Genomic DNA, 144179 nt, shown 5'->3' with positions numbered 1-144179 from the left:
GGAGCCAAATATTTACCCCATTCCTCTCTGCAAAACAATAGCCAGAGGAGGGTCGGTGCTTTTTCCCTTTATTTAGTAGCTGAAGGGAAAGGACACTCAAGATGAACGTGGGAACCTCTAACTAAGGCGATCCCCAGGGGAGACAAGACTGTTCTTTCAGTGTCTGTCTCTCAACTGGTCTCTGTTGACCCAAATAGACTGCGCAGGTAATCTGAAAAGGGTCTTGAGTACTGGACTGTCCTCACCCAGAAGATTCCCCTCATCAATAGTCGATGCTGTAATTCCTTCACAACTGGATTAATAAAAATTGGATTATTCTTAGCAAAAGGAACTGCATCAACAAAGAGCTTCAAGACTGAAGACCACATAGATCCACAAGAGATACGCATGCCAGATGTAGGCTCAAATCCATTCAGACAGAAGAATGGACTAAACCCCACTTCTCCCATATCTTTAGTGAAGTGTTGAGTTTTATGACATCTTTTATTGCAGAGAATAGTTCCTAGGAAATTATTTTGCTCTAACTGAAGCCAATAATAAGATTTCTATTGGCTCCCAATGTGATCCGAGTAAGGCTCATAATGCATTCAACAGCTAGAGAAAAAAATTGTGAGGATGGCAATGTTAACAGATAATAGTGCTCTCTACCCTTGCGTTTCTCTTATGGGCCCCATGGATATAAGTTTAACTGTGATAGTTCATTAGCACAGCTTTCCTTTGGGCCCAGAGTTTTATACTTTGCATTTGACACTTAGATCATGATGCAAATACTCATGTCTAAACAATAGAAGGGATTTATTATGTGATGACTCAACGGGCATCAAAAATTGGCTTGAAAGAGATTCAGCGAGAATTCTGGTTTGCAGAAAGAGTGGAATGATGTATACAAGGATAAAAAACTCTCCTTACGGAGCAGCAGGATTGATCTGACTTACTATACCCACCAAATAAACAGTAGCGCTGTTGTTTTTTTAACTGCAGCTTGTCCTTACGAAAGAAGCTTGTTTATGCTTTCCACAATGTTCACAGGTTCTTTTTATGGCACTTCATATTTCTCCACTGCACAACAGAATAGAGACTAGGAAAAAATCGTAGCTGTGATTTATTTCAAAGTGCTGCACAATACAGACCATTGTACAGTCCTTTGGGTGAAGTCCAGGATAGACTTGCAAGGAGATGAGTAGGATGAGCTGATAAAGGTGAACATGCTTAAATATGATTTTACAGTTCTCAGAGTGCTTTTATAGATCAGATGCCTGATAAGAAAGTAGATATTAGTTTATAAGGGATGGAAAATGCATGGGGACATTAGCAGTCATGTTCTTGTATAACTGCATACTTCTCCACTTAAACTGCTGCTGCATCAATCTTGGAGGAAATCCTTCCAATCACTGTATAAAGAGGGTCCCAATACAACAAACCATTTAAGCTTGTAAGTCACTATTTAGTTGAACACCTGGGAGTACCGCGCTGCACAGGTACTGCACCGAGTGGGTACAGCTGTGCTCACTTGCTGTATTTTATATCAGCAGAAACATTCACATAAGGTACAGGAAAATGTAAACAATCCTTGATGCAAAGACTTCAATGTACTTTCTGCAAGTCTGTGTACAAGGTAAGACCAAATGCTGACAAAGAACTTGACAATTAGAAAACTGAATAAAAAGCGTTCATCTGATTTTGAATCTTCATTGGGAAATCAAATATTGGAAAAACTCCTCTAAAATGTTGGGGGTGGGGGTGTCAAGGACAAGGCAATCTCCTGTACAAATTTGAAGGAGAAAGGGACTAAATGTTGCGTTAAGTAAAGAAGCGAATGAGATGTAAAATTTTCAGGCAGTGCCATCTCCATTAGGTGAATGTGTATTGAGACTGCCCAGTAGTCGTTACTGGGGGAAGGATCTAGAGAACAACTGTGAGGGTGCTATAGTTCGTCCAGCAAACTGATCAGTTACTTGAATTCGTGCCTGCTAAGGTCCGTACTTTCTAAGTTTCATTGTGTTAGTGTGACCTTGTTTCTGCAGAAGCTATTACAGCACCAATGAGCTACTAGAATATTTTGCAGCAGAGTGGGCTGGTTACAGTTATTCTCAGCTCTGATTACCCAGCAAGGCCCTTGCGATGATGGTAAACATACCACATTTCCCAACAATGACCGCGATCTCATCATCAAGAGGAAATACTTTCCAACCCTTTTGTTTCGAACAGATAAAGCAAAAAGGAAATACTCAGCTACCTTGCTCCCAGCCTTTTGCCATCCATTTCACTACTTCCTGCCTATGTCTATTTTGGGAGAGAATTGTTTAAGAAAATCGCTTCTTTAAAAGTTCAGGTTTCACTTACGCAGGCAGCTTGAGCCTTCAGCGTCTCACTGGCTTCTCCCTCCTCCTACCCTCACGGTGGGGGAAAGGGCACGGGCAAAAGGAGGATTAAAACAGGAGTGTTCACAACATCTGCTTCTTTTAGTTATTGCCTTTCCTTCCTTTTAACTAAGGGCTGCTTTTCATAGGACAGAGAAATGGTTCGTGAATATTCTCTCTGTAGTGACAGTGTCATCCTTTGACAGTGGGAACTGAGCATCCAGGAGCAGGCACCACAGTATTTTTTTCACTCTTTAAACTGACAAGTCCAGATGTCTGATTCCATTAGTTATTTAAGGAGAGTTAACCTCTGGCTCTGTATTTTTGGAAAAAAAAAAAAAAAAAAATCAAAGACTTTCATGCAGCCCAATAATTTCCTGTTGTTTTCAGAAAATTTGGAGGCATTAATGCAACATGGCAAAAAAAAAAAAGTGGAATTCCTGTTTGTATGATAAATGTAAGGATAGTAGGATTTTGTGTTTGTATCACACTAGTGTATGAAACAGGAAAAGAAAAAAATGGGAACATAAGATAGATCTTTGCACAGAGATGGTAGCCTAAAAATGGTTGTGGTTTCTGTTTATGATGAGCTTCAGGGAGCTGGAAACTGTGGTGCAGAAATGTCACATCTTTGTTGTTTTCTTAGAGAGTATTGCATTTTTTTATGCCAGTATCATGGCAGCTGACAAGGAAAAGGCCAAGATAAGGGTGCTCCGATCAGGGAATTTTCTATACTTATTCTCCTTCCACCAGTCATATTTCCTCAGGGGGGCAAAAAGAAATAAGAGGGAAAGTATAAGAGATTCCCAGATACATTGTTTGAATTAAATTATATTTTTAAAAGGAAATCAGTTGAACACTTCCTACTAGTTCATCAGGTCCGTTTCCACCTCACCCATCTCTCTCTCATTTTACAGCCACGTAGCTGTCTTCAGGTGCTTAATTCCTTTCCCTCGATCTCTAAATATCTTTTGACGCTCTGGAAAAGATTTCACAGTAAGTCTATAGATAGCCACTCCTGTACAATAATGTTCAAGAACAACAACCCCATAGGCATACATACTCAGTTTTGCATGTATTAATGACTAAGAGATTTGAGAGGTGTTTTACATCCTTAAGCCTCTTGAAAACAGAGAGAATACGCATGAAGCGGAAACACTTACCAGCTCTGATTTTTTCAGAATGACACTGTATTCAGTTCAATTGCAGATTAAGATGATCCCAGGACTTACTCCAGTTTCAGCTGCAGTAAACAGGAGTGTTCTCACCAGGGGAATCGACGTCACGTGTAATAAGCACCGAAGTAAGAAGAGGGCTCCTGTTCTTCTCTAGGGTTTCTCTATGTTTCAGAGGTGTAGCCAGGTGACTGCAGTGATGCGGTACTCCTCTGTCTCTCTTTTTAAAATTTTCTCCTGTTAAGGACAGTAGCCTTATGTTTTTCCATTAATCCTCCACCTGCAGCCTCAAATTCCAGACTGACAGACTAGAATTTGCTGTATGAAGAATGATTTTATTAATCATATAAATCTTTGTATGTGGTGCAATACTTAGCCCAGACACATAAACGTTTCAGTGGGCCTGAGAGAAATAAAATCTTAAGGCTGACACAGAAAGAAGTGCTCACTGAAGTCGTTACAGCAAGCAATGAGGTGATTCCCCACTCTGATGTTAAATCTGCTGCGATTCCACCAACACTATCATTCAACAGCCTCTGGCAATACCACCTCAGTAACAGGCTTAAACAGCTCAGTTTAATTATTTTATTAGTTTGTGAATATCTTGAATTCTGCATCATGGCACAGATGCTTTATGCCAAATACAACGATCCATTTGGTGCAATCTATATTTTTCAATTCAGTTTGTGTTTTGTTTTGAGCCAATTCAAAGTGAAATTGCTTTCAATTTTTCACTTTGGCCATGCAATTGAAAAAACAGTCCTTCAGCCTTACCACTCTGTTGCCAGGTACCAAATTGTTCAGTGATGACTTACAGACTCAGTTATTCTTTTGAAGAAATTGGCCAGTCTCAGATCTCACTCTTGTTTGAAGTTATTCACAATCTATTCATGTCAAAAAGAAAAAAAAACACAGATATTACATTTTCAAGTTCACAATGATTTACTCAGGTGCTTTCGTGACAAAGGAAAATGTGCTGACAAAACTGACTTGCAAATAAGGATATTTAAACTGGACGGTGTTTAGATAGCCCAGCAACGCCTGTTCTTTAAAACTAGGAATCAACAGAAACATCGCATGGTCGCGGGTTGCAGCATTCACTCTCCCAATTTTCCTTGATTTGGTAAAGATATTCAGTCTGTATCCCAGCTTTTCAGACCATCATGTGGGAGAACTCAGAAGGAAGCTCTTTCAGCTTAAATAGCAGAAGGGTTTGAATCGGCCAGCTCACAGCTCGTTATCTGAGGAACAGCCGTGCTGAACATACAAGAAGACTCCCTCTCTGCACATCCCAGGCCACAGACTGATGCAGTTTTTCCATCTCCTCAAACTACACACATTTCTCTGCTCTTTAAGTACTGTGCTGTCTCTCGAGCAGAAGATCTAGGGGCAGCCAGTTGTCTGGCACAGACAGTAAATGAATCAGTGTGTTTTCCATGGAGCAAAAGGAGAGTGAGAGCGAGCCCAGGAGTAATGTCCTTTTGACAAGGCCACTTCACAGCTTTGATGTGTCCTCTCCTTTTCTCTTTTTAATTAACTACATGGCTGCTTTTCCCACAGAGCCCGAAATACACTCTTGCACTGGAGCAACCTTGGTATTATTTTGGGGCTTCTCATGTTGCTATGTAAGTCTAGGCTATACCAGTGTTCTTCCGTCTGTGATCTGCAGAGATACTATGGACCATTTCTTAATTTGGGATATTGGAATATGGAATATTTGGGATACTATGGACTATTTCTTAAGGTAACACAGAAAATTAAGATATTGTCAGTTAGTGCAAATTCAATGTCCCAGGGCCATGAGCTCAGTGATCTTCCAGTCACAAGAACTGGGAAGCTGCCAGGCCAGGATGTCTCCGTTTCTGCCGATGCTGTGCCCTATTGTCAGGCCTTTTGTAGTCAGCATCACTGTAACAGGTAAACATTTGCTCTGCAACTATCACACACCATGTTCCTGCCTTCTAAAAGATTTAAAAGCTCACTAGCAGACAGTGAATTTTGTTTAAACAACACGCCTATCTTGTGGCTCCTTTCTTGACTGAGAAACTGCTTATATTGGTTTTCCCTCAAGGGTTCCACTTACAGTAAACACAATTAAGGCTAAACACATTATCTACTGTATATCATCATTAGAAATTGCCTTTTGCTTTTAGCTGTGTCTTTGGGTGTAGTCTGTTCTAGACACAAGCCATACCTCAGTGATTAGGATACTGCACCTCTGCACCTTAAAGCCCTTTTTAAGTTTAAGCGGTGGACAGGATTAGATGCTGCAGACTCTAAATCACAGTACAATGACATTACTCAAAAATTACTCCAAAAGATTTTAAGTCCTGTTCCAAACTTAAGCCGGAAAGGCTGTACTACTGCTAGCTGGCACACCAAGCTGGCTCAGAAGGGGGACAGGATGGTGGTACAGGGTTCCCAGCAATGTAGAACCCCATCTTTGCATTTTCCTTCTGCATCAGCCTTGTTTTTATGGTCATGGTGAGTGACTTTGTCAGGAGTACGTGTAAAAGGCCTAAATCAACATTTCTTGGCTTTGCCCTGAAAGTGACTTTTGCTCTCAGAGGATGCCAGCAGGACAGGGTACTGATAAACTAACCTGCCAGATTAACTGGGAAGGATATAATTTTTCACACTTGTGTGTGTGTGTGTTTGAGTACATGCTGGTTTAGTTTCACTGCTTCCTCTGCAAAAGGTGTGTTGCAGAGATAGACATATGCTACGAACACACCTCCTTCCAACAGACCTCGTTACAGTCTCTCCTTATGAGAGAATGAGAGGGAGGATCCAAATCTGAACCCTCCAACTCTGGATCGCTCGGGTGTCTCCTCCCTCACAGAACTATTGATCCACCCAGAAGTACCTTCCAAAACCGTAAACAGGGAGATCTGACAGTAGGTTGTTTGGATCTGTAAAGCTACTCTGCATTTTCTTAGTCTCTCTCTTTTCCCTGCTCTCCACCCTCTGCTTCACCCTAGCAAAGCCCCACGCGATGCCCCCGTGCAAGAACACTGTTTAAGAGCAGAGCAGCGAGCTGACAAGATCAGGCAGAATGTGGCTGATCAGCCCATGCAAAAGCACTGATGAGGTAACATCTGGGTCTTTCTCTGCTGTCAGTCATGTAATTTGGTTTTTGTCAATTCTGCTGATTAATGCTGTTACAACAATCCAGAGACAGGTTGCAAGGGCAGATGGGAAAGTGTCACAGCTGACAGATGGAGGAGAAAAAAAAAAAAAAAAAAAAGGAAAAAAAAAAAAAGCAGGATCTCTGAGCTTCTCAACACACTGGCCTGACTGCTACAGGAAACTATTAGCCATTTTCCCATAAGCCATTGAGAGCAGCACTCAAACAACAGCGGAGCAAGAGAAATACTTTTATCTGCTCTGCAGAAAAGACTATGTACTTCACAACAGTGCCACTGGCTGATCTATTAATCATTCATTTGACCATTTCCTGAGAAATAAAATGAATTGGATGCCAGGGACAAAAGGGTCAGGGGAAGAAGACTCGGTTTGGCAACAAAAGGTTTTATTATCTTTTAATTTCTTGCATAATATCTTTGTTATGTTCCTAACTGATAGAGGCATCAGGAAGCAGATGCACTATAACATATTGCTCTGACCGGTATTTTTGCAAGAGTTAATGAGAGACAGAGCAGTGCAAAGCATTTCCAGAGGTACATAATCTAACTTACTCTTCTTTTTTTTTTTTTTTTTTTTTTGAGAAGAAACACTCCCCCTCTAAGCAGGGCTGCTTGAGAGAAGCATGCTATGTTCAAATTAACCTGCTTTCTGATCTGTCACTTGCATGAATTCCTTATGCTCCAAAAGTGAAACCATTTGGTTAGGAGCACCAGTGTGTCTTTTGATCCTTCAGGACATAATCACCGGGCATCTTGTCTGTCAGCAACATCTGAGAAGCAAATAGAGCACCTCACATACAGCAGTGAAATCCTCCTAAAAACAGGGCCTAGTAAAAGACAGGAAAGATCTGGGAATGGATGAGGCTGGCTGTGCTCTGGTAATAACGATGCACTTGGTGCCACAGTGTCACAGTAATCGCACTGTGACTGAGTGCTCGTGATTTCAGTCCTTGAAGGAAGGACTGCTCACGTCAGTAGCATGTTGTCTTTGATGAAAGGCAAACAAATGACGAACGTCTCTTACCAGGGACAGATTTGGCCCCATCTCTCTGCTCACAATCCTTATTTGCCCACAGATGCAAGGCAGGCAGCAGAAACATTCTTGATTAATTTTCTGCATAGAAAATACTGCTCTCTGGAATGATCTTTAAGTAAAAACATATTGTGATGATTTAGTACCTACTCCCCAGTTAAAGTAGGAGGCAGGTGTGTGTACGCTGGTACCACCACATAAGGATTTCCTTTTTGCCTGAAGAGAGACCAGAAGAGGACTGAAGAGTGGGACTGGGCTGCTCAGTGGTGATTCAAAGCCAAGGAGCCCTTCTCAGGACTCCGCTTCAACTCAAATCACTCCTGAGTAACAGCTCCAACCTCCGGCACAGCACAACTTGCTGCAGCTGACTCATGTCAGAGTTTCATGCTGAAGCAGTTCCCTGTATTGTCTTTTTTCAGCCTAATGTAACTCAAAAACACTTAAAAATTAAAAATGGCATTACAGAGCTTCAGAGACTTCAAAACTAAGCTAAACTGCATAACTGGAATACTCAGCGTGTGTTGGAGACACCCTATACTGGCACAAAGACATCTTCATCTCTCTGATACTGCCTCCTAACGACACTCATGCAAACCAATTGGTTTTGGTTGTGCTATGCTGGCATTATCTCCATCTACTGGGGTCAACATTTGAAGGACCCTCCTGGAAAAAAACAAGGAGTTTAGAGCACAAGGACTCTTTCTTGGCTTATTTTTTGTCTTCTCTTTTTCTTTCTATACGAATGCACACACTCTCACAGACAGCCTCGTCAGTTCTTAAGGGTATATAACTTCTGGTCTTTGGGTGGTGGCTTTCAATTATTTTACCATCACCAAACAAAGGGGTGTGTAATGGCGCTCTCAGTAAGCCAGAACAGTTTACTGTCCCAGTGAATGCCACGGTAGCCCAGCCAGCCAGGTACCGACGATGGTACACTATGCACGGGCGGAATACCTGTCTCTTCATGCCAAAAAAGAAAGTGGATCAGTCTGGTTTTCACTTGACCATGGTGTCACAACTAGCAACCTCTCCAGGGTACGTGACTGCTTTTTCATGTCACAGTGCCTGCAGAATAAGGACGGCATTAAAAAGGGTAGAATTTCAGCAGTTAAATAGGATTGAAACCCGAAATAGCAGAAAATTTCTTTAAACTACTACACTGAGCACAAATGACTTGTAAATTCAGAAGGGACATACACCAACGTAAGGATGTGTTTTCACAGCCTGACAGGAGAGCGTTAAGCAAGTTCTACAGTACAGTAAGTACCTTAACAACCATCCTACTTACAGCTGATTTCAGGATAATTTCCTCTCTGATCTCCTGTACTATTGCACACCTTTAACTCTCTGCAAGTCCCTCTTGGCATAGTTCCAGATACAGACTGATAAACATTTGAACTTTGCTGGACAACAGTTTCAGGGAATGGTTTCACGCAGAGGACTCTTAACTGCCTCTACAGTGACCGATCATGTCTTTTGTTTCCATCACGAAAAGCACTGCATATAAAGTAGATGGGATCATTTTAATTAGTAAGGACTTGATACCTCAGCTGCTGCTCAAGGCTCAACAATAAGGTCATTCAGATGTGAGAGAGCTCTGGGAGCAAGTCCAAAAATAACTTTAAAGGTACCTAAATTATAAGGAACAGGATTACAGAGGACTGTAGGTTCTGGCCCCAACTTCAGCTACAGAAAGAAAACCCTCATCCTGTCTCTACACAGGTCTTTGAATGGCCTATTTTGAACTCGGCGATGGAAAGGATCACTTTTAAATGGCTTTTAAAATGCCATTTTAGCTTTTAAATAGTAGTCTTCATGTAACACGTAGCGAGACGAGATACTGGATTAAAGACTATTTGTGAATGACCATTAATAGGCAATACTCTTCCTTCTTACATTTTTGATGGAATGGATAGTAAAAGATCTAAGTAGATGGCTCTAGGTTTGTGTAGGGTTTTTGGAGTTTTGCTTGTTTATTTGTTTTTGTAATTCTGTAATTTTGTTAATTATTCTGTAAAATCACTTAGAAGCAGATATTTCAGGATAGCAAATATGAATACAGTTAAATCTGAGGCTTCTAGAAGTGAGAAGGAGACCTGACAGATTTGTATTTGTTTTGTCAGTCACTGAATCAGAGAGATCTGGACCAATGCAGACTGCAGGTGGCAGCATCCAGTAACCCAGATTCAGGGTGAGCTGAGCCCAGATGAAACTCAGTACGGGGTTTTGCTCGTTTTGAATCCATGTCCTATACTGCAAGTGCTTTGCTATCCATACAGTTTCAATCTGCCTTTTCCATTTTAATACAATATTGACTCTACTAATTAATATATCATTAATCTGTATTTTAGTTTTTGACCTTTATGACTTTGCTTTCTACATATTATTGTCACATTCTCCTAGAACTGGAGTTGCATACTTCACAGGTAACTTGCACAAATTACTGTTTGACTAACGCCATCTTCATCAACCCGCCAGCCACCCAGAAAATCTGCTTTGTCCTTCCTGCCAAGTACAGAGGTACAGGGAATGCTGTTCTCCCTAAGTGGAACCTCTTTCCTGGCAGACTTTTAAGTGCTCTGGAAGCTCAATCAAGGGAAAGGGCTAAAAAAAGATGCGATCATCTACTGTAAAAAGGGAAAGTATGTTCTCTTATACAATGTCATTCTTTTCTTACCAAGCAGTTGAAGTAATCTTCCAAGAAAGTCTCAGCATAGGAATTTCAAAAATGCTTAGTATTTCCACGAGTTAACTGATTGGGATTTGTATCTTTGATTATGTTAGTAGTTCAGTCATAAACCAGCCACAACTAACAGCAGCTGTGCTGAGCTCTCTCCATCTTCTCTCTTTTAGATATGATGATCTAACATACTGCTTCTTTCAAGTGAAGAAATGGAAGGAAGATCCAGGAGTTCAAGATTTAAAGCTATATTCTTCTCTTGGAAAGAAAAAAAAAAATCAGTTTCAGATCATTGTGTTTGCTTCCAGAAGCTGAAACCATTAGTGTCATAGAACCGTAGAATATCTCAAGTTGGAAAGGACCCATAAGGATCATCGAATCCAACTCCCTGCTCCTCACAGGACTACCTAAAACTAAACTTACGAAACACAGGTCTAAAAAAAGAAGAATAAAATCCACATATGCTCATAAGCTATGTATGCTCAAAATTAACAAAAGGGTGAATTTGTCAGTGCAGCGCCCCACACTGGGACTAAGGTTAATTACTGTCCCAGTTAATTAGGGGGCTCAAGAGCCTCTGGGAGCCTCCCCCAGGCAGGCACTGGACCCTGCAGCACCGCCCTTACCGTCGGACTCCTCCCGGCTGCAGGGACCTGAAGCCCCTCTTCATGAGAGGCAGCAGACAACGGGATTCTGTGTATTTGTGGCTTTCATGGTACCTTTGTGGCACCAGATAGGTGTGCATTGGCCTTTTTGTGTATGGCAGGGTCACCTGGGGGGGAAGCAACCTCTAAAATATTTTGATTGCACTTGCAACTAGTCTTTGCAACTCCTGTGCGAAGTCAACACAGACTTTGCAAAGGAACTGATATTTTTGGCCTATTTAAACTACTTTCAATCTCCTTTCCATATTGTCTGCTTTTATAATTAAAACAAAGTTGAGTTCTAGGGACAACTGAAATACTGAAATACTTATTCTTCTGACTGCACCAACGTTTGTAATTAGACAGTAATTCAGTCATCTGACCACATACTCTTTCTTACATCAGAAACATCTCTGGCTTGCAAGCCAGCTCTAGTGATCAGCTCTTTCCAGCATCTCAGCCCTTACCGTTGAAGTTAATTACTTGGTTGTGGATAACGAACTTTCCAAAATGACCCTGAGGGCTAATGGTCCAGTCGTCTTCCTTCTGAGATCAGAATGATGATATATAAGGTGGTTTTGTCATAGGCATCACATAGATGGAAATTCTGTTGATTCCCATTGTCTAGTAAAGTCAGAAAGCCCATTAATTGAAGTAGAAAATTTTACAACTCTTGGGCATGCCAAACACAGCCCAACTGTATAATGACTGGTGTCAGCACCACGGTCACGGCAGCAGAATGGGCTTTGTCCTCTCCGCATGAAATTTCTCAGTTCTGTGTTTTTTCCAGTCTGAGTCTACTCCTTTGCGGTTCTGGCTCTAGCAGTTGTGAAGGTGTGATAATAATCAGTAGATGTAATTTCATTCTTATAGCAGGATTTCTCTGCTGTAGTGTTTCATGCTGTGGTCCATTACTCCAAAGCCTGAAGAACTCAGTAGTAATCTCGCAGCTCCCAGCTGGCTTCCTGGAGCCTTGCCTGCCTTGACCAAGCCAAACTGTGTGGTGCCAGGTTGGAAGCACAAATATTACTCTTGGTAGCAGGGATGTATTAGCATGAAAGTAGAATTTGCTGTGAATGTGAGGACTTGACTTCTCAGATAACAGAGCAGAGTCTCCCTGGTCAAAAGGGAGCAAAGCTGGTCAAAAAGAACAAAAATTAACAACATACTTTAAATAACTTCTCCATCAATTTTGAAATGTTCTCATTGACTCTTTCCATGTACTGTTTCAAAAATATGATTTTCAAATACCAAGTTAGGATTGTGGATATTTTTCAACATCCAAAATAAAAAAGAAAACAATAAAATATTTTTCATAAAGGTATTCCTTGCAAACCAAGGCAAATGTTCACTAATTTTCCTATGATTCCATGATTAACTTTGAATTAAACTGTTAAGCTTTCTTCTGAGTAAGACTGTGTGAATGCTACAACCATCTTTCTGACATGAGGCTCAGAGCTTTTAGAACTGTTATATTAAAGGGAAAAAAAAAAAAAAGAATGGAAAATCATTACTTTTGTGCTACTGACAAAACTAAGTAATGGTCCCCACTGTGGCTAGACATACCATCCAGCTAAAGCAGGCTGGGGCTTCAGATCAGATTAGTTGCAGAGATTCCTGCATGGCATGTGGCTGGTTCTCTTTTCTACATTTTATTTTAATAGGCAAATTACTAGAAAAAGCCTATGTATAATTTTTCATATTAGAGATCATTTTTCATTTGGAAACAAGCATATAAGTGGTTTCTGCTTTGTTTTGAGCTATGTGCCACGTGTCACTCAAATATTTGCCCATTAAAGCAACTCATCTCTAGATCTTATCTGAAAAGAACGATGTTTCATATTTGAGTCACTCTTATTCCTCTTGTGTAATCAGTGTTCCAAGAAATAAGTTGTATTCAGATACCAAACAGGACAGGCAAGTTCCCAGTCAATAGGATGCATTCTCAGCAATAGTAAACTGGCATTTTAATTAGGAGAGGAATTTTATTTCTTAAAAAAGATATATTTTTTTACATAAGGCACTATATTTATGGTAGACAATAGCAAGGATATTCACAGACATTGAGATTTCTTGAATTACAAAACACTTCCAGCTCCAGATAGCACTGACTGCAAACAAATACCTGCTGGTGTAAACAGGAGGGGAATTGTGTGCACAAGGTCTCTGGTTTTTATAACTGGAAAGATGGTTCAGATTTTTCTCCAAGCTTTATTAGGAAAGGACCTTTATTCATTGTTAGCTTTCCAGTAATAGAGAAGCTATATCAAAATATGGGTTATCTGTAATAAGATCTCTATTCAACTTTATTTTTCTCACGCTTTAACAAAGGTTTCAGTCAACTGGGCTAGACCCTGAACACAAAACAGCAAGAAAGATACAATCGTGCTTCAAAGAACACACGAACTATTTAAAAGGGTGTGAAGGGAGGAACACATCTCACAATTTCATCCACCTGCAAGTTAGGAGCACAGCATGAGCCAGTTGGCTGAGGGCCCCCTGAAGTCAATGGAGAGATACAGAAAACTCCACTGTGCTCCGTGCCTCCCTCATACGTGGCGTGAGCAAGGGCTGGCCAAGGAGGAGAGCAGCCCTGCCCTAGCAGGGGCTCACTGCGCTGCTGTGTGCTCTGTCCTGTGTGCATCCTCAGGATGCTCTTAGTCCCGGGCCAGGCTCCAAACCTCCCAGAGCCTTCACTGGGGCAGCTTCCCCATGATACTGCCTTATACGTGGGCCTGCGTAGGGCTCGATATCCAGAAGTGCTCTGGCTCCACCAGCAGCTACGCAGGAATCCCTGGGTGAGGTTTTACAGCCTGTATCATACACAATGATCCTTCTGATCTTAACTCCATGGTTACAACATCCGCAGTCAGAACTAGGGCAATCAACTACACGCAGAAAAAAAAGAATCTCGAATCCAGTTGTCCTATCATATGAGATGATAGGAGAGAAGCCCCCAAGTAATTGTCAACATAGCTCCCACATGCAACAAGAGGCTATCTATCTTTTGTGATGACAGGAAAAGCAATCAGCTCTGATGGACTCATTTATAGTGATTATTACACCCTTGTTTGTCTCTGATAGCATACATGATATTCAGGGGATTGATATAATTATTCAAGGGGACTGATATAATCTTTCTCTTTGCTAAGTATCACACTATTCCTCTTAAAGCAAACAGCGTAATTAAGATTGCAAAAGAAAGCCAGTGACACGCATGTAAACAGAAGTTTAAAATCACTCGCTTCCCCCATAGGCTGAAGAATCACGGTGAAGTTTGAGGGTGACCACAGCAGGGAGGGCAGCGTGTATGGCAGGAGGCAAGAGGATCTTTGCGTCCTCTCACCTCACCTGTATTAAAGGCTGAAGATGTGAGAACATGTACATGCCCCGTGCCACTTGGAACGGGCGAAACAGATCTTGCTCTCAAGTGAGCGCCTGCCTCTTGTACGCCCATAAACAGCCCTGAGAGCTTAAACAGCTTCAGGTTCTTTTATGAGCATCAGCTTGGCAGTATGTTAAGCATATTAAAGCTGTTCTAAATATTTAAGCACTTAAGCCACCCTACACCGCAGTAAGAATGTCTTGTGCATGAGCATGTTTTGATGCACTCACGGTTTCATCACTTTTTTTCCTCTACTCTTCAAGAAAAAAAGACTCTCCTCCCCAAAGAAATGGGCCCTTTCTCCCACAGATTCATTTCCTGCTTAATGGTAGTGTCTCCGATTGCGGTGTTACAGTCACTGAAAAGCAAGGCGTGAAAGATTTCAGGGCTAGTGATTACCATCTTCACAACATAAACATGAAGAATACACATAATTACTAAATTAACATTTTTATATGTCAACATAGAAGAGGGGAACTGTGGCTGAGTCTAAACTCTGTGCCCTCCAGAACACCCAGTATATGTTCAGAGAAAAAAATATTTCATAAAAAATATATAGTCTCACAGTATCCTGCCACAAAGAAATATTAATTTGATATGCAACCACAGCCATCCTAAAATCTATCGTTAACCTACCTTATCAGGTGTTTCCATGAAGAAAAGAAAATCCAGCCTGTGCCGTGTGTCCACCTGGTTCCCCACGGAGCTGGTCAGGAGCAGGAAGAGGAAGGAGGCAATCCTGCGCAGACAGCCCCTGCAGCACACACCTTGGTAGCCGTTCCTCTTCCCTAGTCTCACACGCTATGGACACTTAACGTGAAAACAGAGAGAAACGTATGCACTTTTTGGTATCCATGGCTTTTTTCCCCATGCGCACATACATGCTCACAAACCTATTGCTGAGGTTAACTCAACATCATTACTTCATTCTTGATTTTCACCAGTGCAAAGCATGTCATGAATGAACACAGATAAGATGTTTCCAAGAAAAACTTACAAACATCTCTAACGTGCTAGCAGAGGGTCACATCTTTATGGATGGATTTGTCGTTGAAGAATTTGAGGCAACTGTTGCTTGAAAAACTTAAGCTGATGTTTGTATCTCACAGGAACCATGAGTTGTTGACAACTGCATCTGCAAGGAACAGAATGAGTAAAGACACACACAGAGTAAGAGCCTGTGGTGGGTTAACCTTCACTAAAAGCCAAACTCCCACCCAGCCACTCACTCACTGTGGGATGGGGAGAAAAAATAGGAGTAACAGGAACAAGAAAGCTCATGGATCAAGATAAAGACAGAGGGATCACTTACCGATTACCACCACAGGCAAACCAGACTCAACATGGGGAAAATTAATTTATTGACAATTAAAATAAATAATTTCAGGTAGTGGGAAACAAAAAGACAAACATTAAAACAACACCTTTCCTCCCCCCTCTCCCAAGCTTTGCTTCACTCCTGACTCATCTACGCACCTTCAGCAGCGCAGGGGGAGTGGGGGTTACGGTCAGTACACAGCAGTTCCTCTCTGCTGCTCCTTCCTCCTCACAATTTTCCCCTTCTCCACCGTGGTCTCCCCCAGTACAGTCTCATTCCTTTTACTTATCCCAAATTTCAGCTTCTTCAACGCCCTCTTACTACCTGTTGTATTTATATGTTATAGCTATACCTCTTGACTTTTAACCTCATCTATGTCTTCACATTAAATCCACATATCCTCCATCCCCTACCATATTTAGCCACACACACAGCAGTGATCTTCTTTCTCCCTCATCAGAAATGACCAGTGAACCCTGAGAAATAAAACCTTTCCTAAGAAATGTCAAAATAATATATCTCCTCAAAGCACTTCAGTTTAAAATAACGCAGCATTTTAACATCTCTATTAAAACTAAGTTGTGTAATAATATCATGATGGGTCTATTATCCCCTTTACACAGAGAGAATGTAGAGGAGTGAATAACTTGCCCAATATCACACAGGAAACCTGTGAAAGAGCAAAGACTTGACATGAAAAAAAATAGGATCAGCCATGGTTACTGTCAGTCATCCTTTCATATTTTTAGTTTAGCCTAGAGATGTGGTTCTTGTCAGGGGAGTCTGCAACTATTTTGATGGTGGTCAAATGTAAATCATAGTATGCATGTAGTATACAAAATGCTGAACCTTAATTCTTGCCAGTGAGGCAAATTTGAGCAAGTGCTCTGTACCTGGTCCTTCAAGTCCGGATGAGAGAGGCAGGTGACATGCCTTCACCATTAACAACAAAAAGTCTCGGTTTCCAAGACTTTCCAAGTTATGGTGACAAAAGAAGCATGAAAACGTGGAGTGCTCAACTGTTCACTCTCTTCTTCCTTTACCCATTGGCAGTTTCTCAGCCATGCCTTAGTTCAAAAACTATTTTGCTAATTATTGTGCAATACTGACTGCTCAAGGTCAGGGGCTTCCTGCACTGCTGCAGCTATTTCTTGGGTAAGACTTTGCCCAGTAGCCGAGCAAACAGCATGTTTTGGACTGGCGATGCGATTCCCCCAGGAAAATCCGATGCATCGTGCGCTCTCCTTGTCGGGAGCACTGCGGATGAGCTCCTGTTGTGGAGAACAGTCTTTGCACAAAACAGTTTTGCAGTGGGTTTGGATGAAGTGAGAATGATCCTTACTAAGAAGTTCACGTGGCCACGGTTATACTTGAAGATGCCAAATCTGTGGTATCTGGGGTAAGTATTTTAGTTTTTGTCTTTGCGTCTCACCACCCAAGTATATTTGAATTGGCAATAAATTAATTTTCCCCGAGTCTGTTTTGCCTGTGGTGGTAATTCGTAAGTGGTCTCCCTGCCTTTATCTCGACCAAAGAACACTTCCCTCTTATTTTCACCCCCGTCCTGTTGAGGAGGAGAGTAAGAGCGTCTGGGTGGACATCTGGCAGCTGGCCAAGGTCATCCCACCACAGAGACAAACCATCTATTTAACAAAAAGTTCAGTTCAGCCACAAACCTAGTTACCAAGAAGATCCCAGCTATAATGTCAATGGTTACCACCCTGCACAGATATCTTTGCTCATCTAAGCACAAACACTTAACTGGTCAGAAAGTTAAAGTGATCATTGACTTCAATAATAAAATACAGAGTCCCATATACAACTGTACCTATGGCTTTTCATCATTCTCTGTGATGGTTCGTATAGAAGGCACAATGGATTAGGATATATACTTTTCTCTCCGTTGTCCTGAAGTTATTCCTGTGCTGCTTCTAATTGTCTTCATCTAGTTTTCAGGTTAGCGCAAAGTAAAATTTCTGGGATATTAGAAAACTATCCGTGAAAACACTCTGGTGCAAGCCTGTCACACAACATTCCTTTTGCTGCAGAGCAGGTGTGAGCAGTAGGCTGGGACTGTGGGCGAACTGAGGTAATTATACGCTGTCTACCAACCTGACTTGCTCGTGTCTTCAACTGGATACGCTACTGAGGCACGACAGCAGGTCATGTCACTGGTCATGTGTGCTGCTTGCCTTCCTAGACACAGTCGCCTTGCAAAGACATGGATGAAATGATCAACTTTTGAAGCGTTTTTGCTCCCCAGATTTGCCGGAGCTACCTAAAGGTAAGAGCTTTCAAATTACTTGGGGTCAATACTATGTTTACTCCTTAGGAAATAAGGAAAGGGAGGTGGCAAGGACTAAACCAGACAGTGAGCCTGAGGAGTATGACAGCTGCAGCTCTTGGTTGTAAATGTTAGCTCTTTATGATTAAATTGTCAAGCTTTCAAAATCTGCAAGCTCTCTCTCACGTTCCTAAAATCTGGAGGCAAAAATTTTTCTCAGGATACTTTAACTTTCTCCTAGAACAGATCAGAGGTGGAAAACAGGAAAACTAGCTTTCTGATAAGGTGAAGATGAGAACAGTAATAAGAATGGAAAGTCAAACTAATGCACCATAGGAAAGGGCTTAGCTTACACATAAAAGCAGGGCACACACCTGCTTTCTTCAAATGAATGTTTATTATAATAACTTTTTAAGAGTTGCTAAACCAGGTCCAGATGCTACATGACACGCTACTTAAGCTGTTCTATCAGTTTTCAATGAAGGACAAGTTATGTACGTTATTTTTACATGGGTATAATGAAATGCTGGCTACCCATGATTCAATGCTATTGGTAAGGGAATGTTAATCCATAAAAGAATTAAATGAAAAGATGGCAAACATCAAATTTTAAGGTAACGATGAAGTGCTGGAAACAATTGTGTAAGGCTGCCCTCAATTCTGACAGCTGGAAGGGAACGTGAAAGACAGAATTGTACCAATAGAGGATAAAGGCTGAATCTAAACTTGGCATTTCCTATCTTCTGTTGTTTGCTCAAGTTTTAAGACAAGGCACAACCAAATGTGGACCACGTCACTGCAGAATGGTCGCAGTGTCTCCCCAGTAGAGTGTTTCTGTATACAACAGAGCTGAGCAAAACCAAGGCTGATTAATTTGCTCATCGTCACTGTTGCAGAACAGGAACTGAGCCCATCTTTTTTTCCCCGCAGTCCAGGTTAGTGCACAAACCACCGGACAATACTTCCTTTTAGTGGTTAGTACTCTATTTTTGGAATGGTAATTAGGGAGGGACAAGTTTTAATGCAATCCCAGGGCCCGGTTGTGCTCATCCTTCAGAATAAGGGCCCTTTAAATGTGAGTAAAGTTGGTCATCTGAAGGAAGCAAGGGATTATACCTCAAACAGTAAATTAAGGAAAAATATTTAAAAGATATATCTGGTTTGCATCAAAGGTTAACTCAGAAATCAGTGCTGGATCTTATTCGGTATTTTAATTAATAACCTTGACAGAAATATAGGAGTGGCTAATAAAACGTATGAACGAAGAAACAAATTATGGAAGCAGAAAGTCTATTACATAGAATGAGAAAATCTAGAGAACTGCTGTGACAGAATTCGTATGAATTATAATGCTACAAAGCAGTGCATTTAGAAAATTATACCAGGAATTTCAGCTACAAGCTGGGAGTTCATTAGTACAAAATGACATTGGAGGAGAAAGACCTGCTGCTGGTTAATGACAGCATAAATACAAACCATCAGCACGATGTGGCTGTGGAAAAGGAAAAAGTGCTACTGGATTATTCTAAAGACAGCATTTCCACTAAATATAAGATGACATTCATACCATTATATAGGCTGAGAACAGAGCTCATTGGCCACTCGTGGCCAAGAAGGATGAATTCACTGTACAGAAATGAGGACTCAGCAAGCTTGCTTAGGCCTGGGAAGAAAAGGCTGCAAAGAGACAGGAATGTTCTCTGAGCTGTCTCGAGGGGAGAAGGTTTATCTATAAAAGCATGATGCTGGCACAATAACAAAAACAGGGATAAACTACCATGAATAATTTTAGGCTAGAAGGTTTGTGAAGGTTTACAGTATTTTGAACTGCCTTAGAGGTGAGAGCAACAGGAGCTGTAAATGTACTAAACTATAGACTGGAGCTCTGTTCACAAAGGGATAACCTAACATAAATGTTTGACCTGGGCCAGGACTGGAAAATCCAGGGAGTCCCTGCCTATCCAGCAGCCTCGTGAGCTCACGTAGGCAGGGCCAGGCTGCAGATCTGCATGCACAAGTGCTGCAGCTGCCTGCGCCAGCCCAGCAACCAGGCGACCAGCCCAGCGTGCATCACAGCCAAGGGACACTGGGTTGCACTTTAAAACAAAACAAAAACAAACCCCAAAACCTTCCAAATCTCTTTGTGTTTGCGTGACCATTTACAATACCATGAAGGAGAAAAGGTTTTCTCCAAAATGGGAAAAGCAAAGAGCTCTTTCTTTCTCAGTAGAGCTCAGTTCACCAGCATTTCACTCTTCAGTATAGGCTTCCTCCTGATTTTGTGAGCAATGGTTATGCTCACTTTACTCTCAACTTCCATGTAAGCCATGGGGACTTGGACTACACATAAATATCTCCCCTTCCACATGAGAGGAGGAGAAGCAGTATCTGCACAGTGACTTTCTGGGTTCTGCCCACTCCCTGGCTCAGTGACAAAAACATCCTGGTGACCTCAACAGATGAACAACCAACTTCTTCCACTGACCACTTCAAGCAGTGACCTTACACCTTGGCTAGTGAGTCAATGCAGTCAACAGACAAGCCAATGGAACCAGGTGAAGAGTTTGCAACAAGAAATACAGTTCATATTCAGTTGAATCCCCCATAGCTACATCCTCTCCATTTCAGAAAGGAAGCCGGTAGCCAGATACAGGCTTAAAAACCAGAATAACTGTAGGATTAAAAATGAAATTCGGGAGTAAGAACAGGGAATTGGCAGAGCATCCTTCATCTCATTGAAAAGGTTGTCTACTTCAGACATCATGAATACTTTTTAATGTCCAACTTTTAATCTGCTGCCAGCAGTCATCTCTTTTAGCTTCTATTTTAAGAATAAACAAATACCTGAATGCTGCTCCCCAACTCTTTGTTTATCTGTATTAGAGCTAGAACCATTCCTTCCTGAACATCTGAAAAGCTTCAGCACATTGTAAATGTCACCATAAACGACCAACTCAGGGCTAAAGGGAAAAGATCTCTCCACTGAGGAATTCGGTATTTCATTGCTAACCGAAAACTAGAATTAACTGCTTCAATAAAGTAAAACAGAGGCACTTGATATTGTTCAAGCCACAGATGCAACGGCATGCCAGCAATGGCATTTTATGGTCACTCTTTAAAATAGCAGAAATTGAAATTGTCTCATAAACACAGCTGGAAGGGCTAAATGCCCAAGAAAACATTAAACTAGTGATGACAGGAGAACAAGAACACATGACAGCAAACTGAAAGCCTTGGGACTAGTATCCTACAAGCCAACGGACCACTGGTGAAAACTGCTATGCTTCCACATGTCCATGAAATCTGAAGATCACTTACTATAATGTTTTAATGTTAATATTCCAAAATACAAAACTTTTGAATGTATTGCCCTATCTTCTTCAAATACCTGAATCACTTTATGATTCCTCCCCAATTCCATGTTCCCTTTTTTTCTGTCTCTGAACCCACTCTTACTGAGGTCAATGGCAAACCCCACACTGACATCAGCTGGAGATGAAATGGAGATGAAGCACTTTTCTTATAAAGTCTCTGCTTCCTGTCCTGCCTAAGATGCTGGATGCCATCCTGGTACACGATGTGATAGACAAATATGATAACCTCTTGCCAGACGACATGATGCTGACCCAGCCCTTACTGCCAGCTGTACTACAGACAGGGCACAGAGGCAGTCCTTTGCAACCTTAGTCCCTCTCTCACATATCCAAGTTGTCCCTACTTTTTCTCCTCCGCTCCCAGAAGTGCTAAGTACTTTGTGCTGTTACATCCCTGTCTCCACTGCTTCAACTGGAATAGAGATAGGCCAGTGCCAAACACTTTTAAAAACTTTTTAGAAGCTTCATTTGAAGTCTGCAGTATGAGACCAACAATTAACCTTCTTGCTAAAAAAAGCCTCGGTTAAGTAAAAAAGAATAAATAAATAAATTAGAGAATCTTGATCAGCTTTCACAGAAGTACCACATCATTTTTTTAACTAGGTCAATCTACTCCTGAGGAAGAACTGCAACAGAACAGAATCCTGAGGTAAGAGAAATGTTACCTGGACTCCGATACACGTGCACCTGCCAAATCCCATCTACCTCCTCTCCTTTTCAGACTATGCTTTCTGAATCTGACTGGAGAAGAATTAGTACTGCAGTGAACTTCAATTTTCAAATGAAATCGTAAATACTTCATTGGCACAGGCTCATAAGACTAAAACAAAGGTGCATCAGCACTCAAGTAATGAGATTTCTGAAATGACTGTCGAGTAGCTCCCAGTTTCATTCTGCTGATCTATACCTAGGTCAAAACAGACCCGAATCCCATGGGACTCTCCAGGCTCATGAATGCTTCCATTTCAAATACCACAATGTCACCTTTGAAGAAATGTTTGTGGGAAAAGCATATTTCCAGTGAACTTGAAATCAAACTGGAAAAAGTATTTCTGAAAGGTGAAAAATGATCTGCACAGACGAGACTGTCCTCCGCTCACCACTGCAAACATGCAGCACCCAAAAAACCTTTCTGAAAAATACCACAAAGAGGGGAGGAAAGTCACCGTTCTCTTTGCACCTATTTGAACCATACATGGGAGGCCAAATGACAACTCCGTCAGGACTCTGTCAGGTCCTGCGTGTGTCTTAGCTTCCCCTTTACAAAGCACAAATGACAGCGCCTGTGCCTCTTTGCAGGCACACGTCGAACTATTCTGATCTGTGGGATTATTTAGCCATCAGGGACATTCGGGAGGGAACGTGTAGAGGTGTGGGTGAGAGCCAGAGAGCGGGGCCCTGCCGTGGAATTTCGCAGTTCAGCAGCTTTGCTTGGCTGCATGACGACTGCTCTTCACACCAGAACACAAGTGCCTGGAGCAAATCCAGGGGAAGATGATGGAAACTGCCGTTGCCCATTCTCCCCGAGGATATGTCCTTCCTGGAACATAAAGGCTTTGTCATTTCCACCTTCCTTTCCCTGAATTGGCTCTTTATGTAAATGCCTCGGGGTGTGATTTGCCTTTTTTTTTTTTTTAATACTAGTTTCCATAGGACTTAAAGTGAGCTTTATTTTCCAGTGCAAACCAATTATTCCCATATGTAGGAGACAGACTTCAGGGGAGAGAAGGCACAGATTCCTTCTGGTGTCCCTGGGACTATACATCTCTGTCTGCAAAGCAAGCAGTTTGCAGTTACTTGAGTCAATCTTGAGTGCTTCAAATAAAGCAAGCCCCCACTTCAGGAGTGCACAAGGGTCTGCTCTGCCCTTGCAGAGAGCTCCGTTTCCTCTGTGTGACGGCAGAGAAGACAACTTATATCACCTCCCTAGTTATTAAGCTTGGGCCTCCTAGATGTTACTGGTTTCTAAAAACTTTACAGGACATTTTTCTACTCTTCAGGAACTGCTGCCTGTTATTTCTCCTGGTTTTCCTACAGGGCTACTAATACCGTCTGTTCTCTCCCATACCTTCCTCTCCCACAGATGATCGCAGCTGAGAGAGGAGAGGAAAGTCTCAAGCTCTAATCTATGGCAATAACACTTACAGGTTTAGGGGTGACAGCCCCAGAGAGCTCTCTGGCGTCAGAGGCATGGTTGCAACCAAGAACTGAGAGTAACCACTTACGTGCCAAATGAAAGGGTCTATTGAGATTCATAAAACACCCTGGAGAATGCCTTTGCTGGACCTCTGGACTTGCAGCATTCCGGCCCAGAGGGTACCTAACCCCCTGGTACTTTCTCACCGGTAGGCTGAAGAAGCTCCTGCAGCCCAGCTGCCCATCCAGTTCTCTCAGCTCATCTGCTCTGGGGCAGGTCCTCCATCACTATTAGAAGCACATAACCATACACTGAAAGTGAGAGAATTCAGGACACCAACTTTATCAACAGCCCGCAGCTTCTGCGTTTGACGGCTCTAGTAGATCAAACACAAACCCGGCATCCAGTGGGACTCCCACACTATTCCTGGCTCCGCTGCTGATTCACTTCTGCATGTCTTGTCCCACACATTTAACTGGTGATATTACACCTCACTGGGTGGAACAAGTATTAGTCAGTGTTTGCTTGCATTCTGCTGTTAACCTGCAATGCTCTCACTATGTTAACCATTATTATTCCCTCCTACTCTGTGCCTCATGACAGGCCTTTTACCTGGGCCTATAGTCACTCGACGAAATTCAAAAGCCTTTTCCTCTTTTTCCTGTTTCACAGTGAGTGAGATGAATTCAGCAGAAATGTCACCCGAACTGACACCACCCAGTATTTAGTGTACGATGTTTAAGTACCGAGATAGCAATAAGCCAAAAACTTGAAGAGACTCCCTATAATTTTGCCCACTGATCCTTGTCCCAAGGAAACAGCCCTTGGTCAACACTGGCTAATGCGATATTGTCTGTCATCGCACTCCTGAACCCACAGTTCCTACTGACACACTGTCTGTCTTCTCTGTGGATCATTACTCTCCCTTGGCTCTCATAGCTTCATCTTACCCAAGTTCTCTTGATTCTCAGCTTTTTTCTTCTCAGTGGGATCCTCATGAAGCTTCTACAATGACCTATTAATACCTCTGACATTCCCAATCAGCCATTTTAGCTTCTTTATAACAAGTATACTGAGATGCACCTTTCCCCATCCCTCCTCTCCAATCCATATATTAGCATTTTTCTCCAGCATCTTTGGCCTTAATGTGGCCAATGCTGTATTTCTGATTTTTTCTCCGCACCATCCTACCTATTCCCTTTATTATTCATTCTGCTACCATTTTCCGTATCACTTCCCATTCATCCAGACTTGTGAAAATTACATCGCTTCGTCCCTAGTGATATTTTCAAATTCTTCCTTTTCTTCCTCCCTAAAAGGACCGATGCTTTATCTCAGCACTACTAATCCCCCCTCTGTTGGCCTCCCCCATACATATTGCCCTCCAACACACCTTGAAAACAGACCTGTTGAGACCATCTTGCCTTGTTCAGCAATTTCTATCCTACTCCAGTTTGACCTCACATATTCAGGCAGCTTGTACCGACTTGCCAAATGTTACATTTCTCAGCCTCTATTTGCTTATCCTTGCTGACCTGTGTGAAAGGCTGTAACTTTCTTCTGCAAAGGGCTCCTATGGTTAACGTTAGTAGGAAAGCTACCAGGTAGTACTGGTTCAAGGGACAGCTAGGAATAATTAACACCATTCCATTTACAGTAATACAAACACACATCTCCAGCTGTGTCCTCTTCCTCCCACTCTCCTTTATTGCAAGGAACAGTTCCTGCTAACACCGACAAAACACACATATTTTGTGGCCTGATCTTGCTCAGAGCCTCAGGCAGCGCAGTCATATTTAATAATGATCTTGCCCAACAAAAGCCTGTCACACTAGCGATGAGACAATAGTTTCACAGTACAAAGCTGGTCACAGTAATGATGATGATAAGGTTGCACAATAACCAGACGAAAGACAGATCCGAATTACCACGGGTTGCACTGTTGCAGGCTCTGACTTAATGACACATGAAGGTTTTGCACAGGTGCTCCAAAGTGTGCTCTCCCCCGCCTTGATTATTTTGACAATCCATAGAAAAAAATTTGGTTAACTTTTCTGCAAAGGTAACACTTTCAGTCACGAGTTTACACACTCCGAATAGTGTGTTTTCTGGGGGAACATTTTTAGCTTTCCAACACAAAGAAATATGTAAAGATGGTATTTTCTGCTCTCCCTTCCCATCTTCCTCATCATGAAGTGTAACAGGAACTGACTGCACGTCAGTCTATTAAGAAAGTCAGAATATGAGATTTGCGAATTTTCCTCTAAGTAAAATCTGAGTGTCAGAACTAGGAATTACAGAAGTAGGCATTGACAAATACAGGGCACTGAAAGTCCCTTACAGTGTATTTTATTTTGCACTACTTTTGCCAGGTGAACTGCGGAGATGGCTAGTGAGAAGGGACCTGTGGAAATTCCTATGATTATGTATGAACCGCACCGTGAACCCTACGTGCAAGAGCCCTCCGCACCAGAGTACTGCAGCCAAGAGGGTAAGCAGGATTCATCGGGAGGGCTTTGGAAAGAGCACCCTCTTGGTGCTTGCGTGGCAAACGTTGGTAGTTGGTTTCCAGAGCATAACTGAGCCAGCTCAGAAGGGGCCCAGCTTTGCCAGGACATGATGGGTTTAGAAAGCGCCTGTGCCAGCATATAAAACCCAGGGCTGGGGTAGGCAAGCTGGTAGGATCTCCTAACAGAAACATCACTTAACACGGCAAAAAGTGGTTTTGCTGGTTTAGATAATAATTTTTCAAACACCACATGCTTTATTGGAAAAGGAATTACAGTTGTAGCTCTGCAATAATTTCATATTCCTAACGAGCAAACGTTCAGCCAGCAAACTTTGCATGTGGACAGGCTATGTCTTGCTTAAATTGTATTCTGGTTTCCCAGAGAACTGGCCTTTTCCCAAACGCTCCTGCTGCCCAGAGCTGCCCTCCCTAGATGAGTCCGTTCTGCACCCAGGTTCTATAGGGACGAACAACCCCTCCCCATTGCTGTCTCACGGGGAAACATCACGACTGAAGTGCTGACAATTCAGCTCAACGACTGCAAGCGGGCACCGACAGCTGCTGCTCTGCTGGGTTGGCTTTTCCCTCTGAAACCAGGCATTGCTCTCACACCTACACAAGTATCTCACAACACTCCTTTGTCTTCTGCCTGTTCAAGCCCACGCTCATTGAAAGATACACTGAGATATCAGTGATTTTACTTCTGTTACTTTCCTGCTATTAAGAAAATTGCCATTCACCAGACAGCACCGGAGCAAAACACCAGAATGGGAGGTCAGAAGGTGACTAATAAAGCTAGATGTGTCAGTACTGGGCCTCTAAACTTGACTCATTTTCACAGCATTTTACTCTGATCAGCTCTCTCTGTAAATATTTTTGTCTTCAAAGACCTCTCTGGCCTCTTTCTAAACTCAGAGCTTGCAAGAGGTTGGGGAGAAAAGTCTCACGAGCTACTCAATCAAGGGACAGGCACTCAACACAGCCAACACTGCGTTGCAGCATCTTGTCCTTGCACAGGAAGCAGGTCCTTCACAAAAACACATGAAGTGATAACTCACTCGTACTAAGCACATTCCTCTTCCGGATCGGAAGGAAATTCTTTAATCTTTTACAAATTTGGTTTTCCACAAAAAAAAAACTTAAACAAACCAAACAAACAAACCACCGAAACCTAAACACCCCACCACCACCATTAAACCCAAATACATTGCAAATCTCTACCACTTCTGGCGAGCCATTCAAGGAAACATTGCTAACATTTTTTTCAACCTTGCCATTGTATTTTGTCTCACTCCGGAAAATTCCAGTTTTGTATCCCATTTTGTACCCCTGTGGGCTTATTCCCTGGTTGGACTCACATTGTTTCTGAAAGGCTCAACAGCGCAGGCTGGACTCCCACGTCAGGGCTGCTCTGCTTGGGGGTGAGGGCTTCTCTGATCCTGTGAGGGCTTGACCAAACAAGGCTTCTCATAGGGACCGCCCTACTGCAGACCAGTCTGGCAGTTTGATACCACATCCATGCTAGCTGGCTGTAAAGTTTTATACATGAATTTATTTTGAATGTATTCATGAATGTATTTTTTTATACATTCATTTATTCCATGCTCAGGTAGGCTGACTGCATTCTTTATTTGTAAGATTAGTAAAAGACCTAAAAAAGCATGAGGTGTCTTAGTTACCAGCTTCCCTTCTCCCTTATCCACAAGAAAAGGAAAAAGATCTTTAACTTTTTTCTAGAACAAAGGGTGTGATGAAATTACTTGGCTGGAAGCTGAGGGCAGATAAAATTCAAACTAGAAAAAAGGCTCTAAGTACTAATAGTAAGGGCAGTAATCGCTGAAACCAGTGAGAGGTACTGTGGATCCTTTATCAATGGAGTCCTTCAATTAAGACCAAGTATCATTCCAACGTTATGCTGGAATAGATGCAGTTACTGCCTTTGTGTTGAAAAAAACAATTTGGTTTCTTGGCTTATGTTATACAGAAAGTGAGACTAGCTAGTCACTGAGGGCTCTTTTGGCTTTAAAAACCCATGAATCAATTCGGTAGCTTTTTTTCCCTGACCTGTACTTCACTGAGCCCTGTCAGGCCTCCCCTACGAGGCAACCCCCCATGCAGCTCCTCGTCAGACTGCAAAGGGGGTTTTCGGGAGGCACAAGCTGTATGCGTTTTCACATTTTGCCCTGTTTTTCTTTGCACAGGGGGTTATGAGTATCCTTCTCCCCCACCTTACTCCTGTCGAGAAACAGCCACCCTTGAGCAACCAGGTAAGTGCCAGGGGACTGCGTTTCTGACAGTGTTCACGGTTCTACATGCTAACAAAAGCAAAATGTTTTTAGTTTTAAAATCAACGGAGAAGATGGAGTTTTCAGACCCAACCACAATCCAAGAGGCTGGAAAATTTCCCTAGAAATGTTGGAAAATAAACTGAGAGACTCAGACTTGTTTTTCCCACATTAACCAATCTACAGAAGCACCCATTTTTTTAAAAGCCAGCTACAAGCTAGGACTTTCAGAACGAATCATTTTAAGTCCAGTGTATTTTGTTGTTCTTGCTCTAGTCACCTTTATGGAAGTGAAGAAGCTCAAAGAAGACACTGAGGAAAGGCTTCAAAGAACATTCAAATAACATCTCTTACAGGAGGGAAGGAGACACATATATTTTTAAAAATCCCTAAGACCAGAAGGCAATTAAACTCAGATATGCTATATCCTATCTACCTAACAGACAATACCTTCCCACTCCTGAAGTTTTGCTTTAGGCTACAGTGTGAATGTACCCTAAACTTGTTTTAGGATGCTTAAAATGGTATTTTTCACTGCAAACATTTCTGAAAAAATACCCTTCATGTACCTACAAGGTGCTCCTTCTGAGGGAAGCTACAGACTTTACTAACTGGGGACAGCATCTGACTGATTCATCTACTTTGATGAATTGCTTGTAACTACTGAAAAGTTGATCCAGAAAGCTCCTCTATATCCTTCAAATCTCTTCTTCAGGGAGAACATGCATTTTCATATTATTTTAAATATCAGAAGATAAATTCTCAATGTCAGAGTACATCCACCAGTGGGTGGTGGAGCCTGCCTGACTATGGGGATCACCCCGTATGCAATTCCCTGTCTATGTCCTTACCTGAGTAAATACTGGCTGCTGGTAGAGGCAACATATTGGGATACACAGAACAAGCAGTACAGCGGTCCTTATAAAGATACTTGAAATCAATAATAGTAACATAAGTGCCTCTAGATCAGCCTTGTTAAGAACCTACATTCTCCAAATCTTTATAACGTGTAAAAGATCTTCTGTGCTTCTAATTTTGCTGCTTCTCATCTCCTCTTGAACTCAGTTTATTTGGTGTCTCAGCCTCCGATCATCGTAGCAGGAATCTTCTCAAGCAAACCAACATCCACAATATGCCCTTCCTGCCGCCAGCACATCACCACACAGGTCACCTACAGACTGGGCAGACTGTCTTACCTTCTGTGCACCACCATGTGTATGGTTGGGTAAGCTTTCATGTATACTTTGAAGATTCTTCATAGTAGAAGGTTAAAAAAGAGTAATTTAAAAATAAAAGTTGTAGCTAGTGCTTATATAGACACCTTGCCCTTCTCTACTTGATAAGAAGTCATTCTGTCCATTCTAGGTACAGTCATCGTGGCTAAATTTAACCAAGTATGTTATTACTTTTCATAAGACAAGCAAAAAGGAGTACAACATTGTCTACTTTCCTACTGTAATTTAGAATCAGGCTCAGAATCAGACTAATGCATAAGATGTTAGCAGTGAAGACTATTCATTTTTTGGAAGGTACTTTAAACATTAAGAGACTTGGGAAAGAAGTGGATTCATGCAGTGAAAAGGCAGACAGAATAAGGCAGAGAAAAAGCACAGATGTAGCCAGCAGAAAGAAAAGTCAGTAAATAATTCCATGCATGTCCATCTCCTCTTTGGCTGCAGGTGCTGTTTTGGATGCTGCTTAGTACCTTTGTTCGTGAGGATGTTCAAGGACGCAGACCATTACTGCCCATGCTGCCAGTTTCATATTTATAGATACAAAAGACTATAGAAACAAAGTTTATGCAACCAGATGATGTCAAGTCTCCATTTCCTAATGGCATAAGATTCTACACATAAAACTACTGCTAGGAAACATATGGGAGTATGCTTAGGTTCTGCAGCTCCCTTGCTGGTGAATCCATCTGGAGTTTACCATCGCGTGGTTGAAATGACTTTAAAACAAAAAGCCTCGAAGACTAATTTACAGTGTCACTTGAATTTATGCTCCATTTGAATCGTTGTCCTGAGCTGTGAAGTGACCAGCTAGTGAGTACTTCAGTGCTTCTACTACTCCACTCAAACCTCCAACCCAGATGGGACCCAGACTTTTCTGGACTTTTCAACCCACCAGTAACCGAGAGGTTTGGACGTGCACATTTTATAGGAGCACTTACCTTCTATGCACTGGAACTGACCGGTCGGGATTTCATTTCTCTCTGCTCTTCTTCATATGGGACCTACCCCTGCAGGGCTGTGGGTGGTACAGTGTAGCTGATTATTTATTAATGACACACTAAGTTATGAGACTGTCTTTACTGTGTTATATATGAGGTAAGAAAATAAACCTGCTGTTGTTAACAATACTGGCAAAACATCTCCTGTCTGCATGGCTTCCCTGACCCACTGCATCCAGAGCGGAGATGCAGGTCAGACTGGGGCACCCCGTTTACATTAACAAACCAAGAACCAAAAGGCAAACATGTAAAGAAGAAAAATCAGCAAGCACAGCTTGAAAGAAGTCACCAAAACCACAACACAAGGCCCTCATTTTACCTCCCTGCCTTCCCGCTGCAGCGCATCATCTCCCCAGCAAGGTTTAGTGGTGGGCTTGGCAGTGCCAGGCTAACGGTTGGACTCGATGATCTTAAGGGTCTTTTCCAACCTTAATGATTCTATGATTCTATGACTCACTAGGCTTTACATTTTACAGAGAACTTTTACAGTTCTCATCCAAAGTCACTTATCTTGTAATGTCAAATCTCCATAATTACTCGCCCAGGAGGTGCCTAGACCCTGCTCAACACTGACAGCAGCAGCAGCTGCTGGAAAGATAAACAGAATGGAAGAAATCCCTGTATTTCAATATTTTAACATCATAAATATTTTAATCTTAGAACCATAATTATCGTGGGCAAGTGGGATGCGTGGCACGCAGGCTGCTCCCCTACCGTTGCCTTTTATTATGACTGAGGTACCCTGCCCATCCTCTGCCAGATCTGTAGACACCACGTAGTTAAAAGAACTTTAAAACTTCCCACTTAGCCTGACGTTAAGTTTGCTCAAACTCTTTGTTTTAGCTCTTTGGTCCATTTAAGCCATAAAAAGAAGAGCACGTCCCTAAACAGCTCTTTAGCAATAGCAACTCCAGAATCCCGAAGATGCTCCCAAGGCCAGGAGCTGCGGTAGGAGAGGCTGGCCGGCTCTGCGGACCCCGCCGCTGGCGCCAGAGGCAGGCAGAAGGGAATTCCTCAGGGAACGCTGCGGGAAGAGGCCGGCGAACCAGGCGGGCTCCACCGGCTGCGCTGCCGCAGGCCGCCGCTGGCTGGGGACCGTCCGGATCTGGCCCGAGCCGCTCTAGGAAGGGACCCGCAGGGGAACCGTCCAGCACCGCCAGAGCCGTTCCCAGCTCTTCTCCTGAAGCAACACACCCTTCACCCCTGCCTTTTCCTACAGTTTTTACACAAAATCGTGACCAATCCAAACTTTCAGTAGTGAAACAGCCCAAATCCCTCCCGGCCGCGGTACCTTCTCCTCAGCGCGGCTGAGGCGGCGACAGCCCGCCCGCCCTTCCCGCCCTCCTGGAGGCGGGGGGACAGGGGCGGCGGCCGCCCTGCAGTGGCCCGGGCTCTCCGGCGGAGGGCACTGCTACAAACGGGGAAGGGGAAGGGGAAGGGGAAGGGGAAGGGGAAGGGGAAGGGGAAGGGGAAGGGGAAGGGGAAGGGGAAGGGGAAGGGGAAGGGGAAGGGGAATTGAACGCTGTGGGTTGGAAGGCGGCAATAGAAACGAGTTCCAGGAACGGCATTCCCCACTGTCCAGTCATCTTAAACTGCCTGGAGCTCGTCTTTTTATTTTATTTATTTATTACAAATAGCGTCTATTTAGCCAGTAGCACATCTGAAAATGGCCTCAGCTAAACTAGGCTGGACAGGTGCATAGTCTTTTGCTTCAAGAAGTACAAGAAATGCAGTCTTTAGACTACAGAAACTCCAGTCTTTAAGACACGTCAAAGAAGTACACTTGCATCAATCTAAGCTGAGCAACTATTTTGCAGGCAGATCAAACCAACGCCCAGAGCTAGGTGATGTCTGAGCAGCAGGCTGACCCTTCAGACACCACAAACTGAAAAAAGACACCTTGCCCTACTGAGGGTGGGAACAGCAAAACCAAGAGACACTGTTAAAAATGTTTGCTAGCAGCAAAGCAGAAACGGCTTTCAGAGCAAGCACAGTGTGATTCAGCCTTCCGCACACCTTCCGCTATAATGCCCAAATTGATGCTGATCAGCTTCGCCGAGCCTCACAACTGGGATTTAGTCCCGTGTGACGAACCCTTTCACTGGCCTTCCTCCGAAGCACAGCAGGCGGTCAAAGCAAGCCACCTGGAAACAAACGGTCCATTATCTGTGTTTGAATTATTTTTATACTTTAATATATTGAGACACTCACTGCATGAAGCCCGGAGCCAACCCCTCCCAGCCTGCTCAGCCCAGTGGTGGAGCGGAGGCAATTCCCGGAGCAGCTGCCCCGGCTTCCACCCGTTCCCAGGTCAGTAACTCTGACCCAACCTACCTGCACCTAATGGGAAATCACATCGCAACGATTAAACCCACAAGCAGCCAAGCAGATGTCAGCCCAACAGGTTTGGTACCATTTCACACATTTTTTTTTTAAATGTTACGATTTTTCTGCATTTTAAAATCTGGCTGTGAAACAGCAAGCTTTGCTTTGAAGTAGTGGTAAATAACACATCAAGCCAGTAACACTGAGGAGGAAAGGTGCAAAACCCAAAAACATATGAATATATACATAACAAAGAAGTTATATATATGATTTAAGATGTGCAGGAGACATTTAACAGAAGTAGTTAGAACATTTTTACACCAATATCTGGAGGCACAATAGTTTGCACAAGTATTTCATAAAAAATAAAGGCTTCCAGCTACAGCCTGGTGGTTGGCAAATTTAATTTCCTGCCCTGCTTGGTACGCAGCTAACTTCAACATCACCTCGGACAGGAATTTAGTTGAGCGCAGACTTGAAGCCAGATTCAGGCATACCACACTTGAACATTTTCCCCTTTTTCTGACCCTGAAGACCAGGCTGGTTTAAAAGCAAACAATAAATGACACCACACTGCTCACACACCAAGCACTGACAGTCTCCGCCTCAATATCCAAATGCTTGTTTGGGTCCTCTGAGAAAAAACAAGAGTTCAAAACCTGGAAATTGCCACAGAAGTCAGCATTTACCTTCTGGCCAGCTCTCCCTACACTACGAATGTCATTCTTGACACACAACTTGGCTGAGCTTTGCAAAATTTCTCTCTTTGATCTAACCCCAAATCACCCTGACTTCTGAGCAACCCATCACCTTTCACTCCCAATCTTTTCTCAAATGAACAGACAAGACACCGATCCAGTGTTTATCCTAGTCTATTTTATTTACATTATATACAGTTCCTACAGAAAACGATTTCTCACAAAGGATATTAAATAGCAAAAACACGACATAGCTTAGATCTGGGCACCGGTGCCTGCAGCCAGCGCAGAGCCCGCAGGACCGGCGGGCCCAGGCTCCGGCGGGAGGCCGGGGCGGGCCGCCGGCGCGCCAGCTCCGGAGGGGCAGCAGCTGAGGTAGATCCAGTCCGCGGGAGGCACTGCACGCTCTGCGCATCCTGCGGTACGACATCCGCCCGATCCCTCCGACGCGTCTTGCGGCAGCACGGATTTGTCCTGGTGTTGCTAAGCAAGCCTTCTTGTATAAAGGGTGTTTTTGTTGGCTGTCACTCTCTAGTCGGCAACTATTTCACTGGTGTGATTTGCCTAGATTTCACAGAATGCTTTGGACTCCTTTAGGATAAAAGGCACTATGTAAATCTACAGGAACAACGCTTGCTATTTTCGTAGGGAGAATTCAGATGGGCCATTAACATCATGTTGCTCTGATCCTGTGTACCACGAAATTACATCCTTATTGCTTAACACTTATATTATCATTACCTTAATTTAACGCATTCACTGTCTATTATCCAGATAATTCCAAAATCAGAATAAGAAATGGAAAGCATGGTAGTTTTGAAGACTGTATTCTTGTAAATTTTTTGAATGAACTAAACACCTGAGAAAACCTCCTGTCTTCCCCTTCATAGGTGTGTGTGTTTCCACATTTGAATAACAAGTTACTTGTGCTCAAAAAAAAAAAAAAAATCATAAAAAACTTCAGTTACTGAAAACAGTGCATACCGAATGCCTTAAAGTATCATCTTTTCAAAACTAGCGTGGGAATAGCACAAACACTAAAGCATGTGAAGACTAGTCATCTAAAAATCAAAAGGCACACAAAGTTTACTTTGTTAGCGATATTTTCTTCTGAAATAGGAAGCATTGTGATTTCTTAAGATATTCCCTAAAAGCTGCCAACATCTCATAAATTAATGTGAAAACTTAGTGACATTCAGATACAAGCTCATTTTTATATCAGTCTACCATAACATTAAATTTACAAAATATAATTAGGGCTTACTACTGCTGACCAGAGTCTCTGATTTTCCAGAAATATTTTGAGTACAAATCCTGACATTTACTGAAAGCCTGTAGAGACAATCCAAGTACTAGTAAAAACACCACTTGGATGGTGGTGTAATTTCTCACCAGTTTGATGCAAATACAAATCAAAGGACAACTTTATCCACTTACGGCATGCCATTTAAGCGCTTGCCTCTACCTGTAACCTACACACTCAGATGACAAAAAAAAAGGTAAACAACTAGTTTGCCTTGCTTGGAAATAACAGACAGTTAAAAGCGCTGCAAGATATAAATTAAAAAGAAATCCAAACATACCTAGAACTTGAGCGATTAATTAGTTTTAAAGCTAAAAGAATGAAATAGATCTTAAAATTTAATTTAAAAATACTTGCTGGTGTTTTCAGTAATCACCAGAATCCATCCCAGAAAAAAGTATAAAGGCCATCACATGTATACAACCCCTACTAAATGTTTATTGATAGGTCTGAGAAAGGGAAGCTTCTAAGCACTTTCTGGTTTGGTTATGAATACAGGGAACACATTACGGTGGGAATCTATTACTCTATTAAGAGAGCTTACCTTTAGAGACTCCAGATTTCACTTTACACCATTTATAATATTAGACTTGAGAATCTGGACCACAAAATTTTGTACAGGCAGGCAGAGTCAAGTCTACCACAAAGACTCTACTACAAGCTTTACAAACAAACTAGTAAAATATTTTTTCCATTTGTCTTAATTGTACACGGCTCCTTCCTGGAAAACCTTTTATTTGTTAAGCTCAAATGTGACTAGTTAGGAGGTAAAAAACCAAAAACCAAAAAAGCCTCCAAAACCCAAAACAATTCAACAGAAAGCCCCACAAATTTCCCCCAAAACAACCAATATGAGGATTATACAATTGTCAACACTTAAGAAAAAACCCACACCTTTACCCAAACCTCACAAATGAAAACATTTCCCAAAACTCTATTTCCAAGGAGAGGAGAAATCTTCTTCAATGTCCATGTCATCACTCACCGAAGAAAAATTTTATAGAAAATTTTATTCAACATACAACATTTTCCAGCAAAAAAAGGCAATATACAGGAAGAGTTGTTGTACACTGCGGCTACAGAAACAAAATAAAATACTGGAAAAGAATGTAAAATTAAGTGTGAATTGCTGATTCTATCTTTACTGCACTCAAAACTAGACACGCGGCTGGCATTAGCTCCAAAATAAAAGGAAGCAGTCTGGGGACTGAAATAAAACTACACACAATGAATATCAACATCAGTGAAATTCACTTGCAGACTCACCCAACAAAATTAACCTCCAAGTGTTAAATTGTACATGTTCATTCATTAAATATACAATTTCATTTTTTCTGTTTTTCTTCTTTTTTCTTTTTTTTTCCTCCTTTTTTATACAAAGTCAACAGCTTACTAAACACTAGTGAGCATGCCCTCTGTGCTAAAAGGCTATTTCTTGTGTTTTCCCCATCTCTTCCCATGTTAACTAAATTAATGATATTTATAATCCTTTCACTTGCTTTTGCCAACTTTTGAGTGTCATTCTATTTGCCAGAAGATGGCATAATAAATCGCAACAGTATTTATCAATGGTTGAAAATTTAATAAAAAGACCCAAATATCTCTTTTTAGGACTCGGGGCATCCACTTGGCAAAAGGGGATGCGAAGTAGTGACTAAAGTAAACGAAAACTAGTTTATTAAAAAAGATTCTATGCAGCTGGAGGAGACAAAAATCCCGAATAAGTGCCAACAATGTACACAATGAAGTAGAGATTGCTATTTATTGATGATGTGAGTTTTTTGCATTTACAAATGCACAAAAATGTCATTTAAAGTATAACTGAAGGAAATAAATCTGATGTGAGTCTAAACATAAGACTTACTAGCTGCAGTGATGGTGAACACCATACTGGGAAGGGCAGCCAGCCAGCTTATGCCATCTAGAAACGTACTACAGACAAATATTTTGCCAATGTCAACTGTTTTACTAAACTCTTCCCTCATTATGCTGACAATTGCCTTGCATTACGTTTACCATAAAATAACTCTCATTGGCATCCAAGCTTTATAAAAACACCTTCATTTTGCTCAAAAAGGGCAGTCAATAGATACAGAGAAGCCAAACTGAACAGCCTCAACAAAATAAAATTAACATCAGCAGCAAATCCTCTTGCTGAAGACTTCAGATATAGTGCACGTGTACCAAAGTTCTACAGTTGTTAAAAAGGTGCACACACACACTTATTTTTGTCCCTTGCCTTGACAATCTGGTTAAGTAAGTCAGTTATGAATTTTAATAGCTTTTTCAAGGTAAGTGTAGCGACTTCTCTTTGGGGCTTTATTGAAATGGTCAAGCCCTAGCCATGGCCTTGGATGAGACATGTTGCCTAGAAAAGAAAAGAGAAAAAAAATAATGAAGTTTTAAGATTAAATTGGAAAGTTTCCTTTACACAAACTACTCCTGTGTGCCCTGTTCACAGTTTGCTAGGAACCAGAGGGCACGGAAGAGGACTGCAGAACAGTCCTACAGTCCACAGCCAACCAGGCAGCTTTCTTGACCGCTGCTTTCCTTCCAATAATACATTTTACAGCTGTTTCTGGATCAGGTAGCTGGTTTTTCTCCTCTTCAGTCACTTATAGGAGTTTACAGCAGTGAAGCGTGCGCTAAAGCAAGGGAACTGCTCTTATGATTCATGGCCACAGGCACATCAAAGTACTAGCTTTCACCAAAGTGCTGAGCCTGTTTGAAACAGGAAGGCATCCGTCATCTAAATATGACAACCTATAGTATTTGCAGTATTATAAGCTCTCTCTGCTGTATTAAGTTATTCTTATCACCTGGTTTAAGTAGGAATATTTGTTAAATACATGTAAAATGCAAATAATCAGTTAATTAAGAAATCATGTAACTGAACTTTATTTTCTGAGAAAAAAAATTCAGTTATATTTAAGATTGTAAAGAAAACATACACATTTTTTCACTTGTTCAACCCCATACAGTTTTATCTACCACTAGTTTTCACGAAAAAACACAGTCCATATACTTATTGCAAATGAGAGAAATTCTCTTTTTAAGATGTCCTCAATGCAGACCATCAAATGTTCTCTGAAGTGAAATGATAAAGGCAGAAACTAAACAGCCCCCCAGCAAGAAAAGCACACTCCTACATTCAAAGCCATCAACTGCAACCACTAAAGCATAAAACACTTGACCTTTTTGGTTGCCTGCATCTGCATTTTTGGACATATTTTCTTCAATCAAAATTATCTGTCCTTCCGTTTGACGTAATGGTCAATGTCAAATATAAAAGAGAACTGCCAATCTTCCTGAGCTCACTTGAATGTCTTTTAAAGAAAGAAATGAAGTCCTACACCATTAGCGCCAGCACAAACGTTTCTAGAGTGCATCTTTGTAAAAGCAGAGGGACACTATTGACATCAGCTACGTCAATCAAATTAGAGAATGCCAGTGGTTCAATCAATCCAGCGCATGTTAAAATTCAGTATTTGTAGGAACACGTCAGCCCCACACCTTGAAATACTACTTAGATAAGAAGGCATTAGAGCACCATGTTATCAGCCCTTCGGAGCATTTCAGGGGAGGAAATGAATTCTATCAGAGAGTCAACGTCCCGTGAACTCTCAAATTAAAACCCTTTAATCTCACATTCCCTACAACTCCTACAAAGAGTTCAAGTTCTCCCTTTTCCAATCTCTGCCGTGGTCTGTACTTTTGACCTGGTTACCTGGTTAGTCTCTCATGTTGTTTTGGCAAAACTGGCTCTGCTTTGCTCAGAACGTCTGACAGTTCGTTTCAGACTATTGCCTTCCCACCCCCAGAAAAGATGACTCACAGAATAAAATCAGGACTCTGCCTGCTCTGAGCACACAAGAGAGAGTTTATCTGTCCATGGAGAAATGTCCACCTCCCAGTTTGTCATCCAGAGACCCCTCACAGCTAGTGCAGAGAAAGAGGGCCCTCCAGTGACACACTTCTCTGCTCAGGGATGACTTGTGCAGATGCAGGCATTCAAAGTTTTGGCAAAGTCCCCTCATGTTCACAACCATGAGCCATAAGCCTGGCTGTGTAACACACCACGGCGCGAGGACTTTTTGCTAGGTTCCTGCAAAGTACTCATTAATGGTATCAGTCTAACTCTCTGTGGGTTTTGAAATAAATGGACAGTTGCAGGATTTCTTTACAACTGTTACAGAAATCCAGAACACAGCTTGAAAGAAATCAGAAAAAGTTTGGCTCTAGCACAACCTGCCAACAAAACACAGAGCTCATAATGGTCAGAAAAATAGAACTGCAGAGAGCAAGTTGTCCTCAATCTCGTTTCTACCACACAGAGCACCTCACAAAAAGGAACACTCAGCTAAGCTAAGGGAAAAAATCCCGATGAATTCAAGGCTTTCAACAGAGCCCTGACTGCAGATTCAAAGGTGCCATTCCCAACTGAAACTCTCAAAAGATGACTGTGTGGAACTCCTGAAGGATTAACCTGGTTTCTCCTGTGTGTAAATTCCTCAGAGAATAGAGCTTTAAATATCAGTCAAGTAAACAAGATGGTAGACCATCCACAGACAAATTCAGAACAGAGCTGCATTTATAGCTTCGTGAATCACCTCTTAGGAAGAGAAAATCTAAACAGCACCCTATTCACATATGTAATATCCTTGTTAGATTCTTCAGATTCATTGAAGATACCAAGAACGAACAAGAAGCGTCTTCAGTGAATATGAGAATTCAAATACCTCTTTGAAGCACACTTAAAATAAGAATCTTATGAGAATGCACCTTAATATTTTTTAGGAATAACACGAGCACACACTCCAATAACAATCTGAGAATCAAATGTAGAAGGGAGCAGATGGCCAATACAGACAAGGTGCAACTGACGTTGAAACTCTCTTCTGTAAAGTATGTTATACTGATATTTGACCCATTTCGTCACTCAAATGCAAACTTTTAAATCACAAGGGAACAGGTTACTTATTTATGTGCCTATAAAATACATATTCTCAGACTAACATATGCACTTAACACTGTTAAGTGTGCACACAAGCTTATATAAATACTTGCTTAGTTACTACATATAATGTATTTCACGTACAAAGAACAATCTCTTTCTGCATCCCGAGTTAAGGATAATCACATAATAACAACTGGCAGAGCAACTTTAGCAGGTCAAATGAATAGTCACGTTGCCTAACAACTCACCAGGTTGGGGCTCAAAGTCTTTCAAGTTCACTTCATACTCATCTTCATTGAGATATTGGTGTCGGCCCATCATTACAATTGCAAATTTAAACTATGAAAAGGAAAGAAAAAAAAACCTGGTAAGATACCACATTAAAATAAAGCCTTTGAGTCTAATTTTGTAGTCTAGCTCGCAGCTGGTTATGAGTGGTATTCTTCAGGGGTTGATAAAGGCCAACCCTGTTTAAAATCTTCATCAACAGCCTCGACAATGGGATAAAATGAATGCTCAGGAAATCATGAGACTGCATCTGGCATACTGTGTCCAGGTTTGGGCTCTCCAGGGAAAAAGAGATGACAACAAACTGCAGCAAGTCCAGCAATAGTCCAGTAGGACAGTTAGGGGGCTGGAGTCCATGGCGCACAAAAAGCTAAGGGAAATGGGTTTGTTTAGCCCAGCAAAGAAAAGGCTACCAGGGGCATCTAGTCTTCCACTGACTGAAGACTGTTACACAGAAGCAACCAACACCAGTTACAAAATGAAAAATTCTGATTACATGCAAGGAAAACAAGTGTCTTCACAATGGTAGCGGTGATGCTCTAAAATACAGTGTCCAGCACGTGGCAGAATTCCCACCCTTGAGAGTTTTCAAATTGCAAGTAGGTAAAACCCTGAGCAACCTGACTTAACCTCAAGCTAGTTCTGCTCTGAGCAGGAACCTGAAGTGGGTGACCTCTAGAGGTCCCGCATCATCTAAACTCTACTACGTTACTTTAATGTTTTGCCGAGTATCTCTTTTGATACAGGACAGAAATACTACTCCTACACACCCTACCTAATTATTCTCAGAAGAAGCATTAAATCAAGCGACTGTTCTATTGATCAAAATCTAAACTTATCCCAAATCTGTGGTGTTCCAACTTCTTAAAATAAACTCATTTAGGGTCTACAATCAGCAATAAAAACTCTCCCAACTTGCCATTACCTTTTCAAATTCTTTTTCTTGTATGTCCAGCATTGTCTGAATCCGCTTCATAACCTCTCTGAAGTGTTCACCCTATTAATTACAACAAGATTTTTAATGTTTAAAAAAAAAAAAAAATCTAGGAAAAAAAGGGATGCTGTTAATATTTCCTGCTTCAAGCTTCATTGAAATACATTTCCTTAATCTCCCAGTTATTTACAAAATTACACAAGTGTCAACATCATCCACTACAATATGGAATAACAACATACAACTTGCTATAAAATCAGCAACTGGAAGTCTTATTGATTCATCATGACACAAACTGTCCCATAAATCGACCAAGCACTGCTAGTGATTTGCGCAAGTCAGGTTAAAGTTAAGAAACAAAGTTAGAAAATTAGCAGCAAAATAGGAATTTGGAAAAAAAAAAATGTACATATCCTTCCTAAGAATATTACTTTTTAAAACCTCTACACATGTGATGCTCCCTCTCAATTAGTAGCTTTTTGTAGTATGTTTCTGCATACTGTGTATGTAAACTGCTGAAAAAAGTGATGGATACAATCAACTTAAAAGATCAATAATACGATCACAGACTGGGAAGTGCAGTGCAAATGGTTTCCAGCAGAAATCAACACACAGGTTTTGCTCTACGTTGATGAAAAATATGGAAATATAGTAAAATTCTATGGGATGCAGAGATGTGGACATATTTCTCATTCCAAAACTTTTCTAAAAGTAGGTAATTTTCATACAAACTAACATACATGAACCAGAAAAAGTTTAGAAGCAAATTGCACTGTCCCCAGAAATACACTTTGATATTAAAAGAATGTGTGACATTCAGTTGGAGCACCACCACATAAAAACTTAAGAATTTAAACTAAGCTTTCAAAATTAGCTTTCACTCTTGTATTAATTTCCAGCCCTAGAAGATAAAGCACATCAAATTACGGAAGTTATGAAATGCAAAGTCATCTTAGAAAACGTTCAAGAAAGCAAAGTCATTTTCGTAATTACGTGTCTCACTAAGAAGCCAAGCAGCCATGGCCTAGCCACTTTTGCCAACAAGTTTGCATTGCAATTACTAAAATGGTATTAGAAATAGGATTCTAGGTTTGTTGGGGGGGTTAGTATTGCTTTGAGAGTATTTTAAGTCCCTGGCTGATACTGAATGCCTACTTTCTAGATATTACACAGGCTTACTGAAACACTAAACAATCTGTATATGCAAGAGAGAACCGAGATGGCAAATGATTTCACCGTAAAAAGGCATATACAGGGCAGAACCTTTTATACAGGAGCGGTATTTTCCTATACGCTTTTTATACTCATCAATTTCTTTGACAGTACTTTAAGAAAACGTTATCAATGTAATCCCACGGGGAGAAAAAGGGAGGCATGCTGTACCTGGTGTATCCTCAGCAAGAATGGAATTCCAAATGTCCCAAAAACCTCTTTGTGGAAATGTGCCACTGTGATTAGCATCTCGTTTTCTTTATCTATATCTACCTGGTCCAGAGGAATTTCCTAGATCCAGACATAAAATTATGACTGCAATCAGCTAAAACTTCCCCAAAAAGTGACTTATTAAGTAAGTAAACACGTAAGTGATGTGCTGTTACAGATATAAAACAAGTCTATTTAAAAACAACTAGAAGAACCATGCTGTTTGACAGAGCCTTTTTACAAGAGTCATTCATCCCCGCATGACAGCATTTCAGCTTCCCCTACTCAGTATATATTCTCCTGGCTTCCCCAAATGGCTTTTTTGGCATGAAATCTTCTATCAGCTGTAGTCATAGCTGATAGGAATACCACAGACCTCTTGTCCTCTCCTCATTACAGTTTACATTGGAAACTTTTTTTTTTTTTTTTTTTTAATTTCTGATCTTTGAGGTGAGTTAAGAGATTTGTAAGATGAAATGTTTAGAAAAATCACATGGTAAGTATCAAAATTCGGCTCAAGAAGCTCAAACTTCACAGAAAAGGAAACAAAGTCTTCTAGAATACTTAAGTTTAGAGTATGAAAGTGGGTTCTAAGCATAAACATTTACATCATGAGTCCTCAAACAAACCCTGGAATTATTGCTAGGGCAGCAACCGTCCTATGGACAAGCCCTTGCCAAGTCTTCCTGTATTGTTATAATAAACATACATAAAAATTTAAAGAATGAAATCGTTATGGGAAGCAGATTGAACAAAGGAAAAATTTTAGAAGGATTATTTTTAAAAATACATATATATTAGCAGGTAATCTAGCTTGCTGCAAGTAACACCGTATTTGAAAATCAGAATCCAGAAAAAGAGAATTACCACTTGAGACAGTTTCTTCTCTCAGAGTAAAGTTTTAAAATTTCTTTAAGAAAGTAATATTTACCTCTATTCGAAACGTTCGACTTGTTGCAGGTGACAAACACTCTAACAGCTCATCTTCCTGATGGACACCAATTATTTTGTAACTTACAATTTCTAGCAGCCTTAAAAATAAACAGGAAAAGCGTTAAAAATTAATTAAAAAAAGAAATCAATGCAATGTTTCTTTCTCAAACCTCAAGAAGGATTAGTGTAGTCAGGATGTAAACAGGTACTACTACTGTATTCGTAGAACTTAAAATTCAATCTTTAGTAAAAATTAAGCTGTAAAGTTACAAGAGGTTAAGTTACTTCTGGCTCGTAGCAAAAAAGCCAGTACATGCAACTACAAGACAAAGGTTTTTAAATTAAATTATTGTTTTAAACTCTCTTTACATGACCTCACTTTTAACTCCTGAGAAGTGAACAGCATGAAATGCTTGAATTGGAAACAATTATTAAATTGTGAGTTAACAAAAGCAATTGATAAAACTTATGCATCTCAAGGACATAACTTTATGAAATACAAAATAAATAATTATATAAAATATATATTTGTAGTTAATAAAAACTCTCTTAATGTGAATCTGGAAGCTTTTTATTTTCAACATAGGAGCAGACTTCATTTGATAATAATGGTTTCCACATTATTTTCAATTCTATGGATACTTTTCTGCATAAAATCCACATGACTGCATAAAAGAAACCAAAATCTTCCAGCTTTACCTTAATTTCCCTGAACCTTTTTCAGAGAGTTCTACAACTTTTTTACATTCTTCTAACAGGTCCCGCACACACCCATGCTTATCTGGATATACTGTTATTTCCTACAGAATTTAAAACAGAAAAATCATTAGAAAACCTGAAAATGTAAACAACCATATTAAAGCACAGAATACACTGGATTCTTCATCAAAAATTCATCTTTAAAAAGATAACAATTACTAAAGTGAATAGCTATGTTATCTTCAAAGGTTTTGTTAAGAACCGGCACAATTTTTCTAAATTTATTTTTTATGAGGTTTTTTGGTGTTTGGGGGTTGGGTTTTTTTGGTTGGTTGGTTGGTTGGTTTTTTACATAAGGTACAACTTTGTTCTAATTTTGTGTTCTTTGGGGACGACAGAGTGTGCGAACTGCACCATAATCACAGCCATACCAGCTTTGACAGAGAAATGACAGCAAATGTGTAACAGCCAGCCTCACTCACCTCTTCCCTAAACTGGCTATTTAGCCATATGCATTTAAAACTTCTTCTGTTTTCAAAATCAGTTATTTTCATTTTGAGCTTAAGGAAGAAAAGAAAAACACTTTAGGCATACTTTGTATAGGGCAGGATTATTTTTTTTTAATTCACACCAATAAAAACCAAAGACTCTTACCTGTTGATAGTAAAGTTTTTTAGGTTGCCTAGGCTTGAAGAACTGCAGAAGATCTCTTAAAGTACCTTCATAATTATGTCTAAGAGGATTACCAGGGCCATCCCTATAACTACAGAAGGAAAAGGGAAAACATAAATATGTCTTTACAATCCATCACTGCTCAGTAAATTGAAGTACCAAGTACATTTTTATTCCTGGCTTCCAGTTTTACACAATTGCTAGCACAGTCTAAGCAGCATTATATTCAGTGCTTTACTGATTTTTAAAAACAGGTGAGCGTATGGGGACAGAAATACCATTCACTGTGCGTGTTAACTCTCTTGCATGTTTACAAGCTCGCCTTTAATGCTGCAGGGTGGCAGACCTACATTCCACTGAAACTACTAGGATAGAAGCGCGTGCTTTAGATTGTGAAAGCTTAATTTGTGGAGCCGCACGACACAGCAACTTCCAGAGTGACCACAGCACTGTAAACTATAAAGAGCTACTCAAATTACGACAGGCTCATTGACGATGGAGGGAGATGCCTACATGTTAATAAAGGGCAATCTACATCTACATGAATACAAAAAGATGATGTAATTTTTGTGTGCGCATTATTCCTGCAGCATATACATATAACTACTAATATGCTGTTTTCTGCTATAGTTTTATACAGATTCAAATCAAGTTTTACACAACTGTGCCCGAGAACACCACTTTAACCAGAAATGCCCCTTTTAGCAGCTGTGAACTTGTTAGATCATCGTCATCTTCATAAAACCTCATTTGCAGACTTTGGGGAAGGAAGGGAAAAATCAGTGAAGTAACTCCTGCATTTAAACCTGTAAAATCAGCAAAAATCCTGCTTTTATGTGCACTTGTTTCTGCTCACCTCCATTCTAGAAATCTGCATTCGCTGAAACAGCACTTGCATTAGCTTAATAATTTGTCCCATACAGGAAGGCTTTTAAATTTCTAAAATCATTAGTTACTTCAACAGTGATCTTTAAAATGCACCTTTTTTCAATGACATTTACTAGAACTCTTCTAAAATGTGCAATTCTTTGAGGCTCTAGAGCCAGCCACTGCAATACTGAAAACTGTCTATGCCACTTGCTGTGCGTGCCAGAACACTAACGTTCGACTGGTAAACAATTAGTTTACAACCTGGAAAAAGCAACAAAGTAACTGCTACCTATCTATATTTGGGTTCAGTATTTTAAAGAATAGTTCAGACACAAAACACTAAGGAAATTCATCTTACCCTTGGGACTTGAAAAACTGTAGTAGCATTGGATCCGTATTAAGTCTTTGCGCAACTGTCTTTGCAACCTGCAAATAAAATTTTTTGTAAGTTCTGAATTATCTCAGACAGTTATGCCATTACTCTACAATCACACAGTCATTTGTTACACGTCAAGAACATTATGCTACTGAAGTTCTGAGAGAGACCCACTATGTCTACTTCCCCGAGGTAAAATAAACTAGTAGCTTTAGCTCCTGAACAGCTGACACAGAATAAGATACACTAGGGAAAAAAAATGAGGAAACTGTCTGTTTTATTACAATAAATCACTGTCACCAGAAGGCCACAAAACCCACAACAGCTCTACCCCTCTTGGGTTGGTTTGTTTGTTTGTTTGTTTTTGCTGTTGGGTTTTTTTTAAATTATAGTATTAATGGGGAAACAAGTAAGATCTGCTCTTTGAAAATTCCCACTGTTCTTTAATTCACTCCAAGGAAGTTACCTTGCTGGGTAACATCACCACATTATTCCCATCAGCATATTTCATGTCACTGCCTCACAAAAAGCATGGGGATCCTCTGTCTATTTTCCCCTTATCAAAATAAGCTGTAAAGACCTTACACTTCAAGTAAAAATTAAATAAGAGAAAGCGAGTTGCCAAAAAGCAGATGATGAGAACAGGGTAGCAAAAGTCATCCCTGACTTCCCCTGTATAAGCAGGGGCTCAAAGTTCCTGCCTTGGTGACAGAAAATAAACTGGTCTGGTTTTAGGTGATCTTTTTGACACTGACAAAAGCAACTGCAGGAGAATCGTAGGGAGCCAAATCTACTCAGGCTCTTAATAGATCAGACCAACTTTAATTTTTTGTTTGTTTGGTTGGTTTTTTTAAAGTTTCATTGTCCAGTTTTCCTCTTCTAAACACCCCTGGTCACCCTTTATGAACACAACAGGTTTGACCTGTTAGTGCCACTGAGCATTAAACAGCATTGTGTGAAGAAAGCAATACAGTCTGGTCTACAAAATGAATACTGTTGATGATATCACAAGCAGAAAATAGGTATCACTAGATTCCCGAAGTATTTTTCCTTTAACGGCTAAATAAGTTGAGCAAGTTTTACATGTCACTTAGAAAGCAAACGCATAATTTCATTACAATATCATTTCCCTGACAGAGCAGAATGACATATCAAGAAAGAATCCTATCGTCAAATAACTCATTATTAATAAAACTGGGGTTCTTTAGAGTATTTTCTTCTCACAAGCACTAGTGGCTTCCTTAAATTTTTCATTACTACAACGCAAAAAGCATAAAAGAACAGATCTACTCTTTTCTAAAAATATGTATGATGTGCTTGAGAACTGACGCAAAAGTTACTTTCAGAACAAGGAAACAAAAGCAACGAAACAAACAGGACACATGCCTGAAAGTAATTCATCCTATTGGATAAAGTAACAACAAAGCCTGGGTCATTGGGGATGGTTTTATCACAGAAAATGACATCCACGCGATGATAGAGGTCTCGGAAGTATTCTTTAGCTGTTGGTAGTTCACTGTTATCATTTTCTGGGTCATCCCTACAAGAGCAAACAAATGATAATAGCATTACATATCACATTGTTACACATACAAGCAGTTAGGGCTTTTAAAAACATGTTCTACAGTAAGTCAGCGACAGTTGAGAGATACAGAAATAAAGTTTAGAAACCTTTTTAAAGAGCCACCATTCGTACGCAGTAGAACTAATACAGTCAGTAGTGACCCACACCCCTGAGTATTTCTGTGCGGCGCAAGGGCAAACGCACTCACAGGCTGTGCTCGCTCCTTTGGCAATCCGGCAACGCTCTGACTCCAGTCGTTTCACAGCGGCGGTCTAGCAGTAGCCTTCCCTCCCTCCCACCCTGGCACATAACTGCACGTCTGCATTAACACTGCCACAGCTTTCCATAGACTCCTGTATTAACTGCTTTGCACAGAGGCCAGATGTGTAACAGCACTCCCTGAACCACAGAAACAGAACAGTCGGCACAGGCGCTGGTTTGGGTCACTACTGACTGGTACCCCTATATCTTCTCAGCGGAGAAATAGCACCAGGGTACAAGCTGTGCACTTACCCAGGAGTCAGCAGCCAGCCAAAGGTGCATAACACCAACTGGGTCAACAGGGAATGCGAGTTCCAAGGCATGACATGAGAAATACATTCATCTCACATAATCTGGGGTAAGAGTGCTGAAGATAGACTAGCTGGCTTCCACCCACTGTCAGCCCATGGAGAGAAACAGAGCAACACAGTTGGGTGTGACCATCAGGAGTGAGAGCACAGAAATGCTGATTTATAGCCCTGACAAGCTTATGAAAGATCCCTTTAACGGATACAAGATGCAGGAGTTCTCCTTTTGCCTTGGAGAAAACTCCGGTTGAAGCACCAGTACACCTATGAGTCGCATGTGCTCAGGCAAATCACGAGCATCTCATCACCGTGGACCAATATGGAACTTAGCATGAGCATGAGTAAAAGGAAAAAAAAGGAAAGCAGTTTAGTTTAGTTCTAGGCTGAAAGGAGCTCCAAGCCAAGAGCCTTGTACAGTGGTAACGGTACAGAGCCCGAGATCTGAAATGCTGGTAGGCTCTTTAGTGTCTGAGTTACAGCCGCTCCAAGTAAAAAGCTGCAGAACTCAGACGCACTGCTGAACCACACTCTTTGGCAATACTAAGACCTATTTTAGGTTATTAGTTTTCTAAACTAGGATGAAACCTTCTTTTCCTTAAATAATGTGGCATGTGATAATTAAAATACTACCGATATTTTTTCATTTCCCCTTTGAATAAACAAATGAGAACTGCTGAGAACATGTCTACTGTTGGAAAATTACACTTTGCTCTTGTTAAAAATGCTAAGTTAAAGGAAGTTCTGCTTTCAAAGTGAACCAGGTGATTTAATTGCAATGATAAGCTGGCCCCTTAAAATACATACTTCTGAAACACTATGATGTCGCCATCCATGAGTTCATCAAGAGCTTTATCAAGAGATACATCATAGTCTTGAATCCTTTCTGTTAAATTGGGTTTAACTTCCTGCAACAAAGAACAAAAATTGTTGATCACAGAATAAATAAAAGAAAAATAAAGTAGTAAATAGTAAAGAAATCATCAGATACAGTAACTTGTATCTTCTTTCAACGGAAACAAACGGATAGATATATATGTATGTAAATTAAACGTAATCTTAGCTAAGGTCCCGATACATCTAACTGCTATTGATAAAGCTGGCTGCTCATTTTTACCTTTGGAGTCTCACTCAAGTCATCTTAATTTTCAAAAGTATTTTATCATTCAGCATTATCTTGTTAGCACTGAAAAGCTTCCAAAATTCAAATTAATTTTCTACTGATGCAGCTTCCAGGAAGCTTGGAGAACACTGACTATGCTCACTGATTTTAATAGCGCACAGCTTTTGTACAGCAATTCACTTGTCTTTTTAAAAAGAAATAATAAATCCACGTTAAAAATGCATATATTATAAAATATCTACATGCATATTATTTTTTTATACTTGTAGGTTGACCTCCTGGGATAAAAGCACCTCTCTAAACAAACTGGGATCAAACTGCAACCCTGACCTGCACAGAGTAGCAGTACCTGACAGATCTGCTTTTTAGCATGGAAGTGTGTGCGCTCCCCTGGAACCACCAGAGAGAGCAGCATGACTGCTAACAAAAGTGGCAATTAAAAAAAAAAAAAACAAACCCAATTCCTTGTTCTTACTATAGCAAGGACTTTGCCTTGGCAAGATCTGCATCTTCAGCACTCAATAAATACAGCAGTTATAAAGATTTACTATTTCTGTATTTGGGCAGAAACACATTAGCAGTCTAAGTATTTTGTTTGCTGACTTTTAACTTAGGGGAGGAAGGAGAACATGCAACATTTTCTCAGCTCTGCTAAGGGGGGCACTGAAAATACAATGCCCAATAACGTTAGCACATTAGCTCCTCTAACACTGCAACTCGGAGAATATCCACAGATTTAGCACAGCAAAGCTGCTTGTGCAGAACTTCATGTAGAGATTTTTTGTTTTTTAAAGCCTCACACTTCTAGTTGTTGAATTTTAAATCTGTTTTGAAGCTAACTATCTGCTGATACTCTCTTGCAGCACTGTAGACTTCAAAGCTACAGGTTACAGAGCGCTTATGATTTATAAATTACCATTGTTATGAGCAACTTTTTTTTTTTTTAACCAATAAAGTTTCTTTTTCTCTAGTTATAACATGTAAAAGACAAAAATGTTACAAAAAGTCTATCAATCCAAACCTCATAGAGGATAAGGTTAGTTTCTTGTGGAAATCCTGCTCTCTCACACATAACTGGAAGCAAGTCACCTATTGGAAAAGAAAAGGAATTTGAAATGTGTTGCACTTCAACTGCTAGCGAGACCTCCTAAAAAAAAAAAAAAGAAAAAGAAAAAAAGAAAAAAGAAAAAAAAAAAGAGAACCTATTTTTCTACCCTGGATAAAGAGTATTAAAATGCCTAAGAAAGCCAGCCTTCCAGGTTAAAGCTTCCCTTATTGACATTCAGCCTAGAGATAGACTTTAAGGTTTCCTTCCACTTCATCTAAACAACAACAATTAAAAAAAAACCCACAACATGTGCAAGGCCATCCAAGATCAAAGAGATGAAATAACACTGTCCCTTCCCCAGATAAAAAATTTAACCTCTTTAAAAAAAGAAAAAATTAAGACAGCTAAAATACAAAATAAGAAAGCATGTACAAGTCATTCAAAATGACAAATCGAGGTATTTTTACTCAGTGGACATTTACTGAATTTTTCACATGGATCCATATGAAAACCAAGGCTCACACCCAATTCAGTCTGAGCGGCTGCTCTCAGGCTGCCATAGTGAAAAGTTACACAGCAGTTATTTTAAAAGCTATTGCAGAAGGACATTTCACAAAAAAACTTGAAATAGAAGGAAAAAACCCAAACTGGGGAGCAATATCAAATCACAAAGCTTTACAGCAAGTCTGGAACAGCTGTTTATGTTCAGCAACACCTGGTAAATACAGCAAACTTGTACCAAAAAAAGGAACTGACAGCCAACGGTGTATTAAGGCAACTCTCTCAGCCTTGCAGAAAGTTGCACTGACAGAACACGGGGAAGAAAACTATCAGGTGTTGGAAGAAATCAGAATTTCCTTCTTTGGCCTACCTTTGATTTCAGTGATAAAACTAATATTAAAAGAAAAGAAAAAAGTATGCAATCTCTCATCTTTAAAAAATTTCAATTATAACAATGAAATTGAATTTTAAAACTCACGTATTTTACAGGATATAGGTGTGTAGATATGTCCACAATAATTCAAACTCCGAGTCTTCGGATCATACATCTTCAGAAACAACATTACATCATCTACAAATTAAGAAACAAGATTTAATTTTATGTGAGGCTTATTTGAGCATGTCGGGGCAGGGATGGGACCACCTAGATAATTTTCTATAAACAGTAATAAAGACGTATCTTTGATTTATTAATTTGATTAATGCCCTTAAAATGGTCTTAAATACTGAACGTTTAGAAGTCAACTTATATACATATATATAAAATTATATTATATATATAAAAATATATATATAAATATATATATAAAACTATTCAGTGATTCTAAAACCATGTGAAACATATCTTACACTTGAAGATAAATGACGGAAAAACTGCATAAGAAAAACTAATTACAGCACTGTAGTTTGATAGGTACATCGATGTCATCACTGACAAAAGGAGTGCACAATGTTTTCGGAGATATACCCAAAATAAAAGTATTTTGTATTTAACTCAAGTTTTAGCATATATGCTTACGATCTTTATCAAACTTGGGTAATGTTGCTCCAGTAGCAGCCATCTCTGGATCTACTGTTTCCAAAAATATTGTCCACGGATTTTCATTGTCACTGAGCTCAATCATCTATGTAGAAAGATGTGGAAGAAGAAAATAAAGTCTCTGAAGAATAGAATATAACCTGGTATCTGCATTTTCATCAGATACAAGACCTTCATGATATTCTACGAGTGGAAGAATTATTTTTTTTAGTTGCATTAATGACATGAAGTTAATGAGGTTTATTAAGAAAAACAATGACAGATATAAAAACACCAAAAAGGTTTTAATGAAGCACAAATGATAGGTCTTATTTAAAATGGACCTATTTCTTTTTCATTTAAAAAATATACCTACAGCTATCTTTATTATGGCAAGAAAATTACTTCACTTTGGAAGTAACAGGACAGTGAAACCAATCACTGTTTTCGGCGGTATTTAGACACAGTGTTTTACATTTTAAGCAACACATTTCATTAAATCCAGAATTTTTGCCCAGATAATGGAGGCCTCAAAAAGACATTTCTGTTTGAAATCTAACATAAAAATCATGATCATGGTTTTTTTTCATGGAAGAAAAATCATGCACCACACTCCTCCCTCCTGTCCAATCCACTAAATCTCAAGTCTTCCCACGTATCAAACTTTACCAGATACAGGTTAAATTAAAACCATGAAAAATCTGGTGTTCCAAACTTACACATTCCTAAAGAGAACTAAAAATCATGGGTGCTGTACAGAAATAATGTCCTCTGTCAATGACTATTTACCGTTTTATTTCCATCTGCTTCATTATCTAACATTGCAGGTCTTTTTGTTCCATTACTTCTAGCTTGCATTGGCCATAATCTGATTTGATCCTGGGGAAATCCCTAAAATAAATAAAAATTGTGACAGGAAACAAACAAACAAAAATGGTTAAGATACTTTTAATAAACCCAAACAGATCTTCTATTTTAAAAGGTCTAAATTATGACTACTGCCAATACTTGGAGAAGACAAAGACTACGAAGCAACCATAATGTAATAAAATAAATACATACAGATATTCAGCTACAGAAAACTTACCATCGTTTGAGAGAGATTTTGAACAAATTCTGTAAGCGTGGAGTTTTTTAATACTTTGAAAACAGTGTATTTCACTTTTTCTTCATCATACATATCATTGCCTTGGTGACCACAGAACTGATCCTCTGCCACTATCTGAAAAATTACATTTAAAGGTTACTATTCATAATAACTCAGCTGCACAATGTAATACCTTCTCATGATACTTTACTATGCAACGTCACTGGCTCTCTGGATAGTGGCATACTGCTAACACTATTCGTGTTCTCATGAAGAAAATTTGCAAGTATACAGATTATAATGGAATTTAAAAATTGTGATTGATAGTCAAATCAGCCTAACTAATTAAGATACACTAATTCTTACAAAGCCCAGACAATTAAAAACCAGTTGCGCTTAGATCCCAATCTTGGAAACATGCACTCTAACAATCCTGGCACTTAAAAAAGCGCTACATAATTATTTTACTGGTGTAACACCAGGAGGCTGGCCTAAAATGCTTCCTATATCTCCCACAGCTCCCATGCATTCTTTGTTAACAGAAAGACAAACGGTGCAACTCTGCCACTCTCTCCACTGAAAACAGCTCTAGAGTACACGCGGTGTAAAACAAGCTGAACTTCACCAATATCTCCACTTATAAACACCAGAAAGAAGATGCAAGGGAACATGGAGGCAAATGGAAAATGGGTTCTATTTCCTTCTGCCAGATGGGCTCTGGAAAGAGCCATAAACAGGGTTCCTTAAGGCAATTCATAACAATCTAGTCCATCTGGCTTTTCCAAAAAGATAATTGCAAATATAAGCACTCTCTCCTTCTGCTTCTACTTGATGAGCTCAGTTTGGCAGTAGTCCAGGCTTGCAGCCTATGGCTAGATACATTCTAATTTTAGAAAATAATTCCTGAAGGAGATAGAAGTGCGGTGGCAGGGCAGCCATTTAAAATAACCTGGTCCTTTTCCTTTCACCTGAACTTACTATTTTCACTTGAAAGCACAAAACTTCTAGAGAAAACAGAAATGTCTATAACATACAGTACTGTTTGTTTCATTAGGATTCGTTGCATGTGTAAATATACTTACAAGCACTGAAATTGTAATTTCACTTCAAACGCTACTTCCAAACACAAATTCAAAAAACTGAAAAATCAAGGTTTGTCTTGGGTGGCTCAACATCCTGAATTTTAACGGCAAGGTAGTTGAAACCTGATCTGTTTCAAAAGCTGACCTGCACTTGCATGTAGAGGTGAGCTTCCTGCCTCTCCTTCCTCTTCTGAGCTTCTATCCTTTTCTCTTCTTGTAGCCTTTCTACAAGTTGTTGAGGAATATCATGGTCCGTGACAGGCTGCAAAACTTCACCTACAAAGCAGATTTTGTGATGTCATTTCAAGATTTACATGAAACAGGGTTTTCTTCATACACACTTGACTTTCCTCTGATTTGAAATCAAACCCAGCTTTTTTCATCTTTTAGTTAAAACCATGGTTTGATATCATCATGCTTTGGCAAAAGAAGCATTTTCTATCCCAAGCCAAAATACACTACTTCCATGAAATGTGTATCAGACTTCTGAATTAAATATTCATTTTCAGGATTAAAAAATATTTATCACCACCCAAATTTTTTTGTAGTATACATATATCCACATATTTGTAATCAATTGGATCTAGGTTCCATCACTGAAGTTAGTTCACTACGTTTTCCATCCTATAAAACAATCAAGGCTAAAGCACTCTGCAGATACACAGTCTTGCCTTACTGTGCTAAGACGACACTAGATTAGCACATACTTTCCAAAAGTGAGAGAAAGGCTGGGTGGTCCCACAGACTCTATAAATTCCAACTACAACTAACGAAGCCCCTTTGTATAGGAAGATTGAACAATTCAGAAGTAAAATACAGTCATAAATCCCTGTACGTAAATCTAACTTGGAACACATGCAGAGTATACATACTTAATTTTGATTCCCTGATGTAAACCAACATGTACGCATTCGTACAGTGCCGTACAGATAAGTCATCATCATGACCTCCATAGTTGTGTTCAATCGCTTCTTCCTTTGTACATCTTGATACAACATCATCATCAAATTTACACCACTAGAGAGAAAATTTCATATAAATATAATTTTACACACAAAAACATGTTCTTGAATGATAAATTAATCCTATTTCTGGCATGTCTTTCAGCTCTTTGAAGTAACTAAAATTGCTCTTCAAGCAGCATGAGTTTAAAAAAAAAAAAACCTAGTTCAGTATAATTTGTGCTACCTGCTACTTGCACTAAGCATAAGGAAGGCCATAAATACCAAACCTTTACTGAAATATTTGAACATTTTACACTGAACATCAAAAGCCCAATAATTATTCAAAGAATTTATTCTTAAGAGTGTCATTCAAATGTCTAACTTTTCTATATGCATTTCAGAAAATTGACCTTATTTGTTGTAAAACAAAATAAAAACCAGTGATACACAAGATACCTAGGAATTACTTGTACATTTAAAGGAATTTACAGCATATTTTAAATTAAAACAATAAAGCCAATTAAGAATGAAAGACAAATAGCAACAAATTCACAGCAATATCTGACTTCTACTTTTGCTGTGAACAGTCACGTACACACAAAACCAGTCACCTCAAGGGAAGAGGCACCTGACCTATAAACGTCCAATCCAATCAAGTCACCTAAACCTGCAACAGGGGGACACGCAAAGATATCGAACTTCTGAGTCACGGAAACATTTGACACATTCATATTTGCTTCAGCATAAGGTCAGCCTAAAAAAATGCTGGATAAAACTTGATTGCAGTAGACCTTCCAACACACGTACACACACAACTGAAGGGATTCCCTTAGTTAGAAGTCTTTTGCCAAAAGCCGATAGCTTTTGGATGCTACTGGCTTTGGATGGAGATGAGGCTGCTCCTCTTAAGACAAGTGATTCTTTAATGCCCTCAAATGCAGGCTCCTCCCTAAAGAGCAAAACCTAGACACAAGGGCTGCTGTTTTTCCTTTGTAAATACAAAGTAAGTTTCCCAAATACATTAGAATAGGCATCAAATGGAAAAAGTATCAAGCTAAGAACTACATGGAGAAATCAAATCCCTGTATGATAAAGTGAGTGTGCCTGCATGCTCTTCTGTTAGGGAACAGAAAATTCCAAAGATTTGCTCATTACGAAAACTGCAAGTATATATTTGCAAAACACAAATATGTTTAGGTGCTTTTCAATACTCACTTTGCCATCCCCCTTTGGATTTAAGTAAACAACATAATGTCCGCCATGGTTATCTCCACTGTGTACTAGAACTGCATGAAGAATGTAATTGGCAGGATCTTTAGGATCTGTTTTTTGCAAAAATTCATCTAGTGGCAACTGTTCAGGAAACTCAAACCTAGTTTTGAAAACAATTAAGACAGTTGTATTTGTAGTTAAGACAGACACATACTATCACGCAGGACATCAGTACTTACTCCTAAAGCAAGTTAAAAAAAAATTGAACAAGTTGTTACAATGCCAGGATGTATTGCATACAGTGGCAGATTTTACACTGTTTTAATATGGAATAAAAATAACCTTCATAAGCACCTGAGAAAAAACATGCCCTCAGTATCAAGGGTAAGAGCACTTTACTGAAATAGTGCTGCTTTGGATTCACTGTGTCAAGGGAAAAGCTCAAAACCTGTTATTTTCTAGTACACAAATACAGCTTTTCTAGCACAGGTACCACTGGACTAGAACATTATTCTGAAATGTCTTTCAGCTGCTGCAGTCTCAGCTTCTTGGCGAGACTGAAATCGCTGCAATACAGATTTAGTTTACAACCAACAATGTATCTCCTTGAGAAATTATCAGCCTCTACTTACAGTGAGTGGGCATGGAAAGAGATGGAGGGAAAGCAGAGGACCAACTTGTTCACCCTACTCACTCTTGTGGCAGCCTATGGGACTGTACCAACTTGACACACAGGGCACCAAGAATGTTCCACAAAGCGTTAAAAGCCACATTCACTTGTTTCATATCCAAAACAACTGCTACAAATGACTATTTAAGTATTCATTTTGTCATTCAGATCATTAATGTTCAATCAGTGCACCTTTTGGGGACCTCTAACATGTGCCAGGGCACACACCTTCCTCTTGGAGTTGATTCAAAAATAGGATTTTGGCAAATTATTTTCGATAAAAACAGGTCCAAATTCTACAATGAGAAAAACCTTACCTATCATTTATCTTGATGTTTTGGTCAGTCTGAGGATCATACATAAATCTCATGAGCTGTAGGTGTAATACTGGTGGCAATGTCAGGAACTTCACGCCTTTCTCTGCCTCCTAGACATTTTAAAGGAAATGGAGGGTTGAAATTGCAAGATTTTTAGCGACTCAAAATACTTGTTTGCTGCAGACACTCCTCCTATGGACTTTTATTTTATAGGCTTGACAACAGAATGTGCACCAAAGAATGTTCAGAACCGGGGCGGAAGTTAACTGTCTTAATGCTGCACCAACCTTCCCATGAGCTATTCCAAATTACACTTACAAGAACTCAGTTTGTTTAAATTTAGATCATTCATACAAGCACATGTGAGCATCTCACTGCATTAAGAGCAAGTTACCTGTACAAATAAAATTAAAAAGAGAATACGGAGGAGAAAACTCATTTTTGATCAATTAAGAATTTCATGCTCATTGTATTCTGCCAACAAATATTTGGCTACCATGCTGTACCTTCCTAAGAACAGCTAAAGAATATATACAATCTTACTTACAAAAATTGGTATATGGAAGCTGCAAAAATAAGCTTTAGTAAAACAAGCGTTTTTAAAAAGGACTTCAGCTTCCTCCAGTGGGTGCACTGAAGTGCAGCTGAAAAGCTCAGAAACGTGCACACACATAAATGTTTAAAATTCCACAAGTTCATTTGGCGTTCTTCTTGATGATACAAAACTGACCTCTCCAGTTACTTTTAGAGCTATGCCGCTTTTTTACTAGACACATAGAAGAACAGACTACTCAGAGGAAGAACTTCTCAGTCTTGAGATCAGTAGAGAAGTCAACCATTCTAGTCACTAGAACACTTAAAGGTATAAAAGCAAAACGCAGTGCTGTTTAGACTGTCTTAAAATCCAAGCTCCATTTTAAGAACCTAACAGCAATTAAGAAGAGCTATATAAAAGCTTGTCTGAGGAGAAAAATCACTAAAATTAGCTGATACAACCTAGAATGGGTTTTGCAACATTTTTTGGCTACCATAGCTTTGTTAAGTTATTTTACCAAGGACAGAGAAATAAAATTTAAAACCAAATTAAAAAAAAAAAAAAAAAAAAGAAAAATACCTGCAAGCCATGTTCTCCTGCATCATACTTGTTATCACCATCCAACTGTTCCACTGCAACGTAGTCAATGAAGGACTCAAAAACTAAATGAAAAAAAGATTGGGTAATTGTAGGGAAGGAGGAAGAAAAATGGAAGTTTTCTCTTGCCTGGGGGCTAAACAATGTATTAATCAAATAACATATTAAGACATGAGAGCTTGTGTTTGAATATTTCTGTCTTTGTTAAAAAAAAAAAAAAAGTGTTACATTGCTTATTGCTTAAGAACATCAATAAACGCACTAAATCGTAAGGGCATACATAAGAATATCAACAGATTTTAAAATAACATAGTTCCAACTGTCTGCCAAATCTCCTGTTCTCACTTTGCAACTGTTAAGGATCAAGCTAGATGATTCTGTTTGCTGGACTCGTACATGTCCTTTTTCAGGTCTTGTATGCCAGGTACTTGGTAAAGTGATGATAGGGGACCACTGTTATGCTGCTCTGATTAGTTCGTTCTTTTTATTTGCTTATTTCTATGGTTAGGTCTAAATAAGAATCTATCTCCTCCAAGTTCATCTTCATATATAAATTATAACCTACTGTGACAACACTACTGTTATCACCAGGGCACAGTATGCACTTTTACGACACCAGGAAAACGCCGGAAATTCACAGGGTTTTTATTAAAAGATATCAGTGAGAGAATTAGGGAGGAGGGAGCAGGGAAGGGAAATGAGAGTAGGGAAAAAAGGTAAGGTAAGCAAAAACATTTTCTGCAGAAAGTGTTTTCAATGAGGTGTCAAAGACTCTTTCCTCTGAAATTAAAGCAAGATATTTCAAAGTGCTGAGCACCAACAAACCCATTTGAAATCAAGAGGCACTAAAGATGTCCAACATGTTGAAGTATTTGACTGGTGCATATCACAATGTATCACTTACTATTTTTCTTTCCCTTTATACTTAGCTGGATATCATAATAATCTTCTATTCGTTCAGATCGATAGTCTACGTGTTTGCATTGGATATAAGACTGTAAAAAAAAACAAAAAACAAAAAACAAAAAAACACAGAATTTCAATGTATACAAGTAACGGTTAATTTAAATTTTAAAAAAAAAAGAAAGAAAATATTAAATACATACCACCATCTTCCCTCTGAACAATTTAGGAATAGTGCCTTCTACACATGTGCCTTTCATTTTATTTTCCACGTTATCAAGCAGCTGAAAGAAAAATTAGTTTTTACATAGGATAAACTTGCAGTTTTTGAATTTATACATCACACACAGATGACTACTGCACTGATTAAACTCTAAGTTACTTGCATAAAAATGAACGGTTAGTCTGTTCGTACTGGCATCTCCTTTCTAGTCCTTTAAATCCTCTTCTTCCCCTTAAAAACTGCACTGAGGACTTCCCCAGCTACATTCCCTTGAGTTTGGAAAACCTCACAAATGCATTTGCATCTTCAAAGCTGCATTTCTCTCCGTGGCTATACAAGGACCACTAGCATACGTTCCATTTATTTTCAACCTTCCTATCCTTTACAAATTCCTCACCCACAAAAGGCCACAATCAATCCCATTCTTAAAAGGGAGAGAGAAACGAAGGCAAAAACTCTACATCTTAGAGACCAAATGTAAATTAATCAGTGCCACTATTACTAGGAGTGTTATTAATTTATATATACACAATATCAAGAGACATCATGCATCACAGATCAGTAAGAAATAGTAGAAACATACCACTCGACATAATTCCTGGACATCATGTTGCATGAAGCTGTCTAAAGTTTCCCACCTTTGTAAGGCAAATTAATACAAAATTACTGAATTATGAAGAAAACTTACAGCTCAAAAGACATTTTTGTGATTTCTTGGCAGATCAAGAATTTAATACATAGCAAGATGTCAAGACTCTGAGATTTAGTACTGGCTGATGCGCAGGTTTTTTTAGTTCTGTAGCATTTGCTTGGCAGCAAGAATGGGCAGTGAACCTGTGGGACGTGTTGGCGGCTGTTCTGCGCCCACCTGCCTTCTCCCTCTGTGGATCTGGGGACAGGGACCGGGAAGGCAGCTGGAGCCAGCCAAAGAGGCCAGGGCCACGCTGTTGCTAGCAGAAGAATTCTTCCAGTCTACAACCTATTCTCAGATCACATCAAAAAAAAAAAACCTCTTAAGAAAAGGCCTGGGAGCAATTCAATGCTGTCAGAATAGTTTCCGCAGCATGCTTCTAGCTGCCTCTCTTCTGAGGGCCCTTCAGGTGCCGTCAAGTAGCGTTCAGGGATTATTCCGGCACGTGAAAAGAAGTGGATTTATAGGAAATACTGGCTCCTTTGTGCTCATCTAAACAGTCAATCCCGGGCGCACAGTAACTCCAAGGATGCAAGGAGGCATCCAGCTTCCTGAACTGTCCATGTGCAAACACGCTCATGGGAAAGGAGGGGTGGGAGCAACAGTCTCTGAATGCCTCGTAGCCAAGGTGGCATGCTGCAACAAGGGTATTCAGCGCTACTGCCTTAAATAAAAAGAAGCATAAAGTGGGTTTAGTTTCAGCATTAAATACTTTCTCCTATGAACTCTTTAACTTAAACTCCAGAATGCTTTCTAAAAAGTCTCTGGCAAATCTTTTTGCAACAGCCATCACTCCCAACCATATGAAATACGCTATGTTTACTGTAGGCTTTAGCTGCAGCATGAGGTCCAACCCCAGCCCTGGAAGCCACAAGCACAGGGGCGATCAGGAGCAATACTAACTTCATCTTCCCCTTCCACTCTCTTCTCAGCGACTCAGCGCCGCTGTCACGCGGCAGCACGCTACTCCCAAAAGGAGGCCAACACACCACTTAAACAAGCTGAATTAAGTGACCTGTTGGATAATTAAGAATGGAAAATAACCTCCTGACTCCCTAGGCTTTAAACACTAGCCAGCTTAAAGGACAAAAAAATCAAAGCAAAAGGTTACATACTAATATTAGGATAAAAAAAGGGCTCCTTCAGACAATGGCATCACTTTCTACCAAAAGAAGCCAAATTTAGAAACTCACAGTACCCAGTAAAGAGTTATGCTCTACACAGCATATAGGTAGGTCTCACAAGGTCAGAAACCCCTCTCTGATTTAATGGGGGCGGGGGGGAAAGACCAAATCTTTGAACATACTCAAAAATTCCTTCTCAAGAACGAAGGCAGGCATGAACACATTTTTAAAACCTTGATCTCAGATACAAAATTAAGCATCTGCAACACCCTCAGGAAAGATCTCTTCATGCTACTGAAGATGACACAGTTGGGATCTTAACTCAAGATGAAATATTTACGATATCAGCAAGTCTTTCCAGTGTAACAGGACAGCAGTAGTGCTGATAAACTCAATACACAGTGTGCTAGTAGGAAGAGGATACAACCACATAAACATACAACACTGAGGTTACCAATCTCATTTTAAGATTCCCCCAAAAAGTGAAGAGGAAAGGTTACAAAGACGCAAGGTTACAAAGAGTCTTATCAAGACTGAGCACTACTACAAGCTTTAGCAGGAGATGCGGGACCAGAGACCTCACAAATGTGATGGGACACAGCTACGTGAAAAAGATGATACAAGCGTCCTAACCTGTTCTTAAATAAAAAATGCTCGTCAATATTGCTGCAAAAGACTAGTCTACAAATACAGTGCGACAAAATAACGCGAAATACAATCTTTTAGAACAATTTTTGATAAAAATCCTACTCCATGCTTACACAACATGCAATAAGAAGGCTTGTAACAGTTATGCTACTCAATCTTCTGTCCTAACTTGTGCTCAACTGAAACATCAAGCTAGTTAAAAAAAAAAAAAAAAAATCAACACCCTCAATGCAGCTATATTGTATAATTCTATGTCTAGATACTCCCGATTTAAAATTACACTCTGTAACACCATCTCACAAGAAGTACCACCAAACTGGAAAAAATACCAGGCAGTGAACTGGATACTGGGCAAAAATTAAAATAAAAAGCAAGCCTTTTTGTAGACATTTTATGGAGAAAAAAGGGTGCTAGAATGAGGAAAATGCAAAGAATTACTTTGTGTGTGTGCTCCGACACCTTTACTTCATGTAACAGATACTCCTCTTAAGCTTTAAATCACGAAACAGAATACAGCATTAAATACTTCTGAAATGTGCACAGGCAAAAATACGTGCATCTTTGATATGTCATAAGAAAATGTTACAACAGTCAGCAATGCAGAACTAACAATATGGAAATGCAAATTACTGCTATTTCTCTAAATTTAAAACAGATTTAAATTTTTAAAAAGACATTAACAATACATCAACTGCAACGTTTCAACAACATATTTTGTCCTGAATTTTACTTAAGTAACTTCGCACAATTTTCAGGTAACAGGTAAATTATAACCCTGCTACTAACAGTTGTGTTTGTGCACTGCTCCCCTCCCCAAAAATCTGACTTTTGGATCAGCTCTCTTTAGTTCTGACAATAAATAAAAACATATCCAAGTAAACTAAGAAAAGTTAGCAATTAACATAATGCTGCATTAACACTTCTCTACACCTCTCTAAAAATAGCCTGATTTAAATAAAACCTTTTTAAAGAAAAGCTTTACGAAGCCTCTAATAGCCAAATAAACAGTACAAATTTCTGAAACTTACCCAAAAGATTTTGTTAACTTTTTAGTTCCAACTGGTTTGTCACTATGTTGCAGCTCATAAAACACTCTTTGCAATGCTAAAGGAACACTTTTGGATGAATCATCTCCTTCTGTGGGCATCATGTACACAGCCTGAAAAAGCATTTAGTTCAATTAGTACCTAAGGAAAAGTTTATTGCTCATATTGTTTAATGCATTCTTTCCTCTTCAGGGACTTCCTTCATACAGCTCCATTTAATCATCACGCCAAAAGAGTCTGAAAAAAATCTGGTACTGTAGTGCAAAAACATTAATTGTCTGGAATCGCTCTTCTTAGAGCGCTGTGGTTAGAAAGATGTGAGCAACAGATTCCATTCACGGTTATTCTATCTAAATAGTTCCCTTATTCCACCCTAGAAAAGTAAATGCCCTAAAGCATTCAACACCTTCAAACAGCTTGTCCTGCCTGGTATGTCTACACAATCATCATCACAGCTCGACCAGATATACTTATCAATACTATAGGCTTTTGAAAATAACTTCAGTTTTGTGCTGTAGCTTGGCTATCTGTGAATATTGTCACCTACAGTGGGGGGGGGAAAAAAAAAACAACTACATGAAACCAGAAAGTGCAACAAGTGAACAAAATCAGAAATGGTCCACATGGAGAAGAACGATGTCAGAGGAAGCTCCGAGATTCCCCAAAGCATTCATCCCTACTTAACGTCATCGCTGTCCAGCAAATAAACAGCTTAACAGTTCCATTCACTGATTATACTGATCTGGGAAGGATTGAGAACAAAGAAATTGCACAAATAGACCAAACAGGGATTAGGAGAGTTCAACAGGCACTGAAATGAGATTTACTTTTTGAAAAGTGTATACCAATATAACTAGGGGAGAGTAACAGCAAAGAAAAGGTATTTATGAGGAGATGCTCATTTAGAAAGCATGAACACAAAAAGAAAACATAGACAGCTCTGGAAGGAGATTAGGTAGTAACACATGGAAAAAATAAAGACTCCAATATTAAGTAGCTTATGAGAAAATAACCTACTATGAAAGAGGAAAATTGCCAGCTGAATTTTTGCCTGTGAAACAAGAGGGAATGATACATGTCTGTGAGTGAAGCGCTGAACTGGGTCTCAGCAGTTCTCACTCGGTTCCTGCACCAGCCTAGATTTCAGGGGTGCCCAGCACCAGTAACTCACCGTGTACTTTAGTTCCCTATATACAGAGCAAGGTTAGTACCTCTACTACATAGCTGAATTGTTGGGGAAACGCATTCATCATTACATGAATGCTCAATGCAGGGGTGATGAGAACCAGATGAGGTGGACATCAGATACAGACACGGTTGATACAAAAAGAACAGAAGGGAATGTCAAAAAACAAAGGAAGAAATCAAAAAGGCAAAAAAAGTTCTTAAGAAGCTGGCAGGCCAGTTTCCTATTCCCATTTTGAATAGCCACAAAATGGTTTTTCAGAAGTACAGAAACATGAACACTTAGAAGAATAATATAACAAGAAACTATCAGCAGAAGAGCTACAGCAGTAAGATGACATAAAAGAAACTGTTTATTGAAGAGTTTCATAAAGAAAGCAAATCACATATTCAGACAGAAACACACTGGTTAATTACGCAACCGTAAAGCAACGACAGTTCACATGACTTTATCTTTTAACTTTTAAATTTAATTTCCAAAATTTAACAGTAAACAGAGATGATATAAAGCAGAATCATGACTGAACACTAGTAGCCTCCAAATTTTATGTTTCTACTTAGTTGTGAGCTGCATCAGTAATAGTGGTATTCATGCACATAAAAGGGAAAACATGAATAGAAATTAGCTGACATTTATCATCAGCTTTTGTTGAGGGACAGACAGCAGAACCCTTACTACGTTCACATAATTTTAAGAACAGCCCAGACGCACCCTGAAGGAAACAAAAAAATTCTTCCTTTGCCCTGCTTTGTTTTCAAAATTTGCTTAAACTGCTTTTCCAAATTTCATAAATTGAAGACAATAGCATCTTCGATTTTATCATTGGCAACAAGTTTTAACTATTGAAACTCAATAATCCTTCATGCCAGTATTTTTGCCAATCCATTAGGCTAACTACCTGGCTAACCTGGAAAAATTAAGAATGAAAAATAGTATTTTCTCATGCAGTTTCATCAGCAACTTTTGTATTGAGCTAAGCACTGCTTTAAGAGTTTAGATCTTACACTGATTTAGTCTGGAAGATAACTCTGTAGGTTCTGAACTCAGGTCCTGCTCAGAGAGGCGCCAAGTCTGAAGTTGGGTCCAGTTGCTCAGGTCATATCCAGTTGAGTTCTGAGCATCTCCAGGAATGGAGATCCCACAAGCTCTCCACATATCACACTGTAAAGCTGGACCACCCTGATTGTGAAAATTTCTTTCCCAAGATCAGCACATACAATTTCAAAACAATTCTAATAAGCTAATGAAGAAAATTATTTTCAATTGCTTCTCTATTTTTAGTATCCAAATGCAGAGGTACAGTTAACCATGCTGATCTGGGCAACCTCCAATTCAAGTATGAATAGCTAAAATTTTACCTTTGATTTTACAAGCGAAAGTTATTTTTTTGCTTTAAAATATGAATACCAAAATAAGTCAGCATCTTGCAGAGTCAACTTAACCTCTCCCTGCCCCTGCTTTATGAACCCTTTTATGAGCTGGTCTTCATTGGCTACAGGTAGAAACAGAAAATATTTGAACAATCAAGTCTCAAGTCTTCCAAATCTTTATAATCAGCCCCTATTCATTGTTTTTAACACCTTGTAAATGTTTTTTTAAAAAAACAAAAACATAGTAAGTTACTTGCTATGTTTACACAAATAGAAATAAGATATGAAAAATCAAGTAATGAAAAAAATTCAAATATAATCAGTACTGACACATTTTCATAAAACATTTTTTTGTTTGTTTGGTTGGTATTTTTTACTTACAAATTTTCAAATGCTCAATATTCTTCATAGGAAACCAAGATGATACTATAACAGGCTAGAAGTCAATGTAGTGGTTTTTGCTACAGCCACCTCCGTTGAAAAAGTATAAATGGAAATTCAGAATACCTTGATAATTAATCAAAAACAGATCCTTTGCATTTAGTTCCTATTTGGTTTCCTCATATACCATCTGAACAATTAATTCCTTTCCTATACCTCTCAAGTAATATTAAAATAATCATTTACCATTTATTTATAATGACTACATTCCAGCTGCCATTGAATAAAAACATCAATTTTATTTCCTCTGAAATTCTAAATGTGTTACTACAAACTAAACATTTAACACACATCCCTTCTCCTTCTGTTTGTGTGTATAACTATGGCTGGAGCCCACTTCTCCAAGGTTAAGTGCTTCTCCAAGCTAAAACAAACCACTTTTCAAATATAATCCTGTACAAACCTTTATTTTTATGCCTTACCCTCCTTAACTCTGAAAGCTTGACCTCAAGATCAAGGAGTGGGGCATTCTGATCCATTTGAAAAAAGCAGAATCTCTAATTTAACACTTGAGAAGTTCCCTCAGGAAACGAACACAAAAGAATGACAGGGACATGTATAGGCAATGGCTATAAGCAACAGACACAACAGATATGAGAAAAATTTTAGATATTTACATGGTAAAAGAATGCTACAGATGACCTTAAGCAGTGTGTTCAAGCTTAAGACAGCTACTTGAAGAAGGGAAGAAAATACTGTGTATGAAATTCCAAGGCAAGGTAAAATATAGTAGATAAATTGAGAAGAGCCAGATCAGGGAGAAACGTACTGGACCAGTATTTATGATTTTAGCATAGTTATACAAACATTCTGCAGCATTCTCATGAATTGCAGGGAATTTTTCAAGGGAAGCAGCAAAGAGTTTTAAAACAGACTGGATGTAGCCGCAAGTACTGACTGGCTGGAGGCACTGGTGACAGGCACAGAAAGACTTGTGTGATGTGGTCCGAGACCAAACCTGGACCTATTTGGGAAGTTACCACCATCCCTTGCCTGGGCGGACGATACAGAAGCACGCATTTATCACAAACAGACAAATAAGATACGCTCTGAAGAGAAAGTTCCTTTGCTTTATTCCCTACCGCTGAAGCCACCTGGTTGCTAACGAAGGGAGCTCTCATTTCAAATACCCAAGAACCTCCCATCTGGTGGCTGGATACAGAGCAAAGAAGAAAGGATCTCTCCATCAATCTCACCCATGCTTCACCAGAGTCTGACTTTCCATAGGTACGTGCTTGCCTTTACCGGTGTTCATTGCTTCCCCAGCTCTACTCTTGACAGCAACTTCTCTGTTAATAAAGCTCTAAATAACAGCAATAGAAATCATTATTTCTTGTAAGTAAGGAGGATTAACAGAAATAATGGAATTGGTGATAAGCGAACTGAGGATACTAGACATTTTATTTTACTCGGTTTTAAGAGGAACAAGTTTGCTCAAAGTGAAAACAAAGATGATGTAGAAATTCATTTTTTCAGATGAGACAACTACTGATTCTTCCTTATCTGTAATAACAGCAAGTGAGTATGAAAACTGTCTAAAACTACCGCAGTAGCCTGTTCTGTTTATAGGGGCTCTGAAAACCTGAAGAATGAGCAGAGAATTGGGCATTTCAGCTGATGACCAGTAACATTTCCATAAAGGAAGCTGCAGTTACCAGTTAGTAAATCGAGCTCTCTCACATGGTCACTATCCCGATACTAACACTCCCTAAAAGCTGGTATTTCTTTGGGGGCTGGGGAGAAGTGCAGGGGAATGCCTGAAAAGATTAGTTCAGCTGAAACAAATCTGTATCACCAAAAGAACTTCTTCTTCACAGAACAAGATTACTTCGTGGTACATATTGATTTACTGACTACAAGACAGTCTTGAAAGGAACTACTCAATTGGATTAGATGTAGCTATTATAAAAACCACATTTTTCTTTCAAGAGCAACGTGAAGTTGTCCAAAAAAATAAAATGCACAAACATTATGAGTGCTGAGCAAAAAGAACAGGCATTATAATGAATGATAAACTGAATGAGCAAATGATACCTCTTGCAAAAAAAGAAACAGGTGCATCACGTAAAACAAGTCAAGTATTTATTTCTTGTACGTGGCATTGGTAAGATCTCAGTTACAGCCTACTGGAGTTCGATGTGCTATTTTTTGCAATGCTTCAGAGTAAGCAGCACATTGCAAAAGACAAAAAAGAAATCCCAACCGGGACACTTAGAGGCCACAGTGATATAAATAATGGTAAGATGGTGGAAAAATCTAAGACAGTGAAAAGTAGGTACATTTAAAAGGGAAATTTTGGAGAAAAGAAAGCTTAATGGAAATGTAACTACTAGTATACACAAGAGAAAGCAGAAGTCAGAATAGTTCACTTTCACTACGAGATACACAATAAGCACAGGGATGTGCACAAGGATGAATTAGGATCAATAGGACACTCCAATAAACTAAATGGTGCCAAGTTACATTTTTTCCCAAGTATATCCCCTCTTCCAGATAGCCACCTCCAATACCAAGTCAGCATTTATGTTTTCATCCCATTAAAGCTATTGCACTATTTTAATATGATACACTATCGAGCATATTTTCCCCTGGGTTTGGATGAGACATTTATTAAGCTGATATTTAAAGCAGTTCTTCCTTCCAGCAAAGAAATAACATCTACAAATAAAAAAACATATGAATGAAGCAAATATAAAGTTGTTTAAACTACTGAAATTATAACGCTTTCTATCACTACCAAGATGCTAACCATAATAACAGAAAATTCAACTGCATAATATAAATTAAAAGACAAAACAAATGAACTACAAAGGTCATATGTTTATCTTTTTACACTGTTTATTGGCTGAGAAGTCATAATTGACTATTTTAACTATTTCAAGAAAGGAAAATTACTTCCGTCTCTCACCTGCAAGATGGAGTCTTTTTTTTTTTTTTTTCTTTTTTTAATTCCAACAATTCGTAGCAACATTAACACATAAGACAGTCTAAGAAACACCCCTTAAGCTCATCTCTTCACCAGGTACTCTGTGTGCTTTCACAAAAAACAAGAGCCTATGGTTCAACAAACTAAAAGGAAGCTTCCTGCGCTCAGCCTCAAGTAAGATGTGCATCACCATGTAAGTCATAACTTCTCTAAGAGGACGAAGTAGGCAAAAGGAACAGACAGCTCTGTTTTGAAGCATTTATAAATATAACATATTGGATATCTCAATTAGCAATCCCATTTTCTTTCACATATTAATTACCTTTCGTAGTTGATTTGTGAAAAATAAAGTCTGTAACAAACTGTTCATGTAACAAGTTGCTCCCTGGTTCTTCAAGCCAACATATCCTGTGTGCTTCTTGGAATCCCACCTAGAAAATAGTAGTTAAAAACAAGATAGTTTTGTATTAACTCTAGTAAAGAGTATTTGTTCTCAGGTAGCACTGCTGGTAGATATCAGCTACTCTTCATTACTAAGGTTCAAATAACAGGCTACACTTCACTACTGCGTGCCAGTAACAACAGTCTTGGCAATGAAATGCTTTGCGATTTTGTTAAGGTTTTTTTTAAAAATATATTCTATATGGCAGAAAAACTATTTCCTATGAAAACGTACTGGAACCCAGAACTGTACTTTTAAGTCTGCATTTCAGTACAACCAATTTGTTTAAAAGTTGACATGAAGTAGAACGACTCAGATGAGGCAGTTTTAAAACAACTGTAAACCAAGGCAAGTTAGATATCAGAGCCACCTGACTGCGTCTGAAACTGTTATCAGCTGTAACATCAGAAACGTTGAGTCTAGATTTGCAGAGGTGTTAAATCACAAATCAATTGATACAGAAGTTAAAGTTCCACAACATTATGCTGACCAATGCAAATGGAAATTTAACCTACACAAAAATCTCTATGCGACAAATGAAAAATATTGCCATGTGAGAATTCATCAATTAACAGTGACAAAGTGAGAATGTCTAATGACAGCTACAAATATTAATTACATAAAATATTTGAACAATCTCAAGTAACAGAAAAATACTGGAATTAAGAATTTTATTTCTAAACAAAGATACTTACGCCACTCCATGTGGAGCATCTGCTTGGACATAGACTTCAAAAGTAACTTTGTCCTCTTCTATAAAGCCTTTTTCAGGATCAGTAACCTCCTGTAAAACAGGAATGATACACGAACATGTAAACTGGATCTTGCAACACGACTGTATCCAGTTAGACATCACTTAATTTCCAAGCCTGAGTTATCAGTAATAATAAACTGAAGAAGAAAAATTGACAAACAATAAAGCTGTTTTTCAGCTTAATACACTTTAATTCTTTTTTAATGTCTCAATACAGGAAACTTGTTCCTGGCTTTTAAGATTTTGCAGTATTATTTCAATTTTCTGTGGATAATAAGAGTCGGTAATCAAAGGCTCTGCTTCTTCTGGACAATATTCCAGCCAGATGAAAAATTAAGGGCCAAACCTTTGAAAATGCTTAAAAAGCAATCTCAAATCAAGATAAGCCGTAGTAGTATTATTAGGGCATTAAATATTTGTACACATATACAAAGAACAGATGGAAATGCAAGAAAAATCTATGTTGCTTCAGAATGACATTGACTATCACATAGTGAAAACAAAAAACAAGGATTCAGATATGCAGAAAATAATAATGAGAGAATATTTAAATCACAATGTAAGTAAAAGCAACCCACAATAACTAAGTACAGGAATTTATAAGAAATTGAAAAAGAATATTCAGCAATGACAGAAAAAAAATAACAGCTTGGAAAAAAAACCCCAACTTTTCTATAGGTAGCTCAGTATTCAGGAGTGCAAGTTCAAAATTGTTCTTATCTAGTAGTAGATTAATACGCGTCCAATTACTTACACTCCAGGCCATGAAGTTGGAAAAGCCCCAGTCATTTTCCTTATGAAAGAACAAGTGACTAATACGACGACTGAATGATTTTTCATCATCCTTGTAGTTTATTATCTTGAGAACTGCTTGTGCATGACAAGACCATGACCTATAAATACAGAAGAAATATTTGAAACTCATTCAAAACCAAGCTTTTTATAGTTATTAAAATAATTTTCTGTTACGGATTTTTGGTACATTACTTTCACATATAGGATTTTTTTTCTTATTGGATGTTAAGATCTGGTTAATTGTTATTGAAGGCACAGATCCCCGGGGCTTTCTGAAGCCACATTATGAACGTCAAGCTGGAACGGAGATTTTCTTAGGGCAACAGTGTTGTTAAAGTACTGTGGGGCAATCGCAGGTAACAGTGGTTTAAGAAGCTAACTGCTCTCTAAGGTGAGCTATTCCTAATCTACTTCAATGCAGATAGGTAGGGCAACTCAAAACAGTCTTGGTGTCTGACAGAGTGGGATAACTCAGCCTTTGGCTAAGGCAAGGAGGTGGTGGGTTCTACCTTCCCTTCCACAAGATACTCTAATTTTCTCAGCAGCACTTCTTTGTGACCATTCCTGTTCAAATTCAGCCCGCTTGTGCAAGATGATCAGACTGAATCTCAGTTCAGACAAGGCCTTGTCACTCTCCCATGCAGCGGCATTACTGCTTGCTTAGCTCCACCAGCTGCACCTTGGTTGATACTTTGAAGATCACGTTATTCTTCTTCTGTGACTACTTGTGTGTGAACCACTTCTCCCGTGACTAGCTAATACACTTAACAACTTTCTTCTTCACCTTCTGCACCGAGCACTCACCTTTTAGATTACAAAAATGATGGAAAAAAGCAACTTCTTATTCAGAGTGAACTGAAGTTATGTGAGATTTGGTGCAAGAATGGAGTTACCCTACTGGAAAGGAAACCTATGAGGAGTCTGCACTCTCGCTGGATAACCTGCAGTAATGCCCCAGAAATTTGTATTTATCTTTTTAAATTTCCCTATTATTTACAAAAGTGGTCAAAGATAGCCAATTTTCATTTGCACACACAGGACTCCAAGACCACGTACATGTTCATATCTCCCTCAATGAGCAAGGAACTCCATTTAAGGAGATGACTACCTCATACACTGCTTTGCCCCAGGTTCCAGCAGTTACCTGCTCCCGTGCTTTACAGGGCAGGATTTATAGCTCAGCAAGGTTAGAGAACCCCCAGTAGCACTTCAATCTGAAATAAACCCAGAACTTTTCCCATGCCAAGAAAACTGTTAGTCAAAGACTTGTCCCCAACAATCAAACATAAATATATCTAAATTCTACCATAAACTTGTAGCTACACAAGCTGCTTTTAGCTCCTCCTAAAGAGAAGACTACTCTTATGCTTTGGGATTTAGAAAGGTGGGGGAAACGGGACTCAAGCCCTTGCAGGAATTCTTTCCTCTTGCAGAAAGCTAGGTAAAATCATTTTTTAGATGTTTGTATTTCTTGCAATACAGATTAACTCGTATCAAATGAGGACTTGTACAATAACTAAAAGAGTCTTACGTGGAATCAGATTCAGCATTGCATTGAAGGAAGAATCCTACGCTTTTTTGGTGTGGTCTGTCCGGGTAGAGTCGTGGCATAACCATGATCTTCCATGGCAAATTCCGTACAAAGCAGGGAGGACTGAGAACTGACTCGCTCAATCTGTTGAAGCGTTCGACTGTAAACTGAAATGTTGCTTCTGATCGCCAACTTGTATCTGTAAGACACACACACAAAATTATTTGAAAAACCTGATGCTCTTCAAAGGGTCATTTTCAAATATCATGCAACATGAGCATGTTTTATGTAGCAGGATACTGGAAGCAACCAAACCAAAACCCAAACCCAGAGAGACATTGAACTCCTTAGCAACTGAAGTTTCAACTTTTTCATTTTGAAAAACACTGCAACACCATTCAGGAAGACAGCACTGAAAGAAACGCATTTTGTACGCTATTTTCTTAAATAATTCTTTAGTACTAGAATTCGCTACCACTCAAGTTTCTTCTAAAGCAGCAGGTACAGCAGGACAGAGACATCAAATGCTTTACAACATAAATCACAGCCCACTCTCTCTTCTATGTTGTGTAGCATCTTCACAGCCCAGTTTAACTTAGCCGCTTGCATGAACCAAGATGTGCAAAGGATTTTCACAATCTGTTCAACTGCCCTATTGATACCAAGTCACCATTTAGTTGTTTTCTGCTTGCAGCAGTATCTTTTCAAAACAGATGAACCCCCTGGTTGGTTCTTGGGTTGTTTGTTTTTTTTTTTTTAAAAAATCTCATACCAGTTTGCTGAAGAATAGCTCAAGAATAGGGTCTTGTATTCTTTGCGACATGTGAAAATTTTAGAGAGTTTTAGTGGTCTAAAACAAAGTTAAATGAGACACTTTTTTTAATAGCTTATTTTGACACACACAATTAAACTAATTTGCCTTCTTCCCACATCCCCAGTTCTTCATATACCACAATCTGTTCTGCTTCTGTTGTACACAGCTATAACAGGGTGCTGGAGACTGCGACAGCTTCGGGAAGACACAAGACTGGGCTCTCTTTATTGTGCCGTGCCTCAGATTGCACACAGGGAAGGAAAACCTGCAACTTATCCCAACAATTTTACAGGGCAGGAACAAAGTACAGAGTATGCACAAGGCACTCCCCTCCTTTTCCATGGTTCCAACTTAACACGTGTGTAACATGGAGAGATTTGCTACTGGGTGTAAGGAGGTTTGAGCAGCGTACAAGGCAGCAGACAGCATCCATGGGCAGACGGCTACTCTCACACCACCCGTGGGTGATGCAGAACTGAAGCAGACGTGTCACGCGTGCAGTGACACCCAAAACCAAAAGTACTGAGGTACAACGACAGCAAGCCAGAAATTGGATCATGAAATTATGTGACAAGGCGCACATATATAACAAATGTATTACTTCTGTACGTGCAAAGCAGTCGTTCACTCAGAAAGCTTTGCACGGCACCAGAGACAGTGCTGAATGACTTTTTTTAAAAACCGAGTGAGTCCTGGTTGCTACCTGACTTAAAAACTTACTCTCTTGATTATAACATGCAACATGTAAAGATCATACACGTCAATACAGAAAATGAACAAGTTATGTCCGCAACTGGCGGGGAGCTTTGACAGATTTCATGCTTCTCCCTTGCAAAACGGTTCTCTTTTCAAGCAGTTGTCCTACTTCTGATATTGATCTTGGCAACACAGTTCATCTTATTTGTATGTATGGCCTGACAGCCCTAAGCATTCCCAATTATCTCTTGAAAGTAATAGTACTACAGCAGAAACCAGCTTCCCCTCTCCTCTAGACCCGCAACGACCTTCGCGTTACACTGTGCCGTCAGCTTCCTCAGTAACAGGAGAGTTCAAAGGATTGTTCTCTCCTTTTTCCCTACGTGTAAATGTAGCTAACCAGTAGTCTATCACCTACTCAAAAGCTGTTCCCTACCCATTTTACCTACTCGCTGCCTGTTGACAGAGTAGAGAGCTGGTATTCTATGACCAAGAGTCAGACAGGCTGCAGCCAAAGGAGCTGTACGCTCTCAAACTTGATTCAAAGGCAAAATCAAAGAAATCTGTGACACAGTTAACAATTTAGAAATCAGTCTTGCAACACGTGTATCTCAAACCAGCTCGAGAACACCTCCCTATTCAGGATCAAGATCAGTACTTCTGGGCTTAGTCTAAGCTTCCAAAAAATGAGCCAACCGAGTTTGCTTTCTGCCTCCTTTGATGCAGCTTTCAGAGCACTTCAGCACAAGGATGCAGCAGCGCTGCTACGGCGTCAGCTAAAAAAGGCAGCCCACGCAGCATCTGCAGATGCTTCAGAGAAAGTTTGCTTATATTTCTTGATTTCTTTTCAGGAAAGCCTGTGCATGAGAGCTCACCAGGGAAGGGTCCTCTTCTCAGTAAAATATTTGAGCAATCACTAGTAACTTCTCCACAAAAATGCAGCCTCATACCAAAGGTCAACCCTAAAATAGAAGTTTCTTTAAAAATACTAAACACAACCCCCTGAAGTAACAACCTTCCTTTCCTTCCAGAAAGCCCATATTTTTAGCAAGCATGATTGATTAAAACAGGAATTATATTGAAAAGCAAAGTTTAAATAGTAAGTGTGATGAGTATTCTGAGCACATAGAAATAAAACCTTTTTTCCCCATCACAAACATGTCCACCAGTTTCCAATAAAAGACTTCAATTGGCAGCAGGATAATTTGGTAGTGACTGGCAAGTAAGAGTATAAATCCCTGAACTACAAACACGACATATGATCCTGAACATGCTGGATAAAAAGAACAGAGCCAGCTGACAATGCTTGGAGAAATTACATGCAACGGATTATAGTTGCTATGTGGAAAAGATTTTTTCACTGATGAGATGAATGTCACATTTAGCACCTTGATACAACAAAGATCCTTCAAATCAGAGATCCAAATACAGAACATGATCCATTTTAAGACTGAAGCACATATTTAAGTGTTTATACCTTTGAGAAAAGCAGATTTCTTTATTCTCTTAGTAAATGTTGCTACCTTTAAAGTACATGGAGGTTATTAAAATATTCTGAACCTGAATTATTAATGGAGAAACTGGCTGAATATTCTATGAATATTTTAATAATGATCCAAATACAGCATGCAGTACTAGCATATGGCTAAGACTGATGCTTCTGAAAGCCTCCTAGCCTCTGCAATTCTTCACAGAAATAAGACTTCAGCAGGTAATTGCAAAGCTGTGAGTTTATGTTTAGCTAGAGACCTTCTGTTTGAACTTTGACTTCTAAGGGAATTTATTCTATGTGCTGTTTCGAATAGCAATGCACTAGCAAACAAAATTTGATCAGAACCTTGTTTTTATTATTTTTTATTTGCAGAAGCTGCTATTCCAGCTCACAAAGCTTGCTTCATTGAGTCATTCTCTGTACAAAGCATGGCACATTCTTTCAGCTGGTTCTTCTTAATTACTAAGACAGCTACAACAGGTTCTAGTGAAACCACTTGGGAGAACAAAGCCTTATCTGCAAGTCCTGTTGGTGGTCCACTGCTGCCCCCATTACGTGTTCTTCACAACGCCTGCCGTTAGTTGCCTAGCAAAGGGGATGAGAGCTGCACTTTTTTCTCATCTTATCAGTCCTTTCTTTTTGTGCTAAGCAGAAAGAACAAAATCACCTCAAAAGTTTCTTGAACTCAGAACTTCACCAGAAAGCTGGTTTCTATGATCCAGCTGGAAGCATCAACCTTTTATCCTGCTCTTCACTTCTTTCGCAGGAACCATTAAACTCAATGTTTTCGCTGAAGAGATATCTAAATTCTCTTCATGCATTCTTTATCAGCTCAGATTGATCCCACTTGATATGAACAGCAGCAATGGAAAACAGCATGTTTATCAAAGAGGCCAACGTCTCCCTCCGTTTTTCCTTATCTTGTGGATCTCCAAGCTGTCCATTACACATGTACACCATGCTGCAAACCAGGATAGCAAGAGAACAAACAGCAAGGGAGCAATTGCACTGATGTGTAAATCATACAACAGCAAGCAACTAATCTGATTTACAAGACTTGGAAAAGAGGCATCATCCACTTAAGTGATGCAAGTCTTCAGGAATGTTTTTACAATTATAATATTTTGCAATAACACTATTTTCTATCTGTGTCAATGCAGAGCTATCACAGCACCAAGATGTAGCCAGACACTCCTTATTCAAATATGATAATGAGGAACTATTAGAGTATTGCTTAATAATCCCATTTTAACCCTGAAAGATGTCCCACAGCAGGGTGGACCAAAGCTCCTGACCATACTGAAAGTCCACAAAGACAGTATTACTACCACAAACACAGAAGCTTTCACAACCCTTACAACCCTTTTGCGAAATACCTTCAGATACTTCTTCTCCCTGCCACACTTCCATACCCAGTTCTCTAGCACCAGTCAAATATTCGGTAAATGACAGAAACTGTTTTACAGCAGCCTTTTAGTTAAAAAGTCAATGTTCTTCTGAATGAAGAGGTGTACACCTGATCACTCGGCATCCTCGATAGGGCCTGGCGAGGGCCTTTCATCAGCTGCTTCTGCACCTTAAGTCCCTTTTGCTTAATTTGTGCACGTATATACAGAACAACTTCTGGACAATTTTTTGTACTAATTGACCAATGTGTTATCTACTGGCTATATTGATAGCAAACACCATCAGGCTTTCTACCTGTAAATATCATTACTGCAAACAGAAGTTCAACAGAGCTGTCCTTGCTAGTCGGTGTCAACCCACATGATCTTCTCTTGCCACCCTCCAAATATCATGGCCCAACAAAGACATTTAACATCTTTTGTAACAGGGAACTTGATTTTGATAAGAACAGAATTCCCTATTTCAGTCTCAGCTAGTTACTCGGAGCAAGAAATCAAAGCCCCCTGAATGAGATCAGGCAATCGGACAAAAAAGATTCATAGGCTAAGCAGACCTCATTTTTACTTTATTCTGAGAATCTGATCACAGGAAACTATCTTCGCCAACGATACAGAGGCAATTCAACCATGAGATGCTTTTGTCCTGAATTTAAACCATATTCTCTTCATGGAACATTACTATTTTCTATCAGTATTCTATGTTCCTTGAATACATGAAAGTAAGCACTTTTTTGACCTTTAACCTCAAACTTTGACTTATCTCAAACAAAAATCACTCAATGTTTTGCACAAATCTAAATAAATGTTTAAGCCTAGTCCTGAATGCACTCTCACAAGACAGCACGAAATAAGGAATCAGAGGGGAACAAATCCCACTCATATTTTGTCTCTCTTCTCCCAATTCAATTTCATTTGGTTCTTTAAAATAAGAGCAGTCCCTCTCCGTCCTCTCCTAAGAAAAGAAATATCATTGTACATTTTCCTCACTACACAAAATAACAGATTTAAGCGATTTACAAACTCACTGTCTTTCTTTAAGAAAGAAAGACACATCTCCTTAAAAATTATTTGATCTTCTGTAACAAACCGTACACCCTTACTTTCATTTAATAGACCAAAAAAAAAGAAAGACTTCAAAAACACGTCCCCTTTTATTAACAGGACATCAGTACATACTTCTTCCTTTGCATTTGCAAGTAAAGGGGCATCAGAGTTGGGGGGGCAAATGTTCCTCAACAGAAGAGTTACCACTGACGTGGGTACAGAGACAAAAACTGATCACAGCTGCCACCTGACAACAGAGTAGGACAGAGAAGGATTCTAAATGTCCTGAACGAATTGTGTAACTGACAAAATTACTATTCAGCAAAGCACCAGCTGCAGTACGTTTAAAGGGACGTATCACAAAAATGTAACAATGGACAGTAGCACTTTCAGCACTTCTTAAATGAGCACCTAGAAAGAGTATGAGAAAAAAAACCCAAGCCTTCAGACGCCTAATCCTATTGTATAGCTATGTTAAAAGGATGCCTATACAGAAAACCAGCAGTCATAACTACAGAGGGTTTCATTTTTTTAATGAGCTGCAGTTCAGAGGACACAGGTAAGACATGGACCATTTTGTCCTCAAAAACCATAAAAATGAAGAAGGCGACAAACCACAAGTTTTTTATCAAATATTTACTTACCATCTTCCATGTCTTCTTCAGTGTTGTTATGTCCGTCAGCCATTGCTACATTCCCATTAATGACAGGATTTTGAGTAATTCTTGGAGGATCATCTGTATCTCCAGCTAACACAGAAAGAAAATATAAACATTAATCAGCTATATTAACATTTCTGTCTCAGGTAGTGCTTATAGGACACAAATGGCACACTTTTGTGCAAGACAGTATCTACTTAAATTACAGCACAACAATTGTACTGGCATGCGTCTAACTAAAATTCCTCAAAGAGCTGAATACTTATGGATGAAGCAAAAAGTCTGCATTAATGCAGAATACGAATATGACAAACATAAATTGATTCTTAAGTTTCCAAATGGCCTCCCAGTCAGCATCTCATAATCAAGTCTCAAAAACAAACTTTTAAATTACCTTTTCTGATATTCCATATTTTTATAGAGACACAAGTTTCTAATAGCAGACTTTCTAAATTAACAATTTACTTTAAGATTTCTTCGATGTTACTGCTTTTTAAAAAAACCCTAAACATTTAATCAAACATAACAGTAAGATTTAAATCTTACTTGGGAAAAATTGGAAAGGAAATCCTTTATCATCTCAGGAACATTTTAGAGGTAACATTTCCCCGTTTATAAACACCATTGCTATTAAGTTTTGCTACAGTAACTGTTTAAAACCTATGTAAACACAATTAAAACAAGAGATATGAAACAACACCATGAGCTAAACCCCCACTATTTTAAAGATGCATTGCTTTGATTGAACAAGCATCTTCCCGATTTATCCAACAACTGAACAACGCCTCCTTCCACCGCTTGCGCATCAAAAGCTGATGGATCATTTCAGCACGATTACAGGGAAGCAGATATATTCTTGAATAAACTGTTTGTAAAACCTACAACCGCTTGCAACCATCTCAGGGACGAGCACTACTTAAAAGAAACTCTTTAAAGAGTGTCTGATGAAGTTTCTCTTTGACATACCAGCCCTGCTATTACCTTGTATATGCTACCACACCACGGAACCCCCAAAGCCGCCGAGTTCTGTAAGGAGGGCCGGTTTTGCCCCCCAAAGCCGCACCCGAGTTACCGACTGGCCGGTCCCCCAGCAGGCAGCCGCTCCCGCGGCGCCCGGCCCCTCAGCACCCTGGACAGCGCCGCCCGCGCCTCCCGGCGGGGCCGGCCCGGGCCCGGGCCCCACCCGCGTTCGTGCCCCCGCCGGCCCGCGTGGGGCCGCCGGCCGCTACCAACCAACCAACCAACCCACCCACCCGCCCGCCCAGGCGCTCGCCGCCTGTCCGAACGCAGCGGCGTTTCCCTCGTTCGAGACGGACAGACTGCGGCAACCACTGCCTGATACCCACTGGAGTCTTTTAAAAGCCAGGGCAGTAAGGCCGGGGCTCCGGCGAGCCACGCGAGGAGGGAAGCAGGGCCAGCCACCAGTTGCTTCCCAGCCCTCCCTCTCCTCAAGGTGTGCGCAACGTGCTTCTGCAGCCTCACTCGCGGCACGCAGGAAAAGACACTGTCGCGGCCGGCATTCCTATTCTGATTACTCACTCTTGTAGTAAATCCACAGAACTGACAACCTCTGCACTGAGCACGGACAGAAACAGATCAGGTCAGAGACTTGCTTCTGGATTAGAGCTACAAGAGATCACAAACTTAACGCTCAAACACAGCTTTCAGAAGCTTACTAGGATGCAGCAAACCTCACTGAGGCATGAGTGAAATGTATATGCTGAAACATACAGTATGCAGCACCCACAATAAAGTGCGCGCCTTTCTCATTTCTCATTATTCGTATGAAAGCAAAATCAAGTATGATGTAAAGTTTTGATTTTATTAGAAAAAGGTTTGCAGAAGACCGGCTCCTGAGCGATACAGCTGCAGAAGCCCCCACCAGCAGCTACCCGCACTGGCAAGGCTGTGGCGCAGTGGAACAAGTTAAAATACACAGAACTTCATTACAACAAAATTGGCGGGGGTACACAGGTTTGAACTGCTGCAACTCAAGAACAGGAAAAGTGACAAAAAAGAATAAGAAGGAAAGATGACTAAGTTTATTCCCACAGCTTGCCTTTTTTTTTTTTTTCCCCCTTTTTAATCTTTTGGCAGCATGGTGATAGTCTAAGAAGGAAGCTGTCCTCTGAGTCGCTTCTATCAGGAAGCATACAGCATGCCTACAGCAATGCAACAACTGCTTACGCTAAATTAAAAATAAAAGTAATAAAAAATCCTTGCATTAAAGTCATCATCAAGGCAACTTAGTATCTAGAAACAAACTGAAGCGAACACCTGAGGAACAGTCAGTTCTTCACTAAAAGCTCATCCAAAATATTCTTTTAACAGAGAATTTACATGTTGATAACCGTATTTTATGGGGAAAGAACTGTCCTTAACTAATAAAATAAAGAGCTATGAGACGCTGCTCTACATTCCTCAAAAGAATGAATGGTTAGCAGAGGGGAAGGAGAAAATGCAGAAGAGATCATAGCAAAAGCAATCAACTTGAAAGATAAACAGAGGCAGCTTCTGAGAGATACTATTTTGTGATAAGATAAACTGAATCATGGTGTATGCCACTGCTGTTTCTTCTGACATCTACTGACACCCATTTTGTAACACAGCTTTCAGGTATGGAACCCAGATAACACCAGTGAATGTTTTTGGCTTCTGTAAATAAAGGAAAATTTTGACTTTTAACAAAATTCAACTACTACAGTAAATACTTTGCACAAACAAAACACAGTCCTTTTTCAACAGATACTAGCAAGCAGTATGACAAAATTTATTTTCAACTGTAGCATTGAAAACCAGTAATTTATGTTTTCCTCTGTTGTCCTTAAGAGCTCATAGGAAAGAACTGTCAAATCATACCAAGACTTAATTAAGAAACATGTTTTCCTTTGCCTCAAGCAGAACGGTGCCAAAGACTTATTCAAATTATACAATACAGGATTAAGAAAAAATACCTGTCCATACTGGCCAGGAAAACCTTCCTACCAAACACACTACTTAATACACTGCTGTCTTTAATGCAGCTTAAACCACAGTGTGTCAACGTCACCCCGCTCATGTCATCTGTCCGTTCCTAGACCAGAATACCCAGTTTCAATCGTACCCCTGGAATAAACTAAAGATGCAATCTATTAATCAACCAAAAGTTAACATAAACCACATAAATTAAGAAAGTATTACAACAAAGCATGAGGTGACCTTATGAATAGGGACTGTTTTTCTCTGCAGGTTGGAGATTAAGCCACCTTCCAAGAAGAGGCATTTCAGATATTAGTGAGTTTGAGAAAACCAAGAGCTTTCACTTATTTACTGAAAGATCACGAATGATGAAATGAAATCAAGTCTAAAAATTGACGTATGCAACTGGAAAGAAACTGGAGCATGACAATACAGCTTGGGCAGTTAGTAAGAAGTGTCAGTCACCTTACACAGACAAATTACTGGATCGTACGTAAGTGGCTCTGCAGGTGCACACTTCTCATCGCTCATTAAGTAAGTCTGTCACTGCAGTGCTGAGATGAAAGCCAGAAAGCAAAATGGTTATTGCAATTGATGCTAAGGGGAAGGAAAGAAAAAAAAACACAAAACAAAACCACACAAAACAAACAAAAAACCAAACATGACAACCTTGCCATGGGATGCCAGACCTTACAGAAAGTATTTAAAACAAACAAACAAACAAACAAACAAAAAAAAACCAAAAAACAAAAAACACCCCACCTCCTTGATATGGACTATGACATCAACATTATCATACTCAAATACTCACACTGTTAAGTAATCAGAACAAAAATAGCACCAATGATTAAAAAAGACTGTACTGAAACAAAGCTGTTCGGATGGATTCAGCTCGTTTAATAAGATGAACTCCATGTCTTTGAAAGATACAGTGCTCTCTTGTTCTACTGTTCACAATAATTCAAATCTACAGGGAAGGAATCTCGAAGTTTGCTATATTTTTTTTCCTATTAATGAGAAAGCAGAGAAGATTTTGTCAAGATCACGTGGCTTTTGGCACAACCCAAGTCCTGTTATAAGACAGGAGTATTGCAGAATTTCCTCTCTCCCCCAGAGGTAGGATACATTGCTCAGCAGCAAACACGTGCTTGCAGTCACACGTGGACAAAAGCTACAGAATGACTCCACTATCGCAGCAATTAAATTACGGTAGAATACTGCTACTAGTTTAACAATGATGACAGCGAGCTACTAACTTCATAGCTTTCAGTCATGACTCATATCACACCAAGTATTCAAATTTTGAAAGATTATCTATGGTTGTCATTAGCTTTTGGATGTGGCAGCCACAGAGGAGAAACTGAAGTAGTCTCTCCAGCAGGTTATGAAACATTTCTGTTTCCTTTTGAGGTTGAAGAGACCGCAACGGAGGAGTAATAGTGATACTAAAAACTTGCCTACAATTATCACGTACAACTGCCTCACGACGGAAATCACTAGTACTGAGGACTTTGACATGTCACTACAGCCGGTTTGCACAGACCTCCATGAAGAACTGCCACAGCTATCCCAGAAACGACGAGGGAGTTGCCCTAACGGTAGCATTAGCGGGCTGAAGAGAAGTCAGTCACTGCTGGCAGCAGCTTGAAGACTTTGACACTACAGACTTCATAGCCAGGGTTCTGCCTTTGGGGGGGGGGGCCGAAAACACAAGACTTTCCCCCTTGCTGCTGGACTACATGGACATTCTAGACTCAAAGCCTTTATAAACGAAGTTTTTAAAAGGTCTTTTAATACTTTTTTTAAAAACATAAATAGAACTGTATGTACAGATATGATAAATTGGGGGGGTGAATTCCAATGGATGCATCAAGCTGCAGTAAACACTGAGAAAAGGGACTTAGTGAGCAAAAATATAAGGTGGTAGGAGATAAGAATAAAGTCAGGCTATGTAAATCCCACTGAAAAATGCGCAAAGTCAGCCTTGTAGCAGTCAAATTACATCAGCACCAAAGGATATCAATTGCATGCTGAACACACAGCCCAGGTCCAGCTTTGCACCTCAGCGTCAGGACTCTCTGGACCGCTTGAAAGCGGAGGAACCTGTAACCCCCCTCTGGGACAGCCCCGCCGAGCCGCCAGTCCTCAGCGCTCGCTGCGTAACTCCTCTTCAACTGTGGAACATACTATAAACTCTTTAAAAAAGAGTTTTAAAAATAAATATTTTAAAATGTATCAGGCAGTATTTCAAATAAACCTCTGTAAAAGTTTGCTTCTTCAGTGCATAATGCAGAATGCCAGTTTCGCATGGATAATACCACACAAAAAAAATTATCACCATTGCTAGAAATTATCATGAAGAACATTCAACGATTTCAAGTGCTATATTAAATATCATCTCTTTTACCACCAAATTGACCTTTGCTATTGTAATAGTTGGGCAGCATATCAAAATACATAATTGAAAAATCCCTAAAGCAAGCAGTAAGCGCGGTGCTTTCTGAAGCAGTTACCGAACCGTGGTGGTGCAAAGAGGACACTGATGAGACTCATTCAGAAAACCTTAAAGCAAGGATATTACTCCTTGAAGGCAAGCAGGAAACTTAGAACAATGTGAAGATGATGAAGAATACCTGCCTTTAACTGGAAAAAACGATGTGAACAGGTTACTTCACAACTCTCTGTAGCACAGACTCCCCAACCCATGCCTGTAAGCAGGCTGCAGGTAGTCTATCGAACCAGCAGAACTGTTTTTTATGTGACTACACTAACAACTCAGGAGAAAACCTATGGGCACCAGCGACTTGCTTCTCTAAAAGTCTGGAAACCATTGCTATGAAAGCCAGATTAATAGGCATGAATTACTCCCAGGAGGCAGGGTTTAAAAATAAAAAAAAAAAAAAAAAACCAAAACAAAACCAAACCAAAACAAACCCAAAAAACAAAACAAAAACACACACACACACTAAAATTAGCTAAACAAGTTCCCAACTCTATGATCTGAATGAAATTAACTTACAATAGTCAATCTTTAAACAACCAGAAGCGTTCAAAGCAAAAATTTCCTCTCACTTGCTCTGGAAGAACTCAGCCTTTCAAAAATAAGAGAAACTATTTGGCCTCTAATCCCTACCTGCAGTTACAATACAAACACCACTTACTGCACAAAGGGACTCCGGAGAAAAGGAATTAAATGAGAAGTGTGCTACACAGTTTCATTTTTTAAAGTCAGTTCTAGGTTGCCGTAATGAAATTCTGAAGAAGCATCAACCAATTTCTGTAGTGTGCCTGCCTTTCAAAAGGCATCCAAAAATAAAGCAATCCACCTAAAACATTTTTAAAGGGTGAAACAGTAACAGAGATGGAGATTAGTTTGGCCAGCAGAATGGGAGGAGGAGAAAGGGAAGGACGTAATTCCCTAAGATCCTACAGACTGCTGTCAAGGTGCAGATAACTGCTGCCACAGATGTTTCCATGACTTGTAAAAAGAGTGTACTATGCATTTACAGCTAATAGTTAATTCTCACATTAGCAAAATGGTGGGTAATTTGCTTTTGTTTCATTTATTATTTTTATTCCTTCATGGTTCCCTTCTTCTTCATTACCTGAACCAGTGTCCAAAGGTTATCTAGCACTGTAAACCTCTAAACAAGAAAGCTATGAAGGACAATGACTAAGTCTTCAGGGGAAAAGGCTTCTAGAGAAGTATCAGGAGGCAAGAGGCAAGCTTACAGATTAAGAGAGAGAGGTGTTATGAGCATAGAAGTGAAATGACTTGCAGCTAGGGACGCAAGGTTTAAAGGTCTTCAATGCTTTCAAAATTTGCCTTAGCAAATTTAGAAAGAAAGAAAGGACATTTAGTTACTAAAGAGCAAGTAGTCAACATTAGAACTTAAAGAAAAATAGAAACAGTATTATACGGAAGTCTCTTACCCTCTAATTGTCATCTGAAACAAATAATTATTGCATTATTGACTGTGAATTGCAAATCCCCCACAGAAGGAGATGATGCTACACAAGACAGTAAATGAAGAAGAAAACATTACTGGGATGGGACAACTTCCTGGAAGCAGACTCATCATCTCTGCCATGCCTACAAAATATTTAGCAATGACTAGACAGACAGTAACACCGCAGCCAGCACTTATTACGCTGATCAATCATTATACTGCTGTTGCCTTGTATTCCTATCGTTATGTCTGCCTGTCCAAAGAGAACATTTTGACAAAAGAGGATGGCCAGACGGGTTTTAAATTGTGCCAATGTACCTAATGACTCAAAAAAAAAATTGATTGTATTAATAGGTTACATGACTATTCTAGTCGTAGATAAAACAAATAAGTTGTTACTCTAAGAAGCTCCTGAACACTAAACGACATGCATGAAAGATACCAGTCTGTAAGGTAAATAGTATCTGAAACTTCATCCTACTGAGAAACTTATCTTTACTTGAAAACAAAAGGGAGGTGCAATGTAAGTTTGTGGATCGAAAAATAGCTGAGAACAAATAGCCTACCCAGAACCTGCTCCATAAACTAGGCAATTTGCTGCAGCAACTCATTTATCTGCTTATCTTTGAAGAGAGAAGCTGTCTGAGGGCACTTTACAAAACAAAATTTCAAGTCTTAAAAATGTGATTAACTTCTTATAGACATGTATAAGCATTTAGGCTATTATCAATGCAATTACTCAGTGGATCAAAAGCTGCCATTTAAGAAGTCACCCCGAAAAATTTACTAAAACAAGCAGTGACTACATTACTGCCTGCTTTCAGCAGTTTAACTCATTGCTTTATGAATAATTCAGTGTTAAATGAAAGACTGCATGAACCAGAGTTCAGTTTGGACACTAACAACACACCTATAATTATCCAGCATATTTACAACTTTATGCTCTTGCTGAAGGAGTTTGTATAGACAGCCTTCTCATTTTAAGAAATATTTCATACACTTTTTAAGCTCCAGGCATTTATAACTTGGGGTAGACAGCAGCACCAGCATGAGTTTTTCTTCAGTCCAGTGATGTTATTTATCAGAAAGATACCAACCTGCCTGCCTCACTAACCTGGCTTTACCCATTCCACAGTGCCACAACCCCTTGGCAGTCATCAGGGCAAGCGAAGGTCTGCTGAAAAATCTTTCATAGTTCCTTTTTTCTTAGTCTGATGAGCTTTGTTAGCTTAGGTTGCACTTCTAGAAAACTATCAGATCAGGAAGAAAGGAAGGAAGACGACTGCTTCTGGCTCCCATGTAATACTCAAAAACCAGTAACTAGAACAGTTGACATGACAAATTATTTTCTTCCACGATAAGGAAAGGCTGAAACATCAGAAGTGTCACGACCTATTATGGCAACAGCTACTGGACTTGCACTACCTCCTCTTTACTGTATCTAGAGCAGCAAGGCTGTAGAAGCGACTACCCTAACTCGTCACGTCTTGTCTCTGCACATTCCAGAGATGGTAGCATGATTACATCTTTGCCGAAGACAAGGCACTCCGTCCCAACCTACTGGACACACCCTAAACAATGTGTTTTTCCAGTATCACACCCCTCTTTATGTTTTACTGCTTTACTGAGTAAGGGACTTATCTCTTGCAACAACAAACGCTAAGCTCTTCGGCAATCATCACTAGAAAGGCTGAAACACTACTCAAAGAAAAATGAACTTCTGACACAGGGAAGAAAAGGATACACTCTCAGCTGGAGCCAGGGCAGCCAAGCATCGCAGAGCGTTTGTGTTTATACATGACACCACGCTCAGCATGCTATAGCGCTGCCATCACATTCTTGGTGTTTTAAAAAAAGACAAATTAAATAGCAATTAAAATGAGTTTATTTGGATAATAATATGAGCACATCATGGGACTGGTGACTCTGCTCCCATCAGCCCCTCCCTCTTTTCTTGTGAAAGTATAGACAAGCATACACCTTCACCACCTGGACCAACGTAATTTTTAGTAGTCAGTCAGCTACATACGTTTTCAGAACTCACTTCTGTATCATTCTGGATGAGTACAGTCCACAGTTTCAGAAAGTTCAGGGGTATATCTATTAAAGTAAATACTATGACTGAATGCTTGCTATGTACTTAAGCAGCAAAAAGGTTTTGCAAGGTTAGCAGTAATATAAAATGTTGTCTTACTCTTTCTGAAAATTGGGTTAGTATGATTACATATACCACTTGCCCAAACTAGCTCTGAAGGTAGACTGCATGTGTAGTGACTTTGTTACAAAGTCAAAATATTATTCACCATTATTTCACATTCTGAAATTCTGTCTGAGAATGGATTCATACTTACAGCAGATGCTACTTGCACTGCTCACTCCTGAACTCAGTCCTGAAGTATACTGAGCTTCGTTCACACTACCAGTAGCACGGAAAGGGAGCATGAACGTATTAAATCTTTTTTTTCCTAATTCTGACATGATTTTTTAAACCGTTGAAACACCGTTGGTCTGTGCATGTTAGAGTTTAAATGCAAAAATAATTTCCTAGCAAACAACAAGAATGGGTAATAAAACTGATTTTGCACTGCAATTAATTTTACAGACACTAGGAGGAAAAAAAAAATTAACTTTTAACCTCATACCTTAATTTAGCCTCACACCTTAATTTACCTTTAAACAGGACAGATCACTCTGAGCTAGAGAAACTGTGCGATGTGCACATCAGAGGCCTCACACCTAGGATCTAACACCTTCAGCATTTCTTCCTGTTATTTTCAGTAATGCTTTTAAAGGTCTTCCTTTATCATTGGATTTGCTAGCATCGATCTTGTTTTACCTCTTCTTCCTTATGCTTTCTGCTGTGCGGAGAAACAGATAGGTATGTAAAGTACGTTCACAGGAATCTGACTTAGTGGTTACAGGTAACTAGTCATTCTGAGACTAGGCTTTTGTGAGAAGAGGGAAAGGCAAACAAATCACATTCAGGAGAATAACTTTAAAAACTGTTACACAATTGTGAAAAAGAAAGCAAGCAGAGTTAACGGTATTTCCTTCTCATTTGACAACACAAACAAGCTTAAACCCAAGCTTCTTTGCTGAACAGTAAAGGAATCTAAATCAAATATGTTCACAAGGAATCACTCCTTTTAGGCTAACTACGCAACTACTAAACCTGTTTTAAAGGTGGCTATTACAGCAAAGCAGCATGAAATCACAAGCCAAATCATCTACAAACTTGATCTGGTAGTCCTATGGTGAATCCAGAAAAATGCAAAAACATCCTTGGGTACACAGACAGCGGTGACAGATGCCGTGCCACTTGATGCATATGCTACTCAGCTGGGATGCACAACTGGATGATCTTGGGACTCCCGAAGCACAGTACCTGACTAGAGCGTTCTTGAAGCGGTGCCTCTATAAAGAAGAAGTACTGTGGGCTCTAATTAGCACAGTGCACTGAATACTACAACAATCTGAATTGTAATGTGGAAGCAGAAAGATACTGTCTGTAAGGGAGAACTGTAAATAAAGCCTGCCGTGTGTGCTGGTTTGACTTCTTCATATAACACATTAACAGGTTAAGAACGAGGACAGAGAAAATAGACTAGATATATTCACTTCAGAGAAAAGGTGACTAAAGGGGGGTACAGGATACGCCAGACAAATATCCTGAATAGCATGGAGGAGGAAAACCACCAAACAACTAAACAAAAACCACTGGAGAACAATTATTTTCTACTACTAGCAATACAAGGGGCTTTACATGAAATCACCAGAATGTGAGTTTGAAGGAAACAAACAAAATCCTTTTTCATGCCACATGTGAAACTGCTGAAAGCTATGAAACGTTTTGTCAGAAGATGCCGTGGAGGCCAAGACACCTTCCCAGCTCCCTCTGGCTCAAAGGCAGCGGCACCAGTGCAAAACAGGAGGCCCACAAAGCACAGCACGCAGGTTCGACGCCGGCCGACAAAGGAAGCCATGGCAGGCTGAAGGGACCGGGATTGGGGAGGGACGCTGCTGCAGGGCACCCTCCCAGGCCCCCACCTCATGGCTCTGAGATTCCTGATCTGCAGATGGTGTCTCTGCCCTTCAAAACACTTTATGAGCACGTGCCCCAACTTTGTAAACCGGTGGACATTACTAGTATTTACCACATCCCAGCAAGGAGTGCCACAGTTTAACTATGTTTTACAAACTAACTCTTTTTCTTGTTTGTTTTCAACCTGCTCTCTGATGTTACATTCGATGTTCTTGGGTCTTACATTGCTTCTGTTTCACCTTCTTCTGCCACTTGTGCTTCCCAGACTTTTAGCACATCTTCCCTCAGTTATCCACGACACTAGGGCCAGACGGACGCTTCCTAGTCTACTCAGCCAGTCCTGCTACAGCGGCCATTCGATACCTTTTGTGATCTTTGTTTTCATCGTTGTAACTTCTTTACTTCTCCTATACCTTTTTAAGATGGAGGAGGAAAGCAAGACTGTTAACCAGGCTGCACTCAGTGTTCAAGATGCAAAAGCACCGTGAACTTATACAAAGCATACATTATTCCCCATTCCCTTCCGAAGGCAAAGCAATGAATGGAAGAAGATTCCATCAGGAGCGGTGAAGAGGCTGGGAGGCAGCCCGGCCAGGCTCAGACACCCTCGGGGTGAGCACAGCGGGGAAGGAAACCCCCCATACCTCCCCTGCCCCAACATTTAACATAGGCATCTGCTACTGACAGCCCCCAAGACACCAGGTTAAACACAATTTTTGCTCAGTCCAGGGTGGCTGATCTTATGTAGATATGCAGAGTTTCTGTAAGAAGCTTGTGAACATTCATACCGAAAAACCCGTTACCAGCCTAAAGTTCACACTGTGTAAAAATGCGGTAAAATGAATGGAGTTTAAAAAAAAAATAAAAATCCAAGATTCCTGACTCCAAACACAGTTTTGCACTGTCTATAAATTTCACTGTGGGGAAAAAAATGCCTATCAGAGAAGCGTTTAGCACTTTGCCTTCACAATAAGAGCGCACCCAAGTCACGCTTCTCTTCCACTTCAAGGAAAACAATCGCCAGTTGCCGAGAAGCACCCAGGCGGCACGGGGCAAGGAGCGGGATCAGCCCCGGGCTCCCCACCAGCCCTGCACCCACAGCGACGGCTCGGCCTCCCAGCCCTGCGTCGGATCAGCCCTGGGCTCCCCACCAGCCCTGCACCCAGAGGCGATGGCTCGGCCTCCCAGCCCTTCGTCGGATCAGCCCCGGGCTCCCCACCAGCCCTGCACCCAAAGGCAACGGCTCGGCCTCCCAGCCCTGCGTTGGATCAGCCCCGGGCTCCCCACCAGCCCTGCACCCAAAGGCAACGGCTCGGCCTCCCAGCCCTGCGTTGGATCAGCCCCAGGCTCCCCACCAGCCCTGCACCCACAGCGACGGCTCGGCCTCCCAGCCCTGCGTCGGATCAGCCCCGGGCTCCCCACCAGCCCTGCACCCAGAGGCGACGGCTCGGCCTCCCAGGCCTGCGTCGGCGCTTCTGAGGGCTTCCTCCTCGTTTGAGCATGCCGCAGGAGGAACTGCATCACACATCAGCGGCCGCAGCAGCAAAGCGCAGGGCTGAACCAATTAGCGTGGGTCTGCCCAGCGCTGATAAACCCTAACCTCATGTCAGGGTCGCTTTTACAAGTCTAGATTAACCGTGGGGAAAACGACAACAACAATTAAACCATTCAACGTTTGGGGGTTTTTTTGTTTGGTTTTTTTTGTTTTGTTTTTTTTTTTTTTAAGCCCTTTATGTGAACTGATACACACACACGTGCACGTCCTGGTAACAGAGGAGCATTTACTGTTTACTCCCAGCAATATAAGCAGCGCTGCTGGGAAAATCATTATTTTCTACTGACATTCAGTTTATGTTTAAGTTTATTAACACACACATTTCAAGCATAATGATAAACTATGATTTTAAGAGATTCCTACTACCAAAAAAAAAAAAAAAACCTACACTTTGGGTTAATTTTACCATTTGTTTTCACTGTAATTAACAAGACATAATTATGCTCTCATCTAAAAATTAACAACCGCAGAATGAGCAAAACAAAAACCATGCCTTTTTCAAATGGGATGCTTTACAATGAGCTGGACAAGAAACTGCTTTTTTGTTCTCCAAGACACAGATTTCAGAGTTTTCTATTCTCCACCAGTTTCCCAAATTCCTGAAAGACATGGTTCCCAGGAGTTTTTGAGGTTGTTACTTAATAAGCTCGTTTTCCAACCTCCTCTGTTAGCACTGTTCCACGTTCTACAAGACCTGCACCAAGCCAAAGAGGACAGGCAGAGAATGAGCGTACGTGGGAGCAGCACCTAGCTGGGACAGGGGGCTTGGCGACGTCCCTGGCTTCAAACAGGCGAGAGGCTCAGGGCTGGTGCCCCGAGGAGCACTGGCTCTGGGGTGGTTTACCCCATCCCGCTCCCGTTCGGCACGAAAATCCCCTTCCCTACATCAGAAGCGTCCTCATTTTGACCGGAGCCTCCATGAAGATTTTGGGGTCTGGACACTCCCAAGAAACCACTGCCATTAAATTTCTGGCCAGGCTTAATTTACTGAATCATTTGCCAGGTGGCTACTCTGTCTTCCCCTACTTTGTAGCACAAACACCAGCAACCATTAAAATAATTTAAAAAGCCTTAACAGAGGACCGAACCAAGAGTCTTCCTCAGTCTTGACAACAGAACCATTAGGTCCCAGAGCAATTCAGGCTTTCCTCAGCATTCACTTTTACGTAAGATTTAACCTTTATTTTCCCTTTCCATTCTGACAGCAACCTTTCTACCCCCAAGTGTTAATGCAGGGAAATAATTATTTAGGCTCTGAGAAAGAGCTGATTATTGATGTAAAATGTTCTGAAGATCAGCTTCTCTTTACTGCTTTGAAGATATAAGTTACTGTACTTGAAAACATCCAAATGTTAGCAGACACCAAAATTAGCACTAAATTGTGTTAATTATTTAATACTGTCTACGCAAAGAACAACTTTCTTCAAACAAATAATACAGCTGAAAAACTGTTTTATATAGAAAACACCTGGAATCTCAGGTGGTAGTTTCCGTTATTTACCAAGGAATTCTTAAAAGAATGCGGAACAGGAATTTTATAATCCTCAGTTAAGCACTCCACTGACAACTTTATCACTTTTTTTGTCAGCAATTTTAAGTCACTTTTTTTTTTTTTTAAAGTGAAAACAAAAGAAAACTTTTAAGTAGTGACAAAAAAACCTTTTCCTGTTTAACTATTCAAGTGTCAAATAGCCAACCAGTTGTTCTGGTGCCAAAAAGGCTGCCAGGGGTCCAGGTAGCCACACAATCAGGAAAGAAGTTACACTTTGTATTCTGGAGAAAACAATATACACACAAAAAAGGCAACCGTAGACACCTTTTGAAGCTAGCCTTCTCTTTCAAAACCTAACACAAATGCACTGAAATCAATGAGGCAAAGAAACTAAATGTACTCGCCCATACCTGCATTAGCTGAGAACAGAAAAATTCAGGTCTCCAAAATTAAGCTACTGGGAATACAAACAAGAAAAAACCAAAATCTACTGATAAACAGTGGAACACCTGTAAAGCAGCAATCATTTTTAAAACAATTCTTTATCACAGACAGGGCTTCTTGAACCATGTACATCGTACAGTAACATTTGCAGCTGCAAACTTCAAAACTACGTGGTTTATGCAAATCATGCAAACAACTATTTTAGAAACAGAAATTTGAGAGACACATTCACGAAATGAGACCTTGCACCCATGTAATTTAGATTTCATCTCGCAGTGCAACCAAGTCGATGAAGGGTGAAGGGATGATGCTTCGGATGGAGTTTATTTTATGTGCTGGGGCTCTTGCATATTTCAGCGCTCTCATTAATGCCCTCACGTGTCACCACCCAAATTAGTTTTTCCCTGAAAAGGGAGACAAAACAAGTTGGTCAAAATTCTTCTCCTTTTTCTTTGGGAAGCCAGTCACCTCACATGTGGCAGCGGTTATAATTAGCACATTTTTGAGCAAAAATATATTCTGAAGAGGAAGTTGTACTTCACTGCTCACATGTTTGTTGTGTATTTACTTTCTTATTTATTACATATTACATTTTCTTTTTTGTTTCATGAGCCAAATCCTCAGACAGTATTTCAATAGCTTTCTGGTCAACTATTCTAAGAGCATAAAGGCAACAAAACAGACTTGAAAATGTGTTTTAGAACAGCTGACTACTGCACGTCACCCAGTGAATTACATCTTTCTTATGCTCTGCAAAACACCCCAATTCCAAAAATACCCTCCCAATCTCAATACTCTATTCTTTCTGGCAAATCTTCCCAACTACTTCTATTTTTGCTCCATCGCTAGCACCACTCATCTGAAGCAAATTTTGAGGACTTCCAAAAATTAATTACTGCCTTCCTGCTTTGCCTCTGGCTAGAAGCTGGTATAAACATCATCACCGAATTAAGATGCATCTCAAATTCTTTATTCTATTGATGATGAATGATTCTCCCAATGTCTCAGGAAAACTGTAAGTCCCTTAAGTTTTCTCCCCACCCTCTATTTTTCTCTCTAATAATGTAGCATTTGCGGCCTGTGTCACCAACTGCTAAAAACTCACAGAAACCCTCACCGCTCACACTTCTGTTCCTCTAGCTGGTCCATTTACATTTCCTGCTATAACTTTTATCCCACAAACGCTCTCAGGGTTTTGAGTATACCCTTGGAGAATGCAAAAGCAGAATTTTTGTCAGTCCTCCCCACTACTGGATCCTCATCTCATTTCCTCTCTTCCTGCTGGACTACTTTTCCATGACTTTAAAACTGCTAACAGTTTTCCTTGGAGGGGGGCAAGCATGAGACAGTGCATGGCAGTGGATCACAGGGGGAGGAGAGAGAAATAAATCCAAACACAGAGGTACACCACAAACTGTCTAGTATGTAATTCCTGGCACTTCCTCAGCTCCAGACCTTTTTCACAAAAAAAAACCAAAACAAAAAAGCAAACAAACAAACAAACAAAAAAAAAACCAAAAAAAACAAAACCAACAAACAAAAATCAATTAAGAATCCATAAGGATGTTTCTCCTTTCAGAAGCAGAGGGGACGCAATTTAAGAGATCTTGCTTAAGACATAAAAGTATGTAAAAAAAGTATCTGCAACTAGTGAGCATTATTTGAAGGTTTCTCATCTAGAAGTCTAATGCTTTTTTAATACCTCGAACTGACAGAATTGAAGCAGAAAGCTCCAATTTAAATGTCATTACAGTCAGGTCTGACCCAAACCTGAAACGAGCTCCAGATGCTCCAGGTCAAAGTCAGAATAAGACCAGGATTTCAGAATTACTAGAGACTGTCATAATTTAACTGCAACTGTTACCCATACAGGAATACCCTTCCCTTTCTGAAAGGGGGAACATTCTTTCAGAAAAAAAAGAAGAGCCATGCCATGCCCTTGCAATGAAGAATAAGAAGAGATATAGAAGACAACAAGAACGACGACAAAATAGACTGGGGCTGAGAAGAGAACGGTTATTTTGCTGGAGGTTACCAGGGAGGAGAAGCTGCACTCTGGGACACAGCACCCAGACCAGCAAAAAAAACAAACGAACCCTTTGATACAATATTCAGTTATTGCACCTACAAAAAGCAGGTGCCCACAAGTAAGTGGCAACGTGTTGTGTTTATCAGGGTGGTAATACAACACGGCTGTACTTTTCCCAGCTAAGCCACACAAAAGGGGAGTTAGCTGTGCACACGTAACAGGAGAGTCTTTACCTGTTTAAGCTTGTTCACAAACCCCACCAGATACAATACACTGTCTAGATTTTCACCTAGCAGATATACTTCCCCCCCCATTACATCCCATATTAAAATAAAGAAATAAACATACACGTTTTGATTTGCTCTAATTCATATGGCCAAATTCAGGTATTTTAATGTCCCTGTGGATGTTTTACTATCGATGCATGTTCAGCACACTGTTTAAGATCAAAGAAGCCCCACAAGACCAAAAGGAGACAGACACAGACAAGGGATGGATGTCTTTCTCACTTTGGCTTAGACAGTCTGCGTAAACAAGAGACTTCACTAAACATCCAGATGATAATCTGTGGGATGCTAGAGATCTCTGGGATTTTATTCTTCTATCAAGCTGTAGGCTCTCCGCATACTCCCCTTCTCAAGGCAAGGCCCTGGGACTTAACCCACACGCAGCTGTACGGCAGCAGAGAGGACGTCCATCGCAAGGACAGGCTGCACGCACAGGGGAAATATCACACCCACTCCTGCTGGCTTGCACAATCCAAGATAAAAAAACGTGTTCCTTCATTGTAAAAAACACTGCAAACGCCACTCTCCCCTTCTTTGAAAATTTAAGTATTTGCCTCAAAGTGTTGACGCAGAATAAATGACCCCAGAACAAAGAGAAACACCTTTCAATGTATCTTACAGGCACCTGGTTTTAGCTTTTGCTATTGCTTCTGCCATCATACCTGCCTAACAGATGCAGTGTTTGCAGCCACATTTGTTTTTAAAGTTTCTGGGTGGGAAGGGGAGTATTTTCATTATTTTCTGTAAATGCTATTAGCAACCAACTCCACAAATTTCACAAGCAAACAGAAAGGCTATAAATGTAAGAATTTCAATGCCAACAGTGTTTATTCCCTGTCACTTCATACAATCCATCATTCTTGAAGTCCGAGCACCCTTCCAATCCCTGCAACCTTCCTTCTCAGGCACAGCGATTCTGAACTCGCCCTGCCGAGCTGTACAGGGAACATCCACTTGAATGTTGAGCTCCAGCTACCGGGGAAAAGGAAAGGTTATTCCAGATCCACCACCAAACGCACCCCTCACCCATCTGCACGCATGCAAACTAAACCCGAAGGCGCTGGTGTCCAAAGCACTCCGGCAGAATTATGGCATCCCTAAGTGACAAACTCCTGTTACATGACAGCATTGCCTGTGCTGCATTAATTGCATGTTACAATTACTGTTCTAGGGATAGTTTTAAACCTTATTTTCCCATTTAATTTTTTTAATGTATAAATATGGAATATTTTTAAGAGGAATGGCATTTTGAGCATAAAAAAGCCTGCTGGACACGCACAGTTTCCATGTGATTTCTGTTATCAATTTTAAGTAGTACGCAAATAGGCAAAAGATTGGATCAAAGATAGAGCTTTCTCACTTTCTGTTCCACAAGTGAGGAATAAAATCAGAAACAAGAGTGTTGGTATTATTTACAGTATTTAGTAGTATTTTGCTATTACTGATACTATTATTGTAATAGTCAATTTACATGAATATTTTATCTGGGATCAAAGAAACAACCCCTACACTTTAATTCATACGCTGGTGTACTTGGCTTGGCCAGATCTCAGACCGAGATCTATCCAGCAGCAATCCAAGTGCCAGCAATACAGTTTCTCAACACCCAACATCAGAATCTCTGCTTATGCAGGTTCATAACCCTCGTGAAACAGGAAAGAAAAACAGTAGACAAAAAGCATGAGTTCTAGGTCATTAAGGATTTTCAAGACTGGATTGCATTTTTGAGTTTTGTTTAGAAATACAGAGAGGATCAGTGGAAACCACAGCACGTACACGATGTACACAGAAAAGCTGGTGTTGCCGGTGGTGCATACCACTACCTGCACTGGTGCTTTTTAAACTTTTTACAATGGTAACACGCATTTCAATACAGCTCCAACAACTTAACTCTAACCCTTACATTTGATTACTGTTGCTTGAAAAACACATCCGAAAGAACCGGTGGAAAGAAGGTATTTCTCACCACTACAAGTGGCATAGCTACAGCAATTTGTACTTTCTCCTAAATCTTACAACACAGCAAGTGGTTAAACAATCTGGGTAGGCCATAAAGCAAATTATTCAGGTATGTCCAGGTACTCAACTACCATTAAAATATCATCTTAAAATAGCTTTTTGCTGCTGCTGAATATCACAGGGACAGTCCAAAATCCAGTAGGCAGCTGCATACATTCAACCACGACACGACTCAGATGTTACAGATCTCAGTGAGTGAATTTACATGGGAGAGAAATACGGTGGGTTGAGGAAAGCGTTCCAGCTCCCAGAAATGCCCACCTCAATATAACCAAGTATACAGCTATCTTTTGAATATAAGCTGAACTTCTGAAGTTAACATATACCACTAGAAATTCTGTCTTACCCATCTGCGCGCTGGCACCGCTCCTTGCCTGGCAGGCAGTTAACATACCATCTTCTCAGTGGCGGTGGGGGAAAAGGAGCAGATACCCCTCCAGCCTCTCCTCTGCTCGGGTCCAAAGAGCATCTAGACAAGGCTGCAACCAAGAACAAGGCGCTCTTCTCAGCTGCCCACTTCTCCAGGTGCTCTTCTGAACTGGACCAGTAGGCAGGGCAAAATTATTCTTTTGGAAGTAGTGGCCTGTTTTCAAAGCTTGTTCTCCCACAGCACCCCTTCCTCTACCTTTGGTGCACCCTCACCTAGGAAACACAGGGGCATAAAGGAGGCTTCTGCCATCCCCGCGGCAAGTCACCCAGCTGGGAGACTGCTCCCGAGGAAAGAGCGCTGCCAGCCACAGGCCGGTGGCCAGGTTAACTGGCCTGGCACACCATGCGGCTACGGGGGTGCGATGCAGCCCCACTGGAGAAGTTACCAAATTAACAACCCCTCCTCAAATTTCTGAGCATGATGTAGAAATCAAAAGTGCAACAATACCACCAAGAATGGCTTTGTAACACCAAGAGTTTAATTAGCATTTCATAGCATGCAACTGTCCGTATTTAGGATAGAAATGACCCACAAATTACTCAACAATTCCACTTACTTAAAAAAAAAGTCTTACTTCAGAGAACACAAATATCTCTCTATTTACAAAGTTGTATCCTGCCAAAATTTCAAATACTTTTGCTGTACGCCTATCCTTTGATTTAATAAAGCATGCACCTGAGGCGGTTAATGTGCATTTCAAGGTATATTAAAAATGAGATATCAAAAATTAACATTAGCCCAGTTAATCTATGCTAATATTTTGCTCCAGCTACATTAACTAGACCCTATCTAGCATTAAGCTGATCGGTACTAAGCCCGTTTTATATTCTTAAGTCTAACCTGTGAACATGATGCTAATAGCAATAGGTATACTTTAAGTTGAATTTAAAATGACCGAAATTTCACACATCTTCTCCTGTAAACTTTCCAGACTAGGAAGCAGGTTAACTCTAAAATTTCTTTCAACAGACCTGCTAAAAACCTGTATGATCCAACCACATTCCAGAAACCAGTGGCTCCTGTTTAAATTAGGACCATTACACTGGCCAGAGAGCTTGGCTGACAGAAGAGCTGCCGTAAGCACCAACCGAATGCGACCTGGAAATTTTTATCACTGTGCTGAAAATATCAGAAGGAAAACTAATTTGGACAGGAGGTTAAAACCCCCACAAATACATTTAGATTATGATTTGAGGTAACTGAGATTCTAATAGGTACTTAAATCAGAAAATAGTAACCCACTTAGTACAGGTGAGAAAGATGAAGATCCTTGAGATGTATCTTCAAGTTGGAAAATGCAAGAGACTATTTTTAGCTACAAGGAATACCCTTGCACAAAAGAAAAAAAAAAAAAGTAACAGAAGTGAAGACATTCAGAAGCAGACCTGGAATGGGAACAATTTCATCCCCAGAAGGGGTTTGCATCTGAACAACATTCAATTTTTATAACGGTAAAACCACGCGTCTGCACTAAGAGCTCTGTAAGCTTGCACTTGATACTCACCCTTGGACCTTTGCTACAGCCCTGTCCCCCAATGCGTTTCTTGGGGGAGACAGGCCCAGGTGCCAAATAAAGGGTCTTGGGAAAGTTTAAAAAAAAAAAAAAGTTATAGAAGTTATTAATGGCTTAAGAGTTTTCTCTCCCTCCTGCCTGCTCAGTCAAGCTGACCCACTTGTTTGTGGGGCCAAACAACAAAGCAGACCAGTGAACTGAGCTAGGTTAAAAATAAACCCAAAATCAGGAAGTTACTTTAAATTCAGATCTCTTCATTCATCTCGTTTACCATGTGCTCCCACACACTTGTGTCAGTGCAAGCGAGGAGGCAAAAGGGAGGTGCAGAGGTCAAAAAAAACTGCTCTAGAAGATACCTCTTCTCCGTAGCAGCGTTAAGAGCGAACTAGACACAAACTCTTCTCCTGGCTCCCAGTAGCATATAAAAGTCATCTGATACAATGAAGTCTGGTGCCCAGACCAAAATCCAGGACCTTCCCTGCAGCTTGTGCTCAGTTTTGGGTTAGACTCCTCTTTCTTGCAGGCGCTATTCTCAGCTGGCCTGCTGCACAGCACAGCCACCTGACACCGCACCAGCTAAGAGACACTCCTTGGATGTGGGAGATGTTTGATGCCTCTGAATCCAGAGAGGTCTAGCACGCACACCTGCTAACTGCGAGTGGGCTTCCACTATACCCATTTAAGCAAAAGCTAGGTAACAATAATAATACTCTCTAATAAAATGGGCCTTGAAGACGTGCTCTGCGTTGGGTTCAGTGCTACTAGTATAACTTTACTAGCAAAAGCACGTGTTCACACATTGGGACACATAAGGCACTAGGAAGGCTCCCACGGCTCATGTTCAGACCTTGACCATGCTGTACTTCAAGCAACCAAGAACTTTTCTTGGATTTGACTTCACTTTTGCTCTTCAAAAGTGCCACAAAGTATCTAAATTTTGATTCATCTTCATTCTTAGTTTGCAATATGGATTTATACAAATGCTTCTGGCACATGCGGAATTTGTACGACAACAGACAAGCATACTGAAGAGAACCACTTGAGGCACGGTCCTCACTGCATTAATGTTAACACCTCTCAGTTGATTACATCGAAGGCTGCTGAAAGGTCTTAAAGAATTAGTTAGAATGTTTTCTTAATCCAGCAAGAGAGGTCAGTGACCAATAAAGCTGAAGTGTTTTTATCCCAAGTTTAAAAGTCTGAAGACAGATGCTGCGGTTCCACACACATTTCTCCCCTGGCGATGCCAACGCGCCCAGTCCCCAGGCTCATTGACACCTCCACACCCTGCTCTCCGCCAGAGCCCGCTCAGCTTTGTTCAGCTGCAGGGACGGGACAACCCACCCATTTCACTACAGATCTCCAGCAAAGCAGAGGGGACAGAACAAAGCCACGGCTGAACAGGGTTGCTTATGAACGGGCAATGAACACAGGTGAAACAAGACCCCTTTTTGTGCCACTTTAATTATTTTTCCCCTTAATCTGTGCTATTATCAAGATCAAGAGAGGGTTTCCCCAGCAGAGCTCCACTGGTAAGCAAAGGAGCTGCACAGCATCCTTTCCAGGAAGGATCCTATCCCACCCACGCCAACCCTCTCCTACTTTGGATGATACACTTCAGGGCACAGATTGTAAGCTGAAGCATGAGCCCAATGAACAAAACAGGTTAAAAAAACCAAGACATATCTGCTGAGAGCAAGAAAATATCTTAAAATCAATTCGGAACTGAAGCAAAACATTTGAAGAAACAATTATTATCAAATCCTGTGGTTAAACTTTTAGAATAAACTACTCTAAAAAATTATTAGTAATCTGGCAGATTTTAGTTTGATTTTACTGCTGCTTATTTTTAATTCCTCAACTGTAAGGACACTTTAAGAAGGGAAAAAAAAAAAAAAAAAACAAAAACAAACCAAAACTTACAGTTACTGCCTTCATGGCATAACAGAAATATTGCAAAGTGTTATGCTAGTTTTTAAGGGGACTGGTTTTTTGGTGCAGGGTTGAAGTCCAAGAAGTATCTGAAACAGTCAGACTGAAACAGAGGAGATAAAAACCACACAGGAAGAATAAGAGGGAAAGGAAAGCAGAAGAAAATTGTGAAACACCACTACTGCAATTGCTATTAGCAAGGAGGGTTTTGCATGTGGCTTGTGACCCACTGTTTAATTCATATAATTTACAGACACGTTTGAGTTCTGTGTTCAAACTTCTAATAGTATCTACTGTTCTCCAGAAATTAGGTTCAGCCCTCGATATTATTAAGCAACTAACACTTAACCAGGTGAAAAATTCTTCAGAAGAGGTCAGTTCCTTGCTACTCCCAATGAAGAAGGAAATCTAACTATCCTTAGCCTGATTTAATGAACAATAAGAGGGTTCACACAGCCTCTGCTTAAGCAGATTTCCTTTAAAAAAAAGTACATCTCACATTGTCTTAGGACTTGAAGCCTGTAAACCCATGCACCAGCATCTGAGTGTCTAGTCAGCTCTAACATCAGTAACAGAAGCAAACCAACCATTTATCTAAGTGGCATACTTAAGACATGCTGTGAAGGCAAACTTGTGTCTAAAAATTGTTACCTGATTATAGTTACCAGAAATATTCTGATGATATGTAACTGAGACGTATTTCACAACAACCGAACAACAACAGCAAAGAGTCGGCCGCATCAGGAGAGCTGCCTGGCTTTACACGCAGGAAGGGAGAACGCAAGTCCTTCCCCACCTCCAAATGAAGCTATCTCTGTTCTTGAAAAAAAACCCAAAGATGATGCAGAAACCACCATGCCCCAGTACTAGGATTGCCAACTCCGCCTTGGCTGCCTAAAACAAAATGTATTTGGGGGGGGGGGGGGGGGGGGGGGCGGGAATTAAAAACAAAAAAAACCCTGATGACTGCCCCAACACTTTTTAATCTCTTCATTCTTTTCCAGTAATCAGAGACTATCAAGACAAAAAAAATGAAACAGGTTACCATCCAAAAACTGTATAGTGCTAAAGTGCAATTCAACACAGACACTCCGCTAGTCATACAGGGGCTGGGGCGGGCTAGTAGGACCAGATCGGTAATGGTCCCTGTCACAGCTGATGGATAAAATGGCGATGCATGAAAATACAGACCCCAGGAGCAGGGTGGCCAACCTTTCTGATCTTAAGACCTGCAAACCAGAATGTTCATATCACTACAAGCCACAACCCCCCGCCGCTGCCGCCACCACCACGTCCAGAGCAGCAAAACTGCAGAACACGTGCAAGTGTAAAATGCCTACCCAAAAGTCCTCACCCTCTACCAAGAGATAAGGGCTGAACCGCACAGGTGAGCAACACGAGGGGGTGGCACGCCTGCCCCAGCACCCGTGCAGGGCGGCTTCAGATTTCCCCCCAGCCTGCAGAGCATCCCCGAGCTGCTGCTGGGTCCCGAGGGACCGCGTGCTTTCATGGCTCAGAAGCAAATTTTACAGCAAAAATTTCCTATCTAGTCACAGAATAACATGTTGATCTTATACTGGGAAGTCAGTTTCTTTTCTTAAAAATATAATTTTCCTTCTCTTTACATGTATCAACTCGTTCACTAACACATGTACTACAGATTTAAAGTCTGTACATTTTTAATTCACAAATTAGCCATTCTATGAAACAAATTTACACCACTGATCCCTGATCTATTTAACAGTAAGAATATTAAGCCACTAACGTGGATTTGGAATTCAAAACCTTAGCCAAGTTTTAATAGGCATTTGCACCCTCATACTTTTATCAAAACCTCCATCTAAGTTCTGCTGGACAATAACAGTGATGTTAGAAAATAACTCTCTGAAACACAGGGGAAGAAAAATCTCTGTTGTGGAAACACACAAGCATTCTGTTTTTTAAACACAGCTCAAAAGAAATTCATCCAATTGTTGTATTGGTATAACACCACATTTAGAGCCCTAAACCAAAATTTTCCTTAGATCTTTAAAAAACACATGCACAGCTGGAGATGCCCTATTTTTTTCAGAACATCCTTACAGTTGCACCTTGTGAAATCACCAGATGATCAAGCTTAGAGCTATGGTGAACACCAATGATACTCCTACACATCCTTTCCTATTTACACTAGGAAAAGGGAAATTATGAAAAATGACCTTAGGAATTTTCACAGATTTCTGCATTTAAAGCAAGTTTTACTGGAGTGCATTCAATGCCTTAACATACAAAACAAAGCTCCAAGTTCTCTTTTCCAGCACTTATACGATGTTTCCTATCATAGCCTATCTAGGCTGCAAAACACTGCAGTACTGCTAAAAAAAAAAAAAAAAAATAATCTATTTTGAACTTTCTTCTCGTAGGACATTCCAGCTCACTATCCACGTTGTCTTCCTCTGGCTTGCAATACGCTTTAGAGTGCAAGTCGAGGTGCTGGTTTTGATAAGGAAAACCCCAAGACGTTCAGGAGGCCTGGAAGACTGTCTGTCTTCACATACCAGCATCTACGCAAGAATAAGCCGAGGTACGCGTGTCTTCTCTTCCCCAATTTAAACGGGATGCTCCTGCCACATCTTCTCTGAGCAGCATCACTCTGGAGCTCGCTTTACACCTGCAGTCACGGAGAACTCCAGGTTTGCAGGCACTGAACGTCCAGTTCTCCTAGGATGCTTGATGCCACAAAGCACGATGGTTCCGTTTAGATCTTCACTATTAAATGGGTCAGGAATGACTTATTTCGGTAATGTTTAACACAGCTGCCAAACAGCAATCAAAAACACAAACTGAGATATACTATACTGATTACAGACAGAATTTTAGTTTTATCAAAATTTACCCTTTAGTTTTAATCTCCATATTTTTAAGAGATTTTGCTTAACAAATATGCACATGCTGTTACGTTGAACAATCAAGCTGTGTTATTCTAGATGCATATTAAGTCCAATATAAAACAGTCTTCAAATGTGTTTTTATATTCTGAAGAGAATCCCAAAGATTCCTAGGCACTATGGTAAAAGACTAACACTGTCTTCCCCAAACCGCTAACATTCAGTACAGCTTCAGTATTTTCAAAAATCCATCTACTAATTTCCAGGAGCTTAATTATTTCTAGTTGACAAAACCTCAGCCTTCTAGGGAAACTAGGCAAATACAAGTCAAAATAAAACATTATTGCCAAGCTGACCATTCTTCGTTTTGCTGGCAAGTCATTCAATCCCCATTCAGTGTTTCTAAACTTACAGAGCTTGTTTTACTACAATCAGTAAGCCAAGCTGAAAAAAAAACGGTTTAGCAGAAATATTGAAATGTGTTAAGTCCAAACCTGTAACAATATGCACAGATACATTATGCTACAGCCGTTGCCACTGATTAGGTGCACTTTCACCCTTCTTGCTAGTGTATCAAATTAAAACACTAAAGCCATCGGAGCAAAATACGTTATCTTAAGTGACCAATAAAAAAAGTTTTAGAAAACTACACTGCACATTTAATAACTTGACAAGTAAAATAGCCAGTCTCCAGCCCCCATTCTACTTGCCAAGACACTTTATAATAACTGTTAATCCTATTGCTGGTAATGTCTAACTAGCACATAGCAGATTTTACATAGATTAATATACATATGTATTTAAGGGGGAAAAGCACACTTGCTATGGATTACTAATGCCTTGTATTGCAAGCCACCCGATATTTTACTCCTTCAAAACCAACTTTTTACAGCCACAAGATATAAAGTTAAATTAAAGCAACTGATCTGAGACACCTCAAAGCACAAACTGAAGAAAACAATGCCCTATTTTAAATTTATTACCATTTAAGAAAAATTGGATGCTTCACAAGCTCTAAACCAGTTCATTTTCACCCTTAACCCAAATATCAAATGATGTCATGCAAGATGTACTGGCTAAACTGGTTTAACTGCTACAGGCTGGATGCACTGTTTAGATTTTCTTGTGATAAATTATTCTGCAGCAAGGAAACTGATTCAGTCTCAAACAACTATCTCCATCTGCTATTTAAAGTTTGGGCTTATATTACTTTTACACACACAACTTGCTACTTTACTTAGTATAGCTTCCTAGTAGTGACAGGCAGCAGATTTTACTTCTCTTCTGAATTCAGTCAATAGCATAAAACAACTGGAGTGGAGTAAGGAAGTCTGATATATATAGTTCATCCTGAATAGCGTGCTATCTACACTTCCCTCTGAATTTTACACACATTTTCCACTATTCCACTTCGCCTTCACAGAAAGTTTACTAAACCTGACAACCTATTGAGTACCCAGTTCATGAAGAATGCACAGAAGAAACTCTAGACATAGTTAGCACTCTTCAAAAGTCACCAATGCCGCTTTCTCGATTGCCACGAAGCGGCCATCTGAGAACGATGCAACGCACATCATTTCCCAGGGCCAAGCATGCTCTTTTCAGAGGTACTAAACATTATCGTTACTGGGAATAAGAGGCCAGGCCTGGTTCTTCGCTCTAGGTATAACCTCAGAATTAACTTAATTTTGCTTGTTGTCTGCTGCATCAGCGTTTTTATCTCCCCTCACTTGAGCATCATCTATTTCATGGAAAAATGTCAAGGCTGGAGAGGGGAAGGGGCAGGAAGAACATATAAACAAGCAGAGACCCACAGTCATATGATCAATTTAGTCTGCATATTCTCCTCTCAAACATACAGCCTCACTTTATCACCACTTGGCCAGGAGCAATATAGAAGACAGCGAAGGAGCTCAGGGAAAGAGAGGGATGCAGGCCTTCAGGAGAAAGCCATGGAAGCAGGCAAAAAAAGAAACGAACACCATGTTATGTATGCAAATGATATTAAATTGCCAGGAACTGAGAATACTAATGAGGACAAAATATGAAAGGGAAGTAAGCATTCAGAAGACAGGCAAAAAAAATAAGTTACATACTTGAGACCAGTATCACACAGTGGGTCAGAAATCTAGTAAATTCTGTCAGTAGTGAGCAAAACGGGAATGAGCAACAAGCAACACAAACTTTCAATTGCACAGAAACTGCAGGACAGTCCAATTTTAAACTTTTCACATATATACATGCACAGATATGTCATTTTTTTTTTCTTGTTCTTTGTAAATACGTTGCGTCATTTCACCTGGAATTCAAATCTCAACTTTAAATTGCCCTAACCAGGGAAAAACTGAAAAGGCGGCATTCCCCGAGAGGCTGCAGAGCCGACACGAGGAGCACGCAAGTGTGCGACCTGAACTACCAGTCACCGCGCGTTCATGGACTGCGACACTGTCTCGATAAGCTTGTGCCGGCTACTTCGGAAAAGAAACTTCCATACTGCGAAACACACGTACGTACGTAACTACGGGCAGAGGCTGAACCTACAAAAAAGAAGATTCAAACTATAAACAAGGGAAACCTAGAGTTATTAAGCTGCAAATGAGACTTTCCATGAAAGAACTTTATGAAATACGTAACTGTAGGTTTGTATTAAGCCAAGTTCTTTGAAGTTCAGACACATTTGTGAAAAGACGTTACAGGAAGCATATATAAAGTATCGGGATTTGGATTCAATTACACTTTATAGAGCAACTCACCAGCAACCAAACAGCCGTAATTCTTTGCATGATAAAGCAACCTACATACCCACCTTACAGTACAAAAAAACTATTATTTATTTTTTCCACTACAGTTATTCGGCATACAAATAAACTCTTCAGAATTTCTACAGGATAATTTACTAATCACTACCCCAGAATTGTTAATTTGTCTAAAACTCAGGCACCAACAGCTCACCTGCAGACTCCCACTCTGTTTCGGCCCAAAGGCAGCCACGGCAGCCAGAATCACACGCTTTTATGCGGCAATGGATGAGGAGTGCACACAAAATCCATGACCGGTGACAGAATTTGGCCAGATAACTGCCAGCATCCATGCCACCTCAAGCAGCCCTTCTTGTTCCTTCCCGCCCCAGTGCCAAACCTTCACCACATTCATGCACCACTACATGGGGCTGCAGGGTGAACCAAATTAAAAACCTAAACTACGTTTTAAAATCCCACTTTTTGTTTTTAATTTTGAGCCCTTCATAGTCACAGGGAGGTGCGCTAGCCCAGCCGCTGGGGTGGTACACGGGATGAAAACGAGCAGCAGCAAGCGCTGTGTTTGTCCAACTGTACCCTCAGCCTTCAGCCGAGGGGACGCAACCTCTGCTGACAGTTCTCATAAATTTAAAGTTTCTCTGTCCACGTATCACTACTGCCAAGCCTCAGTAAGGCTAAAGCTGATTACAAACAACATCCACAGGTAACAGAAGACTAACACAAGGAGGTGATTTGTAACACCACAGCATTCTAGCTAGGTATTGCAACTAGGTGAGCCTGCACCACACCTGGCCCTGCTGAGGTACCTGCCCCTCATCAAGGCTGTCATTGCGTCTTCCCTTCGTGATGCAGAGATTAATTTTTCTTTCTAAAGGGAATGTCCTTCTCCCTCCTGAAGTCCCAACAGCCCTGTTTAGTACAACTTTCATTTACACAGAGTGTCCATAAGGTCATCAAGAGTAAATTAGTCATAAGGGAAAGGGAAGGGAGAAAAACAGGGTCATGAGAGCAGACACTCGAAATACCATATCTGATTTAATGCTAAAGAGTTTAATTCCACACTTTTATATTACGTCTGAAATGGTTATTTCACTCATCAAAATTGTTCATCTAGTATGGCTGTACACGGAATAAGCAAACCTCCACATAATTCAAAATCAAGATGTGCAATTTTCCACTGCGCATTCTTCACATACCTCCCAAATCTAACGTGATCACTCGCTGAAGAATGGCATCCGACACCGTTCTGTGCATGTTAAAATTAAGCTAACTACATGTTATTAAATATTTTCCTCACTGCTTAAAAGCATCTCTCAAGAAAGCACAAACACCCATACATTAAGATGATGAACACTGTTTTACACACTAAATTAATATGTACCCATGATGTCAACTTTTATTAAAAGTTAGCAATAATCTGATCTCTGCAATCCTGTAAACCCATTTCTCAAGAAAAACCAAGTATTGCAAAAAAACCTCCAAAAGCTAAACTTTTTTTGTTTTGTTTTTGCATCAATGGACAGTTCTGTAAACGCTCACAAATTAGCAGGTTCATAATATCACCCGGAATCAGCTGTGTGCAGCCTAATAGATCTCAAACAGATTTCCGATATAACGCCGTATTCTCAGCATCGCTATGTTGGTATACGCAGAGACTCTTTCCTCACCCCTCCAATGGAGGTGGCCACCAGTGTAAGATTTCCACAACCATCAAACTGATTTCTGCATGTATTCTGGACTCCTGTATCCCCACTGACAGAGGGGATGCAATCCAGACAAGTTCAGGACACCTCTAAACTGTATTCAGCATTTCGCAGTGTGCCCAGCATGGTAGAGCATCAAGCCCATAAAAATCAAAATAAAAACATTAAATACAGTCCATATTCTAAAGGACTTGAAAAAGATATTGAGAAAAAGCAGATTACTAAAGGCTATCAAACAATCTGCTGGAAAATATACCCCGCAAGATGGTAATATCTGTATGCATACAAACAAATATAAGGTATATTTTAAATCATCTCCTTTTACATATTTGCCACACGGCACACAAACACCAGTTTGGAGATTTTTCTAAAGCAAAACCAAAACTAGTTGCTAGCAAATAAGATGATAGTAAATAAGTTTTAGCTATTATTTTATGAAATAGAGATTTACGTGTAGGAAAGCAAGGCTTTATGTAATGACCTTCTAATCTTGAAATGTAATCTCACAGTCACTGTGACAAACTTCCACTAAAACACCTTTGCTCCTCCTGATTTCAATGGCTCTTATTTAGCTGAAAGGTACATTTGCTAAGTCGATTGTCACGTTTCTGAGCAAAATATCTCGTGTTGGTGAATATTTATGTCACTGTTGATTAAAACGTAACAGAATTGGCATCTTCACAGCCAGGCATTCTAAACGATATTTAGGTAGTTGGTGTTTTTGACCTCCAAGTCAAATACCATCGGTAGGAGCAGCGTGCTGTGGCTGCCCTTCCTTAGGGAACAAAACCCCACCGTGCATTTGCCCAGAATAATTTTACATCCTTGAATTCAGACGGAGGGTGTTGCTCCAAGCGGGGGGAGGGCGTGTAAAAATAACAACACAATGCAAAAAAAAAAAAAATGCTAAAGGCACCGCCGGAGACTACACCGGACGGGAGCGGGGAACAAGCCTGAAAATGTAGTGCCTCCTTTATGAAACCAGCGCAACTGCATGACGGTGCAGGATCCGGGCCGAGGGCTGTGCAGGCGCTACACATGGTCAGCGCAGCCCGCCGACCCCGCGCTAGGCCCGGCCGGCAGCGGTTTCTGTAAATAACCCTCAGAGAAGGGTTAATTAAAAATGGCGAGCAGCGTGGCTGCCTGCATACAATGAGCGGCCGGGCCGAGCCGCCGCGCCGCCCCGCACGGCCCCGGGCAGGGCAGGGCTGAAGCCCACCGCCCGCCCCGCCGGCGGGAGCGGGGGCGGCGGGCCGGGCCGGGCCGGGCCGGGCCGGGCCGGGCCGGGCTAGGCCCCGCTGCCCGCCGCTCACCGCCCGGCAGCCCCGGGGGCCAGGCAGCCCTCGGGACAGCCGCGTCCCCTTCCCCCGCGGAAGGCAAAACCCTCCCCCGACACCACAACTTCTCTGAGACGGAGCCCCGGCCCCCCCCCAGGCCGGACGGGCCCCCCCCGGGGCGCGGCTGCTCGCCCCCGCCGCCCCCCCCCTCCACCCCGGCTCGCCCCCCGACCGCCACCCCCGGCGGGAGGCTCCCGCTCGCCGCCAGGCCGGAGGTCCGGGCTCACGGCCGCACGCCTCGCCCCGGGGGTGCGGGTCCCCTTTTGTAGCAGCGCTTCCCCCGCGCCCTCCCCCTCCCGCGATGCAAATTCCTGCGGAGCCCCCCCCGGGCCGCCTCCCCCGGCCCCGCACCGCTCCGCACCGCCGCAACTTTCCCCGTCGCGTCCCACCCCCCCGCCCCGCTCCCGCCGGAGCGCCGCCGGGCAGCGCTCCCCGGGAGGGGGGACCCCGGCCGGCGGGGCTGGCCGCGGCCGGGCACGGGACGGCGGGCTGCGGGCCGCCCCGGCTCCGAGGGGAGGGCGCGCTCACCGCGGCGGGAGGACGGGCGCTCCCCGAGGGGGACGCGGCGGCGGGGGAGCCCCGGGAGCCGGCGGCGAGGCAGGGGGGCGAAGGGGGGGGGAAACTCTCCTCAGAGTTGAGGGCGCGGGGCCCTGCCCGGCCCCGGCTTTACCTTCCATCTCCATGTCCTCGGGCTCGCTCAGCTGCTGCTCCCCGGGCTTCTGGTGCTGCTGCTGCTGCTGATGGTGGTTCATGTCGGGCTGGGGCTGGGGCTCGGGCTCGGCGGCGGCCTGGGCCTTTCCCGCTGGGGGCTGCAGGCCTGTGTCGGGAGGGGAAGGGGCGGAGGAGCGGCGGGGCCTGGGCAGCGGCCGGGACTGGGCACCCGCCTCGGGGGGCTGCGGCTGGGCTCCGGCGGGCAGGGAGCGGGCAGCCGGCGGAGGCAGCGAGACGCGCACGTATTTGCTCGCTATTCGCCCAATCTCGGCGGCGGCACCCGGTCGGGGGAAAGGGGTGGGGAGGTGGGACCGGCCGGGGGTGGCGGCTTCCCCGGGGGCCGGAGGGGAGGGGACCGGGAGGAGGGGAGGGGGGGACGGGAGACCAGGAGTCAGGGCCCGGCGGCGGCGCCCGGCGCTTCCCCCTCCCCCGGCGAGGTGTCCCCGGCGCTGCGAAGTCGGGGAGGCGCCGCGGGGCCCCTCCTCTGCCCTCCCGCCCCCCCCCAGCGCCCCGGCACAGCCGCTGGCCGACGCCCGGCTCGCTGCTCCCGGCCCGCGGGCCGCCCCCGTTGCCTGTGCCCCGGCGCGCTGCTGCCGCTCCGCCGCCGCCAGCGCTCTCTGTCTCAAAATGGCGGCTGCGGTAAACGCCGTGAAATGTCACATCCGCATGAGGGGCAGCCCAGCCAGCCGGGGAGGGGGAGGCGGCGCCGCGGCCGCCCCGGGAACAGCAGCCGCCGCCGCCGCCACAGGAGGCCGGAGGGGCGGGGCCGGAGGGGCCGGGGCCGGGCCCGGGCGCCGGCGCCGTCGCGGCCTCCCCGCAGGCCGCCGCCACCTGCGCGCCGCGCGGGCAGCGCCGCGGCCGCAGCCGAGGGGCCGAAGCGCCGGGCCCTTCCCGGCCGCGGCGAGCGGAGAACCCGCTGCTCCCGCGGGCCCGGCGCGGAGGCTCCGGTTCCACCTGACGGAGGCCCGGGGCCGCGCCCTGCCTTCGCCGTGCGGGAGCCCGGGCCCGCCCGCGCCTCCGCGGGGAGCGCCTCGGCGCGCAGCCCCCCGCAGCCGGGCCCGGCCGGGGCCTGCCGAGGGGCTGCGGGCGGCTCCGGCCCCGCGGGGGACCCGCTGGGCTCGGTCCGGGGCCCGCGGGCTTCCGCGCCCGCCACGGGCGGGTTTCCCCCTTGCGCCCAGGCTGGGCGCGGGGCTCAGGGCGGGCTGGGGGCCTGGCAGCGCCTTCCCAGCCCTGTGCTCGGGCCTCGGAGCCGGGGCACGGCCGGGCGGGGGGCACGGGCGCCGGCCGTGTCTGAGGTGGGCCCCGCTCGGGGCTCCGTCCCCTGGCAGGGCACCCTGCTGCCCCCGGCCCCTGGGCTGCCGCGCTTGTAGGGCATGGGCAGGCGGGTGAAGGACGTGTTTGTATGACGCATGGAAAGAGGAAGGAGAGAAATCTGCTGTAAACAAGACTGTTCCTTGCCTGCATGCCACTATTTTTCATGAGCCTTGTGTGGAGGACGTCGTCCCTCCCAGGGAACAGACCAATCTGTTTCCCTCTGATGGAAGGAGAAGGCAGGGGAGCCGGTGAACACCTGGCCAGTCCAGTTTGGGGTTAGAGCAACGGAGGAAACAACTTCACTTAGGGATGAGAGAGTAGTTGGAAGGCTGTGGAGAGTTGCATTAAACAGCACAGCGTTTGCTTCACGGTCCTGGGAAACCCAGGCAGCAGGATAGTCTCTGAAGAGAAGGGCTCAGGACATGCAAAATTGGGCCTCCTGAAGGGACTGAAAATGTACCTGAGCAGACAGTGCTGGTCTCATGGCAAGTGGATAAGTGAACTAAAAGTTTATTTATTTTTCTAGTTTATAAAATGAGCAAATCAAAACCAATCTGGGGGACAAGTCCAGCCTGTCTGGGCTCCAGCTGTCCCCTTCTCAGCAACAAGGGAGTCTGCAGGGGTGGGCAGGAGAGGAAAATAATTCCAAAGTCTGAAGCACTGCCTTAAGTAGTAAAACTCTAGGGCTAGAAAGAGGAAAAATAAGGGAAGTCGAGGATCTTAGTGGGAAGATCAGGTTTTAAAAACACTTGATAGTTTACCTTCCAAAAAGTACATCCTGACTTTCCCTGTTGTTCCTGTCAATTCTCAAAAGCTGTTTAAAGAAAAATTATTTACAAACCTGGAAAAGGTTTGTTGCTATTGACCCAGGCAAAATCATGACAAATCTGCTAAACCTGGGTTTGCAGTATCTCAGCAAAAGAGGGTGATTTGGACAGAGGCTTGGACAGAGATGGATGCACATATCTGCAGTTTCTTCCACGTCCTAAGCTTTGAATTCCCCACCACCAGTCTTTCCCTATAATTACCTCCCAGAACAATTGCTCTTTCCTAATGACTTCCATTCCAACCTCCTAAATCATACACAGGTTTAAACTCATCCATCCGTCCGTCCTCCCTCCACAGGTGATCCCCAATACAGGACGAACCAGTATGTCACAACAAGAAGGTGGCTACGGGGTATTACCCGATTCTTCAGCCATGGACACTGGGATTGTGGGCAAGGATCAGCTGAGGAAAACAAATTCACTACTGCTAACAATGAATCCCTAAAGTTAACCATAAGCTGATGTTATCATAAGCGTTAAAAACATTCTTTTACATACAAAAACTTCTCTGAGCTTCAGTTCATTTTAAGGCAGCTGATTTTCCAAAACTGTTGAATTCTTCTGTTGTTTTAGAGGAGCAGAAGTCATGCAAAATACACCTGTACAAACCCTTCGCTGTGGAAAGGGCAGTATGGAAGAGAGGCAGGAATTTTCCTGTCGGTGACTGGACCAGAAACAATATATCACTGGTTTGTGAAGACAGCATATCGCAATCAAGCACCCCCCTTTCTGTATATTCCTAATTTAAGTGAACTTCATCTTTTCAGAGTCCAGCTACAACACGAACCGAAGTACCTTATAATGTTTTGAAAAAACATGAAAATGTCTCTTATATTGTGTGAAAATAGTTGTGAGTAAAAAAAAAAATAATTGAAAATTGATTCAGGTACTTACATTTAAGAGGAAATAAATTTTAAATATATGTATATAATAATCCCAAATGCATTTCTGAAATAATTAAATAGTAGGCATTTTATACCATCAGCCAGTGATTGTAGCACTGTGATTTGATTGTTTCTAGATGGGAAATAGAAATCTTATTAATTGCCAAGCCTAAGGTGAAGTCCAGATCTCAACGTATGCTAACATTTTATCCCGACTACATGAAGAATACTTTTGCTGAATATTTCTGGCCCATTGCCACTCCCTCCTTAATCTTTCTGCTGATCACCTTTCTCCGGTACAAGACACAAAAGCTCTGTCCTTTGAAGGAAAGGACGGTCACCTTTTGTACAACCACCTGGCCATACCATTGCTGCCGGCATTTCACCCAGCCGCTACTCCAGCACTGACATGCAATCATTTATTTATCCAGCTGTTCCATAAATGCCTTCTGTTTTCTTCATAAATCCATTTCTGGATGCACACCCCATCCTCGACAGCCACATCCCTCTGCAAGTGATTCCTGGTGACGAGCTCTGATGGCAAATTCCTTGTGCAGAACAGTTGGGCAAACCCCCAACAGGGTTACTGGTATTTAAGAAAATGAAGATCACGAGCGGGAACATGATGAATATAGTCTATGTATCCATTCCTATTGCTTTTATTCTTGTCCTTCCTTTTCCACTCCTTCCTTTCATTTCCTACACCCACTTACTGAATCTTGTCTAAATTTAGGCCTCTATCCTGTCAACTAATCCAGTCCCTCTTGGCCCTTGTGCCTACACAAAGCACTGGGGAATCTGGTGAAGCTGCACCTGAGCAAAGGATTTCATCCTCCAGGTCGCGGTTGTAGATTAGTAAGCAAAGGAGATGCCTTACTGCGCGCTCTGGGGTCAATAGGGCTGTCGGACCGGCTGCAGCCTCCTGGCATTCTCTCCACATTAGTCATCGTAATGAGAGATGAAGTTAAAGAGGTGCTATCATCTTTAAAATGCCATTGAAGAAATGGGCTTCGTTTTGTGAGGCTGATCTGCTCCAGAGCCTCACTGAAATTTAAAAATAAATCCAACTCAGGCTGTTTATTTTTAAAACACTCACAAGCCAGCGTTCATCTGCCTGTGAGCCTTTAGGAACCAGAGCGAGCCCCGTGTCTCCGCTGCATTTCTGCCCTCCGGGTGAGAGGTCCTGACCATGGTGGAGCCAGGGAGGCTCACCCTGCCCTGCCGCTGCTCCCGGAGGCCACTGCGCTGGGATACCCCTGTCTTCAGCAGGCCCCGATGGCCACCCCAGGGAAAGCTGTAGGAGGGAACCACAGAAAAGTGGGCTGAAGGAAAGGAGGAGGATGCTTAGTCCAGAATCAGCTAGGCCAGGAGCGTTTCTGCCAGTCTGCTTATTTCCTCCCTGCTCCTCAGCTGCTTCAGGAAATCTTGCTTCCCGCTCGGCTCCATTTGCTGCCCTGGCTTCAGCACAGATGTCCTCTTCTGGGCAGTCTCTACACTTACTTCCAGCACCACTTATAGTGCTCCACAATGCGTGCAGGTGACCGTGTCTATAATTAAGATAATTTATAGCCATATAATGACAGAAGGGCAATTACACCAGCACACACCCTTCATATAGATGCACTAAACCAGCAAAACTGGGGTTGCCACTTGTGCAGCTTGCTCTATGTTAATGCAAACGTGCCTCTCCACCAGCACTGTGCTTCCTCAAGACGTTGTGTTTGCACTTGTGGAACCATTCCCACAGTTATCCCAGGCTGCCTTCCCCACTCAGGCAGCCTCTTCTGGTCTCTCACAGTTTTGCTTCTTCATCCCGTATCCTTGATCGGAGATGCTTGGTGCTATAGTGATAAGAGGGCATTAAAATATTCTTGTTGTTGCCAGAAGCTCTCCGTTCCCTTTTTCATGGTCCTTCTGATGCTTGGGCACATTGCCAGTGCTGCCTGGCTTGCTTTGTGCCTACAGAATGAAAGGTGGATCCCAGGAGACCTTCTTTAGGGCGCCAAAGAATCAAATCCAATGTCCCGGGCGCTCTGGATTAATGCAATCGCAAATCACAGACCTTCCAGTTGAACCAGGTGATCAGCTGCTCTTGTGAGCACCTTCAAGCTGAGTGTGGGGAAGAAAATAATCACGAGCCTCCTGCAGCACATGACGCGGGAAAGCGACAGGCAAAAGGCAGAAAATGTTGTTAAAGGCACAAAATTAGATAGAAAAGCTAGCTAATTTGGCTGCAATGTATGTATTTAGCTATAACAACTTGTTGCACAAGTAGCAGGATGGATGGAGTTTCACGTCCTATAAATGTATTTTCCCCATTTTCTAACCCTCAGAATCCTGCAATAACCCCAGACTTCCACGGCTTTTCTTTCCACAAAGTGACAAATAGCTCCAAATAACCTCAGTCTTTCTCTGAGCAGGGGCTGGGCCTAATGACTTCTGAAAGTCCCTCCCAACTGAAATAATTCTGTGGTTCTTTAATTAGCCGTCGATTTCCACAAAGTTTGCAGGTATTTATTAGTTCAATCTTCTACCCCTTTATCATTTTTTGTTGAGAGTGACAGACAGGCAGAGAGTGCAATAACCTAAGCTCTGTTTCCTCAGGAAACTTGGGTAAAATACATAATTACAGAATTTTCAGGGATGTTTTCCAATTCAGAGATCTTTGGTTTGATGGTTTCTCTTTAACTGAACAAACATTATCTTTTAAGGAGAGATATAAATCATTATTCCTTAATAATAAAAGGTGGTAAAACTGAATGCATCCCATAGTTCAAAGCTTTACATGATGTAAAGTGTATTTTTGAGAAGTTTTCCAAGGCCACATCTTTCATATGACTTTGACAGAGAGTCAAGACATCTAATTTCATAGCTATTAAAAAAAAAAAAAGAATTGATGAAGTTTAATTTTCACAATAAAACCAAGCCTGTTTTGCTGAAAAGTTGTATGTTTACATCTAAGCTGCTAGGTGGGACTCACTCTCTGTTTACCATTTTTGAAAAGTCCAATGATTCCTTTTTTCTCATCAAATTTTGTTGGACTTCATAGTAAACTATGAAGTCAAGTGTTACAGTGATATACACCCAAAGTAAAAAGGGAATGGAAGGTACTTTACTGGCCCATCTTTTTCTTTACAACTGTAATTAATCAGCTAAGGGTAGTTGTAAAAGCCGTGTCTTACTCTGAGTAGAAGGCGGAAGGTGAAGTTGAAAAGTATCTATGCAATTAGGTATAATTGCAACAGCCCTTTTTAAAATAAATGTATTATTAATGGAAGATACGGATTGCCTGTAAGAAAACTGATGCCTCTCATCCAGCACGGCACGCATTGTTCTGCCGAAGCACCTCAACTTGCAGAGGTTCTCAAAATGCTTGTAATGCGGTGTTGGAATAGTCTAGACATCTTCTCCTCTGCAAGGGAGGTGAGGTGTTTGAGATCACCGCCTTTACAAACGGGCAGCAAAAGATGAAGTGACTTGTCCTGCACCACAGGTCATACAGCAGCTAACTCACTGTCAGCACCAGAATGGGAGCTGTGTATATATTAAAGAAGTGAGTTACGTGGTCTTTTTTAGAAAAAATGGTGATTTGTGTGTTCTGGCTATCGCTGTATCACACATCTAAGGAAAGCTGGCAGAGAGCAGTGGGATGAAAATTAGGTGAATTCTTCAGGCATGGCATAGCAGTTGATCACCCTGCTGCACATTTTCTATTGTTTAAGTCTCGACTTTTGACATCAAAAGCAAGTATCACCTGTAATGGTATTTGGCCACTTGTCTACCCACCTGTGGAGGATACCAAAGAATTTCTGTGCCCTTTGCCCAGAGAGCTCTTGAAGACAAGAAGAACAGAAACTTTGCAGTTAAGGTACCAGGCTGAGACTTAGGAGATGGGACTTCAGCTCTTGGCTTTGTCACAGACCTCCTCTGTGACACCTCCTCTGCAAAGCACCAGATGGCTGATCCAGAAGACCGCAACACACATTTAAGTTGGGTCTTGCTAACTAGAGGAGTCGGTTGTGTATCCACAAATGTAGTTCTCTGTTTGTCTGCTCACTGGAAAGGGTCACAGAGATGGGCAGGTACTGTCGCTGGGAAATGAAATGTTTCCTGATGTTGACTTGGTCTGCCAGGGGTTAGTGCTGCTAAGCAAACAAGCTATTATGTTCAAGTGAAAATAAATATAGAATATAACATGGAAAATTCTGAGTCCTTCAAAATTTGAGCTGTTTCTCCTCCCTGAGATCACCTCCTTTTGCCTAGCCACACATCAAATCCCCACCTGGATGCTGAGTTTAGCTTTCGTGTACCATGAAGCTGCTGGCAGCCCAGGCATCAGCCTGAGACCTACAGTGCCATCTCTCCAACTGCAATTCCCTTATCTCCTTCCTCTACCTTCTTCCTCAGAGAAAAAAACTGCCTCCACAAATCCTTTCCTTCTTTCAAGAGTCCACATTAATGGTTACCTCCTCTCTGCCGCTGATTCGTCTTCCCCCTTGTCTTTCCTTTATCCTGACAGTTTAACAAACTGTGAAAACAGGGCAGGGGCAGCATAAGCATAGGTAATGCTATGGCTACATCGAATCTGTATCTATCATATTAGAATAGTCTGTCGTACATTAAGGGGTAGATTTGATTTCTTTTCAATGTGTTATTTACAATCTAGCAGAGTTCAGTACAAATGTAGGAACCGATCCTGCAATTTGATCAGCCCAGGTAAACCCAATGAAGTCAGTGGAGCCTGCACAGACGGATCAGATTCCAGTATTGGAGATTATTCTTGTAAACTGTTTAACAAGCAAACCTCACAAAACCTTTAGTCACAAAATGACTAAATAAAACAAGGCAACTGAGATCTGCAGTTGGCGTTTTTACTTCAGATGAATGTTACAACACTGGCTGAATTAATACATTTGTTTTAAGTGGCAGAGAAAAGATCCTAGAGAGGGAATAAATTAAAAGAAGTGAAACTAATAACAGAAAGAAACTTTTGAAAGATAAGCTTGGGAAGATACACCTTTTGCTTTGAAGTGAATAAAACTAGGTCCTAGAAGACATGACTCTCTTTCAAACGAGAGCCCTGATTCTGCAGGGAGCTCTGTGCAAGCAGATCCAAGAACCATTGCAGTGTCCTTCAGTGTCTTGAGTTTTGATTTCAGGTCAGAAATTCCCAGTAAAATGAACAAAAGTATTTTTCCTTTGTGTGTGCGTGTGTGTGAAAGGAATATAAGAATCATGAAGATTCATTGTTCCTACAAGAAACTGCTGAAGTGAAAGCCCTTTGGCGTTTGATAAAGATGTGACTGCTGAATTTTTCCCAGAGTAAGTTGTCTACTAAGTATTATTAGGAATTTGAGTTCAGTAGGAGGAAGAAGTTTGATTAGAAACCCCTGCCCTCTGATTGTCCCGGTGCCAGCCCTACTGTCATTGTCATCCTCCTGGTCTTCCTATGCTATCTGCCAGCTAGCAAAGCTGGAGAGGTCAAAGTGCAAGCAAGCCAAAAACCCAGGACAGAATAAAAAATGGTATCTTCAGCCTTTCTTCATAAAAGCCGTAAGAAACAAATGAGATGCTTTTTTTTCTCCTCTTTAAGATACTTTCCAGAGGCATATGTGAACAGGAATGATTGCTACAGATATTTGAACAGAGATGGAGAATTCATGGCTAGAAAACTGCTCCTATCTGTGGGGCCTGAGGAGGGGAGGAGTTTCTCACCAGGCAATGCCGGGATTGTGCTATGTTGTGGAGAGGAGGAAGATACCAATTAGAGTAATAGAAAGAGCAGGGCTGGGAGCGCAGAGATAAACATCTGGAAGGCTCCCTGGGGCAATTGTATTTGAAGACTTAAAAATAGGAAGGATGAATTTAACTGGGATCCTGAAATGGAACTGAAGCTGGTAGAGTTGTTTGCCGGCTGAATCATATAATTGCACTTCTTCCTATTAGCAGCGGTGGTTTACATTTGGGAGACTTTAGGAAGCTGGACTTTTAAAGAACATAGAAGGAGAACTGACAATAGAATGTGGGAGGCAAGATGAGAGCATGAATTAACATTTCCACAGTGGTGAAGCCAAAGCCAAATGTGGCATCTGACTACCTTTATTTGTTCTCAAGATGTAGCAATGAATATTAATTATACTTAATACAAGCTGCTTTGGTATTTGAATATGAACATTGAACATTCAGTTGGTGGTAACATCACAGCTTAAAGGAGGCTGTCATTAGTTCAGCATGCCTTGCTTTCTAGGCAACCCCTCCTATGTCCACTGTAGTGGAAGTGAAGTGACCTTTCACTCAGGGTACATTTTGGCTGAGCTTGTTTTTTAGCAAGAATAAACCATTTAATTTGTTTGAGAAAATTGAGGGGAAAAAAGATCTTTTGAGCAGTTTTAGATACCTTGTATTTGAAATACTTCTGACGCATGGTGCGGTCAGTAGTAGCAGGGCATAGGGAGGAAAGAGAATTATCAGTTTAATTTTTCAGATATGCTATGCATGGAAAACCTTTTAATTGATCATTTTTAAAGATAGCCTTGGGCCAGAATTCACTTCTTGGTCTGGGATCCTTAGGATAAGATAATTTTCAATAACTTTTTGGTTTGATCCTTGATGTCTGCAGTTGCTGCATTAAGCAAAAAGCAGGATTCCTATGGTCATCACTTACCCTTTCCACCAAGCATATGTATATTTAATATCCCCCATCCTTGCTTCCTGACTGCATCTGGCAAAGGAAGTCCTTGCAGAGTCATCACTGCTTTGCCAATGTTGAAGGCTGTTGCCTGGAGTGGTATGATGCATGTAGGAACCTGCTTTGAGACTTGATTTCCCTGGCTTCTCTGGAGGCTACTTCAGTGTTTTGCCAGACTACTGCTGTTGGTACTCATTATACATCTTGCCTCAATGCTCAAGGTGCCTTGATACTTTCAAGAAGTTTTTCTTTAATAGCTTAACATGCAGTATCTTCTACAAAAGTCCTAATTTGGTGCTTCTACGTGCTCAATGGGATGGCTGTTTCATATTTCCATCCACAGGCCCAATAAACTATCACCATTAAACTGAAGGATTCTGTCAAGGGTTAGCTCGTGGACTCATCTAAATGCTTCTGTGACAGCAGGGGAGAGGGATTCTTCTTTATCAATAGGATTTCATGCTTCCGAGTAGCTTCAAGGAAGTCATCGCAGAGGTCCTCCACAGCAGAAGCTGAAGGAGCAAAAGCCATCTTTCAACACAGACCAAGCCCCAGGAGGTTGGAATATCTAAAGATCTTGTCAGGAGCTTTCTAACAAAGGCAAATCTTCTTCCTCTGGCCTCAGATCAAAACAAGCAGAAGGTTTTGAGTGATGTTCAGCTGGGTTTCAAATCTGAGAAAACCTACAGCTGCAAGTGAAGGACTGACACTCTTATTTGATGATTCTTTGGTGATTTGGTCCATCAGAACCCAAGGCTTAAAGCACTGACCTTCCCCAATACACATGGCAAGCAGTACATCCAAGTAGTCAGGTTCCTTGATGTAAAAATGTCAGCAAGTTTTACCTAAACTGAATTCCTCCAAGGTGGACTTTTAAGACTTTGTTATGAATTCACATGGCAATGGGCATTTTTGAAACCTCCTACAAAAAGCTCTGTTCTAGGGTCTTTATGGAGTCTGCCATTGCTGACTTCCTTGGAACCACTCATTGTCTGGTTTCTTAAATACTTTCTCAGTGATATGAAGTGAGTTTCATGCATCAGTCATTTATCTTCTCTCAGATTTTACATGGTAGAGTGCTGCAGAGAACTCATCTGAGCACCACTGCAAAGAGGAGACTTGAGCTACTTTGCCATTTCCCCCCTGCATCTTATAATGAATCCCTGTTCCAAATTTTTGATAGAAAATAGTTGTGAAGTGCTACTTGAGCAAACTAATTCCCTTGGAAGGTGCATCTAATTTATCGTCTCACTTGGTATCAACACAACAGGCAACTCTGTTACCGATACCTTGTCTAACAGTTAAGCTACGCCAGTACATTTTGGTTTTATAACCTATCTGGCCTGGAGTTTGAAATTATGTCAAACTGTGTTTGATCTGAACAAAGCAGCCTCCACTATTTGTCTCAGGGATATTTCCATCAAAGGCAACTACAAGCTAGCTATGTGAACTTTCTCCATGCATTTACAAAACCACTGATTTAGATTTGGTCTACATCAAGAAATCCTATTTTAGTCATCCTGTGCTGTGGAAATTCTTTCCAATATTACAAGAATCAAGCTGTTCGACCCAGTAGAAACTTCATCTGTTGCCGGATAACGTTACTTAGCTCTGAGTTTCTTTTGCTGTAGTCTTGCATGCATCTTTCAGAGTAAGCAGTGCCTTGCTGGAGATTGCTCTGAGTTGCCTTACCTTTTGTTTTAAATATGGCTTTGCTTTTATAAATATAAATACGACTTTGCCCTTTCTCCTACCAATTCCATCCTTACATGGCTTTTCTCATTGTTGAAGCCTCTTTTGTGTCACCTCCTGACACTCCAGGGGTAAGAATACAGGCAGACCTCTGGAGAGGGCCACCCAGTCACTAGGACTGACTTTTCTGAAGAGGCTGTTCACCTCTGTCTTATTTTTGGAGAGTCTCTGATAAGAGATTGATTTTGTAACTTCTGTATTGTTCTGACAGACTTTCTTCCCATTCCCATCCTCTCTTATTTTCTGCCCTCCTTGGCTGATTTATTTCTCTGGTAAAACATTAACTCCTGCTCCAACTGGGAGCTGCACGGAGCAGATGATCCAGTTGTGGAGACCATCAGTTTGTGCTTGGAACTAGTGCCAAGCCACCGCTGTATGGACCGAAACCTCTCGGGGTTATAAAGGCTTGTGTTTATCTCATTCTGAGTAGTCAAGCAGTAGGACTGAGAATTTTCACTGAAATGAGAATCTGAATGTTCTTTTCAAATTCAAAAAATTGTAGGTCAGGAACTTTCCTTTTTTTAGGCAGTTGATATTTCACAATCAATACTGTTTGGGATGTTGCTAGTATAGCGTAAGATCTCCTGAGGCATTCACAGCATTAAAGCTGAACCAAAACTGGAGAACAAACCAACAACTAGGCAAAACCATGCATACATTAATGCAGAAATGGATTATTTTATGAAGTATTTTGGATTTACATGGGCACAAAGAAAAAAGAGCCATTATTCATTCTGGGAAGTTGAATAAAGGTAAGAGAGGAGAGAGAATATTTTTCAAAAACTTCAGGCTGAGTATGTGAAAAATGTCTTATTAGTCCTACTTGCTACATCATGGACTTATCTTTGGAGGAAAAAGGTGGAAGCCTGTCCCTTAAGGGGTTTAAAATAGTAGGAAGCAATCCTGCATTAGCAGATAGGATGGACCAAAGTACTGGTTACGCAGACACTAAGGACCTGAGGAAGACTTGCCTTAGCCAGCACAGCTACAGCTGGAAGAGGATGAGTCCTGAACCCCTCAGGCTCACGCACAGTTTTTTGGTGGGGATGTTCCTATGCATAACTTTACACATACACATTTTCAGACCTACAAATCTAATGCAATTGATTTCTTCCTCTCTATATCCTGTAATTTGAGAGCTGAAAATTATTAATAGTGGAGGGAGTGTTGTTTAAACATGAGGGTAACTTGATGTTTAAATAGGCTGGTTTTTATGGATACTTCCAGGGTGTTACTGATCATCTCTCAATGCAACAGCTAGGCACTAGTTTCAAGGAAGTAGGAAACTTTTTCCAGTCCAATGTCCTCCTTTCCTATGTTCCTGAACAATAATTTATAGCAATGTCACACAGCCCCAGAAACACTACATTGCAAAGGTCAGTATGCTTAAAGATGTCACTACTGTTAGTCACCTTTCCCATCCTCTTGCCAGGTGTCACTGCCCTCAAAAGCAAGGACAGCTTTTTGTGAATTAGCCCTGGGACTGCTGCAGTTCTGTATTAAGGCCAGCCCAGGCTGGAGTTATTTTCCTTCAGTACATTGGGCTGACGACAGTGGCAATCTAGGACCTGATTCCCCAGAGGATCAGATGTCTCTGCCTTGGAGAGGAGTAAGGCTGAAGGCAGTGTAACCTCAGACTGCTGATTTTAATCTACAGTCCCAAGTGTGCTGGAGCTTGGTTGAGCATCAGATAGTGGCAGTGATGGAGAGGTGCTGGGCTACGTGACAGATACTATGGGCTAGGTAGATTGTTGGTCTGATTTTGCTGGCTGTGGAGAGCTTGGACATACTGCTAAGCTATTTTTGAACCCTGCCAGGCAAAAGCTTGAGGACTGGCTCTCTAGAAATTCACGGGACATCCTCAGTCCTCTTCTGCCCCAATGGAGGAGACAGAAAAGTGAGGCAGTTAAACACACAGCAGCAGGACAGCAGGGAAACCTGTGGAGGAGTCACAGCTGGAAGGACCCTAGTTGACTTTTAAGGGGTTGCAAGAACGGCCACTGATTTTGGGAATCGGTGGCTGAGCGGAGGGAGCTACAGCTGAGTGTGGTGGTGGGAGGAGGCAGGAGTGGAAGCCCAGGCTCACCCACTGCCTGAAGGGAAGGGAATTTCCAAGGGTAGGTGGAAGTCCTGGCAGGGAGGGGTGAAATAGCACAGATGGGGGCTCCTGAGAGCAGGGAGGCCCAGGCGTGCACCCGGATCCTCTGACAGGGTGCAGCTCCGAAGAGGGATACAGCCATTTGACGTGCACGTCACACTGCAGTACGCCAGCGTGTACCTAGCTGATGGGTTTCTGCCTGAGAGTCAGTGTGGTCTGAAGCACTGCGAGGAAGCTGCTGTTTCACAGAGAGACATGTGCAAACACATGCTCCTTGTGCAATGCTTACGTTCCCACACTCACCCTCTCTTCTTTCTCTGTCACATACAACTCAGGCTCATCACTTTTCCTTCCCCATTATTTTGGAAAAAAATCATTGTTCTGGAAAAAAAAAAAAAAAAAAAAAAAAAAAAAAAGCCATTTTATAATCATCAGGGAGACCAGAACTTTTCAAAGCTTAATTCTTCAGAGCACTTTGAAAATTCCCACTAGAAGATGTCATGTGAGGCAACTGGAGGGAGCCAAGGCTGGTCCAGGAGTCATTTCTGGGGATATAAGACTTTGACGAAGACAAAATAGCAATAACTTGCATGAAGGAGAAAGGCTTATTGGTCCTCATGTTGTTGTTCTTCCTGTTCTTCTGGCTCCATCAGCTCTCTGCCGGTTCCTGCCCAGAGGAGCTTCCTCATTCTTTCCCTGTTATGTTTGAATCCACCTCTCTCCATTTCCAAAAGACAGAATGTGAAGTGGATCGATCAATGAAATAACAAATCTTGTGTTGCCTAATCATAGAACCACAGAACGCTTTGGGATGGGAGGGACCTTTCCAGGCCATCCCGTCCATCCCCCTGCCATGGGCAGGGACATCTACAACCAGATCAGGGTGCTCAGAGCCCCATCCAGCCTGGCCTTGAAGGTTTCCAAGGATGGGGCAGCTACCACCTCTCTGGGCAACCCCTTCCAGTGTTTCACCACCCTCAGCGTGAAAAATTTCTTCCTTATATCCAGTCTGAATCTCCCCTCTTTCAGTTTAAAACCATTCCCCCTTGTCCTATCACTACTCGCCCTGCTAAAAAGTCTGTCCCCATCTTTCTCATAGGCCCCCTTTAAGTACTGAAAGGCTGCAATAAGGTCTCCCCGCAGCCTTCTCTTCTCCAGGCTGAACACCCCCAGCTCTCTCAGCCTGTCCTCACAGCAGAGGTGCTTCATCCCTCTGATCACTTTTGTGGCCTCCCCTGGCCCCACTCCCACAGCTCCATGTCCTTCCCGTGCTGAGGACCCCCGAGCTGGAGGCAGGGCTCCAGGTGGGGTCTCACCAGAGCGGAGCAGAGGGGCAGAATCCCCTCCCTCACCCCGCTGCCCACGCTTCTTTTGATGCAGCCCAGGATACGGTTGGCTTTCTGGGCTGCGAGAACACAAAGCTCATGTCCAGCTTTTCATCTACCAAATGAATTGGTATTTTCCCAGCAAATACTCCCAGAGCCCGTCTGACCCTCCCCAGGATGGAGGATCGCTCTGGGAACACCAGCCTGCACCAGCGGGGAGCAGGAGACGGCCAGACCCAGCAGCAGCACGGCTGACAGAGTGCGTGCGCTCTCTCTTTTCTTGAGACTAAGGGAATTAAGTCTTTTTACAAATCTTTATGTAGAAAATCTCGTTTTTGTTTGTTTTCCTAGATTGATGGTGTGTGATTCTTCTTGCTTTATTTATGGAGAGATTATTTGGCCACATGATTAACTAACACAACAACCAATTACACGCATATTGTAGTAATTGGGAGTTTGTGTACAGAAAAATTACCATAGAAATTATATGAAATAGGCTCATCTCAGTGAAATAGAGGAAGACAGAGGAAGACCGGCTATTAGAGCAGGAAAAGTATAGACCATGTCTTCCCATATAGATCTGTCATCTTGCTTTGCATTAGCTGATGCAGAGATTTTTTTTCAAAAAATACATTTGGTGACATTTTAAAAAAATCTGTAGTTCACTAGATGCTCACGTGTGGCATTTCTTATATCAAACAATGACACAAATAAACTCCTTGTGGCCTGTGTTTGTTGCTAAACGCTTTTACTATGCCAAAGAAGACACTTGAATAGGGATGTTACAAATGAAGGCATTTGTGTGATGTTTTGCAGCCAGCAGCCTGGTGTTGCCTCTGCTGCTTGAGACAGTTCCTTAACCCTTACACTAGAAAAAAAATATGTTTAGCTATTGCAGATGTCCTGTAGGAACTGCTCCCAAGAAATAAGAGGCTTCAGATATCAATGGCTTCCCTGTTAGGAAATTTGAATCTTTCCCTGAAGGACCGTGTAGCCTTAATGATTGAATCCAGGAAGCAGAAAAATAGGTTAAGTAAGTGAAAGAAGCACAAAAGGATAAAAGTAACCTGTAGGTAATCACAGTTTGTCCCAGAGGAATTTCATAACAGAAAGGCAAAATCCTTCTGCAATATATCTGGAATTCAAAATTCACAAATTCAGACTACCTACTCCCACTCCCAAAATAATTCGCTGTAAGATTCATCACCATCTTAGCACATTGATAATGGAAGAAATGCCAGTTAATTCAAGAAGAGAGGGGACTGGGCAGCAAGGTAAAGAAAATCAAGAGTTCTGTGATTTGTATCCCACCCTAATAGAAAAGGTCTGCACCACAATAACAATTCTAAATCTAAGTTTTCTTTATGGATTTAAAATCATTGTTGTACACCAACCAGGACAATACATCTGTATAGCTACACTGTTACTGTCAACAGTGCTAAGAGAGAGAAGGAAAGGCAGTTGTAATGGTCACCAGAAGTATAAGTATAAAATTAAGGTTGAAGGAAGATACCGAAAAATGATAAAGGGAACCAAAAAAATTACTTGAGCCTATCTATCTTCTGAATATCCTGGTCTTTCACAGAGGGCACAGCCTGGAGCAACTCCCCACAGAGGAGCACACATCAGCTCATCTGCCAACAGCAGCTCATCCTGCGGGGAGAACACAGGACAGCAATGAGTGATCGCAGTCCCCCTCCCAGGGAGCTATAGGATAGTCTGATAACAAAATTACAAAGTTAACATCGTTAACATGCTGTAGGCTTTGCAAGCTAAATCCTCAACTGCTGTAAAACTGAACAGTTCAATGCGGTCAATACACGTACGTCAGTTCAGTCCACTGGAGGATTCGGGGCTGTTGTGCACTGCAGAGCATTCATCTCGCAAATCTCAGGTGACGCCGCGTTCCTGGAGAAGCACAATAAAGGGGAAAACAATGTGCCATAAACCACGGTCGTGTTAAGCCAGCAGCGTCAGGTGACTTTCCACATAGCCTTTACAACAGCCATAAACCAGGCTTGCATCGCCCGCCCGTGCTGCACGCTCAGAAGAAATACAGACATCTTACTGCAAAGCAAGTCCTGGCCACTCATATTTTCATTATATTTTACGTACTTGCAAATGATCTGTTCACTGAGAGCTTTAAAAGGGCAAGTTACGGTAGGGCTGATGGAGACCCAGCCACTGGGGATATTCCTTTGGTGATCTGAGGACAGGGGCTCCCCATGCGTGCAGTGCTTGGGATGAACCAGGAGTGCCGGGAAGGGCTGTCTGCCTTCTCTGGCCAAGCACGTGTGCTCTGCATGGCTGGAGAAGGGCCATGGGAAGTCCGTTAGGAAAAAGATTGCCGTTTAGCTTATAAAAGCAAAGATGATACCCAAGTTAGACACGTGGCGGTACTTGTGATTGCCTGGGACAAAGCTCAGGCGTGCCAAGCTGCTTTTAATGGCGAGGAAGTGCCCTCTGCGTTGGTCCCCGGCGTGTCTGTTTTGGGGTCAGGCTGTGCCCTACACATTTTTCATTTTTCGCAAAAGAAGCAAGGAGATTAGCTCCCAAATGAATAAATCCAGAGTGCTGCATGTGGCAGTCTATTAGAGTGCTGCACAGGGGGGAAACCCACCACGTCTCCCCAAGTATAAAAGCTGCAAGAAGAGCACAACTGTGCTATCAGACATCAGAGAATCTGCACGGGATAACATGCAGAAACTGAGTCTCATCGTTTCTGCGGTTCATAGAGCATTGTTTATAAGCAACATTTCTTCCTTTTGTAGGGTCCTTAGCCCTAATTGACTATATTTTAACACGATTCTTGTCTGTCTTCCCTTATTTCTCAATGGGTTGCCATGCTGAGAGAGCAAAGGAAGCAGCCTCCGCCGTTCCCTTCCCTCCTTCTCCCCTGGGGATCTCTCCCTCCCCAAATTGCAGGCAGATTGAGATGTCTGGCATCCAGAGAAGTGGGAAAACAAACAACTCTCTCACAGTCCCAATTCCGCTTTTTGCCTCCTCTTTGAGACCAGCTTGGCTGAGCGTGCTGGCTGCAAGTACGCAGGCAATGAGCTGTTGCACTGCTGGGCTGGGATGTGCAGGGCCATCACTTCAGCGTGCCACGCTGAATTTTGTCCCGGTGCTGGTATGGAGACACACACGCTTTTACACTCCCATTCTGGCCCATGTGAGGGAGGCCGTGCTCCTGAAAAACTGTCTGCCTTAACTTCACTATTATTTTTTTCCCCCTATTCTACAGGCTGCAACATAGTGAATTAAACTTCTAGAAAAAAAGGCTGCAGACTTTTTTTGCAGCTTTCAATGGTTCAGCTCAGGCGAGCAATCAAAAGGCAAGGCAGAAGCATGCCTTCTCATTGCCTGCTATAAACAATCAGACTTTGCACCATGTAGAAGGCGGCGTTATAAACAAGCACGGCTGCTATCATATTACCATCCTGAGGCTGATTTATATAAACTGCCTCCTGAGCTCTGATTAGGCTCAAAAAACCACGTGCTGTATAGGCAGACCAGATTGCTGGAATAGAATTTTCAATAACACCTCTAATTATTCACGTGCCTACTAGTGGGAAATTTCTGGTTCAGGGAAGTTGCATGCAGTTTCTTAAATATTTTGGGAGGAAGGCAGTGAAGCAAACGGACTGGTTTTTGTCTTTGAAGAGGTTGTATCTCTGTTCTGTACATGCTGTATATTCAGGAGCAGTAACTTCAGTTTGGTAGATTACTGGAGGGACACATAAATGTATCGTAATGTTAAAGTAGCGTGCAAGGAGCTCCATCAGGTCTTTTTAATTTATGCTAGGGAAGGAATATTTACAGCTAGTGAAATCCAAAGAGTTGTCAGAAATACTTTCCGAGGTCGTGATCAGGGCTACTTTAAATGAACCTGCACGGTTCATACTTAACTATAAAACGACTTTCTATCAAAGCGTATAATAAAAATAACACTATTTCTTCCACTCAACAATTCAGAAATCACACAAGCCCTTGATTATAGGCCCGTCTTCTGCTCCCATGTTATAAACCCCTCCACCCCCAAAGATTTTTGTGGCAAAGACTCCTTCCTTATTTATGTGAAGAGCCAGACACACCTATGGCTGAGAATATATTAACTCATGCCTGTTCAAATGGCAGTGCAGTGAGGCTGGGGACACAAGAATTAAACATTGTAGCAGAGGCTTAGCTGCTTAGAAAAATGCTTCAAGCAATTAGGAAACAGCTGCCCAAAAACCAACTCCAAAAGGTCCTATTTAGTGCAGCAGTTGAAGCCCTGCGTTACTAGAAAAGCAGTACAAATGTGCTAACCTTTATCAGTCAGAAGTCCCCGCTGTCCTGGATTCCCATGCAATTGAAAGCAGAGTCATCTGCAACAATGGGAGCTTTATTTATCCTGCACAATTGCTGCCAAAGCAGTCCTGGGACTTCCATGAGACTGCTATGAATATGTTTGGAGCGGGATGAATCTGGCAGGGCGCTGCGAAACTGCTGTATCACCAGTCTCAGGTCTGCTGGCTGGCTGCACTGACTGGCAATTTTTGTGCAGGGTTGCTAAGGAAATTTTAAAGCTTTTAGGAGACTGAAATGGCCCTGTTCAACCTGCCCGCCCTGCTAGAGACTCATGATTGCTCTACCCTCTAGAGGCAGTGGAGAGGATATGATTGCTGCTGTTATGACAGCTGAGGTCTGTGCCCAGCCCTGCATCCCACACATACTCACAGCTCCCACTCTGACGGTGGGGATTTTGAGGAGTAATGAGTAAAGAGATGAGTCAAGAGTAAAATGGGAATCATTTTGCATCATCTTTCCGATGGCTCTCTGGGCCCCGTTATGGTATTGTCCGTTCTTTCCTTTATTCAAGACAGAAGTAGGTGTGTACCCAAGGAACGAGAATTTGAGTCTTTCCTTCGTCGGGGACATTCAGCGCTTTCAGATGTGCTGCACGGTGCTTGTTAGCTGCAGCAGGGGAGGAATCGGTGGCCTTCCGAGTGTCCTACTGAACTGGTGATAATCCTGTTAGTCTCCCTAATACGACCTACTTCTTCCCAGGACTAAGAGTCATCCTGCTTTCAGAGGAGACGATAATGAAACTAAATCTGCTTTCCAGCATGTAGGACTCCTGAAAGAAAAGTCATTTGCTGACAAGTCTGGACTTGATACTAGAGAGGCAGCAGGGCTGATAAGTTCCCACCGGAGAGTAGGCTCGGCAGGTTAGAAGACTTTTCACTAGACATTATGACCAAGCTCGTAGGGCTTACGGAGCAGTGAGAATAATGTACCTGGAAAGCTCACTGATTGCATCGCCGGAGATGGAGCCATTACAGCAGAAGGACTTAAGCACTCTACGTCCTACGAGAGCTTGGCATCCTTATGAGACATGAAAATACTTCACTGCCTCACAGCCAGGAAAAGCACTGGGTCTGTCTTGTAGGGAGAATTTTCAAATCTTCACTGAAGTAACAGTAAGAATTTTAAGGAGAATAACCTTTCTTGTTTCGTGAACGTGCCTTTTTGTTTATGCAGTCTCCCTGCCTCCTCACTACATGGACCCTCCAGATGTGAGGGCTGAATCAAAGTTCAGACTAGATCAGGATTGCTCTTGGTGAACGCAAAGAAATAGGGGACAGCAGAACAGCGTGGAAGGTATTCTCTGAGGTGATGCTGACCTTATTTCCTAATGGGCTGAAAAGAGATAATCAAGAAGCAAATATGAGATAAAAGGAAATTTTATGTTAACTGCCTACTTGAACTCTTTCCAGAGTGAAGGTGAGAACCTTCTTGACAGCCAGCTTCCAGGCATCTGTGGTTCTGCTCTTGGCTAAGTGTAAATGGTGCCTCGTGGAAAAGCCACTCAATTTTACAGTTTGAATTTGGTTAATTAAAGGATTCTGGGGGCATATTTCTTAACATATGACCCTTCATGTGAGAGGAACACACTCAGAAGCTCTGGTACACCAGAGGAAATGTGGATGCCAGGTACACACCAAACCTGAGAACCAGAGTCTCCAATGCGATACCTTGTTCCTTAAGAAAAAGGCTTCTATTCTGCTTCCAATATTAAATTTGTACTTTTTTTTAAGATGCATATCAAAGTGAGGGGATGTTGGTGAATGTTTCCCAGCAGGAGTCATTCTGGGCTACTCTTAGGATCGGCTTGCAGAGGCCAGACAGAGCAGCAAGGGTGAGCATATATTGAGGGATTCCCATGTCAGGTTTTGAAGATTTTAACTTGTCTTTGAAGACATAAGCTTGTCTTAATGATTGGCTGCAGTAAGTTCCCCAAGATAAGGTCTCCCGTGTGGTGTCCATCGTTAAGTGCATGCAAGTCCAAGTCACGAGTAAGGTGGGGGCTATAAAGGCAAACTTTGAGATGTACTGCCCAGGCAAAAGGAACTTGTCATAGATCCAGAATTAGAGCTCGGTGTAAAGCCCCGAGTATCGCAGTGGCAAGCCCCTAACATGCTAAATGTCGCAAACTTCTAAGCAATGCACGTAGATGTAGCCAAAGTTTCTCTGCAACATTCAGCTGTTATTTCTATCTTGAGATGTACTGCAGGAAGGGCATTATCCCAGCTTGCAAGACCACCAGTGTGAGGTATGCTGTGCATGCGAGACCACGTAAGAGAAGGATTCTCCCCGCTTATCAGACGCCGGAGACAATCTGTGTCATCCTGATACTACGAGCAATAAAGTGATAAGTCAATGGAAAGCAAACCTGTAGGTTGACAGCAGCTGAAAAAATATCTGGCAGTTCCCAAAATGTTCATTTCCCCTCTCATCGTCACCTCCGGTTTGCTTAATGTCGTTTGCTTTTCATTTTGTTTTAAACCTCCGTTAGCTCTGGCATAATGTCAAACTGCGAGGTCCTTCGAAAACAACTTCCTTACCTCTTGCCTCAACTCCTAAATCCCAAAGCGTAAGATACCTTTCAGGGGGAAGAACAAAATGTACTGCCCTGCTTTATTAAGAGACTGTAAGGATCTACAGTGCTCTAGTGAAAAAGTAAGAGGCAAAGCTCAGCAGTGAGGAGGGTTGAAGGGCTTGCAGGAGGTCATGGGAAGGCTCTACAGCAAGGACACCAACCTTCATCTCCGCTCCGTTGTTTTAGCCATATCACTCTCTAAGTGTGTATTGCGGTCTCTGTCCCGAGAAGCTTACAGGTCATGTTACAGGCAGCTATGATACAATACTCAAATATTAAGGTGGTTGTTTGACGGTGATAATATGGCTCAGTGTTGGAAGGCTCTCAGTGGAGAAATGGATATTTGGAATACAGTGGTAGGAAAGATAAAAGGTTGTGAATGTTGAAGTAGAAATGTCACTATTAGTATACAAAAGGATATAAAAAAATCTGTTAGTATGAAAACGTGATAAAATAATGTAATTGCCATTGAGCAAAGTAACACAGGGGCCTATTTGAAATCTCTCTTCAGTCATCCCAAATGCAGAAGTATTCGATGAGGAATTTTATTTCGCTGTCACAGCTCGTTATGGAAGAACATGGCATGCTCTGCATCCTCTCTGTTTCTAAGACTGGTATTTATCTCATAATGTTCTGTACGTGAAAGTATCCTGTTCTTTGATTGACATTAGACCTCCCCAAACAAAGTTACAGTAATTTCACTGGATATTATCTCCAGAGAAGGCAGGATTAGGAACAAAAGCCCAATTTAAGGCGCATTGACAAAGCTGGATGCTGAGCTGTGTCTGAGGAGTACTCCAGACAAGAGCAACACGCAGTTTCGATGCTGTATTTCAGCTTGTTCTGCTCTGTGTGGTGACTAATATTACATTGGTCTGGTGGAATCACGTAAAGTATCAGATGAAAATAGTCTTTCAAGTACAATTTGCTACCAATCAGGTTACAAGTGGGGTGAAAAGCTTGAAAGAAACATTGACTCATCAAGTTGAAGCTGTTTGGGTTTTGCCCAGAACTTTCTTTAAAAACAAAAACTCCACAGAGAGTCCCCAAATCTTTAATAATATGCCCCAATTTAAGAAAGAGTAGAACCCAGAGGTGCAGGCTCCGCTACGGCAGGATTTCTTGTGTAGTCGTGTATCATCGCTACTCAGCAGCCAGACGTGGATCTGGTCCTCCAGTGCCAGCCCTTGCGCTGACTCTCCCGTCCTGCTATGAATAACGCGACACTGCACAGTGCCTCCAATGATGCTGTCAGGGACCACGGTGTGAGGTAAGCGTGATGACTCACTCCCTTCGTCTGTTAGAGAAGGGCGTAAATATTATACAGCTTGTCTTGATTCTGAAAGAAAAAAAAAAATAAAGAGTTTTTAGAGTTTCTGAACACAGTACATGGCAGAGCCACAGGCAGACTGCATTACATTCCTGTGAACTGGCAGTTTCTCTTTTTTTATGGGAGATATTTTTCATTCCTTTCACCAAGAGAGGGGAGAGCCGTCTTCCCGTCTGCCTCCCATTCTGCCTCCCGCAAACATGTTTCACCAGAACTTTTCTGATGGTGCCAAAACCTGATAGATAGCACACAAAATACAGGGCTATCAAAATATGAATCATCAGTCACAAAGCACCTCACTCGTGGTGAGGTGACACGGGTTAAAAATGGGGCATTCCCGATGGATCTTCTGGAGAGCCTCAGCCTCCCAACCTCTTTTACTGTTATGCATAAAACAGAGAACATTTTTATTTGTGGAATGTATCAACTTGCTTAAAACAATACACGCAAATGAAAACACAGCCCTGCCTCCTTTTTTTAGTAAGTTTGCAAACCAGCATGGTTTAACCATTCATCCAGGAAAATCCAGAGGAATCTGACACTCATTCCCTTGGCAGCAGCATGGAGGACTGAATTAAACGGGAAAGCCAGCTCTTGACAGCAGAGAAGTTCCTTTCCTGGGGGGCATCAGACATATAGGTTCACATCCTCAGCTATTAAAATGGAGATTTATACAACACCAGCAACCACCTCTTTCTTTCTCAGGTTGACTCTGGGAAGATGAAAGGAGAAAACATTAAGGAGGAACCACAATATTAACGAAGTTCATATTTATAGCACTAACCTATGACTGATTTGGACAAATAAACTCCTGTCATCAAATGGCTTGGTTATCTGAAGGTGCCATATGCCAGTGAAAGGCCACTGGCATTGGCCGCTGGAGTTGTTTGTAACCGGGAGGCACAGCATGCCACCTGAGAAACCCTGAGCACCCATAAGGCCCTTAGCCGCCTTCTCCTTCAGACTGCTAGGTGAGCACCCTTCCGATGAAATGTAAGGCTCCATTCCTCCTTTACATCAAATAACGCTCATTGCATGTGGTCTATCAGGAAAGGAACAGGTAGAAGTGCTGGCAAAAATAGCACAGTGAAGTGTCTGCAGGAGCCTGTGGGCAGTAAGCGTAAACCATGGACCTGGTGCGCTGCCACCACCAACTGCCACGTCATTGGGGTGAGACTGGCCCGGTGAACTTGCCTGAACAGCACTGTTAGTCACCGCTGCCGTTAATGGCAGATGTGCAGCTAAACTTCTGGTGCAGCATCAGTCTCACTTGCAGTCTCCTCTCCTCTCCGAAAGCTCACTCACGGATGACCCACTGGATGGTGGTCTTCAGGCCAGGGGTCCTTACCCTTACTCAGTAAAAAACTGATTGATTTCCATCTGGTGACTTAAGGAGTAGTTACTGTACTCACGTTGCCTCAGGCGCTATATTTTGTCTATTTATATCCTCGCAAAGGAGAAATAAATACAGGTAGATGACATGGGAAAGTGCCCTGAGCCAAGCAGAAAGCTTTAGCGATAGCAGTTTTATCATATCTATTCCAGAAGTTGCTTTAATATTGGAGAAAATGGTAGAACAGAAGTGAGAAGAAATGAAAACAATTTGTATCTTTACGGATGAACTGTAAACCATGACACCAGGGCAGTTTTATCCTGAAAAAGAAAACCCACCCTCCTAACTGGTTTCTATTGCACTCAATCATTAAAAACTGGTAGCGGTGGGTAAATCTTACCTCTAGACAGAATAAAGCATGCCCCGGCTGCGCTACGTAGTTTATTTTCCTGTCTGTGTGTGCACAGCGTGCACTCTATGTAATGAAGGATAATTATGTCAGTACATAATTAGAGATAAAAATGCGGGTGAGTGAGATGCCAGTGATGAGATCAGTATGGCAATCCCTCTAAAGAGATAGATAGCTACTTGCCACATGGTTTGAGGCCAGGGCTGGGACTAGGGTCAAGAAACTACGCCTCTAACTGGACTGTTGCATGACCCTGAGGAGAGCGTTTAGCTTTTCTTTGTCCCATTTCCCGTGTGGTGCAAATTAAAGATGATTGTTCAGATGAAAGGACCCATGAAAAATTCAGGCAATATTTGATTCGTTTAAATGTTCTCTCCAAAATGCACCATAGCAAAGTTTACAGAGCAGCCCAAAGGTTGGAAGACTTACAAAAAGAGTTTAAAGGGATTATTTATGAATTAGCTAAGCATTGATTAATGGACAGTGTACAGAGGCAGCCAGGAGGCATGCCTACTCTTTTTATACTGTAAAAGCGCAGAAACATTGTGAACAATAATCAAACTAGTAAAAAGAAAGAAACTATCAGGAGGCCATCCAGCAGCTCCACCAGCCATCCCAGTGCTTGCTGCTTCCCTGCATCAGCCTTCAACACGACATTTGGGAGATGCACTTCTCAGAGGCTGGCAATGGCTGCTAAGCCGAGAGTAGTGCAGCTTGGAGCCTCAGTAGCTGTAGGAAAGGGAACTCATTTTCCATCTCATGATCCATCACTCTGAATTCCCTTTTTAACACACAGTCAGCAATGGATTTGTAGTGACAAGTGTGAACAGGGGGATCTAACATAGACCATAAGCCATAATCAGGACTGTAATCAAGAATTAGCTGAAAACTTTGAGCTTTATCATTAGTCATCACTAAAAAACAAACAAAGAAAAAACCCAAAGAAGTTACCACTCACTGTTTCTGACCTGGATTTTGTTCTTATTTTAAGAATATTCAGAAAGATGGGACTCAACCTGTCTGCTCAGGACAGGACTTGAGAGACCTGCTTAGGAGAGGATTCCAGCTGAAAACAGCCTCAGCAGCTGCTTCAAGAGCAGGTTTCTATCAATAAGACAGTCCAGGGCTAACCCGTACAAACCCTGTCCTTCTCCCTCCTTGGGTCGGTCTCAGAACAGATCCTCTTTTCCTGAGATGCAGAGCCAACATCTCTCCCACTTGGTAGCTGATGGGTGAGGAAGAGGAGGGAATGGGCAATGGTCAAGGCATCAACTATATTCTTGTAGGTCCAGCTGCTGACACAACGATTGGGATGAGTCTAAGCTGTGCTGCAAATTGTGGTACTGAACACAAGATTTAGAGGCATGGTGGAAGAAGGGATTAAGGGGGAGAGAGAGATATGGGAAGAAAAGGGGGTTGAAGAAGAGGATAAGGTGGGGGAAAGAGGGATTGCAGAAGGGGAAATGAGCCAGGAAGGGTCAGACAGCAGGGTCAGAGTTGGGAAAGGCTCTCCCTAGACATCAAGGGCAGTGGAAACCTGCACAACCACACCTAGGAGGTGGTGGGACCTCAGCAGTGAGACCTGAGCATGGCTGGGATGCTCCCTCCATGGCTGAAGCGAGCGTTAAACATTTGATCTGGGCAGCAGTTGGAAAAATGGGTCTGGATCTAAACCCCCACATACTGTTGGAAACGTGCCCCCCAGTGCCAGGTGAGGACCATTAGTCTTAGAGCCCCCGATGAAGGGCCATTTTTAAAGTGCGAGTGGTCTCATGGTTAGTGACATCAAGAGGAGGGGACCGAGGAAGAAGTTCACCACACCGTGATGTGAGCGGGATTGCACTGACTTCATAGAATCGGTTAGGTTGGAAAAGACCTTGAAGATCATCAAGTCTGGCGAGGGAGCGTGCTCAGCTGTGCAGCTGAACGCGGAGAAAACAGGGGCATTGTTAAAAACCATTCCTTTGTGGGACATTCCTTTGTGTTTACTTCTCCACAACACTTTTAAAGGCCATTCATATAATGCTGGAACAAGAATGGGAAATGCCTTGTTTCAGGCTTCCTGTTGTCAAAGCGAAAAATAATCCAATATCCTCCCGCTCGGGTGCTGGCGCGGGCCCAAAATGCACTTTATTATGGCATGGGGGCCTTTGGACGGCTCGCGCCGGAGCAGGGCCGCGGGGCTGGCACGGCACAGCCGGCAGCGCTCCCTCTGCCGCTGGGCACCGCGCCTGCTCTTCTGGGTCATATTTTATTTTTTTATATTTTTATTTTTTCATCCCTCAGCTAGTCAGAGGGATGGAGAGAGGAAGAGGCGGGTGCTGCCCTGGGTTGAAGTCCAAAAAGCATTGTTTTCTCATTATGAGCATTGTGCTGCCATCATGGATAATTATAATCTTACATCTCAATTCATTTTTTAAAAAACCACACAAAGGCACTGAAGCCAGAGACTCCTTGGTGACAACCCAGGAGATGTCTCGTGTTCCTCCCGACTGTATATTTTATCTTATGGGGATTCCAGGGTATTGCTGTGGAAATGCCAGATATTAAAACCTCATTATATTCTGTTTGTAAAACAGATCTTAATCGCTCGCCATCCTAGACAATTACCCTGGCAGGCAAATTCTGGAAAAATTAACAGCCAAAAAGGATGAAAAATCTTTTCTTTTGCTTTGTTGAAGCAGCAAAATCTGCATGCAAATTCACTTAGTCAGCCAAAATACCCTGCTAACACAGCCCTATTCCCAAGGAGGCACTTTTCCAATTTTCTAAAGCGAAGCTACTTATGTCTCCTAAACCTTGTTCTAACTATGGCTGTAGTAAAAAGTTACATGTTTTTCTGCAACCTGTACCAGCATAAAGAGCTTCGATATGAAGCGGGGAGATGCGCTCCATCCTTACCCTCCGTCACCTTTCCTGTATAAATCACATGTGAAGTAAGAAGGGCAAAGCCCCGCTGGTCCCGAGTGGTCACCACTCAAGATTCAGTGCAAAAATATCTTGACATTAAGAATTAACAAGGCAACACTGACGATTTCTGATATCTTCTTGTCCAACAGAAAAAAAATCTCATGCACTTTGGCTGGAGTTACTGAATGATTCTCACTCCCCAAGCCGATAGTGTTAATGGGGTAGGTAGGACTACCACGGATTTACTGCAAAAAAGTAGTGATGTCTAATAGAATTGGCTCAGTTTCATGGGGATCCCGGTCCCGGTATTTCTGTCCTTGCGCGAGTCTGAATTCCTTGGGGTCTCTGTTACCCCTTGGGGTCTCCGTTACCCCATCAATCGCGGCAAAACCCCTCTCAAGAGGTTCAGGAGGTATTGCTTTTATGGTGGTTATTTGACTAAACAACAAATAGTATTGGAACACTTACTTACCTCGGAGATTGATTTCTTTTGCTGTTTCCCTCCCTGTAGAGGGTAGGCATTCCTTGACTCTGGAGAACTGACTTCTAAAAAGCTGGGACCAAGTGGTCTGTGTGCTGCTGCTCCCAGCCAGCGCCTGGGCGTCAGCTCATTCCTGAGATGAGCAGCAGGGTCCCCCTCCGGGTCCCCTCATCCAGCTTCTCTGAAAGGGCCGTGCGCGAGTTGATACACAGGCTAAGCACGCTTGCTTAAAGATGGTCCGACCGAGCCCCTAAGTGCACAGCTGGCCAGCTGGGGCCGTAGCTCTGCCTGCTCGCAGCCCGCTCCCCAAAGGCTCGGGCAGAGCCTGCTGCCTCCCCCAGCAGCACCCCCTTTCTGGAGGGTGCCGGGCCGCTCGCCGGGGAGCCCTCTCCGCTTTCCCCAGGCGTTCATCCCAGGGGGAAGCCTACAGAAGCCTACGGATGGGTGCTCCCTTCCCTACAGCCACCCGCGGGGAGGGGACACCCCGCTCACGCCGGCCCCAAGCCCCATCCAGGCAGCAGGGTTCTGCAGTGAGTTAGATGCATCTGATAAAGCATCTGAAATACCCCAAAACTGAGAGTACAGAACCCCCCGTATCCGTGAGATATAGGTGTGAGTAAATCACCTGGGTTAGTTTTGGTTTAGTGGCATTTACGTATTGTATTTTAAGACTAATGATGGGATGATGCGAGGGACGGTGATGTAATTCTCCTATGTAAGCTGGCTTCTCGCCGTGTCAACCCACCAGTTCAGCAAGGCACTGGCTTCAATGAATTAGGAAATTTATGAGAGATCACTACTGTCCTTCAGCAGCTGTAATTTTCTAAAAATGCCCGAAGATAAATGTACATTATGAATTGCTTAATTCCATGTTTCATGTCTCAGCTCTCAGCAGCCAATAGATGTTTGTTTGTGTACTTATTTCGTGAAAGTTTCGTACTTGAATGGGAAGTTGAGTGCAGGTTTGAGTGTTCCAAGCACAGAGCCAACATTTCCGTGCTTGCTAAAGGCCCTCAGGAGGAAAAACCCAGCAGAGCGGCCCAGTAAGGGCTGGGTTTAGTGGTGCTCCCCGGCTCTGGACGCAGATACCGGCTGGGTTGATCTGAGGCCCCCAGGCTCTGCTCAAGGCGGTGATTTAATGATAATCTGACCTAATGGCCGTGATTTCCAAAGCACTCAGCGTTATTGTGCATACCTTTTCAATCTTCTTTCTTCCTTAAATACACATGCTGCGTTTACCATTTGTTCCCCTGGCTATTCAGCAGTCCCTGAAGCGGTTCAGGAAACCAGCCTGTGTTTTAGGAGGAGGCTTGGCTGAGGCTTTGTAAGGACAAGAAGACAAAACCGGGGAGGGCCGGGCTCAGCCCTGCCACCACCCTTTCCAGTCTCCGGCACAGCCCTTATCTCCTCCCTGCCTCGGTTTTTCCATCTGTGAAATGGAACGGGCAAGAATATTTGTCTTATGTGGGCCTGTGAGGCAGCTGTAGCAAGGCAACTAGATGGCATGTTATCCGAACTAAATGGATATTTTCAGATGAAATGCAAAATCTTAGTGTGTGACAAGACTTTGTTTAAACAAATTGGAAGTCAGTGGGTTAAGTGTAATTGAAATGGATGTAATCGAAAAAAATTACATGTAACTGAAAGAGGTTCTGTCCCCTCTAACAGGTAAGTAGAGTGAGGTTTTATGTGAAAGATCAGCATTAAGGTCTGTGAAAATTATTTCTTCCCAGAAAGCATAACTCATCCACTGGTTATCCCAGGAACATCTGCTTTAGAAGCCTTTTCAATGGCATTAGTCATTCAGGATCATAGTTTTGTTTTCTTATTTCATTAGAAAGACATAGTTGTAAAGCTGTACAATGAAAAAAAAAAAATCAAACCCAATTTAAGAATTAAGAATGGATTTTGAATATTGCTCTAGATATGCTACAGAGGGACGGAGGCCCTAAGACCCCGAGCCAAGGATTCCCCAGCCCCTAAGGGCAAACACACTGGAGAGAAAGATTTCTGGTGAGGCAGTGCCCACCGCTGAGACCTTTCTTTAAAGGAGAAGCGATATTGCCTGTTGTAACCAAACAGCCCTGTTCTCAGCCTCCCTCGCTCTTGCAGGTCCCGGTGCCGATGGCTGCAGGGCTGAGCGGCCGCTGCGGCAGCCATCCCTGGGACAGACCCCGTTCTCCGCTGCCCGTCATGGTCTGCAGTGCACATACCTCGCTGGCACGCAGTGTTGCTGGTGTAAAGGGGTTTTCTGGGGTCCTGTGACCAGGAGGAAGCAGCTTTCATCAAAATGTCACAATAACTCTCTTACCTTAAACCTGCTCTTAATTAATGCTGGGCAACAGCATCAGGGTATGACGATGGATGGGCTCTGCACTCCCCCACTCCCACAAAGCTCCCGGCACGTGGGATACAGCCACCCTGACGCAGTTTGGTCCCCAATACCAGTCTGCTGCTCTCTTCCCCTTCTAAATGATCAGAGGGCTGGAACACCTCTGCTGTGAGGACAGGCTGAGAGAGCTGGGGGTGTTCAGCCTGGAGAAGAGAAGGCTGCAGGGAGACCTTGTTGCGGCCTTCCAGAACTTAAAGGGGGCTTATAAGAAAGACGGGGACAGACTTTTTAGCAGGGCCAGTAGCGATAGGACAAGGGGGAATGGTTTTAAACTGAAAGAGAGGAAATTCAGACTGGGTATAAGGAAGAAATTTTTCACGCTGAGGGTGGTGAAACACTGGCAGGGGTTGCCCAGAGAGGTGGTGATGCCCCATCCTTGGAAACATTCAAGGCCAGGCTGGACGGGGCTCTGAGCACCCTGATCTGGTTGGAGATGTCCCTGCCCATTGCAGGGGGATGGACGGGATGGCCTGGAAAGGACCCTGCCATCCCAAAGCGTTCTGTGGTTCTACGATTCTATGATTTGATGGCTCTGGGAGAGGACCAGCTCCCTCCTTCCCTCCAAAGCGGCGCTAGTGCTGAGCTGCCAAACACCAGGCAGAGCCTTTCACTGGACCCCGGGCTTCCACGGCCACGCTCCCCAGATCCCGCCCAGCTGAATCCCTATCCGAAAGGCTTTAACTCAGCGCAAGGCTTTTCCAAGGTGAGACCAGTGATGCAGGAAGGGGGACCTCCTCAGAGCTGCTGAATTCACCTTAAATTTGCAAAACCCACTTTGATGTTAAACAGAGCCAAGCTTTGTAAGGGCCATCTCTGCTCCCACTTCTAGAGAGAAGAAAGTTTCACTGTTTTGGCCACAGGCGATGGCACCGATACAAACATTTAGCATGCACAATGACAAATACTCTATATCTTAGCACATCCATACTTCAGGAGACACCAAGAGGGATTTAAGCACATCTGAGCGCTCAGCAGGAACTGGGAAGGACAGAAGATTGCGTTTAAACCTTTGCAGTCTTGCCTTAACAAGAATTGCTGACAATTAAAAGCCAGCCTGCAAGGAGCCTGTACCAGCTATTGTATGCAAGTCCCCTTTGCTACACGAGGATTCTAGCCAAAAAAATATTGCTTTATGTCAAGCGAGTGCACGTTGCCAGTCAGAGCAGGGTGGCTGCGCTCTGCGGCGCAGGCACAAGGACATCAGTCCCAGGAACAGAGCAAGCTATGGGCCACCTTTGCAGATGCTAAAAATAGTGCATGGTGGGATTTGCAGAGCTAAAGCAGTAAATAAAAGCTTGAAGGGGAACTCTTGTAATGGAAAGGTGACTTTTTGTGCAGCCCTGCTGGGGAGGGCGGCCGGGGGGAGGGCAGCTGCTCCCCCAAACCCTGCCAGCGGGATGGGTGGGAGATGTCTGCTTAACAGCCCGCATTCCTGGGCTCTGCCAGCTCCCCCTTATCTTTCGATCTTAATGGTAACAACAACCAACCATTTGTACCTGAAGTAGGCTGGCAAACGAGACAGGCCTTTCAGGTGTACAAGCTCCTGCAGGCTGCCAAGTCTTAATTACTACACGAGGCATTTCACAGTATTCTGTGTGCTTGGGTTTTTTGATTTTTTTTTTTTTTTTTTAAAGCTCCACATGCTGGAATCTTGTCAATATATGAGAATTTCAGCCCAGATTTCATATCATTTTTTTTCTAACCTGCAGCTTGTTCTTTCAGAGGAGAGGAAAGTGATTTGGGAAGCTGTGTCCTTTGAGAGGCAGTGCTGGGACAAAAGCGCTCCTCATCCCGGACTGAGCTGGGGAATTGCTCTCGGGATGAGCCCCACCGGCCCCAAGAGCAACTTTCCCGAAAACACGCCCTGGGAAGCTGAGGGATGAAGTGGGCATGCAGTACAGTGTCTGAAAGCAGAAAAAGGAAAATAAATATGCTGCTCCCCTTGCAGAAGTGGTGTGATGGAGAGGCTGAGCTGGGGAAGGGCTGCTCTGGCCGCGGGAAGACATCACGGCGTGCACAGGCGTCCCAGGGGAGCTTCAGGGACAGATCTGCTTGTCCAGAGGTTTCCATACACCGCACGCCTCTCATTTCAATTTGCACAAGAGCAGCCAACCAGAAGGTTTAGTCCAATAATAAACCTCTCCCTATTTCTTTGGATTTCTGTATTCCCTTTAGTGGCCTTTCCCAAGAGGTGTTTCTGGGCAGACATGTGCCCTGCGCACCAGCTGCAGTCAACGGGAGCTTACGGCACGGCACACCACGCTCGTCAGCAGGCCCCATCGGTGCCCTGGCTTGGGTGCAAGGAGATAGGGAACTCCAGGCAGCCCCGGCCGCCGTCCCCACCGGCAGCAGTGCCGGGCTGTGTGCCACGGGCGGCGTGCCATGGGCGGCGTGCCATGGGCTGTGTGCCACCGGCTGGGCCAGCTCCTCTGCGGGGACCTCTTGTGCGGGGACCTCTTGTGCGGGGACCTCCCCAAGGCTCCTGGGCCCAGCAGAGCCCTCCGGAGCAAAACGCAGCCCTCCCGAAAGGGCGGCAGCTGGAGGCCTGTTCATTTGATCATGTTCGGCGTGAGTATGATGGTAAGAAGTGTAATCTTCCTTACAGCAGCATCACGACACCCAGAGAAAGGCATTTGGAAAAACTTTTGTATTATGGAACCGTCTCATGGAAGTGGCACTGCCAGCACATCTTTGGGCGTAAGGATCCAAATGACTGGGAGTACTGATGAACACTGTTTCAGGCCCTGGCCCAGGCTGCCCAGGGAAGTGGTTGAGTCCCCATCCCTGGAGGTATTTAAAAGACGGGTAGACGTGGTGCTTAGGGACATGGTTTAGTAGCGGGCTTGGCAGTGATAGGTTAACGGTTGGACTCGATGATCTTAAGGGTCTTTTCCAACCTTACCGATTCTATGATTCTGCGATTCTATGATTCTATGATTCTATGAAATGAAGAGAGGAGCGGGAGCTGCAGTTTGAAATAAGATGCGAAAT

The 144179-nt window shown here is 42.0% G+C and overlaps 2 protein-coding genes across 3 annotated transcripts; one reads left to right on the top strand and one right to left on the bottom strand.

The window, feature by feature from the left end:
- Nucleotides 1-25921: 25921 nt before the first annotated feature.
- On the top strand, nt 25922-30118 carry LITAFD (LITAF domain containing; the record flags this gene model as incomplete). The annotated part of the gene is made up of 4 exons (XM_082313765.1): nt 25922-26027; nt 28247-28312; nt 29396-29555; nt 30010-30118. The coding sequence occupies 4 exons, from the start codon at nt 25922-25924 to the stop codon at nt 30116-30118; spliced, it is 441 nt and encodes a 146-aa protein (XP_082169891.1).
- A 3651-nt stretch (nt 30119-33769) lies between these two features.
- On the bottom strand, nt 33770-111096 carry USP7 (ubiquitin specific peptidase 7). Of its 2 annotated transcripts, XM_082312775.1 has the most exons (31): nt 110483-111095; nt 78481-78585; nt 72385-72583; nt 70813-70951; nt 70000-70088; nt 69185-69293; nt 62922-63052; nt 60014-60068; nt 59411-59491; nt 59209-59299; nt 58287-58369; nt 57173-57282; nt 56189-56345; nt 54902-55046; nt 54175-54305; nt 52948-53082; nt 52650-52751; nt 51861-51966; nt 51321-51413; nt 50315-50382; nt 48978-49078; nt 47427-47580; nt 46023-46090; nt 44777-44885; nt 44605-44682; nt 44123-44223; nt 43422-43521; nt 42452-42571; nt 41060-41131; nt 40095-40185; nt 33770-37257 (listed from the first exon to the last, which is right to left on the bottom strand). In XM_082312775.1, exons 1-31 carry the CDS (start codon nt 110562-110564, stop codon nt 37151-37153), a joined length of 3312 nt encoding a protein of 1103 aa, XP_082168901.1. In that variant the 5' UTR covers nt 110565-111095; the 3' UTR covers nt 33770-37150. The 2 variants fall into 2 exon arrangements, with proteins under 2 accessions (XP_082168901.1, XP_082168902.1); XM_082312776.1 differs by lacking the exon at nt 42452-42571 and having other exon boundaries at nt 110483-111096.
- Nucleotides 111097-144179: the final 33083 nt, after the last annotated feature.

Source organism: Platalea leucorodia, assembly GCF_965183815.1.
Source record: "Platalea leucorodia genome assembly, chromosome: 5".
Classification (NCBI taxonomy): Eukaryota; Metazoa; Chordata; class Aves; order Pelecaniformes; family Threskiornithidae; genus Platalea; species Platalea leucorodia.
The sequence above is the reverse complement of the archived record's forward strand: the minus strand, read 5'-3'. Positions and strand labels throughout refer to the sequence as shown.

Bases quoted from the DNA above. Each gene is read 5' to 3' on its own strand.
- USP7 (XM_082312775.1), bottom strand. From the start codon at position 110,564: ATGAACCACCATCAGCAGCAGCAGCAGCACCAGAAGCCCGGGGAGCAG. The intron at 78,586-110,482 runs GTAAAGCCGGGG...TTTCTGTGTTAG, and splicing joins CGAGGACATGGAGATGGAAG to CTGGAGATACAGATGATCCT. The intron at 51,967-52,649 runs GTAAATAGTCAT...CTTTCTACATAG, and splicing joins AAGCAGATGGAAATAAAACG to ATGATTGAGCTCAGTGACAA.